At 40.6% G+C, this 144,179-nt stretch overlaps 2 protein-coding genes across 3 annotated transcripts; one reads left to right on the top strand and one right to left on the bottom strand.

The window, feature by feature from the left end:
* Positions 1-5,814: 5,814 nt before the first annotated feature.
* On the top strand, positions 5,815-53,132 carry SLC12A4 (solute carrier family 12 member 4). Of its 2 annotated transcripts, XM_036390230.2 has the most exons (25): positions 5,815-6,088; positions 26,005-26,099; positions 27,388-27,519; positions 33,358-33,504; positions 34,072-34,126; positions 34,461-34,591; positions 35,223-35,464; positions 37,299-37,513; positions 38,420-38,584; positions 38,664-38,762; positions 40,397-40,454; positions 41,283-41,457; positions 41,848-41,966; positions 42,450-42,548; positions 42,851-42,970; positions 43,714-43,818; positions 44,766-44,934; positions 46,170-46,365; positions 47,049-47,218; positions 47,396-47,527; positions 47,624-47,731; positions 48,414-48,598; positions 49,321-49,335; positions 51,531-51,664; positions 51,977-53,132. In XM_036390230.2, exons 1-25 carry the CDS (start codon positions 5,815-5,817, stop codon positions 52,066-52,068), a joined length of 3,432 nt encoding a protein of 1,143 aa, XP_036246123.2. In that variant the 3' UTR covers positions 52,069-53,132. The 2 variants fall into 2 exon arrangements, with proteins under 2 accessions (XP_036246123.2, XP_036246124.2); XM_036390231.2 differs by lacking the exon at positions 49,321-49,335.
* A 27,715-nt stretch (positions 53,133-80,847) lies between these two features.
* Positions 80,848-140,896, bottom strand: SLC6A2 (solute carrier family 6 member 2). The gene is made up of 14 exons (XM_036390530.2): positions 140,587-140,896; positions 119,111-119,242; positions 115,186-115,423; positions 108,283-108,421; positions 107,419-107,553; positions 103,499-103,602; positions 102,667-102,791; positions 101,833-101,945; positions 99,171-99,299; positions 96,254-96,353; positions 92,792-92,892; positions 90,621-90,788; positions 88,792-88,863; positions 80,848-87,230 (listed from the first exon to the last, which is right to left on the bottom strand). Exons 1-14 carry the CDS (start codon positions 140,894-140,896, stop codon positions 87,207-87,209), a joined length of 1,890 nt encoding a protein of 629 aa, XP_036246423.1. The 3' UTR covers positions 80,848-87,206.
* Positions 140,897-144,179: the final 3,283 nt, after the last annotated feature.

Raw genomic sequence — 144,179 nt, 5'->3', positions numbered from 1 at the left:
TCTCTGAGCCCTTTATTAAAAATTAAATAGACCATGACAAATCTACCCATGCTAAAAATGCAACTGATCTGAAAATCGATCCACAGAATAGTATTTTTTTCCCAGCATCTTAATTCTACTCTAGAAATTACTGCCACATTTAACAAGTTTGTTGTAGAAAACCTTGATATAGTTGTTCTTATTTGAATATGCAGAACTTGGGTGAGTAGGAAAGAAATGGTATCTCAAAGACTAAGCAACTTTTCAGTTTCTAAAGATCAGATCAAGGTTTTTTGTAGAAATGGCCAGTCTGTGCATCAAATACAGTTATAATTTTACAAGTGAAGCAGAAGTTCCCTAAAGTAAATAAACTTTGAAGGTAAGCGGCACCATAGTGTCCTCTTGTGGTCTTTTAATGTTTAAGCTGTGATATGTTTTCTAGCAGAACAGCAAAATTTCCAGTTGTCTTTAGCAGCAGAGGTCCTGTCTGGCTCAGTGTGGCCCTTCCTTGCCTCACTTTTCTCCTGGAAATGGCCCATGGAGGATTGCACATTGCATCTCCTACAAGCATTTATTACATGGATGCTCCTGTCGTGGTCCTCTCCAAAGGATCTCTTCCTGTCCTTGCCATGGGCACTGGATCCTGCTCTTTATGAGTGGGAAACCTTTACAGCCAGGCTGCCATTCCAGCCTGCCTGGTGTGATCTTCACACGTGGAGAAGCAGGAATGTGCTGAAAACCAAAGTTCACTCTGGTGAAATGCTGGCCATGAACTGGCAGAATTCCTGCCAAGCCCAATGTCCTGGGAAACTATGCCTTGGCAGAGGTGAATTTTGTTTTGTTATTTTATTTCTGATGGTCAGCTCTTGGCCATTTGTCACCCAGGCTCCACTCCAGTGGGAAAAATCTTTCAAACCAATGAATAACAGTTACAGATTCCCTGCTGTGTTAGGGGCAACATAATTTTAGAGATGAATTAAACAATATATCTGAATTGCAGTGTAATGACTTATTTCTACAGATGATACTTTTCACTTGGTCTTTATTCTCCTAGAAAAAATGAAAAGCTAAACTTTAGTTTAGTTTTAGAAAAAACAAAAAACTAAACTTTAGAAACAATGAAACTGCTTAAAATTAGATATTTCCCCATGAAATTCAGGAATAATAAAAGATAAGAAAAGCTGTCCTCAAACAGAGTTTCAGATGCTGTGTTTATCCTTTAAACAAATGGGAAATCACTTGCTTTGAGAAGAATTGAAATGATGCTGCTTTGGTTGTTTGATTGAGGTTAACATCCCACATTGCAAGTCTGGAAGCCACCAACACCCCAGAGCTGTAGCAGGGCCCTCTATGTGTGCACCACACCCCTCCTGAGGGCTGAACCCTCGGAAAGGCTAACAACCACTGCTGGGAATGCTCTCCTGGGGAACCTCTGAGTGCTGCCTGCAGGGGAGGGATGAACCCCCTGCACACAGAGCCCAGCCTGTCTGGCAGCTGGGGATCTGTGCAGCCCCTGCTCATGCTGGGCTCCGAAAGCCAAGCTCCTTTTCCAGTGCTTCAGAGGTGGGCACCGATGTCACGGACATCTTTTATGAAAAATCCTTTCCTTATGAAAGGAACAAAATGTAAATATTGATTATCTGCTGCTGTGGAATGCAACAGGTGATCTGTGATTGGTCTCATGTGGTTGTTTCTAATTAATGGCCAATCACAGCCCAGCTGTCCAGACTGTCTCAGTCAGTCACAAGCCTTTGTTATCATTCTTTCCTATTCTATTCTTAGCCAGCCTTCTGATGAAATCCTTTCTTCTATTCTTTTAGTATAGTTTTAATATAATATATATCATAAAATAAAATCAAGCCTCCTGAAACATGGAGTCAGATCCTTGTCTCTTCCCTCATCCTAAGACCCCTGTGAACACCATCACACACCTGCAGTCAGAAGTGCTCAAGGCAAATTCGACCTCACTTGCCTGCCCTGAGGATTTCTATCAGGCTCCACAGCAGTTGACTAAACTGCCCTTCTGGAAGACTCAGAGTTTCTCACACAGCCTTTGAACAACACAGTTTCTACTGTGGAAGAGCACTGACCTTTCAGCTGGAAGCTTTACCTGCTTAAGGTGGTTCACAAATATCCAGTGGCTTACTAATGAAGAACTGAACTGTGCCTTTGATTACATGATTTGCAGTTAGGACCAATATAAAAGCAGTTTCTGGTTGTGTATCAGAGGGGAGATGATGAATTTGCTGATCTTTAGGCTGCTGATTTCACTGATGCTGTAAATGTAAACTAGACTACTGAAAATACAGACCTTTTCTCTTCTAATAAGATTCTGCAGAGCTGAACTCCTTTTTCTTGCTGCGAATCCACCAGGCTTTTTTCTTAGAAGTGCAGTTTTTCTCTGTGATATTGGAGTGGGGTGTGTAGAAAGATTAAAAAAAAAAGAGGAAATTAAAATTATTGTCTCTGCTTTTTGTTTTCACTGACCAGTCTGTACGTATATGAAACCATAATCCCAAATTCTATTTAGCTTCGTGAAAAACAGGTAATTTTCATCCCTTTTATTTAATGAGAAGATAGCAGTGCTGTTTTCAGGTAAATACTGTAGTACTGTAGATCATCCAGTTTCATTCCAGCATCATATTCATATCAGACAACTTTTGATGGCCACTCAGAGTGGCCATTCAGAGTAACAGTCACTTATTAGCCTCACCAAAAAAAAACAAAAAAAAAAACAAAAAACAAAAAACAAAAAACAAAAAAAAAAAACAAAATCAATCATCCAGGTTGAAATTCTGTTCTCTTAAAAACCAGAAGCTAAACAAAGTTGATCTGGGTAGATAACTTCTCAGCTCTAAATAGTCTTTCTGCAAGTCAGTAAAGACCCCTTGTCCTTAGACAAAAGAAATATTTTTGCTTCAATAGACTTGAATGGTTTCCTAGGGCTCAATTCTCTGCTGACATTTGGATACAGCTTCCATTCCAGAGAAGGGAGTTGCTGGTACATGTGCATGAGCCTAAATTTTTTTAACTTTTTCTGCTCATGGGTTATAATTTCAGTACCACTGATTGTATGATACTAAAATGTTCTGTGATGGCATAGACACAGTTTTGGTGCCTAAAGAGCAGCGTCTCCTTGTCACATCTGCTTTCCAAAGCACCCACTTTAATGCTTCTTCCTGAATAAGCAGGACTCCAAAGACATTACTTTGGAGACTTATTTCTTGCAGTCCCTGCCTCCTTCTTCTAGGCCAGCTTACTTAGAGCAGACACTTTCACTCAAAAGCTTTATAAAGTGGAAAAGAGGAAAGAAGACTGAACATGAACAAACACGCTTAATGGTGAATTAGAATCCTGCCCCTTTTCTATATAAAATTATTTGTCCCCTATCAATTAATTTTCCTGTTTTCTTGGTGGGGTTTATCTTGTTAGGTCAAATGTTTCATGAATGCTAATGAAATGTAATTCAACCATTGAGGGTAAAACAAAATATGCTACTTTTTGGCTCATTGTTCTACTTTCCTCTGGGGGATAAAATTATTGCTTGCTCAGAGAAATTTCAAGTAAAACTTTATAGATCTCAGGGGATCACATTTGCAAACATGCTCATTTCAGGGTTATTGGAAAAAAAATCTCAACCTAAGTCTTCAAGAAACTAGGAGTTTTCAACAGAGGAAATTCTGTGTTTTTTTTTTTTTTTAATCTCCTCCAAAACTGATAAGGCTGTTTACAGAGATACACACAGCCACATGAAGATCCTTGTTGTTTCCCCCAACAGAGGTAAGTGTCAAAAGTAAAATGTAGGTTATATGAAAGCACAGGAGTCTTAGAAGTCTTTCCACCTGTCTGATCAATACCAAGAGAAAGAATTACCCTGACTTGCCCCAGAGGTGGTCCACCAGCAACCTTGTGCTAAATGAACTGAGAGACCTGTACCCCCTTGGCAGCAGTCACTCCACAGCATGGATCCTTCACGTTCATTTCAAATCCCAACTAATTAAAAGCAGACTTATTAGTCAGTTCTCGTGAACAAAGCATTCTCCCTCATGTTTGTCTCTCTCCTGCTCATTACAAATTTTTCTTCCTGTCAGTGACCTGGGAGGTGCTTTTTCAGAAAGACAGGACATATTCAGAAAGCTGGGGGTAAAGTGGAAGCACAGGAAAGGTGCAGCCTTAGTCCCTTCCTCTGCTCTAAGCTTTGCATCCTCCTGCAGACTCCTGTGTGATCCAAAGACAAATCTTATATCTGTGCTGGGATGTCGTGTCACTGTACACCCATTTCTTCATTAGGGAATGTTTCAGTCTACAGAAATCTACAGAATTAGTTACTGTCGATTACTGTAGATTACTGACACTCCCCAGTAGAACACACAAACTGTTTTGCAGTTTTTTCCTGATGATTACACAACACATCAAAAAGAGATCCTTCGACTGTCAAGGCCAGCTTTCAAATGCAGACAATAAATGGCATTTAAACTCCACGTGAAGGCCAAGATACCCGCTGTTGGTGCCAGCTTCTACAAATGTGAAGGCAATATCTAATTTTGCTCACTCGGGGGGTGGGGTGGCTTCGTGCCCTGAGCTGTACGGAGGGGATGTCACCGCTCTGCCTCCAGAGTGGGACCGAACAATGGTGCCCCCGGCTCCGCAGCCCCGTGTGAGCGGCAGGGCCACACTGCATCCGTCTGCTGCCGTAGCAACTGCCTGCTTTGCATCCAGCTACCGACACCCCCGGGCCCGGCCCGCATGCAAATCCGCGCTCCCCGCACGCCCTCAGCGCTGCCATCTTCCCCGTTCCCGTGGGCTGGCTCCGCTTGCCACGTCCCCGCCGAGGGTTTCGTGTCGCCGGAGCGAGCACAAGGGAAGCGCTGCGCTGCCACGGCAGCCACAGGAAGCGGGGACAGCTGCACACACCCGGTACCGGCACCGTGCACACCGCCCGGTACCGGCACCCTGCACACCGCCCGGTACCGGCACCCTGCACACCGCCCGGTACCGGCACCCTGCACATCGCCCGGTACCGGCACCCTGCACATCGCCCGGTACCGGCACCCTGCACACCGCCCGGTACCGGCACCCTGCACACCGCCCGGTACCGGCACCGTGCACACCGCCCGGTACCGGCACCCTGCACATCGCCCGGTACCGGCACCCTGCACACCGCCCGCTACGGGCACCCTGCACATCGCCCGGTACCGGCACCGTGCACACCGCCCGGTACCGGCACCCTGCACACGCCCGGCTCTCCGGGTACCACTGCGCCTTCTGCCTGTCCGCCAGCACCACGCCGGGCTGGAACCCGTGATATCCCTAACTAGGGATAACTACCCGTGATATCCCTAACTAGAACTCTCACTGCCCGGCCCGGCGGGGCTCTCGTGTCCCCTGCCCGGGGCTCACTTGCTGATGCTCGCCCGCACCACCCCGTCCCTCCAGGCGCTCCTGGACCACCCTAACCCATCCCCGCCGCCGCCCTCCGCGCATCGCTCCCGCCTAGCAAATGGCGGCGGCGGCAGGGAAGGGAGCCCGGGCCACGATGGGGGGGAAATTTCCTCCCCGAGGCGGCCCGGCAGCGCCCGCAAGGGAGTGCGGCGGCGGAGGGCGCCCGCCCCGCCCCGCTCCGCTCCCGCCGCCCCCGGGCCCGGCTCCTGTCATTATGAATGCAGGAGGAAGGCTTCCCCTTCCCCTCGCCGGCCTCGCCGCCTCCGGCCCCTCCTCCGCGCCCCCGCTGCCGAGCGCGGCCGCCCGGCGGAGCGACCCCCGCCCCCGCGCCCGGTGCTGGCGCGGCGGCCCCGGGGGCGGCGGGATCCGCACCGCCCCGGCGCTCGCACTGGAATGGGTGGAGTTGAGGAGCGCGGTTTCCTGAGAGGAAGTGACCGCACGGGGCAGGAATGCGCCGCCGGCTCCGCGCCGCGTCCCGCCTGCCTCGCCGCGGTGCCGCGGGGAGCCCTCTCCGCCCCGCCAGCCATGCCGCACTTCACCGTGGTGCCGGTGGAGGACAAGCCCCGCGCCGACTACGACAGCGTAGAAGGGCTCAGCTGGGTGGACTACCGGGAGCCGGCCGCGGCGCCCGCCCCCGGCGATTCCTACGACACCGTCAGCTCCGACGGTGAGCGGGCACGGCCGGGGCGGGGGGCGGCGGTGCCCACGCTCCGGGGCTCGGGGAGCCCGGCTCCCGCCCCGCTGCCGCCGGCTGCGGCGGAGACAAAGGCGGGGGCGCTGGCGGTGCCTGCCGGGCTGCTCGGGGCGCCGCGCCCTGGGGAGGAGCCCCCCGGGTGCGCCGGGTGGCGGCGGCTCCGCTGTTGCCACGGCCGGGACGCGGAGCCCGGCGCGCCGGGGCAGCGCTGCCGCCCGTGTCAGCCCGAGGACCGGGCCGGGCCGTGCCGAGCGGGGGCAGCGCAGCCCGGCCGGCGCAGCCGGGGATGCCCTGGCCGCGGGGTTCCCCAGAGCCAGCCCGGGGTTCCCTCCGCCCCCCCCGGCGCTTGGTGATAGCCCGGGGCGCGGCGGGGAGCGGGGCTGGCCCGGGGTACAGCTCTTATCGGTGCTCCCACAAGCTGCCTTCTCCAGAGGTGATAAGAGTGCGTGGAGATAGGCTCAGATGTTTTCAGTGCTCCACTGCGAAAATAAACGGGTGATAGAGAATGCAGTTAAATTAGCCGAATTTAACGGTGTCCGCTTTGCTTGTTTATATCATCTTAAAAAACGCGGCTGCCCTGCAAGGTCTCTCTCCTGCAAACCGGGCCCTTGAATACTACAGCAAGTGCTTTGTGCCTCTGTGGCTCTCTCAACTGCTCCTGCCAGGCAGAGCTGCTGCTTTTTCTTGGGGGGTTAAATTATTCCAATTTCAGAAGAAAATCACGTAAGTAGGAGGGGATTTTGGGTGGTGAGAAGTACATTCTTTAACTAGGCAGCTGATATGAGTGCTCAGCCTGTCTTGGTGTTTTGCCGTGACTTTTAGATATAAATCACTTTAAATACAGTGAGTGTTTCTAGTGGGAATGTGAAGGACACTTAGATTTGGGCAGTACTATGGTCCTGGTACAAGGTTGTTTTAGCTCTTTGTGCAATCTGTTCCTTTTTTTTTTTTTTTTTCCTGCCTTGGTTATGTTTAGCTTTCTGTAACCTTTAGGAAGAGGATCTTCCCATGGGTTCATCTGGTGAATCTGACTTACCCTCAGTGAATCATGAGTGACTCTAGGCAACAAAAGACAAAGCAGTAAACACCTGATCCGATCTTCCTTGCCTGTGCAGTCAAACTTCTCAGACTGCAAATGTAACTGAATGTACAGTAATCCCTGAAGGGAGCCTGCACGCCTCAGGCCTGTGCTTAAGGAAGGCAACAGGGTTGTTTTGCTGAGTGATACTCAACTGTCGTAAGAACCAAGTTCAGTTCCTGCCTTGTTAACTTGCTCATTTCTCTGAGAAAATGCTTTTCAGTCTCCAATACTTATGCATTGGGAGTTTCTTTCTTTCTTTGTATAATTTTCAAGGAAATTTTAGATTTTGCAGACCAAGTAGCTTATATAGCCCTAATGCCCGTTCTTTCCATGCCTGGTGTGGGTGTTTTAGGGTGATGAAAGGGAGGTGCTTTTCCCAAGCTGTCTGTTACTACAGACAGAGGCACTTGCCCTAAAGGCTGTGCAGGGCCTTTAATTTGTTTTGTAAAATAGGACTGGTTTACTCTCAGGCTACTTACCATGCAGTCCCTGTGTGTATGAAAGTAACAGGTGTTTTTTACCCGTCTCAGCAGGTCGAGGTGGACACCTGGAATGCTTTTTCCAGTAGCTAGCTTTGGCCATGGGTTGGTAAGTGTGGCTTGTGGAAGCTGCTACCATGGTGGATAAAGGAAGGCCAACTCAAACCACCTCTTATTTAGGTATGAGGCTGCCTGTAGGATGTGTGCAACCAATCCACTTCAGGATACCCACTCAGCTCCTGTCACAGTCCCTCACTCACTGGCAGGCTGTGGCCTCTAATGTGCTGCTGTCCCAGCTGCAGTGCACAGCCATGCTGCTGGAAGTTAGCTGAGTCTCTCTATTTTAAAGCTGATAAATATCTAGTAATTTCTCTACTAATATATGGTAGCTAGTTCTGTTTTTGTTTGAACTCTAACTGCCTTCCATTTTTTAATTTACTTTCACAGTAATTAAGTATTGTTTCATATCCTCGGGGTGTGTGTATAAAGATACGTGTCTTGCCTACCTGTCCTGACAAGCATGTTCTTCCTCACTAGCCTTTTCTGTTTTTCCCTGGGTTTCTTGGGTTTGCAGCTCTGTAGAGGGGAATTTGAACTCAGTCTTGTGTTATTCCTTTCGGTTTTGGTGCTGGGTTTCTACATCCTGTGCAGTTACCCTGGCTCCTCACACAGGGGTGTTGATGATGTGACACAGCAGAGGTAGCAGCTCCTATTGAAGGCAGAATATCTCAGAGCTGTTCAGCACTGGCTGGAGCCTGCAGACTGGAGGCAAGAGGGTGACCCTGCAGAGCCTTCTGTGGCAGCTGATTACAGGGCTCATGGAGGGATTTGTTGGTGTTGGGGATGCCCCTGACTGGAGATAAGATAAACTGTGTGACTTGAGTGCAGGGTTCAAGTTGTAGCTTGTGGCCTTACCCAAGTGCACACAGAGCTGTGCCCATGGTCCAGCTGTCTGTGCCATCAAATAGCCCCACCACAGGCAGTGTGAGAAACTGGTTGCAGTTGTTCTGGTGAACCTTCTGCTGGGAAGATTTTATTTTGTCATCTTGCTATTCAGAACCCGATTCCAGGACTTGTTTGGATTGCTCAGTTTGGTTGGATTGGTTGAGGTGACTCAGTAAGGACATGGCCCTTCCAGAGTGTGGCCATGGCACTGTAGCTGTTTATAGCTGCTCTCTAACAGTCTGCAGGCTGTGCTGTGCAGTACTCCTTGCACGATATCTTAGGCTGTTGCTTATGATTCTGGTGGATTCTTTTTTTGGGTTTGATCTTTTTACCACTGCCTTCATTTGTCATATCTCTGGTTTTGAAGGCTTTTTTTTTCCTGAATTTTGCTTTTTTTAGGACATCAAGTTTCACATCTGCAGATGTGAAACTGTTCTGCAACAGAATTTATTGTCAACCATTTCCATAAGAAGGCATTAGTCAGTGTGCAATAATTTAGCCTTGTCAGATAGTTCCAGTGCTTGCTTATGAATAAAATCAGCCTTTTATTTCTAAGTAGGTTCCACTGACTGCCACTGCTTGTAATAGACTTTGACATCTTTCATTTAGAAAAAGAAGTACAAAGAATTATCCTGTGATCCTATGATAAACACGTGAGCCCTTCTTTATGGATCGTCAGGGATGAGAAATGTGAATTTGGCATCCCCTCTGTCTTTGAAATAAAGCCAGCATATTAGGTTGGGTACACAGGGCAAAAAGAGGGACAGTGGGGTCTGAATAGTGTTTAAAATACCAAATACACTTTGCTTTAATAGAAATCTCAGCTCCACAGTCATTGTGCACCCAGTTAACCAAAGTGTGGCAATGTCATGTGTCCTGTGGGAAGTTATTTATCTTCCCTTGACTTTTGTGTGGAAATGAGACACTAATCAGCTTGGTGTCTCTAACTAGCCTTGGTCAGCTGCCACCCTTGGTTTTGCCAAGGAATTGCTCTGCTTATGTTCCAGTTATCACATGGCTTCCTCCAAGCCCAGAGTTCTCTGACTAGACTTGAGACCTTTACCTCGAGCTTGCATTCTGTGGCAGCGTGCTCAGGGTTCTTGTGCAGCAGCAGATTGTGCTGCTCGTTTGCAGTGAGCTGCTTTGGAAAATGTGGGTAAAGTTCTGGTGTGATAGCAGCGTGCTCTTACTTTAAACTTCCTGGTTCACTGCTCTAATCTGTGGTAACTTACTGTAAAGATTTTCAGTCTTTTGCAAGACTTTTGCAAGCTCACATGAGATATGTCTGAAGATACTTTTAATGGGGACACATAAATCATTCAAAAATTCTTCTTCAAAGTGCCTAATTCTTACATGTAGGTGTTTTGGCCAAGTTCAGAGATAAGATAAAATTAGTCACGTAATAAATTAGACAGTAGGGCTAAATAGGACAACAGGAACATGTCCAAATTTCATTTAAGTTATCTTAAGAACTTCTGCTGGCAGCAGTGTGGCTAAATGGCACTGTTATGGTGGTCATAGTGGAATATTTTTGCATAACCTCTGTAGCACAAGCGTCTTCAGCATTTTTTGTGTTGCCTAAAAGCTGCAGAAAGGTCATAGAGGAGGCAGCCTGGGGTGGAGTTGAGGCAGAACCTCTGAATTGTTTCAGAGAAAAGAAAGTAACCTGAGAATAGCAATACTGATGTCAGTGAACTGTCTTTTCTGGTGGTTTGTTAATTGTTCTCTTACTGAAAATGGAATGGAGACTGCATATTTTTCAGTGTAGTGGCATTTTGATGGGAAGGGGTTTATTTTTCCTGTTGTGCTGGCATCTGGTTTCCCCTCTGTGAAAAGTATGATGTGTAAATTTAGAGATATTAAAGGTGTCCTGTCAGTGCTAAATATGTCAATATTTATTTCTTTTCAGAAAGAGTACCTGTGGGATCCACAGCAATAATATGATTTTCAGTGCACATCCTGAAAGAGGTCTTAGCAGCAGGGTCATACTTTAGAAGTCCTGGAAGGTTTTTTGTTGTTAGGGCTTTTTTCCTTTTCTTTCATTTTTTCTTTTTTTTTTTTCAATTCTTTTGCTTTCTGTTTGAGCAATCAGCAATTAGCACAGTGATGATTGCAGTGCTAAATTCCAGAATGCTTTTCTCAGCAATACAGGTGCATAGAGAAGTGGACTCTTGCTTCAGACAAGGAAAGATAAGAGTTTGGCACGTGAAAAATGAGAGTGGAAAAGTGCTTTGTGACATAATTAGCTGTTTATAATAGCTGGGTGGGTGAAGGAGGTGGTATATACTTCTTTATACCCTGGAATCAAAGGAATTCTTCTGAGGAGCTCATTTTCCTAGAGCCCGTGGTCTATAACTCTGTTTTATTTTATTGGCTTGTAGTCTAGTAAGGTTTAATTTGTTAAAATGCTTGTCTAGGAAAACAAAAAAGTTCTTGTTGCTGCATAAACTGCTACTTTTGCTGAGCATGTCTCCTACTTCTTCTAATTTGTGCAGTGATTAGGGCTGAGCTGAGAGGCTGCAGCTGTCCAGTACCAAGGGGATCGTGGTGCCAGCTGCTGGTGAACAGGAGACCTAGCTAAATATAGGAGAACATGGGCCTTTTTGTGGGTTCTCTGGTATTTCAGTTATTTGAAAAAGCTCTGGGAAGAATCTCTGTGATATGTCTGAGTGATGTGAAAGCAGCTCCCCTACCCGTGTGTGCATGTGTCTGCATGGTGCAAAAACCTAAGGAAAGGTTGTTGAAAAAACCCAAAAGAAAAATCTGCAGCTGGTCTTTTGCAGCTGCAGATTTTTGGTGTTTTGGAGAACACCTGCATTAGAAGGCCAAGCAGTTGTAGAAAAGAAAATCCATGAAAATACATGGATTTTCTAACTAATTCTGTGCTTGCTGAGCTGCCGTTCCAAACTTGAGTTGAGTCTAAGCTTGGGAATATTTTAATCGTGCTGAAGTGATATCTCCTATACAATCTCTGAACTTTTCTAAAGAATTTTAAGTACATTTTTGGGTGTCTTGTGTTTGTATTACATCTCTCTTTCATGTAAAAAATTGATCTGTGTGTGTTATTCAATTTCCCCTTACAAATTTCTTGTGTTTCTCTTCCTCAAAGAAAATAGTGACATCTGCTTTCTTTTTCCTGCTGTGACAAAATTAAAGCATAAGTTTTTGCGTGCTTTTTAATGTAAATTTTAATTTTGGCTTTTGCTCCAAAGTTCTGTGTAGAATGAAGACTAAGGTAGTTTGCAGTCTCATTGACTAGGAAATGTGGCCAAACCTAATAAATTTAGCCTTGTAAATGTAGCAAAACCTAAAAATGTAGTCTAATAAATGCTGTTGGCTGAGGTTGGAACAACCACCTTGAGAAAGATCAGAGTTAGTGACCACTGCCTTGTTTTGAAGTGCAGGTAACAGCATGGGGGATACCCAGTGCCACAGGGAGAGCAAAGCTGCATTTGGTGACTTTGCCCTTCCAAGACCAAGTTAAGGATTTACATCTGTTTTTGTTTGTGATGCAACAAATAATGTGCAGATTGCTTTAAATTAGGAAAAATTGCTACTAGCACCAACACATGGAGCAAGATTTCTTTGATCAAAAGATCCCTGTCTTCAACTTGTTGGTTCGAGGTTGTGCTTTAAATATTTGTTCTGTGACCTGAATTACAGAGAAGATAAATGCACCATTTTAAGACCTGGTTTAAAGCCTATTTGAATTACAATTTAGGGGTGTTTCCTTTGTCTTCAGTAACCTCTGAATTGGAAATTTTGCATCTCTTAATTGTGCTAAGCTGATTTTTATTCTCAGATAATAAAATTTCAGAGGTTCTTTTTTTGTTTGGTTTAGTAAAACCTCTTTCTTAATTATTAGTTTTCAATAGGCAACTGTTTAAATGCTGCCAAGTGATCCCTTAGCAATGGGTAGTACTGTTCTTGTTCTCTCAGTTGAGCTGCTTTGGATGATTTCTTTCAGCATACTTGGATTTTGTCGTGCATGGAGGACTGAGCATCTTTCACAGTGGCTGCTGTAGCAATTGCCAAGCAAACAATATCTTTGTTTTAAGCAAGCAACATAAAATACATACACACAAAAATTAGTCTTTTCACAGACTCAAATACATGACAGTTAAAATGTCTGTCTTTAAATTTAAAAGGTCTACACAAAAATACAGCCCTTACAATGCATGTAGGATAAACCTCTGGAATTTGAATATGCCAACATTTTGTATACTGTAACTGTATATATATATATATATATATATATATATATATATATATGTATGTAACTGTCTCTGGAGGTTATTTTGTAGCCTGTTTACAGCCTATTTGTTCCCTGTAGCTTTTATTTTAAATGCTATTTCACAACTGTCACTTCTGAAGCATATAAAGAAGTTCTTGGAGTGAATGGAGTAGTATTTTTTTCCTAACAGGCTTTTAATAGGGCTTTAGATTTTGTGGTGGGTTCTAGGTATGGCTTGGAAAAGAAAGTTGTTTACTTTCCAGCAGTGTTAAATCATGTCTGAGCAGCAGAGGTACAGGTCAGAACAGATCTGGGAATACATTTTCTCAAATTTTTGTTGCTGTTAAAGGTACCAGGTGGAGTTCTTTCTTAATCATCTTTTGATCTTCTTTGTGCTCTGTAGGACAGAGAGATGCAGAATAAAGTGCTAATTGCCCCAAAAAGCTTTTACTCAATTAGCTGATGGATGAATGGGGAAGTTTGATAAGTTGGCACTTACGCTTTGCTGACTGGATGCAGCTTTAGACTTATTGGAAATACAAATGAAATGGCATTTTGCTGAGCAGAAGATGAGAGGCCAGTGCCAGGCAGGGCAAGGGGTGAGGGAGGAGGTGGCTGGGGGTGCAGAAAGGGTGATCATCATCCCACCTCTGTGTGATGGTCACAGTGCTGTGCCAGGAGGCTCCTCTGTCTAAGGCATGGTCAGCATTTCCACAGGTATTCACATTTTGGGTTTGCCTCATGTCTCCTGGGTTTTTGGCCCACAGGTCCATCCTCTTGAATGCAGAATGCTTAATTTGCTCCTTTCTCTCCACCCAAGTGACCTGCATTGTCCTGGAAACCCAGCTCTTTCATCGATTGGCACATGATCTGTCCTGTCATGAGGATGCAATCCATCGATTGCTTCAGAAGGAGAACCAAAGCTGGGAGCTGCTGCTGGAGGCTGGCTTGCAGGAATTGTGTAACCACATCCTGGCAGAGCTGGGTGTAGGGCAGAGGCGCTCTGTGCTGTGGGTAGGTTCGAGGTAATTATGCCTCAACAAGACTACATGGGATTTTTTCCCTGCAGTCTAATTACCAGCCTTCAGTTTCATCTCCTACCAGTAGCCAGCAATTTCTTCTGTTTATCTGAGGGATTAGGAACATCATTCAATCACTGCATTTACCCTCTTATCATGAAGCAGACCATACAAGCTTCTGACTTTCACTTCCATGTCAAAGGGAAAAAAGGATTTTTATGGTGTGCCATTAGAAGCTGCTCATTTGCTGAGTTAAGAAGGGCAAATTTGTTGAGACTTGCTCTTGCATGCTTTGCATTGCTGATTGCTGCAGTTAAACACAGTTTTTATGCCCTGCAGTATAATTGTTTTCCATGAAATTATCTATAGCAATGCTACTTTGTTTTATGACCCTGTCTCTGCAAGCTGAGTAGCCCTGAGCTTAGTTACTGTGTGCAAAGTCCAGCTCTGGTCAGATCTGAGTCAGGACTGGGGGTAATTCTAGAGGATGGCAGAGCTGCTGCTGTCTCTGATGGAGGACAGCACATTACTGTTTCTCTTCTGCCTTCCCTTTGCATTCAGGAGCTTTGTCTTGCTGATCCCCTTCTAAATAGTACAATTGGTCTTTCTTTTTCTACTACTTACTGTAGTATCTATTTGTGTCCAGAACTGACACAAAGGTACAAGTTCATTAATTGTCTTGCAGATCTGATTTTAGAACCTTCTGCTCCTGTATCTTTTGGGCTTTGTTCTGCTAAGGTTTTAACTGTCCAGTCTGTGAATTCACAATGTGAAGTGTTTGGCAGTAGTGCCACTTGGCCACTCCCATCCCCTCAACAGCATCCTTTCCTTTCCTTTTGATTCCTGTTTGTGTTTTGCACCCTGTGCTGGGGCATGGCTGCTTTGAGAGCATCACAAGCCAATCCTTGCTTCAGCTCCTGCATGGCACTTTTACCTTGTCTTCTTTGTCTAGGCCAGCACAAAACCACTCACTCTTGATGTGTTTCTGTGTTCCAGGAAATCTGGTGACAATGTCAGGGGTTAATTTCTGACACATGGTGGCCAGTCATGAGAGGAGGTACAGTTGAGCCATGTTTGGTAAATCCCAGTTCTGTGTAACCAGACAGTGGGATGATTATCTGCCTTGTGTTAAAATGCCTTTTAGCACACAGGCAAGGAGCTTTAAAGCTGTGACTCAAGGCAACACAGAGAGAATTATTTAATTGCAGTATTTTGCCTTTGCCCTTTTAAGACACTGTATTGTAGACTTTTTGGTTGAAGCATATATTTAGCAGGAGCAAACTCACTATTCTACATCTTGGAGTGTTTTCTGACTTAGATGGTGTTCAAGTGCCTAATTCCTGACTGGTGAAGCAGAAAAGTGATCTAATGTTGCTGATTGCTCTTTGAAGAGTTTCTCTAAGCTATTGTGTTATACCCACTTTGCTCTGGTGCTCTTGCAAACAGATGAACTTTCTGTAAAATGATGGTAAAAGCCACTGTGGCTTCTCCAGATATCTGACATCTGTGCTGTGCTGCACTGTGGGAAACGTGTGCTGCTGTTCTGTGAGACTTGTGGGCTCTTTGTAAATGTGTGTCAAAATATTTGTATTTAAGAAGAACAGTGGTTTTCTCTTTATCATGGGCAATGTCAGAGCTCTCTCCACCCTCTGAGATGTTCAGTGGGAAGGAGTGACTCTTTGCTTGGAGAAGTATCATGCTGATTTGTAATTTCTCTAAGTATTATGACCAGAGTTATAGTGAGTTTTGGCTGTTTGTAGCACTTCACATTGAAAGGTCATCCTTGGATTTGCTTAACTTCTTTTTTCCTTCTCCTTGAAACACCCTCCCCTTTCCTTTTTCCTTGGCTTAAAAAAAACCAAACTCTCATGAACTTTGTTTCCACATGGAACACAGTATTTCTCATATGGAAGAAATATCTGATGTTCAGCACTTTCTGTATGAGTTAACTGACTTAAAATCAGTCACATTCAGGGTTTCACAATCAGCTTGAAGTGGCTACCAATGTCTTTCTGCTGTCTTCCAGGAGTGGATGATAGTAGATAGATATCTGTGAATGTACATTGTGTAATATGCAATACACAGAATGTACATGCATTGAAATGTTCAAAGTAATTAAATCTTCTTCTGTCATTTTCTGCATCTCTGGAGCAGATTTAGCATCCTGGCTCTTACCTTATTTCTTTCCACTTGTTCCCTGCAGGAAGTTTTTTGAGCTGGTGGCAATACTGGCCTTTATGGTCACTGTTCCCATCTGCTTTCTCTCACTCCATGGTTTGTACCTGCACAATTGTTTCTTTGCCCTGTGTTGAGCTGGAGGAGGGAACAGGTACATCCAAAATAGTGGTGTGTGGTTTTGGGCTTGTTTTTGTTGTTTTCTCTTTTCTGCTGTGAAGCTATGGTCAGTTGCACATGTGTAGGGCTGAAAAGAATTTTCTGTATTTGGTCTCAGAAAGAAATGTGAGTTTGAATTGAATATTGCATGGAATCTGCATACTGGTCTCATAGATGTATGTTGCAGTCTTTCAGAGAAAGTGGAAACATTTTGTAGCAAGACAAGAGGCTTTTCCTGAGGCAGGGAAAATACCAGAATGCTGCTCCCTGTGTTTTGATAGAAGGTGTGCTGTATCTGAGGTGCCCTCATGCATGTGAAGGGATGGAGTTTCAGGGAGGATAATCGTGAGAAATGGTTCTGGAGCCGTTGCACATGAAAGAACCTCTGAAGTGGATTACAGTGAAATAAAGGTTGTTTTTACAGTGGGATTTTTGTTTCATCTGGCAGTGACAGGTTATCAGGTTATATTATGAAAGCTCCCAAGTGATGTGAGTTCCTGAATCCAATTTCTCAAAAGTGCCTTGGCATCTTTAATTACACAGGTATTCCTGGTGACTGCACCTACCTCATCATGTAGCAAGTCTTAGTGAGGGGTGTGCTGGTACGCAGAGCATCTCCTTGTGCATGGGCAGAATGGTGGGGGCTCTGGGAATTATGAAGGGCTTACAATCAGTAAGTTAGTATTTCTTGTGTATCTTATATAAACCTCCCATTTCATCCTGCTGTTTCTATTTTTTTTTTTTTTTTGTGATCTCACATGTGGTTCATCCATTAATGGGTCATCCTAGTCTAATGTATTGAAGATGGAAAGAAACAGATCACTGTTTTCACTTGAAAGCTGAAATGCCTGCAGGGCAAACGTCACAGAGCTCCACTTTTCATGGCACTAGCAGGTTTAAAACCCTCTCTGGTTCCACACTCAGCAAGCAGCAGATTTGTGGCACACTTTTCTGAATAAGTGTGCAAACAACTGCAGTGTGCCTCTTAACTGTGGCTGAGCTTGGATTTCACAAGCAACATTTTCACTAAGATCCTGATATTTGTGTATTTTCTTGGTGTTGAAAGGATTATAATGCCAGGATTATATCAGTGTCAGCTTAACTTTCTGTAAGGACCTTTTGCTTCTTGGAAGAGATCAGTCCAATTCAACATTGCAGCCAGCACTTTGTCATAGTAGGTAGAAACAGTTCTTTTGGAAATACAATATTATTAAAGTTGTCCAATCCTCAAGACTTCACAGAGGAAGCATTTACTAAAGCATGTGCTAAGAGCTGGAAGACGAATAATGGTAAATCAAGTTACTGAAAATGTCAAAGAACTGTTGCTAAAGGGTAAGTGTTTTATGTTGATATTAGCACTTGCAAAGAATTATAAGTGTTCTGCAACTATCAGTGTATCTTAACTGAAAAATAGTCATAATGCTTTCTGAAACACAGGATTGTTAAATTGTTACATCCTTTGAGTTGTGTAGGGTCAGACAACTTGATGGGCAAGGCTGTTCTCTAATTCAGTTGTGAAAAGTACAGTAGAAGACTTCACATGTGTTTATCTAGGGATAAATCCAAGGTCTGTGCTTAATTGTATACTTATTTTTGTACTCTGCTCCAGCTTATCTTTTGCATAGGATATTGCCTGGGAAAGTTTTGGCTGTTCCTTTCAAGCAGAGCACAAGCAAGTGCCATCTTTTAAATTCTGAACTGGTTCAGAGGAATGGCTATATTGTCAATAATACAGCTTTTTATTTTAGTTTTTGGGTACAGTTATGCTTTGTTTGTGTCACTTTTATAGGTGCCATCACTGTTGCTGATGATAAATGTGTACTGCAATGTCGTATGTAATACGTCTTAAGAATCACAGCTTTACTAGTTGGGTAAAATCCAGTGAACTCAAAACTATATTGACAGTGTCAATTAATAGTGAAGTAAATAGTGTTATTACATAGCATAATAATGTTATAATATACTGTTAAAATGAGCATGGTTGTCAATAGTTTGGTGTTTAAGCTGCAGTTTCTGATGGAAATGTGTGTCTGGAGCAGACAGTGAGTGTTCAGTGTTGCCAGTGAAACTGATTTTTTGTGTTTCAAGTACAGAGGATCTCAAAGCTCTCCAGGGAAAGATCTGTCCTTTCATTCTGCTGTGCTTTCCTCTCATAAGCCTCATTGTTGCGTGGGTTCTTATCTAGAGTGACTTTGGCCTTTATTTTGATAAAATACTGGGTCAGCTGGGATTTTACAGCTTGTGCTTTCCTCCACCTTCAGTGAAAATGACCTGGTAGCCCAAGGTCTTGTGTGAATTGGCATTAAAAGATTTCAATTGGTTATTTCATTACCAATGCCTAGCTGTGGTGTGAATGAGTTTTGTCTAACTAGATGCAATAGTGGTTATTTCCTGTTTCTCCTATTTCTGATGTAAATATAATAATTCTATTAAAAAAATCCCACACCTAAACCAGCCCAGCCTCAAAACAAGAACTTAGTGGAGTTTTCAAAACATTTTGAGAAATGTTTTTTTCTGAGCTTGGAATGTCTCTTTGCTACTTTTGTTTTTTTCCTACTGCAAAATAAAGGAATTATTGTTTTCAGTTTTTGAAAATATGGATGTTAAATCATAACTTTGTTTTTTCACGAAAAAAGTGCTTTGGGTACTACTGACTACTTTGTAGCTAAAGGGGAAATAAGTATTCCTTGTTATCAGATCCTGTAATGTCAGCAGCCTGTTCTGCTGCCATAAATGAGTTTGTAACCAGAATTCTCATTTTAGAAATTCTTTGTGTTTCTGGCTAGTTGTGTGTTGTCCATGGAGACACAAATATTTCTAATAGGCTGCCTTTTTTATTATTGCTTAAATTTATCTTTATTTTGGACTGCTGCTGATGTTGGATTAGGATTTTTGCTAAATTGTTGAAAGTAATTTAAGAAAAGAAGCAATGTCTGATTTCTGTTAATGAAATGTCAAGGTAGTAATATCTGCAAAAGCATAATAGTGCATTGAATTATTTGGTATAGCCTCACGAATGAACCAAGAAAAATATTCCATAACAGTTCTGAGAATGGATGAGTTTTGTTTAGTCCAGCCACATATGAGGCACCACATGAATAGAAGCAGACCTGGAATGTATTTGAAATCAAATTGTTGTCTGCATGTTTCTTAGGTTATCCTAGAATGGGAGTCTCTTGGTTTACTCCAGCAGCACTCCTGAGTGCTTGGCTGCTGACATTGGAGATACCAGGGTTCTTGGGCAGCTTGTTGAGGGTTTTCTGTTTCTCAGCAATTCCCAGACCTGCAGGTGCTGACGGCCTGTGAGTGATGAGCAGAGCACCCTGAGCATCACACAGCCTTTGGGAGGAGCAGTGTGAGCATGATCCTCATTGACATCTGGGAAATGGTGTCTCAAGAGCTGTTAAAAACAAACCAAACCCCCAAAGTGTGATAAAAATGGGCATGGACAGCTTTTTGTATGAAAAATCTATCCATAAGGCTGTGAACAAATGCCCTCAATATAACCTGACTAATAAAACCTGATTATGCAATGATTTCTGTTTGGAGCAAACCCATTGTTTCTCCATTTTTTTTTTCCTAGTAGAATACCTACCTTGGGTGTATTCATTTGCTTCTAGCTCTTGTGAGAACAGTTAAGTGCAGCAAACCTATTTTGATTTTGTGCTCAAAAATCAAAGTAAATTGCGTCTGAATTACCACTTGTGTAGAAATTTGCAGAACTTACTCACACATGAACATCTGAGAAGCACAAATAAGTCAGAACAGAATTAACTTGCTTTCCAAAGTGGGATACATTTTGCCTGTCCTAAAATATCTGTAAATCAGGGGTTTTATTCAGGTTAGGCTCTCTTTAGAGGTAATTTGCAGCGTGTCAAGGTGCATGCACAGGAGGGGCACTCCAGGGGTCAGCTAATTGAGCCATCTCCTCCTGAGTGGGAAGTGAGCCTTTGTGATTAGTTGGCTTTAAGAGCCTGCTGTTAGATTGCTCATATTAAGGGAAACCTGCAGCAGCTACTTGGGTATCAACTCTGATTTTAATCTTAGATTCCGGTGTTACTGGTAGATTAAATATTATAAGTATGAATTTTTTTTGTTGTAATTTAAAAAAAAATCAAGTAGCGTTCCCTGTGCATGAAAATGGCTCAGTTTGTGCCCTTAACTATCACAGGTTTTGTGGCCAGTAATACTTGTGAAATAGTATCTGAATAACTGCAAAATGTGGTGTTAGCTGCTAGACAGGCTATTTCATCACAGTGCTTGTTACTGTGGTGGACACAAAGGAGCCTGTACATGTATAGTACAATTACAAGTGAGATACTAACTCTACACTGCTCCAGAAATTAAATTACATTGAGGGCAGGAGTGTTGGGCTGTCCTTTGAGCTGGTTTTCTAGGAAATACCTGCTGTTTTTTGGTTATCAAGGGGTAAATAAACCAATGTGTTTCTTGGTCAAGCTGAGCATTTCAGTTCCAGCTCTGACTTGAACTCTGATTTGCACTGAAATTATCTGAACAAATTTAGTCCCTCACTTAAGACTTGGCACTTGGGGCAGGGAGGGTTGTGGCAGCCCTGCATTCCACCCTCACCTGTGGCAGCAGAGTCTGGAGCTCTGTGCAGCTTTCCTGCCTGCAGAGTGTGTTGGAGGCTGTGTTCCTCCTGAGCCTCTGCCAGCTGCCATCAGCTCAGCTCTGATGTGCCTGGAGAAGCAAAGTGGCAGAAGTTTCTTAGCAAAGTTCAGCCCTCTTCAGAATTTGCTTTTTCTGAAATGTTTTAGCCTTGCTGTAGCTTGATTGGCATTGCTCTGTTCACTTGGTTATCTGTGTGGGTCAGACTAAAGCAGGGCAGGCTCTGTCCATCTGTGCCTTCAGCACGTCTTCACTTGCCAGGTAGATGAAGTTTCCATAAGTAGGTGAGCATTTCTGGGTTAGTCATGTCCTGATGGCAGAGTCTGTAGTTTTTTAAAGATGCACTAATTTCTGCTTCTTTATCTGAATGTGATGAAGTGGAGGCAGTGGTGTTTTTTTTTTTAAGGGAGTTTAGAAACTGGCAGTAGAGAAAAATAAAACCTTGACAGGTCAAGTCATGCAACTGCTCTTGCCACCTTCTCAATGATTATTTTAGTCTGGCAGAGTAGACCATATCATTCTGAAGCTTCCTGGTCTTTTCTTTACAATATTGTGTAAAGTATGTATCACTGTACCGAATTGTTCAGCTTTCATTTATGCTCTCTAATCTGTCTTTTAGTTACTTTCATGTATGTCTTTTGTTTGTCATTCTCTCTAAATTCTGGATTTCATCCCTCAGTTACTTAAGAAAACACAATGGCTTGCACAAAAGGCTTGCATTCAGCATTGTCAAGCAGTGAAACTGTGTCTGTCTGGCTTAATCCTCTTCCAGAAGGAAAGCAGTAGCATGAATAGTGTCCTTCGTGTTCTTAATACTTTTTAATTTTATTTTTCTTTAGTAAAGACAACATTAGCCTTTTGGAGAAGAGCAAAGTAAAACCAGTCAGTAGAATATCTGCTACAGTTTAGTCACAGTGTTTTTGCTTGGCTGTGATGCAGAAGCTTGGACATCTATTTATTGCTTTTATTCTGTTTCCTGAGCATGTGTGTTTGCATGTGTGGGAGCATGCACACTTGAGGGTTTTAGGTTTTGTTCCATGGATCATCTCTGATGTTTTAAGGAACTCAGGTGATCCACAGGATGAGGAACTTGTTCTCTGGACCTCTGCCCATATCTGAGTAGGGGAGTAGAATGTTCAGGGAACTCTGCTGGAGATGTTTAGATAAACTATATAGTTGGTGTGGTGTTTGCAAGTAGAATTATCTGGTTTGAAAGAGAACTGGTAGCATTCAGAAATAAAATGCCTTAATTATTGAAAGATAATGAAGACTGAGAAGCAATGAAACAAGTGAAGAGGAAACATTAACCTACTTGGAATACAGCTTGAATACCTCAACATTTGAGATTAATTAGGGACTGAGGCAAATAAATTATTCTCTGTTGCAGAGTACTTAGCTCCTTCTTTGAGCAATGTTCCTTGCAAATCAATCTTGCATGATGAAAAAACTAACACCATAGCTGCTGGCCAGGACCAAAGACTTGATAACTAAGGATGTGGAGCACTGTGCACATGTCACAGGATGGTGCTTGCCCAGGAGACTTGGTGCCTCAGGATGTGAAGTGTCCCCGGGTGCAGCTGGGGCAGGAATTCCCTAGAGTAGCTTTCCGAGGTCACATCCGCTCCCTCCCCAAGCTGATGGAGATAACGCGCTCTTCCCGTGCAAGTAAGTTCTCTGAAGCTGCTGCTCTTGCTCACTGGCACAGGGAATGAAATCAATTCTGTATTTCCAGTCACAAGTAAGTCTCTCTGGAGCTGCTGCTCTTGCTCACTGGCACAGGGAATGAAATCAAGTCTGTATTTCCAGTCACAAGTAAGTCTCTCTGAGCTGCTGCTCTTGCTCACTGGCACAGGGAATGTACTGGAGAAAGTTTTTTCTGCGCTGTGCTGTAGTCTCTGGTGTGTTTTGTCAAAGTACAGTTGTGATTGTTGTTGAGGAAATGGTTGTTTGCTGGAGGTTTTACTCCTGGAATGGAAACACAATATGAGAAGAGAGAAAGTGAGAGGAATGCTTTGATTTAGAACACGTCTGTAAAGAAGGGATTGCATTGAATGTGCAGCTGTGGTGAAAGTGATTTTTGGCTGTCATTTAATTAGCTGTATTTAAGTTAGCAATGCAGGAGTCTTGAATTAGCACACATCTCTGCAGCACCAGTTCTGCTTATTCCATCTTTGTGGAACTAGGATGTCACTGTGAAGAACTTGCATATAAACTTACACTCCTTTACTTCCTATGGAAAGTGTACAGTGTTTGAGAGGGACTTTAAAGTGGCACTTCAGTAGGTCAGCAGGAAAGTTCACTTTTATTTTTGCATTGTCTGCAGTAATTCATAGGTATGTTATTTCAGGACAATGGAGCTGGTGCTGTGAATGTGGTGAAAAGCCAGTAGTACTTCTCTATCATCTGAACCATCTAGAAGAAAATGTACCCTAGCAATTGCAAAATCAATGCTATATTTCCAGTCACTAGTTCTGCTGAATATTCTATTCAGTTTGGGCTTCCTGTGTGCAGGATGGTGTATGAAGCCAGCATGCCAAGGGGTCAGATTTGGAAGGACAGTCTAATGGGAAGGGTCTGAGTGATGATTGAGGATGTAAATGAAGAATGAGAGAGAAGATGGAAGCTCTTTAGAGAGAGAGAGAGAGGTCTTCTGAACAGATCAGTTGTGAAAAATTCACTGGTGGTAAAATGAAGATGCATCTAAAAAATAATAACAATAAAACTGAAGATTCATTTTAAGTCAGGCTCAAGGAGATTGTATGAAGTAATCTTTTTTTAACTAAGGAGAGGTTATGTGGATTATGGTAACAAGGGCATTTAGAAAGAGCAAAAGAATTATAATCTTGTTTAAAAAACTGAGATGGAATGTATGAATGTACCTTGGCAACAGTGGGATTTTGTACATAAAATGGTTGAGAGTTTCTCCAAGTGTTGTAAGTAAAAGAACACCCATTATGCTGACTTGAGACAGTGATAAGGTAGGGTTCCCAATGGAAGGAGGAAAACTAAGGCAGCAAAGAATTGCTTTAAAAATCACTCAGTGATAAAAATCCAGGCTGATATTTCAAACATTGTCACCAGAACAGTTGGATTTCCAATCTAGTGTATAATACAGGACTTGAGGAAACAAACCAAAGTTGCTCATGACCTTGCTGTGTTTAATAAATGTAATTGAGAAGATACTGCAGAGACCAGAGTCTTGAAGAATCAAGCAGACAGTATTTCTGTTGATGTCATAATTTGCACCATCATTTGTGTCCAATTTAATGAGTAAAAGGGGTATGGCAGATAACTCCCATTTCCTCAGCAAAAATTGTAAATGTGCTTTAACCACAACAGGATGGGGGGACTGCAGCACACTGCAGCAAAATTGATCTGGTATATTCCAGTATAGGCATAACAAATACAGCAAGCAAGCAGTTTTTGCAGATTTTAACCTTTGCTTAAGTTGATAACTGTTTGATTTTGATGCTGTGTTGTTAAGCTTACTGATGTTTTTCTAGTAATGTAAAAAATTCTACAATTGCAGCAAAGTGAGCATCTCTTACGTGTAGGTGGGGTCAGCAAATAAGCTGTGCCCCCTTGTTCAAGGCAGCTGCTCATGAACATCTTGGGGTCAGTTGTCAGAGCTGTGAGAAGGGCACTGGGCACATAAACACAATAGGCTGCTCTTTTCCTATATTTTTGGTCAGCTACTATTTACTTACAGAAGCTTAAAAATCCCTCTGTTCTTTGTGAATATTGTTTTTCCAACAGTTTTGTTCAAAGCACCTGTCAGCAATTTCCAGAAAATTGTGCTGCTTTCCATGCATGCCTTCCCCTCAGTAAGAGTAGGACTGAATGTTCTCAAAATTTTTTTGCTTAAAACAATTACTTTTGTAACAGTGTGGTTTGTGCTGATCACTATGTGTAGGGGAGGGCTCTCCTCTTTGCCTGTTAGGTTAATTTTGTAAGTTGATTCAAATTTCAAAATGCAGAGAGATTTTCACTTGAATTGTATTACAATAATTTAGTGTAGCCTTATTGAATTGATTACTGTAATCATTGAAAAGATACACCCAAAAATCCAGATGTTTAATCTCTTGCTTTTGGTGTATTCAGTGTAGAGTATTTTAACTTGTAGTATTTTCATTTGAGATAATAATGTCTTTTTCTTTCATTTTTAATTTCTGTAGTGGTTACATCTTTTGTAAATAGAAAAAGGTATTCTTGGATTAATCCTTTCTTAAGGAGATGCTCTTGGAAATAATTCATTTGTATTGGCTGGGAGAGCAGGGAGTGAAAAGGTACAGGCAAAAGAGAAGAATTTTTGTTTGCTGAGCAGAGGGTAATGGGAGACATAGGTCCAAGAACTTATTTTGAAGATGGAAGTCAATTTAATTTTTTCCCCCTCAGAGGTTGTTTTAAACTACAGTGCCCTTGGTGTTTTTTTTTTTTTGGTTTTTTTTTTTGGTTTTTTTTTCTTTTTGTTACTACTTGCTACAGGAAACTCTACTCATCTACCATGTTCTTTTTTTTTTTAACATTGTTCATTGCATATGAGAATGCTCTGATTTTAGTGTATATTATATTAGGTTTTAATATAGGAGTATAAAAGGAGCCTGAAGAATGCACAGCTTAAATGTTCAGAACACAGTAAGGGTGTTGAATGGCTGGGGATTAGTGGGTGTAGTGAATAACCAACAGCATTTAAGAACTAAAAAGGTGCTTTGGGAGCTGTTTTGTATTGTCATTACAGAATGTGTCTTTGAAGTGTTCAGTCTTACTAAATGTATCTGACTGGGTTGGGCACACAGCTCAAAGGCTGCTCTTACCATTAGCAGTCATTCCTAAATGCACAGGAGCTGTCCCAGTGCTTGCCACTGTTCTGTATAAAAACAGTTACAGGTATGAGCACACACAAGGCAAATATAGCATTGTAGCTGTGACCCTACTTGTAAATTTTACTTTGAGGTGACTTGTTATTCTATTTTAATGAAACAGAGGAGTAGAATTAGAAATAATTCTACCTTGAGAGTAACACCTTTGATATTGTTAACATTGTATGACTTGAGATAGTAAAAAGAAACATGTTCATTTTACCAAAGGAGTTTTTTTTCCTATGGATTCTTCAAGGTTACAGTATCATTCTCTGCTTATCAAAACCTGCTTTTTTTTTTTCTTCACAGGTCATGGCAACCATAAAGAAAACAGTCCTTTCCTGAACAGTTCAGAAGCTGGCAAGGGAGGTGATTACTATGATAGAAATCTGGCCTTGTTTGAGGTAATTTCTAGCTGTTTTTTGTACTTCTAGTGTGATTTGGGCTCTTCCATGATGGAAGGGATTGAGCACATCTTTCTCCCCCACCTGCCTGTCTGTGGGTGTCCATCTGTTGTCAGGGGCACCAGTGGGCAGGGAGGTCCTGTGTGGTGACAGAGCTCAGGTGTGGTGACAGCCAGGTCTGTGAGGCAGAGTTATAACTCTGTGTGACTGTAAACACCTGGAATTAAGGAGGGGCACACTCCTGCTGGAGGCCTTTTCCATATCACAGGACCACACCAGGTGTGCAGGCTCTTCTGTGGCACTAAGTAAAAGGAGGATCCACCAGGATCCCAAAGGCCATGCTGCTCTCCTGAACAGGAGGTACATCTTGTCTCAGCCCTTTCTGGAAGGAATTGTAATCAGGTTTTCAAACATGTCAGCTGCAGGTCAGATCACAGGAAGGAGTATGAAAAGGGATGCTTGGCTCATGTCATCCCTTTAGAGGTGACCCCATTTGGGGTCCATTTCTGCATCATGTACAAAGCACATCATGCTACTGATCCCACCAGAAGCTGTTCAAGGTGATACCTAAAGATATGATAAAGCTGCAGACAGTGAAATCTTTCTCAATTGGTTTTTATTTCCTGTGTGGAAAGTTCTTTCTCTTTACCATGCAATTCCTTATTGTGCTATCAGACATGCAAGACTTTAATTTTAAAGAGAAAGGGAAAGGGAATGATTTTGGTCTGGGGCTTTTTTCCTCCCCCCTGCCCCAAACCAGAAGCAAAATTGGATGGGCTGAGTGTAAAGGTGGGAGGCCCTCCATACGTGTGGCTTTTGGGAATTTTGTCTAGATCCACATGAATTAGATAATGTAGTTTGGAAAATGTAATAAAATCATCAGTGCATACATGTCTACAATAAGCAGAATTTAATCACTAAATCTCTGATTTGTTTGGCAGCTTGACCTTTTTAAAAGTATATCCGTTGATGTAAGTTGACATTAGAGATACATGCAAGCTACACATTCATTTTCTCACAGTTCTAAGGCCCAGACTTCTTCATTGCTGTAATTATGCTTTTCAGCACCTGAGGAGAATGATTCACATGGTGCAGACATTTTGGCCTTTTCTTTTCAGAAAATTAAAACCTCTCACCAGCGGTTGAGGCACAGTGAAATTGTCATTTCCTGGATGATTTTTCTGGTGTGTTCTCTGGTAGCCTCAGGCATGCCTAGGAAGGTGTGATCCCAGCCACTCTTCAGAAATGCTGTGAACTGCAGAAGTTGACTTGTTGTCTTCTTCCACAGGAGGAGCTTGATATACGACCAAAAGTGTCATCTCTGCTTGGCAAGTTGGTCAACTACACAAATCTTACTCAAGGTGTCAAGGAACATGAAGAAGCAGAAAGTACTGATGGATCGAAGAAGAAAGTATCAAAAGTAAGCAAAGATTCTCTCCATGGCCAAAACTGATGATTCCCTGTGGGATTTTTGGGGAACTGGCCTCCCTTTTGCTCGTTCTTAACCTCTCTGAGGAGCCACGACAATGTTGCAAAGAAATGCCACAGAAGCTGTAGGGTGTTACAGGAGCTGGGGCAGATGTGGTGGGTACAGCTGCACTGCAGTGCAATTCCCTGTGCTTGGTGTGCATTTAGATAAGAAGGCTTTCAGTGGGCTACAAATAAAAAACTTAACAACCCCCCAGCTTTTTCCTGGTGCTGTTTTAGCTGCCCAGTGGTATCTGACACATCTCCACAAGGCTGGTAGGCAACGACACAGGGTTTGCAGGAGACAACACCTGTCTGGAGTGGAGGGTGGAGCTCAGATTGGACACCCTGGGGCAGCTCAGGAGTCATTCTGGTGTCAGGCACTTAGGCAACTGAATTCTGCCCCAAAGCATCTGCATTTAGATGGTTGGCCCACGGGGCTGGCCCTGGAGCAGGTGAGGTTGGATTGTTGGTAGCTGATTTCTATCAGGAGGGCAGTGTTCAACTGCTCCTCTCCCCTCTGGCACAGCTGCAGGTGCTTTGGTTACTGCTGCACCTGCAAGTGGTGTGCTTGCATTTTATGGCTTGCAGGCCTGTCAGTTTGTTTACAAGTTCTGTCAAAAGAAAGGTTTCCAAAAAAGCGAAGATAGCACTTGAATTCTGCAGGTTTTCTGGCACTGCCCTCCAAAGCTTGAGCCATTTCAGAAAGAGATGGCAGTGATAATGTTGCAAACCAATTGTGCTCTCAAGGAGCAAGCATGTTACCCCATGCTGAATGCCCTTACGCTGCAGTTGTACACTTGGGATAACAAAATTCTTTTGTCAACGTGAAGCTTAAAATTCAATTTTATTTGAGACCACATCCACTGAAAGTGCTGCAATATTGTGGTTAATTTTACATCATGACAGGACTGAGCTAAGGTCACCTGGGTGAAGTAGCTGCATTCTGGTCCTATAAGCTGACATTAAAAAGATAATTTAAACATTTTAGTTATGATTTTCTTTTGTATGGTACTTGCTATTATATTAATGGCTGAGTCTTGTCCAAAGTTTTTACCTTCACAGTACTAATGAGGAATGTCAGCTGCATCTCTGTTTTAGCATGCTTTTGGTGAGAATAATGTCAGGCATCAACTTCTAATGTGGGTAATTGTGTAATAATGTGGTATTATTTCATAATCTAAAATAATTTTCATCCTCTTGCTGTCAGAAGCAGATTGATTATTTCCCTGACAAAAGTAGAATGGTGGAGGATACAATAGATACAGTTGTTGAGATTTTGAGGAAGTTCTGATCACTTTGCTCTTTATTCCCTTATTAATTGACTGAGCAGAATACCAGGGTAAGCTGCAGAGCAATCTGGAAGTTAGTCTCTTGCTTCCCTGATAGAAAAAGGATTGGGAGAATTTGGCAATGGGACTGTAGCATACAGTTGGTTAAAGCAAATGTGTATAAAACTTCACAAGGTAAAAATGGGGCAAATACCAGAAAATTGAGAACTTCTTTTCAGTCCCTGGTGGAGTACCATGCATGGTATGGTGTTAATATTTCTGCATTTAGGTATGATTCATGCTTGCATGTTTTCAAGCTGTTTACTGCCATTAAAAAGGACTATTATCTTTATTAAAGCTTTGCTTCTATGGCAAAATGGAGTTCAGGTTTAATAACTGTGTTTTCCTGAATTATGCTTTCCCATGTCCCAGAAATGTGTGTTCACAGACTTCTCAGATGTTTTTGTAGGATGGGCTTGGTGACCTTTCCAAAAGTGACAGTATCAAGCTGTATTAATATCTCAGTGTTTTCTGTGTAAACACTGCAGTTTCCTTAGGCAAACCTTTGTCTGCATGTCTGTCTCTGGGATAAATTACATCAGCTGCAATATCATAACTGCAGCTTGAATTTCTTCTCCCTCTCTTGCCATAAGCAATATAAAATTTTAACCATCATGCAGAATATAAGACGACTGAAAACCTTGGCCAATAATTATAATCATTAAACACAGGAAATTTAAAAGCAGTAACTGGACAAGGGTATGGATTGAAGGTATTCAGAAACAGTGCAAACAGGGTTCTTCTACATACTTCTTTTTAGTCATCTGTGCAGTATAAATCACTGTGCTGCTGTTACCTTGTCCTTCCCATTTGAGCATGAGAACAGAAGCCTGGCAGTCCATTCCAGCCCCAGCAGGTCTGTTTGAAGTGGATAAACCCCTGTTAACCCTCCCTTGGTGGTGCTGCCCTGGGTGTGCTCAGCTGGTGTGACAAGGAGTGACCTGCCTGTCACTTGCTGGAAGTGGCATCTCACAGGCAAGAGCTGGAGCAAGGCAGGTGAGCAGGCTCTAGATCTGATATTTAAAAATGAACTGAGGAAAACAATCCTTTCAGCAAGTGACTGTATTTCTCTGAGCAGGTAAGGCAGGTCTCTCAGTGAGGGACCTGGCACAGTTTTGGGACCTGGCACAGCCCTGCCTGCCAAATCACATCCTTTCAAATTCATTTCAGTGCAAGACATCTTGATATGAACATTTATCTTCTTTCAGTGACCCCACTAAATATTTTTGGTAGTAGCATTCTCTGTTAGGCACATATCAGGTAAAATTGACACAACCCCAATGTAATAAGGTGGAAATTGGGTTGCTTTTTCTTTTCTAAACACAGTTTTGCAATAAATCACTTAACAGTCACAGTGCTATAGAAGTATCCCCTTCTCATGATGGAAAAAATTAGACAAACTGTTTTTGTTCATGTATCTTTAACAAGGCAGTTAATTTCAAGGCAGTGCTGCTGTCTGTCCTCGTGCTAGAGAGCACCATGAGAGCTGTCATTGCTGATCAATGTCCCTCAGCCCTGCAGCCAAGGGCTTTAATAACCCATCACACTGGCACAATGGAAATAGTGTCCTTCAGACTCAGATCAATATTTACATAAATTATGTGTCTGCAGCTGATGAGAGTGAACAGAAACATGATCTACATCACTGAAATTGAGACTGTTTTCGAGATTTTTCTGTCCCTTCTGGGTTGTTCTAAAATGGTGTTCTTCAAATTGTCTTTCTTTCATTTCCTTCATGCAGCATGGGGTGTTACATTTTTTCATGTGGTTGCTGTTGAGGCTGAACATAATAATACCCTTGTTTAAGGTCACATTCTGTTGAAACTTCAGCACTGGTTTAGTATCATTTAGTGATGAAAAAAAGGATCAAGTCACTGCAGATTAGTGGTGTTAAATATTTCTGTGAACAAGCTGCTTCAAGTAATATTTGTATATTGTTCTTTCTTATGAGTAACTTTTTTTCTATTGGGTAAAATAATCCAGACTAAACTCTTAGGCCTGAGATACAGTTAGTAATACTTGCTTGAGCAGACCCTTGGGCATTTTCTAGGCTGCTCTGCTCTGCAGTGGTCTCACAAGTGGACAACTAATGCACAATTTCTCTTCCTCTGTGGTTGAAGTGAGCTTGTAACTTGATAGGCTTGAGAGGCCATTTGGGAGGGTGGGGGAGAAGATAATGGAGCAGTGGAGCAAAGCTGCAGGGACCACATAGGGCAGAAGGTAGGAAAGAGCTGAGCTGAAGTGGATTCTTATGCAGAGGAAGCAGCTGCTGGGAGGTGTGTAAAGGGCAGGCTGAAATCTCAGCTGCTTTCCTAGTGTGTGGAGGACTGACATGTAGAAAACACAAAAACCATGGTGTATTTACTTCTCCTGTGGAGGAGCAACAGGATGGGCTTCTTTTTCAGATGCCAGTTTTGACAAACTCATTAACTCCTTTATCCTGAGATAGCCACATATCTGATAAATTCACCTGATGGGCTCAGAGGTGTTGTGAGGGAGGGACTGATGGATGAATGGTCACATAGATGATGATAAAATTGTGTGGAATGTGTCCCTGAGAGGCAAAGTGGCAATGGGAAGCCCCTGTGCTGAGCAATATCTATTTATTCCTTTCTGAATTTATGTTTATGGGGTTAAAGACACAGTGTAAATCAGATGAAAGTGTTGGAATCAAAAGTATCTACACCTTCCTTTCCTTGAAGCAAGTACACTGTAAGTAATACTCCATGAAGATCCTCCTCAATTATAGCAGTGGAATAACTCAGTAAAAAATCCTTACCTTGCCCTGATCAGGACTCTTATGTAACATGTGTCATTTCTGACAAGAATTCATTTTTTCCTCATACATAGTCCTGGCAAAGCTGATCAGGTTAGATATTTAGGATGGTAATTTGTAAAAAATGGCAGGTGATAATTTAGGGAATTAATTTGTTTTGGTACTGTGGCACTGGAACAGCTGAGGAACAGCTCTGGCCTGTGCTTGCAGGTCTCATAGGGTAACTCCCCTGCAAACCCTCAGCACAAGATTCTTCATCCAGTTTCCTTCAGGAGGTTCACCTGAGCTGTGGTGTGTATGAGAGAAGTCTGATGGATCTGTTTCAGTTTTAGTCAAGGAATTCAAAACTGACTTCAAAAAATTCAGCCAGCAGCTCCTGGCACTTCTAATGAAGAACAGTTCAGATCATGTTCTTGGGCACGGTTTTGTTTCATGTCTGGCAGGGCAGGTTTCTAGTGCAGATGAGGAAATTCTGGATTGTAACATGTAATTGCAAGTTGAAGCACTAAATTCCTTGGTTGCTTTTGACCTGGTGATGTTAAACATGTGATTCTTTAAGGGTTTTGCTTTGTGTAATGAAATACACTCTTGAATTACCTTATGTAAAGTTTTTGGCACACATTTTATGGCTTGTCTTATATACTGTTGCTTTAGGTTCATGACTTCATTTGTCTATAAAGCTTTTTATTGTTGCACCTAGTTAATCCTGTGTGGAGTCAAATTTGAACAAGTTTTGTCATCTCCCTTTAATATCCTTCTCATTTGAATGATGGTTCAACGGCTTCTTTAAATGCTGTCTATCTAATGTGTTTTGGAATTCATGTTTATTTATAGAAGGGAGTATGAAAAAGGATGAGCCTTTACACTCTATTCCCCCTGTGTTTTAGAATTCAGTATAATTTTAAGTGCAAAACGAAACCTTAAAAGGCAGAAGCAATGGAATATCTTGGCAGGAAACCACAGAGATTTGGACTCTGAAATGCTGCTGGTGCCAGGTGCACCAATGCAACAAACATTTTTATATTCCTTGGAATAAAGTCCTCACCAGTGGCATTGTGATGCCATTATTTTGGATGATTTTTCTGCAGGATGCTGTGTTGAAGGCCAGTCAGGTGCAGTTCCTGTGAAGTCATGTAACTTGTGTTTTCTCAGTCACTGACAAAAGAATTCAGAGTCTGATGCTGACATTGAACTTAAGAAAGGGTAGAACCATTAGTTTTATATGAAATATATAAAATGGAAGAAAATACATTATCCATGTCTCCATATTGCTTCCACATCTTTTCTAATTGTAACATGACAAAAGTATGTTTTCCTTGAAACTAATTTGTGAACTCTGGGCAGTAGGTAAGGATCTGTCTTGGGGTCTGCAGCATTTGACATGTTTCATATTGAAAATTCTATGGGTCTACAAAAAACCAAATAAATGTATCTCCTGTTGTTACTAGTCAGTGTTAAATATTGAGGTTAATTAGTTAAGTATGTGACAGGGACAGCATTTTGTTCAGAAATTCATGATTTTGGAGTTTATGTTGTATTTTGTTGAAGTCCTGCACAACACTATTTGAGTGTGTCTACCTTAGGTTTCCCAGGTTTCTACCCTTTAAAAAAATGAACTTCAAGGCCTTTTTGGTTACCTCTGCTTTGAATAATTTCAGTTAATGAATATAATTTTTTTTTCCAGTCACCCAGCATGGGCACCCTGATGGGGGTGTATCTGCCATGCATGCAGAATATCTTTGGGGTCATTCTCTTCCTTCGGCTGACTTGGATGGTGGGAATGGCTGGAGTTCTTCAGTCCTTCCTGATTGTATTGCTTTGCTGCTGTTGTGTAAGTACTTAGGTACAATAATGCATGTGACAAAACCTCTGTGAAACTAGTGGGAAACTTGGGGAGGCAGCATTGTAGGTGTTTGTATAAAGAAAAGTCAGATTTAAGTCAGGCACTTTTGCCATGTTCGTAGCTGCAGGATTTTTTTTTTTTTACTGTTACTTCTAAACTGGCAAACTGTAGTGTAAATACAGTCTTACAGGTAGTGTTTGTTCAGCAAATAGCTGTTTTCCATGCCTGCCCCAGGTGTGGGCTGCCTGCTTTGCTGGACCAGCCTTGGTTGGAATCGCAGCTCTGCAGATGGAGGAACACCTGCATTCCCTTATCTTGCTTTGTCTGCAGACACCCACTGCTGGACCTGATAAAGCAGGGGCCATCTCTCAAACAGAAGTCTCAACAGCTCAATGATTAAATTCCTGCTGCCCTTGTTTTCTTTTAGATAGTGAGAGGCAGAATAAATAGAAATGCTGTATCGTATATGCAGAGGCAGCTTATTTTATCAAGAAATAAGTTATGTTTTAAAAAATGTTGTTGACACAACTGCTTCCTTTTCCCTGTGTTCTCCAGACTATGTTGACAACCATATCAATGAGTGCAATTGCCACGAATGGTGTTGTTCCAGGTAAGTGTAGTTAGCAAGTGTCTCAGTTGTGTTAAAAGGTAAAAAAAAACCCCAAAACCTAAGTCGCTATAAACTGTTAACATGGTTTTATTCTACAGAAATTTGCTTAATCCAGAATACAAAGCCTAAATTAATATCTAATATTTCTTCTTGTTATCAATCAAGCTAAAGATCAATTTATTTGGTTTTTACTCATGTGCCAGCAAAAATGATACTTCAGTTGAACTCTAAATAACAGATACAATGTATATAATTCTGTGGTATTCTTTTTGTGAATATTTAAACATTTATAGTGATAAATTATAAGTTTGCTATCACTGTTCTTGTTTCACAGCTGGTGGCTCCTATTTCATGATATCTAGGTCGTTGGGCCCAGAGTTTGGTGGAGCTGTAGGGCTGTGTTTTTATTTGGGAACAACATTTGCAGGAGCCATGTATATCCTTGGTGCCATTGAGATTTTATTGGTGAGTAGTACCAGAGTAATCCTGCTTTAAAGACAAATAACATACAGAAAGTGCCCCAATACTCTTGTCCCATATTTGCATACCCATTAACAAGAAGAGACTGGAAGGTCTCCAGTTCCTTGGTGTGCAGTTCTTTACCTCTGGTGCTTCCCTTTGGAAGCTGCACACACCGAGTGTGCGGACTGGGAGCTCTTCTGACAAGACAGATGAAAGTGACCTAATGCAGGGCTCATGCTCAGCTTTGATAGAGGTGGCTCAGTTGTACTGCTGACATAGAAAGGGCTGTTATCTCTTGACTTTTCCTGTAAAAGATTCCCAGTGAAGAGCATGCTGCAGAATGCAAAGTGATTTAGATTTCTAGTATAGTACACAATCCCAATCTACATATGCACTGTTGAATACTTTAAAATACCCTAAAAAGTGGCAATGACTGTAGTTGGTCACTACTAAAAAAGCAGATGTTTTCCTATTGGCTGTATTGCCTTTGATTTTAGCTGTCACTTCTGTGGTCTTCCAACTGTGGAGCTTAAATACTGAAGTTATTTAAGCAGCTAATAACTAGTTAATACTTATAACATAGAGTTCTGTGCTGGTGTTCCTCCAGCTCACTTTTGCTTTCTCTTTGCTCCAGACATATATTGTGCCACAAGCAGCAATTTTTCATCCCTCTGATGCCCACGATGCATCCAGTGCCATGCTGAACAACATGAGGGTCTATGGCACCGTGTTCCTCATCCTGATGGCAGTGGTGGTGTTTGTAGGTGTGAAATATGTCAACAAATTTGCTTCCCTCTTCTTGGCCTGTGTAGTGATATCCATCCTGTCCATTTATGCTGGAGCTATCAAGTCCATCTTTGATCCACCTGAATTTCCGTGAGTAACCTTTCTGGATGGGGGCTGTAGCTTTGCCTGTGGGTCTGGAAGTTGGTTGCTTTCATGTAGGTTACTTGAAGCTTGTGCCTGATACAATGTTTTTTTGTGAATTACTTCCAATATTTTTAGCTGTGTTTAATGACAGTGTGCAGAACTCATGGAACTGAAGTTTCTCAGGCTAAAATGAACATGTTATTACACTTTTTATACTGTTTTGGTAGAAGGAAGTCTCGTGGTGAGGCTGATGGAGGCTGACACTGCTCTGCTTCCTGCAAAGCCAATCCAGTCTCTTGGCTGCAGCTGTTGGGGTTGGAGTGATGGTGTTGCTGGGTTATTTGTGAGCTCTTAGGGAGCAGTTTGGCAGGTCCCTTTTCCACAGCCACTCAGACACCACACGCTGCTTTTGTGGCTGGAAATTCCTGGTGTGGTCAACTCCTTGCTGAGAAACTGGGCACCTCTTGGGAGTGTGATGTGGGGCTGTGTGAGGCTCCACAAGAGCTTTCCCTGTCTGTGAGGAGCCTGCCCTGCACCCAGCAGGAGCTCCTTGGCATGTTGGCAGCTCAACGTGGAATCAGCTTCTTCAACTCAGAGCTGGGGCAGCACTAATGTGGATGTATGTGTTTTACCAGGAATGCAAACTGTTTTCTGATGCTGCTGACAAGAGATGAATGGAATGGAAATAGGGGAGTTGGATCTGCATAATTATTCACATCTTGAAATGCTTTGACCATAACTCAGTACTTGCAGCCCTCAAGTGTTCCCTTTGGATATTTAAGGCCCAATGATTATAGTGTTTTACAACAGTGAAGGTTTACTGGAGTAGAAGTAAAACAATGTCTCTACAGCCCTCTTATTATCTCTTAGATTGTTCTTGAATGTTTTCCCTATCTCTCTTCTTGGAGTGTTGGAGTGTAATCCTTTTTTTTTTTTTTCTCTGAAGTAACAGGATAGTGTATTTATTTTTAATTTTATAGGGAAAGGCTTCTTGGAAGTTACAGTTCACAGGCTTGCAAATGTGCAAAAACAGCCCTTGTTTTTGTGTTTTCCATTTTCCTGTCTTCAGTGATAAATAGGACCTGTGAAACAATTAAAATGGAATTAAAATTAATTAAAATTAAAGAAGCTTTATTTTCCTGTGGGTGTTTTCTGACAGTGGGAAGAAAAGCTAAATGAGCTTTTAGGAGCAGGAAGCTGTTACATTACATCACTATCTGGTGGAATTGTCTTTAGACAAGTGGTTTAGAAGTTTTTCAGTGCTGAAATAAATGATGTTTGTGGTTAGATGAAATACAACAGGCAGTGGAGGATTTTAGCAATTAAAGACAGTATCTGCAGACAAGAAGAACTTTTGCTTATTGATTTTAATATATGTTCCTAATTTTGAATCCAAAATGTCAATATTGCAATTCAAGTGTTGCAGTGTAGAAACTGGGCTAATGAGATTCCAAATATCTTTAGATATTCTAAATATGTAGAAATTTTAATTCTAGTACTCTTCACATTTCTTCCACTCCAGTAGTTATGTTTAATAAAAAAGAGAAACCAATGCCAAACAACAAAAAAACCAAAAGTTGACCTAACTGTTCCCTTTTATTGTTCAACATAAATCAATCAAATTCCATAAATCAAAAAAGTAGCTTTGTATTTCTGGCCCTTAAAGGGAACAGATACAGTCCTTGTTGTGCTACCACCATCCTTTTGGAGGTGAGAAATGATGTAGCACAGGAGAGTCACTGGAAGTTTCCACATGATATAAAACATTAAGTATGGGTAAGTGTGGATTTAATTTTCCCATTTACATTCAATAACTCTGGTGTTCATGTTTCCCTTCCAGGATTTGCATGTTGGGCAACAGGACTCTGTCAAGAGATCAGTTTGATGTTTGTGCCAAAACTGTAGTTAAGGATAACATGACTGTGGCCTCCAAGCTTTGGGAACTCTTCTGCCACAGCACAAACTTAACCACGGAGCACTGTGATGAATATTTCCTAATGAACAATGTCTCGGAGATAGCAGGAATTCCAGGAGCTGCTAGTGGCATTTTAATAGGTATGGTAGAAGCTTTTTTTCCCCTTAAAGAGGAGGCATGCTAAGCAGCTGAAATGGGTCAAACTCTTCCCTGCTGTTTAAGAAAAAAGGAATGAAGAAATGTAATTACAGTGAAGAAAATGATCTTCAATATAGAAAGTCTTATAACCTTGAAAAAGAGGTGATGGAACTTTTGTGCTGATACAGTACTTGTGTCCTGTAAAATTAATTAAATTTCCCTTGTTCATCTCATAATTTCAGTATGAAGTCAGCTGTAATTTTAAGTTATACTAACATGAAAAAGTTATTAAAATTTTTCAGAACTCTATAGTGACAGCTCTCTTCTTTAGACAGGTTAACATTATGCTCTGAAAGATAAGAGTACTTGTATAGAAATAATGTGTCTCCTTCTTCACCCACTCCTGAATAAAGTGTAATTGAAAAGTGTTCATTATTGAAATGAACACCAGAGAGCAGGTGCTGAGTGCCAGAGGTTCCCATTTCCACACAAACTAGCAGCCTGGTTTCTAAGATTACAAGAAGGCTCAGCATTTGCTAGTGACATTTCAAATGCCAAACATATAATTCTGTAATTCTTCCACTGACTGAAGAACAAACCCATTTCTGTCTAGAAAACTGGTTGATATTGCTTTGTATTCTCTGAGCTACTGTGTTGTGTGGTGGCTCATAAAAATATTCAGTGTATTTCCTTTGGTTGAAGCAGGTATGAGGTTAAAGGATGTTACGTTTAGTAATAATAAAGTTGAAGTTGCTTAGACTTCTATAGACTATTGATACATGTTTGTGGTTTTCCTGTGTTGATCACTGAATTGCATTTGTAATTTTCAGTTGTAAACCCATAATAATGAGAACAGGTTTGAACTGAAACATGCTTTTCTTTTCTGTGGTGTGATAATAACCTTGAAGACAACTTATGGAGCAATTATTTGGAGAAAGGAGAGATACTGGAGAGGGCACATCAGCCCTCTGTGGATGTGGCAGGCCAGAAGAACAACCTGCACCTGTACGTGCTCTCAGATATCACCACGTCCTTCATGGTGCTCGTTGGCATCTTCTTCCCTTCAGTGACTGGTGAGAATGCTGGCATGAGGGACCTGCTGGGGCTCTGAGCTTCCTCCTGCCCTGAGATCTTACCAAAATGTGCTTTCAGGTATCATGGCTGGTTCAAACAGATCAGGGGACCTCAAAGATGCACAGAAGTCCATCCCTGTTGGAACAATTCTTGCCATTGTCACCACATCACTAGTCTGTATCCTTTTCAAATTACTGGACTGCTGGGACATTGTATCTGATTCCTGGAACTGCTTTCAGCTCACCAAATTATCAGTGCAAGTATGATTGGCCAGTGGGGGAAAAAACCCAAAACAACAGAACATTAATCCTAGAGCTGAAAGAATTGTAATTTTTTATTATCCTGTAACTTTCCATCCCCTTTTTTGTGGTGGGTTCTTTTCTTTTGCCTTTCCATTGCTGTTCTTTGCTACACAGTGATCTCTAGCTTTTCATGCTGGTGGTGTACTTGGAGATTTTTTTTTAAGGTTGCAGTGAAACATTAAGATGAGGGGAGGCTTTAATGGTAGAGTTCATAAATTTCAGTTCTGTTTTCTATAAAAAAAGCCTTTTCTTTGGAGTGACGTTAAGGAGTATAGGTTCTCTTGAACATTATAGAACAAGATAAACTGGATTCAGAAATTAGACAATGTTCCCAAGTGTTTTTTCAGCTCTTCAGGGCTTAGGAGAACAGGAGCTTTGCTTAAGAAAGACTGTCTTCATCTCTGCTCTCCTGCTCAAGAAGAGATGAGCCAAGATCTTTCAGCTTTATCTAGCTCTTGGCATCCTAAAGGACAATTTATCAACATAGAAAAAAAATCAAAAGAGCTTTCTTTTTCACCCTTTGGGTGAATCAGTTTATCCAAAGGGCAGCTGGCTGAGATGGTGACTGTTTTGAAAATTCTGCTGTTTCATTCCTGTTTTTTTGCCAAGCTGTAAATCAGGATGCATCTTGCTTGTCCCAGCTCTTCAGGAATGCAGCATTTCCCTGCTGTCACTTTGGGAACTGACCCTGTGCCAAGAAGTCAGCATTTCCTGTGGATGTAATAAATATTAAAAGAGGTCACAGCCTTAACCCCCAGCTCTGCTGGCAGCTCTGGCCTCACCCAGTGGGTGACTGGATCTGGATGTGTCCCTGTTCATGCCACACCAGGGTGACACTGTCACTTTCAGGAGCAATGTTTCTCCTGTAATTGCAGTTTGTAACTTATTAGTTGCATTTCAGGGGTAGAATTCAAGATTTAACCATTTATATGAACTTTATTCACAAGGTCAAAAACTTTACTGGAATGCCAGATCCAAAAAGCCTGAGGTATTTTGTACTCCTCAATGCTGAAGCTGTACAGTTAATAACAAACAAACAAACCTGATAGCCAAAGACTTATTGGTGATGTGAATGCCAGCAGAGATTAAAAAAAAAACGTGCAAGGTAATGGTTTGCTGTAGTTCAAAATATCAGACACAGGAGAAGGAGAGAGAAAAGCAAGATTTTAATATCAGCTTCTGTATTAGTATTAGTAATTCTGTATTAATATCAGCAGAAGATTAAATTGACATTTTAGTACAAAAATGGTTCATTTGATTTTTTCTCCTTTATCATAGCATTTAAACTTGTCCTTTTTAAAAACTGAAACTTAGAAGAAGCTTTCTCTGTAACATTAGGAGGTGCATGTGAGCAGTGAGACATTAATTTCCTTGCCAGCTTTACCATGTACTTGTGGAGAAGCTGGAGTGCAAGTGCCACAGGATGGAGGCACAAACTCTCCTTTCCACAATGCTTTCATCTGCCATGTCTAAATAAATTCTGCTTCCTTAGCACACTCTGTCCTCCAGACTTCAGTTGTGTGTTATTATTTGGAGCCTGCATAGAAGGTGTTGTCCTGAGAGATAAGTAAGTGTTGCTGCTTTAATGCTCTCCTTTGTTTTACTTTTTTACAGTGTAGGTGTGTTCTTGCCTGTTTTCTCTGTGTGCCCCACTCCTCTCCTTGTTGTTTTTTTCTTTTTAATTAATGGTAGTGTACTTTGAGATTTTTCTGTTTTTTTAGGTTGCAGTGAAACATGAAGATGAAGGGAGAGTTTAATGGGAGAATTCATAAGTTTCAGTTCCTTTTTCTAAAAAAAAAAAGCCTTTTCTTTGAAGTGACTTAAAGGTGTATTTTTAATTTAAAAAAATATTTACTTCTGGGTGCCTTTTAAACCATACTTGCATGTAAAGTGTGACCACAGTTTTTGGAATCTTCTTGTATTCCATTTGATATTTTCTGGCATGGCACCCTCAGATTTTCCATCCTGTGTCTTAGTTCTTGCATTTTTTTTTGGTAATTGTAAAAAATAATGTTGTGATAATAATACAAGAATTTTAAAATACGTGTAATGAAAAGAAATGTTGAAATCAAGCTGCAGACACTTCCAATCTGTATATCAGAGATATTTGATTATTTGCTTAGATATGAGATATTTGATTAGATATGAGATTATTTGCTACTTTCTGTGTTCTCTAGTTAAGAGAATAATAGAGTGTTATTAATAATACACTATGTCATATTAAAATACGATATCAAAATATTAAATATGTATGATATTAAATATTAAAATACCAATTAAATATTGTATTATTAATAATAGTATTTAAATGACATGTTAAAAGTGCCCTGAAAACCCCAAGGATGAGTCTCAAAGAGGTCCTTGGGGTACGAGAGCGGGTGTGTTGCCGCTGCAGGTTCGGTGACGCGGTGAACAGGAACCTGGTGGTGGGGACGCTGTCCTGGCCCTCGCCCTGGGTCATCGTCATCGGCTCCTTCTTCTCCACCTGCGGGGCGGGGCTGCAGAGCCTGACTGGGGCCCCCCGGCTGCTGCAGGCCATCGCCAAGGACAACATCATCCCCTTCCTCTGGGTGGGTACCTGCGCGGGCTGCCTGCCCTGCTGCCTCGCCAGCTGCCCACACTGACTGACTTCGTGCCCTTAAAATCAGATTTATTCTCCCCGGTTTGCCCAGCGCTGAAGGGAGGGGCAGTATTTTTTATTTTGATGAGTTTTTTGCTTTTGTTGGAAACAAAGAATACTTTGAAGAGTTTTTAACTAGACTTACGGGGTAATTTTTTTCTAGAAGTTGAACATCTAATTTTGTAAAGCATGGCAAGCCATTAGAATAATTTGACTCCTTACTCTAGAGAAGGAAGTATGTAAGAGAATTACTGTTGATTAAAAAAATATAATTTTCTTTTTTCCGATTACAACCTTATGAAATACCAGGAGGATTTGCCTAATGTTTCTGTTTCTTCAGATCTTTGGTCATGGAAAAGCGAATGGTGAACCAACGTGGGCTCTTCTGTTAACAGCATTAATTGCTGAGCTGGGAATCCTTATTGCTTCACTTGACATGGTGGCTCCAATTCTCTCAATGTAAGAAACAGCCTGGTTGCTGTCTCGTAGGGGGTAGAAATGCTCTTGAGTTTTGCTAGTTTGGTTGTCTTTCAGAACTATATCTTAAACCAGTTAAGCAAATTTCCAGAGCCTGAGTTCCACATCTGTAATTTCTATGAATCCTCTGACTTCAGGCTCTACATATAAATCTATTTGTTTCTGTTCTGGAGTATTCTGTGAATAAGCAAGTTTTTATTATGTTTTTATTTGGTTTTAAAAAAAAAACATTTTAATCACAGAACAACGACAGCATTATGCTGTGAACAGATCTAACTTGATCCAATTAAAAAATTGTTCCAGCTACTTTATGCTAATAGTTCAGGCTAATAAAAATCAGAGGGGTAGGGGTACAGGGCATGGGACAGTGCAGTGGGGTTTTGACTTGAAATCAATCATGTAATCATAATATATGCCAGGATCTATAAATGTGCATGCTAAAAGGTTTTGCACTCTGTTTTGCAGGTTTTTCTTGATGTGTTACCTCTTTGTTAATCTTGCATGCGCAGTGCAGACACTTCTGCGAACCCCGAACTGGCGGCCACGCTTTAAATACTACCACTGGTGAGTGGAGGGCTGGCCTGCAATCTGCACCTGGGAACCTTCTCCAGGAGGGCAGGGAGCAGCTTTTATTGCTCTGGGTACCAGTTGTACACGAGCGCCAGACTCAGATATGTCACGGCACAAGAGTTTCATTTCAACAACAGGACACTAAAACTGGTGGGACTGGGGACATCCAGTGGAGGCTTTGCTTTCACTGCCAGTTCAGCACAGACAGTTTAAAGAAAAAAGAGCAAGAATATAATTGACTTGTTTTTAAGCTTTTCTGCCCCACTAGTTATTAATACCTTTGCTTTGCATTTTAGGGCCCTCTCATTTTTAGGCATGAGCATTTGCCTGGCACTGATGTTCATTTCATCCTGGTATTATGCTTTGGTAGCCATGCTTATTGCAGGCATGATTTACAAGTACATTGAGTACCAAGGGTAAGTATTAACTGGATAAGAAAGGGTAAGACGGAGGCTGGATCTCTTTAATGAATTATCTCCAGAGTCTTCATATTTGGAAAAGGAACTGTCCAGAGATGACTTGGAGGGCTTTCCTTATTAGTTAATTTTTGTTTTCATTGTTTTACTGTGTCACTGCTAAGCAAAAGCCCCTGAAATACTTTGTTGTTAAGCCTTTAAAGTTGTTAGGTGAAACATGAATCATAGGAAGTAGAAAGCTGGTTGGGATCTATCTGCTGTACTGCAGGTGATTACTTCAGGCCCAGAACTGCTGATACCAACCATTATATTCCAGTTTATCTGCAAAGTTCTGTCTAGATCAGTCCTTGAAAATTTGAATTGTCTGCTTGGGTTGCTGGAGATCAGCATTGGGTGGTGTCAGGCTGTAGTGTGGTTTTCTAATTTAATTTGACCCATTAACTAAATTGGATGTTGAAATGCCAGATGTTTGTATATGCTTGGGAAGCCTTCTCTGTAGTGTTGATTACAAATTAAGCCCAGAATGGTGGTTCATCATATATATATATTTTACTGAAGCATCTTCACTTTTCTTACGTGGTCTGTGATATCGCAGACATTCATGCACAAATTATAAATATAGATGCCATACATGTCATGTTATTGAACCCACTGTAAGGTGCTCAGAGCTCTATAGCCTGATGTAAGTGTGCAGCTGAGTGCTCCTGGAGCCATGTGGTGGCTGAAGTGTTTGTTCTTCACAGGGCAGAGAAGGAGTGGGGTGATGGCATCCGGGGCCTGTCGCTCAGCGCTGCCCGATACGCCTTGCTCAGACTGGAGGAGGGCCCTCCACACACCAAGAACTGGAGGTACTCACCCTGGACTGGTGAAATGGCTGGCATGGTTGTCTGCTTACACTCAAGGAATTAAACTGGACTCTAAACAAGAGTGTGAAATAATTTAAATGCCCAGGATATTAAAAAAGGTGTTGAGTTCGCAGTAAGCTGTCCTGTCACTGTGTGGACCTGGTATGGGCAGACCTTTAGTGCCCTTTGGATCTTTAACTGGACTCCAAATTGGTGAATTCAGAAGTGGAACCTGGGGAAACTGGAGGTCTGTGAATACAGAGGTGTAGAGACCAGGAAATGAGCAGTGGCCAACGTTATTCCTTCTGATGTCTTCCCTTCTTGGTGTTGAAAACAGAGTGGGCAAGAACCCTCTTGGTTGGGCATTGTACAACCCTTGGGCTCTGAACAAGAGCAAGAGGAATCTATCAAAGACAGAGTTTTATAAATCTTTTTATACTTGTTCAGACAGAAAGTGACTTGATTGATTGTGTAGCAATACCTTAAGGAACAGCAGGCAGGTGGGATCTGAGTTTAGATGAAAATATTTGTGTTTTCCCTGTGCCAGGTTTCTGGAGACAGAATACAGATATTTTCTTGGCACAAGTATCCAGATCGATCTGGGAGAACAGCCCTACAGTATGAACACTATGTGTGCTCCAGTAGTACTTAAAAGAGCCTTGAAAAACATGCCTGTAAATAAATCACTAATGCAAGCCCCTCAAGCTGAGTATATCAGCAGGTTTTATTACTGTCAGCACAATGGAGCAGCAGAATTCCCACAGTTTCACATCTACTTTAAACCAAGAGAAAAAAAATATTAAGTAAAATCCCTCAAATGTGTGAGAGACAGAAAGAATGTTTCAGAGTTAAAATTTAAGCACAGTATAAGTGATGAGAGGCAGTTTTTTAACATGTGTTATTGTTAAAACTTAAGTTAAAAAATACATTGTCTTTTTTATTTTCTCCAGGCCTCAGTTGCTGGTGCTTCTGAAGCTTGATGAAGATTTGCATGTAAAATACCCTAGACTGTTAACATTTGCATCCCAGCTGAAAGCTGGTAAAGGTTTGACTATCATAGGATCAGTCATCCAAGGGAATTTCTTGGAAACTTATGGAGAAGCCCAGGCTGCTGAGCAGGTCAGTGTCCCAAATCCTGAAGTAGAAAGGGGTGAGTGGGCAGGTAATGCAAAATTTTGTTTCATAATCATACATGGAAAAAAGCATCTTGATAAGGCTTCCATGAAACACAGAACAAGTTCAGCAGTGCTACAGCTGTTCAGGAAGGGACTTGCAGAAATGTTTCAGCTGCCAGTTGTGCTTTTGGGGATGCAGATCAATGCTCACCATTGTAAACAGCCTTACTGCATAAAACTGCCTTCATTTATAGGAAATAATGACTGTAGAAGTTTCTGAATGCTGCTTAATGGAAGGAAGGGGACTGTTTAGTTTTCTGAATATTCCAAGTAAAAAGCTTTTTATGGAAAGAGTGATAAAGCAGTGGAATGGTCTGCCTGGGGAGGTGGTGGAGTCACCATCCCTGGATGTGGCACTCGGTGCCATGGTTTAGTTCAGGTGTTAAGGCATGGGTTGGACTCAGTGATCTTAGAGGTCTCTTCCAACCTAGTGATTCTGTGATTTCAGTAACTGTTAAACTCAGCAAATGTGTTGCTTTTCAGTGTGTTGATAAATTTATTACAAAAAGCATTGAAGGATGGTCCTGAAAATTTTTTAATAAATTACTTCATTTTCCTCATTGTGTAAACATGACATCATAGCCCTGTTTACATCTGTATAGCTTCAGTGTATTCACTTTTTTCCCCCAGAGGCTTTTTCTGTAGGAAAATTGTTACAAAAGGAAAGCTAATTAATGAACTATGTGTTGATAAGTTTGTTTTGTTTTTAAACAAATAAAAGGTATACTTGCTAGTGTGTGGGTTTTGGTGCTTATATTTGTAAATTTAATATAATACAGCATGTTACATGGGAATCTGAAACTGGAAATCCAAATGAAGTCAATTGGCCTTGGGTTTAAAAAGGTGAGTGTTATAGAATTAAAAATTGGAAAGTAAAATAGTGACACAGATATCACTATCTCCTACTATGAATAAGAGATGATACCACAAACCAAAAAATCTTTTAATCTGTTAGAAATGCTGATGTTTGGAAAGAAACTGTGTTTTAAACAAGTGGATGTTTTCTCTTTTGTTTTATGAAGGAAATGTGATGAGCAGAACTTTGCATTGTAATATGCTTTACCTGTGGACATGTGAACCAGGAATTTACATTATGATCTCATGACAAAGAAATATCCTGTCTATAAAGGAGTTCATTTTGGAAAGGAAAACTGAGCTTTTTCCTTGTCTGTCTTTCAGACTATCAAGAATATGATGGAAATTGAGAAGGTTAAAGGATTTTGTCAAGTGGTTGTAGCCAATAAAGTTCGAGAAGGAATTGCTCACTTGATCCAGTCCTGTGGACTCGGTGGCATGAAGCACAACACTGTGGTTTTGGGGTGGCCCTATGGCTGGAGGCAGAGTGAAGATCCAAGGTCTTGGAAGACATTTATAGGTGAGCTTTAAAGGTTTGGTGTGATCAGACATTGTGAACAGAGATGTTTTTTACACACATGGGATTTTAACAGAAACCTTGTAAGATTGGTTTTGAGTTTGTCTTTTTTTCTAGTATTGATGGAGAAGTAGGTATTTTCTCACAAAACTGCTCTGTTTGAAATGCCATTTCCTTTAGGTAAAAGACCTAAGAAAGATCTTCAAAGATTAATCTAGCAGCTAAAACTCACGTGTCTAATGAATGGTTAAAAAATCATGGGCTTGAGACATGCCGGTTTTGTGGCAAACTATGATTTGTTTCCTAGATAATCTCTGTTTTGTCACTGGTTCTAACCTATCCTTCTCTAGTGGATAACACTCTCCTTGCCTCTATCTCTTTCATTCTCCTGTGGTCCAGTTACTTAATCAAATTTGAACAGAGCAGATGCTGTTCCTCATACTTAGCTTTGAAGGTTGCTGCTTTCCTTTCCAGTGTGAAATAAGGTTTGTGTCCCTGTGAGTCTGCTTTATCCTGTCTTTGTCACTGGGACTGACCTGTCTGTGCAAGCCTTGCTGTACATACTTTTCTTTATTTAAGTGATGACTTTTATGGTTTGCTGACACTTGCTCAGTGAGTAGTGTTTTTCTAGCCATAAATGACTCTTGCAGAATTGGAAGTGACTGTGTTCTCCCCCTCCTGGGCAGGTACTGTTCGCTGCACAACTGCAGCTCATCTGGCTCTGCTGGTTCCCAAAAATGTCTCTTTCTACCCCAGCAACCACGAGCGTTACAACGAAGGCAACATTGATGTGTGGTGGATTGTGCATGATGGAGGCATGTTGATGTTGCTTCCTTTTCTTCTCAAACAGCACAAAGTAAGCAGCTACACAGAGAATGTCCCCCACCTATTTCTGCATTCTTTAGTTTAAAGAAACATGATCCAGTTGTAGAGCCTGTATTGATAAATGAGAGTGGACATGTTGCTAAGTTTCTAATTTGTAGAGCAAAGTGTCATTGGTTCAAATAACTGAGAGTTGGTGTTCCCTCACCAGGTTTGGAGAAAATGCAAAATGAGAATTTTTACTGTTGCTCAGATGGATGATAACAGCATCCAGATGAAGAAAGATTTGGCTACTTTCCTCTATCAGCTCCGAATAGAGGCAGAGGTAGAAGTGGTAGAAATGGTAAGGGAATTGCGGCCATTTTTCATTTTATTATGCACATGATGATGTTTGGTTATGACTTGAATGCAAACACAATATTTGTCCTTATTTCTGCAGCACAATAGTGATATCTCAGCATATACTTATGAGAGAACTCTTATGATGGAGCAGAGATCTCAGATGCTGAGGCAAATGAGGCTGACAAAAACTGAGAGGGAAAGGGAGGTATGTCATTTGTGGTTGTTCTCTATGGGCTGCTGAAGGTGATGACACAAAGTGCCTTCCTAGCAGTGTGTTATGTACCTGCTGCTTAAATTTAACTCCTGTGCTCTAAAGATGTAAGGAAATACATCTAATGTAGCTTTTTTTGTTTCCCAAAATTGCATACAGTTCTTGGGTTTTTTCTTTATATCCGGTATTTGTGTCAATTTATAGCATATCCTGTTTTCCTACTGAAGATGTCTTTCCAGTTTGGACTTAGAGGACATGTGACTGTGATGTCTATGATGTGTAGCTATGAAAGATGATCCATCTTTTCTGCATGGGTTTGTTAAGCTTTTTTTTTTAGTTGTCCAAACTAAAAAACTTTTTTTTTGGGGCTGGTCTTGTCTGCTGTTCCTGACCATGTCATGATGTGAGCTGGGCTGACATTTTTTTCTTGTATAGATACAGGCTTCTGTCAGTCCAAATTCTGCTTGGCTTACACCCATCAAAACTGTTAAAAGTCAGTTTGATATGTAAGACTTTTGGCTAGGGAAGATGCCTAGTATCAGAACTCTCCTGAAGGCTAAATTAAGTGAGCCAAATAAAAGATACAATGGAAGAAAATGTCTATAATTATTTAAAGCGCACCAGAGAACATAAAATAAAGTCTCTGAGTTCACCTGGTCACTCATGTGCCCTCCAGGCTCAACTTGTCAAGGACAGACATTCAATAGCACGTCTGGAGAGCCTCTACTCAGATGAGGAAGATGAGGCAGACCCTGTTCCTGAGAATATCCAGATGACCTGGACAAAGGAGAAATGTGATGCTGAGAAGCGGAACCGAGGCAGTGCTGTGGGGAGCTTCAGAGATCTCATCACCATTAAGCCGTGAGTCTTGTCTAAGTCTACACTTGGCACCTCTTGAAGCTCTGCATGTGCTGTGCTTTTAATTTTCTTTTGTTTCCTAATCCTTGGTGTGTACTTGTGCTATAAACGTTGAGACCTGGCTATGAAAAGACAGCAGTCGTCTCCTCAGAAACCTCTAACCAATCAAATGTGCACACATCCCTCAGTATTTCACTTGGTGTAGCCAAATGCTGCATTGGAACTGTTAAATCCTGAGACAACTTCCCTACTGTCTCCCAATCCCTCAATAAAACACACTGATAATTTCACTGTAATCAGAATTTAAAAGAAGAGGTGATAATTTCACTGTCTAGCATGTAGTGTGGATGTTTAACCCATAAAGGAAGAAGCTGTGGAGATGGTGATGAATGACTTGGAGCAGCATCTGTGTGTGATAAACCCTCTGAGAGTTGCTGCTGCACTGGAGCACTGGCATGTAATAACAGCTGGGGTACTACCACTGAAGAGTGAGAAGTAAAGGTCTATTTTGGCTTTGCGTAAAACTGTGTGAATCTCCTGTGACTTCTTTGATTTCCTACATCTCACATGAAGAGCTCAGTCAGTTTTGCATACTTGGCAAAGTTCCAGATTTTTTTTTCCCTCATAAATCAGAATTCAAATCTGTTTTAGGCTGAATCCTACTGTAGAAATTCTGCTGAATTTGGTGTTAACTACCTGTACTTTTTCCTCTTCCATGCTTTCAGAGGGTGGGAAATCGTGTAAGTTTGTTATTTAAATTAGAAGTACGTTAAGATGGTTGAGAGGAAAGACTTCTTTTTTTCAGATAAAAGCAGGAAAACTGTGTGTACTGATGGAAGAAAAGGCACTAGAGTTGAGCAGTCTTAGCAATGTTTTAAAGGGAGCAGGATTAGCTACTTAAGCTAAGTATCATTATAAGTAGGATGTAACAAACTACAAGAGTTGTCCTGATGAGAACTAAGGATAGAAAACAATTCCAGTCTGAACCTATCTTCCTAAGCAGAGTATGACACAAGCAGGAGGAAACATTACTCATTTAGAGAAGCTCTCATTGCACAACACTGCTAGGATGTTAGTTCTGGCACTTTCTGGGCACTAAACAAGCCCTTTCTTGTAGCCTACACCTTCAGATCACTGGGGAGATGCCAGTTTGAAATATCACCTTAGAGAAAACCACATGTTTAGTTTTCAGTTTCCTTTCCAAAACTATACATAGCTAACAACTGCTACATTCCTGCTGCTGGTTTTTTCCTCACTTCCTGTAAACATAATCTGGCCTCAGTGTCGTCCCTGGCTTTCTGAAGCTGATGTGGTGAAGACAGATCCTTGATCCAAATTGAATAAGAACATGGAGTAACAGAGAGGTAATTCACAGTGGGTAAATTATTCTGTTAGTGTAATAAACATGGTTCTTCCCACCACATCTTCGTCTGTGCATATAAATTATTTCTTTGCAAATCTGAATATTCAGAAGAGCAGCAAGGTTACTAAAGAGTTTCACTCATCATGCAAAGCTGAACCAATTAAAGCACAGATTCATATTTCATTTGTTTCTACTAATACTTATTTTTATTACATTCAAATGAAGACAAAAACTCAAGTAGAAAAGCCTCAAAAGTATAAATATATTCTAATATATAAACTTCGACAAGTTTATTTATTTCTGTATTCCTTTTATGTTACCAAAATAATGGTTGATTTCCTGTAAGAAGGCTTGAAATCCCCAAAGGTTGCTTTTGAGTTTTGTTCTTGCATGAATTGATGTTATTTTGTGTTAATATATTCCAAATAATTAATGCTTTTACCTCTCTTAGCCTGGATTCTTAGGGAGCAGAGGTGTGTGAGATTATGCTGCACCTATTTCCCTTTTCTCCCCTAACTTTTGAACTAAATGGCTACTCAAGTTTGAAAGTGTGATTGATATTTTAGAGACACCTGGGTAAAAGTGTTTCTTGTAAACAGCCAGTCAGAGAGGTTGATTAGTGTTCTGAAGGAGAGCTCAACATCCCTATAACCCTCCAGAAAAGCCCCTCACATCCAGCCTGCTCTGGGCTGCCATCCTGTGTTTCCCCATTATGTCACTGCAGTCTGTAGCGGCCCAGCCTTTCTCTGGAGATGCCAACTCTGTTCAGCACCAGGAGGGAAGTGTGCTCCTGGCAAGTGAGGCTGAGCACGGTGCTGCCAGGCCCCTGAGAGAGCTTGGTGCTGGTTCCCAGGCCCCTGAGAGAGCTTGGTGCTGGTTCCCAGGCCCCTGAGAGAGCTTGGTGCTGGTTCCCAGGCCCCTGAGAGAGCTTGGTGCTGGTTCCCAGGCCCCTGAGAGAGCTTGGTGCTGGTTCCCAGGCCCCTGAGAGAGCTTGGTGCTGGTTCCCAGGCCCCTGAGAGAGCTTGGTGCTGGTTCCCAGGCCCCTGAGAGAGTTTGGTGCTGGTTCCCAGGCCCCTGAGAGAGTTTGGTGCTGGTTCCCAGGCCCCTGAGAGAGTTTGGTGCTGGTTCCCAGGCCCCTGAGAGAGTTTGGTGCTGCTGGGGCTGGAGAGGTGCCTGTGCTGCCCAGGGTGAGGGCTCCTGGCAGGGCTGCCTGCATGGAAGGCCCTGCAGTCACAACTGTGCCTGGTTGAAGAGCACATCCCCTCATGCAACTGGGTTCTAATTTCTTATGTAACACTAAATCATCTTTATCAGAATGCTTTTTGAAGAGCAGTGTAACTTTCTAAACTGGACTTGACTCCAGAGATCTTAAATTTAAGACCAGCTGTACCTGAGTAAGTTTGGAAAATGTCTTGTGTATCTTCATCATAAAGTTTGAAGGAAATCACTGTGTTGAGTTGACATTTAACAGGGTATTTAGGAGATTTGAGTGTGCTTTTTGAGGACCTTTTTAATAATTCAGTGCTCAGAGGTGTGTTTCTAACAGTGAGTGTGAATGTGCTTCTCCTTCAGGAACCAGTCCAATGTCCGAAGGATGCACACAGCAGTGAAGCTCAATGAAGTCATTGTAAATAGATCCCATGATGCCAGACTTGTGCTCCTCAACATGCCTGGTCCTCCAAAGAATACTGATGGAGATGAAAACTGTATCCTTTCAGGCAAGGCCTGGGCCACACAGAAGGTTTTTCTTTAATCTCTTGGTTCTCTTGAATTCATTTGGCCACCAGTGCTGTTGAGCTGTAATATGTGATAAAGATTTCCCTGAGTGGAGGGTACTGGCTTGTGGCTGTAAGGTGGTAATTGCTTAAAGGAAAAAGTGCCACAAACTCACAGTATTTTGGTCCTTAGAGGGGTACCTGCACTAAGTGAGATCAGAGCTGAGGGCTGTGAGCTGGCCCTGGTCTAACCCCTGTGTGTTTTGGTTTTGATGCTTTTTGTCCTTGACTTTACTGAAACAGACATGGAGTTTCTCGAAGTCTTGACTGAGGGTCTGGAGAGGGTACTGCTTGTGAGAGGTGGTGGCAGAGAAGTCATCACCATTTACTCCTGATTTAGAAGCTTCTAGCCCTGGGCTACATTTTCCTTCTTGGCCATTACAGACATTCCAGTTTTAAACAGAGAAGAAAAAAAGGTTTTTTGCCTAACTTTCTCCTCATCCAGTCCTGTTCATTGTTTTTCCATTTGCAACATACATATCTTTTGGGATTGCAGTATTTGTTACACCATCCAATTTGCAACATAAATTGTGAAGCTGCCACATTATTCAGTTTCTGCTTTGGTACCCCAGCATTTGTGCATGTAGTTTTAACACTAAACCTATTTTTAGTCAGCACTGCTATGTGCAGTATTTTTAGTAACTGTATGTAAAGTTAGGACATGAAAGCCAGTTACTGTAAAAAGATTTAAAAAGCTTTTTATATTAGGTTTGGGGGATAGAAGTGCATTATATAGCAGCTAGTTTCTGCTGAAGTTCAGCTATAAAGCATTTTCTAAGAGCACACTGAAGTAAGAGAGGACTGAAAAAGCTTTCCTTTTCTGGGTTTATTTCCAGAACTAAACTCTCAGTATTGGGTAAGAATTTATACTTTTAATACATTTATTGATAGAGATTTAAATAAATTATGTTGACATAGTTGAAATTATGTATGTAGCTTGCTGAAAGTTTTGTTGCTTCTGAGACTTCAGGTTCTGTGAGGCCAGATCCCTATTTATTTTTGTATTTATTTGTCAGAAATATTGGATATGCAGATGCAGACTGTTTAGGAGAACAGAGATCTCACAATAAATTCTGAATCACCAGTGGATTGAAGGACCAGTCCTGTGCAGTTCTTCCATGCTTTAAATTCTTTGCAGACCATCCATCAGAAGTACTTTGGGCATGTTGGAGTCCCGTGTAGAGCCAGGTGCTGAGCTGCACACACAGCCATGGGATTGCACTTGCACAAGTACAGGGACCTGCTTCTTCATTGTATGCTTTATGCCCTTAGAGGGAAAAGAAGAAAAGAAGACCTACATTAACCAATAAGTCTCTGGAGATTTTATCAAGCCCATTAAGTTGTACTTTATGTACAGAACATTCGTATTTTTTCAATAAAATGTTGCATACACTTTGAAGCTGCTCTCTGTTCTGTGTGTGGGGTGGGGTGGGTTGTGCAGGAGGAGCCCCTGCCCTGCCCTGGTCCAACACTGGCACTGCTGGACCCAGCAGGGGAGGGCCAAGGGGCTGGGTGCTCACCCAGATGGCACAAATCCTGCACGGGGGAGCTGCCAGCTCAGACTTGAGAGCAGCTGGGTGTGTGTGAGGAGTGAAACCTCTGGGGCACTGCCAGCACCCCCAGCCACACAGAGCTCTGCTCCTGTAAACTATTGAACACACACAAACTGCTATACCCTCAAGATTTCTGTGTCTGGGAGAGTGGTGAGATCCAAAGCAGGGGCAGTGTGAACTGACATCCCAGGGTCCTGGAAAAAGGAAGGGATTGAGCCATTTCTGTCCCATGGGCTCTGGCTAGGTGGTGTGCTCTTCTGCTGTGGTGGTACTCCTGGGTGTTTCACTGATCACAGCATGACCATTTGTCTGAGAGATCCAAATCTGAGAAACTATCCAGGCTTTTATTTTGAATAGCTTCACAAAAATGCTGTTCATAGGGGTTTAATAGTAAAGCCTGTTCTCTCTGTAAATATACCTGTTGAGATCAGGATGGTATTCATCTGTGTCAGGATCCCTTTGAGACAATAGCCAGGAAATATCTCTGGGGTGTGCTCTCTATTGGGTAGTTTTTTATTTTAACAGGTCTTTGCTTTTTTGATTTTGAAAGCCAAAATTAATATAATGCTTTCAAACCAATGAAAAGAATAAAGCTTTCTTATTTGGAACAACTGTGCTATTTGTACAGATTATTTTTACATCTTCAGAGCACTGAGTGGTGCAGTGCAAGTGTACAGCAGTTTTGATAGTTAATCCCTACTTGCAAACATTATTTTATAGGAGTAATAATATGAGATCTTTTGTTCTTCAGACTTTTACCAAATGTGATCTCATTCAAGCACTCTGAGAAATACATCCACCTTCTCCTTATGAAATTTTATGCAATTAGATGATGACTCCACCTCACAAAAGGATTTCAATGCCATCTGTTACCTGACCCAAGTCATCTGTTTGTGGCTCATTGTGTTTTAACATCAAAGCAACCAAGTGAATCTCTTTACAAATGCAGTAGATTGGGTTTTCAGAGGTGATTAGTCCCTGTTGGGACTAAAAACCTTCACACTAATTCAGCAGTGTGGGGACCCTAAGGGTTTTAGAGATTCCAGTTACGTAAGCCTTCATTATGTCCAGCAGGTTCATAATAAGCTCCTCTGAGACTTTGTTCACAGCACTGGAAACAAAGTAGCATGGAAAAGTTTGTGTAAGAAAAGATCACTGGAAAAAAAGGTAATTTCTATGTGAGTCATTGTGAGGATACCTGAATGGTCATCTTCCATTTTTGTTCCTATGCTAGGACCTTTTCTCTTAAAGAGATGAGAACACAGCAACTAAAATAAGCATGTCAGAGCTGATTTAAACTCTACACCTGTTGGTATAGGGAATTGCACTTATAACATGAAGGGTGCAGCTTTAATAGTGAGTCATTACAGACATTCCTGTGGAAGCACGGAGATCACTGCAGTGTGAGAGATCATTCTGCAGCGTGAGAGATCGCTCTGCAGTGTGAGATCCCTTTGCAGTGTCAGAGACCGCTGTGCAGTGTCAGAGATCCCTTTGCAGTGGGAGTGATCGCTTGGCAGTGTGACAGATCCCATTGCAATGTCAGCGATCCCATTGCAGTGTGACAGATCCCATTGCAGTGTCAGCGATCCCATTGCAGTGTGACAGATCCCATTGCAGTGTCAGGGATCCCATTGCAGTGTCAGCGATCCCATTGCAGTGTGACAGATCCCATTGCAGTGTCAGGGATCCCATTGCAGTGTCAGCGATCCCATTGCAGTGTGACAGATCCCATTGCAGTGTCAGGGATCCCATTGCAGTGTCAGCGATTCCCCATTGCAGTGTGACAGATCCCATTGCAGTGTCAGCGATCCCATTGCAGTGTCAGCGATCCCATTGCAGTGTGACAGATCCCATTGCAGTGTCAGCGATCCCATTGCAGTGTCAGGGATCCCATTGCAGTGTGACAGATCCCATTGCAGTGTCAGGGATCCCATTTCAGTGTCAGGGATCCCTTTCCAGCGCGTTCCTTGCGCTCTCCCCGCGAGGCCCCGCGGAGCGGCTCTGCCGTGCCCGTCGTGCCCGCCAGGGGGCGCTGGCCGCCGCCCTTGGCGCTCCCGGAGCGGCTCCGGCCGGGATCCCCCGTGTGCGGATACAGCCCCGTGTGCGGATACAGCCCCGTGTGCGGATACATCCCCGCGTGTGCGGATATAGTCCCGAGTGTGCGGATATAGCCCCGCGTGTGCGGATATAGCCCGTTAGCCCCGTGTGCGGATACAGCCCCGCGTGTGCGGATATAGCCCCGTGTGCGGATATAGCCCCGTGTGCGGATACAGCCCCGCGTGTGCGGATACAGCCCCGCGTGTGCGGATATAGCCCCGTGTGCGGATATAGCCCCGTGTGCGGATATAGTCCCGAGTGTGCGGATACAGCCCCGAGTGTGCGGATATAGCCCCGCGTGTGCGGATATAGCCCCGCGTGTGCGGATATAGCCCCGTGTGCGGATCCCCCTGTGTGCGGATATAGCCCCGTGTGTGCGGATATAGCCCCGTGTGCGGATATAGCCCCGAGTGTGCGGATATAGCCCCGTGTGCGGATATAGCCCCGTGTGCGGATACAGCCCCGCGTGTGCGGATCCCCCTGTGTGCGGATATAGCCCCGTGTGTGCGGATATAGCCCCGCGTGTGCAGATATAGCCCCGCGTGTGCGGATCCCCCTGTGTGCGGATATAGCCCCGCGTGTGCGGATATAGCCCCGTGTGCGGATCCCTCGCGCCGCTCCGGGAGCGCTCCCTGCGCTCTCGTGCGCTGATAGCCAACGAATCGCGCGAGATTAAAAAAGTTCCTCTTTCACTCCTCCTCCCCCGTCCCCGTTTCCCATTTTCTCATCTGCGTCATCCGTAACAATGTTTGTTTCTTCAGTAGTTCCCCTGGGAAGGGAAATGTGCCTCGTGCTTTGCTCGGGAGGTCGCAGGTTCCCATTCCATCCTGGAGTAATGATCCCCCTGAAGAGCCGCTGGCTCGGGTCACGTAGGGCATCTATAGGCAGATGCTGCCCATACAATGTGCTGATGTGCTGCCTTTCCCTGGGGAGTGGTTCCCCTTGCTCTGGAATTCCCATGTCAGACAGCACAGGCAGACCCACAGCAGGTGGTGGGTTTTGGGAGAAAATTTCCACTGGAGCCACAGTCTGTACTCCAAGCTCTCTGAACAGAATACACCCTGCTAGTGGACAGCTGACTGAAATGGAGTCAGCAACATGTGTCCAAAATTCTCTCTCCACTCTTGAAATAGTGCAGGTAGGGCTCTTGCTTCTGGGAACAGCATCATTGAGGACACATCTCTTCCTCTAAACCCCTGCCTGTTTTGTGCTGGCACAAACAGCTCTCCAGCCATGTAGCAATGGATGAGGCCATGCTTCTTGGCTGCAGGGTCAAGTTTTGCCTATTTAAACTGCAGCACTGGATGTGAGATAGAACTTAAATGTCTGGCAAAGTCAGTTCTCATAAACTGATGCTTTTTAAGAACCAAAGAGGCAATCCAGCACATGTTTTGCCTGCCAGCTCCAAGCTGGGGCATGTCCTTTTAATGTAGCTTCTTCTCTTGCCAATAAAATACTACTGCTAGGAGAAGCCAATATTGTCCATACACCTCCAGACATAAAGAACTCTCCATGGTTCAAACACAGCCAAGTATTGGAGGGATTTGAACCATGGCTGTCAGAGTGCAGGGGATGTGTCACACTCAGAGGGAGGATTCAAGGGAAACACCAGCTTTGTATTTTATTAGATGAGATTGGCCTGTCCTTGGTATGTCTGCAGGAGGTCGGGACAGTGAATCTGACTGAAAGTCCAACACAACCCAGACATCTGAGTTTCAAAAAGCAGTACCTTTGAAAAGCTCTTCTCTTCAGCAAACTTTTATTGTTTAATAGTTGAGGTGAACCTCCCTCAACAAATGCTGATTTCCATGTGCCTTCATACAAGAGTGTCCGTATTGTACTGACTGTGATTTATATCACACATGCTTATGATGTATTTGATGTTGTCAGTGCTAAAGATGAGCAGTTCCTCTCTGACAATTCAGTCCTCTGCACTGTGTGTAAACAAGAGGAAAAACCAGTAGCCAGCAAAGCACATGAATATAAAATAGTTTGTAGAAATAGAAAAAGAAAGAACCCCGTGTCAAGAAGCTTATGGACAACTCTGTTATTGCTCCTCAGTTTCTTGTAATTGGTTTTTGGGAGTTCAGTTTTGCTTGAGTCATGCATTTACTTCTACAGAAGACCCACTCTCAATCTGCAATCAACAAGGATTATAAAAAATCACAGCTTAAAATTATAAATTTGAGACTTTTTACAGGTAACAAGCTAGCAAGTCCTATAAAAGTGGTATTTGTCAAACTTGCCTCCTCTACATATCCAAAGACAAAGGATTTTCCTGTTACATGTCTGAAACAGTTTGCTAAATGTAGCAAAAAATTTGACCCTGCTCTTAAATTTACAGTTATGATTAAAATTTTGATTTGCTTTCCCTTAAACAAATAGCTCCCTCTCCCCAAACTGGTTAATAAGAAACCAATTGCTGAGGCTTAAAAAAAACAAGATTCACTACAGGAACCTTATAGATCTAAGTGGAATATGTAAATAGTTCCCATCAAAATAAGCTGGCTGCAATCAGGACTGAATATATTTTTATTTGGCTGCTTTCATGTCCTTCACCAGGATCCACACAAGCTGTCCCCACAATGTAACTCTTTGTGGCTTATCTGCTCTTTTCTCTTTCAAGGACAAGTACAATCAGCCTCCTCAGAGGCCAGCTGTGCTGGGGTAAAGTGTGGCCCTGCTTATTGTTTATGGGCTTTAAACTAACACAACTCTTGTCAGAGTGGCTTCAGCCCTGTTTTTCATAACAGTGTGTTTTGTTGGGCTCTACTCGTTACCATTGTCAACAAATTGCTTGCATTTATGGAGGTATTTCTCACCTCAAAAGAGCCTGTTGAAGTGGTCAGTGAACTAAAATGTGGTCAGTGAACTAAATGAACAAACTGAAAATAAAAAGCAGAGAGAGAGAGAGAGACTGGCTTTTCTCTAGCCTGTCTCTTAGGTGATTCTGTTTATCTCTCATGCCCAGTTTTTAACACATTAAAGTTAAAGCTGTGTAAGGCTCTGCTGTGAGCAAATCTTAGCAGGTATGTTAGTATCAGAGTAGTGCACAATTTCTATAATGCTGAGGTTTTTTTTATTCTCAGATTTTAAAATCAGCTACTTCAAACAGGCCTGATTTACTTCTTGTGTTTGGAGACAGAACCCACCCTTCATCCAGTTTATTCTTTCTGCTACCTGTTGTGTCAGCAATTAATGAAAACTGGCATAAGCCCCACATAATGGGACAGAACAGAAGTATTTTACTTCAGTGTCTGTACAGTCATACATCCTAAAAAAGCACACTGAGAGTGGATAATGTTGTCTTGGAACTCAGTACAGCCTTAAGTGGCAAAGTCAATTCTGATTTTTGCATCTTTTGCTGTCTCATACACAAAATCTTCAGACTTTCAGATCTAGTTACTTGAAATGTGTCTGCAAAGATGAGTACTTCTGGAGAGGAAGTGGAGGAAGGATAGGTATGTGATGTAAGAATACCAAGTCATAACTTCTAGACCACGTGCACTCTAAAGCATTGCATTTATGTCTCCCCATTTTCCCCTCCCCTTTAGCTTTCCCTCATCATAAGAGTGGCCTTTGTTTTCCTGAAACACCAATTTTGCACCACGTCAGAACAAAAATGACAGTGGAAGTGACAGAGATGCTCTTTCTATTATTTCTCACCTACACAGAAGGAACAGGTTACAGAAAACTTGTTGGGAGACTGAAGTTAGAGGTAGTCGTATTTCTGTGCTAATTCAGCTCTGTCAGTGAAGGCTGCAGAGAAAACAAATGCTCTTAGAATTCACAGTAGTTGTTCAACTGGACATCTGTGCTTATGCCAAGTTTATTTCAGCAGGATTATGTGTGGGGTGTCTTTTCATATTGAATTCAGTATTGTGGGGTTATGAAATTACTAAATTTGCCTGTATGATTTTTTAACTAATACAGCAAAGTGCCAATGTTTCATCAAGTTACATTTAGTGTTGCAATCCAGTTACAGAGAGGCGGCTTTTAGTGCAGAGTCTGTAAGGAGGGAAAAGTCACTCATAATCTCTTCAAAGTCTAACACGATTAAGAGACTGACCCTCCTCACACCAGGCTTAAGTACCAAAATCTAATTAGAATGTCATTACTAGCCATATGCCCACAATCAAATCCTGGGTACTCCAACTTCCCTGTCAGTATTTTTAGGGAAACTCAATAATGTCTTTTAATTGGCCAAACAGTGGCAAATCTTAGAGAAGGCAACTTAGAAAACAAAAAATTTAGAAGTCAATATTCCTACAGATAAGATGCACAAAGGAAAAAGTTCACATATTTTAGCAAGGTTGACCTTCTGTTGATGCTGACATTTCTTTTGCTTTAAAATACTAAAATTAGCCAGGAAATTGATCTCACCTTTGTAACTAAAGAGTCAGACACACTTCAACCCAGATGACCAAGTCATTTTGTATACTGGCATCATCAAAGCCATGTCAACATTTACAAAGAGACTCCAACTGCAAACCTACTGCAGTCAGGTACCTGCTCTGTGACATCTATACATTGCTTGGAGAGCAGGTGAGCAGCACTGACAGCAATGAGCCATGGAGTGCCCAGGGGCACTGAGCAACACCAAAGGGAGCAGAAGGCACCCAGGGGCAGGGCATGAACCATGAGGGGCACACAGGGGCAGGGCATGAACAATGAGGGGCACACAGGGGCAGGGCATTAACAGTGAGGGGCACACAGGTGCAGGGCATGAACAATGAGGGGCACACAGGGGCAGGGCATGAGCAGTGAGGGGCACACAGGTGCAGGGCATTAACATGAGGGGCACACAGGTGCAGGCCATTAACATGAGGGGCACACAGTGGCAGGGCATTAACCGTGAGGGGCACACAGGGGCAGGGCATGAACCGTGAGGGGCACACAGGTGCAGGGCATTAACATGAGGGGCACACAGGGGCAGGGCATTAACAATGAGGGGCACACAGGGGCAGGGCATTAACAATGAGGGGCACACAGGTGCAGGGCATGAGCAGTGAGGGGCACACAGGGGCAGGGCATGAGCAGTGAGGGGCACACAGGTGCAGGGCATTAACATGAGGGGCACACAGGTGCAGGGCATTAACATGAGGGGCACACAGGTGCAGGCCATTAACATGAGGGGCACACAGTGGCAGGGCATTAACCGTGAGGGGCACACAGGTGCAGGGCATTAACATGAGGGGCACACAGGGGCAGGGCATGAACCGTGAGGGGCACACAGGGGCAGGGCATGAACAGGAGTACATAAAAGGCTGGGCTGAAGAATAAGAATTGTCGCTATTTGCAGCCTTTTCAAGTGTCCTCTTGTTACTTTGTCTGGGTAGATGCCTGAAGGCCTCTGATGAGGTAAGGTGTTTTTCTGTTTGGGGGAATGCTTAAAGCCTTCTGAAATTGTGTGGTGATACTCTGTGCATTGTGGCCATCTCAACTGTCATGTATGCTGTAGCAGCCAGATCAGTCAGAAGTATTTTGGAAGCTTCTTTTAGTGGCTTGGATTAATTTTTTCCTAAATTCCTTGTGTTGATGTGGTAACTTCAATCGTTCAGAGGAGTGGATTGTGAAATGCTGCCTGTGGTTCCACTCCCCTCACGGGCTGCAGTTTCCCACCCTCCGTGTCCCTGCTGCTGTAGTTTTCCATTGAGGCTTGTTTTCTGGAAACACCCTTGAAACCAGAATTCTAAAGTCATCAGAGTTAAAAACCCCTGAAATTCTTGGGTAGCTGCATCTGTGGAGGATGTGTGAGACAATGACCTGCAAGCTGCCTCTGCAGAAATAACAAATGCTGGAACGTGGCCTGGGTTCCCTGCTGGGCACTGACGGAAACGCTCTCAGGGCAGTTTTTCATTTGTTCTAAGGCACTGAATAAGGTTATCCTTGTTGTGACTGCAGCTATAGCAAGAAAGCACAGTAAAGCTTCCAAAGGGTGGCACTTGTGTTCTCAATCCAAACAAGCAAATGCTTTAACTCCCTGTGGAAGTGGAGTTAAGAGTTAGTCTTGTCTGTAGAACTCAATGCAGAAGGGTGGAGAAGTCTGGTTGAGAGGAAAGTTCTCCTCTGAACTGCAGTGTGGTCAGGAACATGTGAATTACATGGTGACAAGAAAACAGAAATCCTATTACAGCAAAAAAAAAAAAAAGAAGTTAGTGGGAAGAAACAAATCTGCTGACTGTGTGATGTCTGTGGCAGCTTTTGCCACAGCTCAGGCTGCTGGGATATCTTGATTTAGGAGAAGTGTGGGCATCTTCTGCTGCAGAGTGTTTTTTCAAGTAACGTTAGCTCTCTTTGTGTATTCCCATTGCAGGCCCTTGCACTGGTCTATGACATTATCTGCTGGGCTGACTTTACTGTCAACATTTCATCTGGAAAGCAGTTTGTCTATTGGCATAAATGAATCTCTTGCATTCTCTGCTCTCTCTCAAGTGGTATCAGAAGTTTTTGTTGGCAGCAATAGATTTTCTAGTACTCATCCTGATCCAGCTAAGGAGTTGGTTGTTCTTTAAATATCAAACTTTTATGAATTTTCTGAGGTTTTGTTTCAAATGCTTGTTTCAAATTCATATCTGGATGCCTAGAAATAAAGTTTACTTAGAAATAACATTGCTAAAAACAATAAATTGGGTAATTAGTTACTCTTACTAGGAATATATTTTACTTCCCAAAAAAAATCAAGCTTTTTTCAAATTGCTGGTATACTTGAGCTACTGACTGAATTGCAGCTGCTATGGAAAATTCCAGGAAAAGGTGTAAAATGATGAGTGAAAAATGTCAAGGGTAATATTTGTTTAATGTGATTTCATTCATATGTTTCTATCCAAAAATGTCTCTTTAGACCATCTGGGAGTTCTGCTGTTGAGTCATGTTAGCCCTTTCTTTTTCACATTTAGTCCTTTTTATTTGTACTTCCTAAATCTATTTTATTTTTCTCATTTTCTTTTACCCTGCTGGTTTGCTCTTTCTTGGCTTTATTTTTAATTAGTTAAACATAAGTGGCCTTTGACATAGCAAAGATTATGAAAACAGTGGGACACTGGTTACTGCTTTGAAAGTGTAAGGCAAATATTTTTGTGTTTGTTCTCCTTTGTCTGTTACCTCTCTCCTGGGGTTGTATTGTCAGTGAGTGAAGTAAGAGAACCACTAGCAGGGGGAAAGGGAGTTTATTTGGATCATTCTGTGTATTATGGCCAGAAGCCTTAATAAATCTTAGTTCCACTGTGCTATGCAAAGCTCCAAATGCATAATGAGAACATCTAAAGTTTACAGCATGAAGCATTCTGACGAACCAGACCTGGCAGGGAGATAGTATTTTAACAGGGAGATGATATTTAATTTTATGCATGCAGATGAACCACCAGAGATTTTGAGCCAGCCTCTAATCGTGTTTATCATCTCTTGAAAAATCTGTCCTCTTACAATGGGAGCTCCTATATGGAGCCTGGCCTGCTGGCAAGCTCTCCTTGTATAGTCCTGTGAAGGTCAGAAGGGGATGGTGAGATCTGAAAGGGTTTCCTGGTTCTGGTGCCAGTCCAGCACTGTAAGCTGGAGAATTTACCCTTTCACTCACTTCAGACCTTGTCAGATCCAGTTCCAAATGTGGTCAGGCTGTGCATGTTTGGTCTCTATTTGAGATTTGTGTTGTATTTAATTTAGAACTCCAGCTTTGCATGATAACCAGGGTGGTGACACTGGGATGGTTTTTGTTGCAAATAATGAAGGTGTGCCTACTGGTCCCTTGCTTGGCTTATACCAGAAGATATTAATGAGGTTCTTCTGGTTAAATAAAGTTCAAGTTTTGTCTAAAGAAACATGAAAAGTATTTGCAGAATCCTCTGTGCGTCTCTACATTCCTCTGAAATGGGAGTTGGCCCCAAAGAGATTCAATGATAATTCCTTGGAGACTTTTCAGAAGATGCAAAATTGACATCAAAATCTACAGCAGGGTAAAATCTTTCTAGAGAAGGCTCTGTGGGAATTAACCATTGCTGCATGTCACAGGAGAGAAATATGGATGCCTGCTGACCTGCATAAAGGGTCTCTACAGATTAAGAGAAGCTTTAGTTGGGAAAATTCAAAGTCAGGTTGCATGGGGCTCTGAGGAACCCGATCTAGTTGAAGATATTCCTGCTCATTGCAGGGGGCTTGGAACCAGGTGAGCTTCAAAGGTCCCTTCCTACACAAAGCGTTCTGTGATTCTGTGGTCTTTTGAATTCAGTCTGCTGAAACACAGCAGGTCTGTTTCTGGTGACCACAAAAAGGTGAGCTTTCCTTCTTCCAGCTGGAGATCTCTCAGCTCTGAGAGGTGTAACATTTGAAGCATAACTCATGGTCTTCCACACACTGAATACAATCCAGCACTACTTACAAAAGACTGGAAATGAGTATATGCTTCAGAAAATAACAGGATTCCCAGGCTGAGTATGTGAAAATGGGCATGAGGTGTAGGGTGGATTGCTAAAACTGGAGGCTTTATTCATTAGCAACACATGCTGATGTGTTTGGGACTCAGTCACAGTATGTTCATGTGGACTCTGCTCACTGGGCATTCAAATCAAGGGTGGGATTGGAGTTCTGCTTCTGGGAAGACCTTGAAATATCAATGAACTGATAAATTCTCAGTTTTCTGCTGCTGGTCAGCATCTTGAGTTTTAAAGGTTTAAAACAGTCAGCTGTCCTCCTGCTGTGGGTAAAAGCAAGGTGGTGTACAGAACATGAGCACTTTGTGTTTAGCTCCATGGAAATGTTCATCTTCTGATATTCTCCAGAGGAAGGCTGTTAACAGAAACATTGATTCAACTGTAACAAAGCCACTACAAAACTTTCCCTTTTGCAGAAGCAAAATTCTTTAAACATCCAACATTTAAGCTTTTAAAATAATTTTAGTATTTAAGCTCCACACTTGGAAGTTTACAGAAGTGACATCTAAAATCAAAGACAATACAGCCAATAGGAAAACATCTGCTTTTTTAGTAGTGACCATCTACAGTCACTGTCCTTTTTTAGGGTATTTTAAGGTATTTAACAATGTGGGCTATGAGGACTGAGCAAGGATGCAGAGATGAGAAGCTTCTTTACTAGCCCTGTTCATTCCATCCCAGCATAGTCAGCATTGTCCTCTGTTCCTCATTAAAACAATCTGAAGGAAAACAGAGGCTGAGTTTGGAATTAATCCTTTGGAAATATCACTGCACCAGGAATTGGTGTGATTATTAGCATCCTGCTATTAGTCATGCACAGTTGGAATGCTGCACATTAGCAATGATGTGTTCTACACAGAAGGAAGGCAGCCAGTGGCAGTGGAAGAAAAGGTACCCAAAAGGCTCTGCAGTGATTTGTTCTGGCTACCATAAAAGCTGAGATTAAATAATCTATGTTTGGGACATACATGCCTGAATTAAGTAGGACATAATTTTGTCCTGAATGAATAGATGAAAGTTAAAAGGGAATTCCATCCACAAAGAAATTTAAAAAAATGGACAATGCTTTTGAAATGATAAAGGGCTTTGCTTATGGGTTGAAAATACAAAATAGTTGACATTTAAAATGTCAATGGCTTTTGTGTTTGCTGAAGAAGTTCTGACATTTTAATAGTGACCATTTGAGCTTTTATTTGTTGTAAATGCCTCACTTAAATTATTTTAGCAAATTATTGGTAATCTGGTCATCTCTGAGAAGTGGCATCCTCTTTTAGGACTAGAGCTATTGGGGAAACAGAGCTCTTAATTTTTGGTTATACTCAGTGAAATGAGGTCAGCCAATGATGGGCACTTATTTCCTACTGCTTGCATTTGCATTTTGCTCTGGGCAGGTAGGAGACCTGAGCAAGAGGTAATATTTTAAAATTTTTTTTTCCTCTCTGAAAATGTGATGGGGATGAAAACCTTTCTTTAATGATCATTAAAATCTTTGCATCAGTAATAGGGAGAAATTAATGATGCTTGAGACTGTAGAGTCCTCTCAAACTATTTTAAAAGATGACAGTTGTGATTTCCCTATTGAGAACTTCATCTATACCCAGATATTCAGTGTTGTATGACCAATAATGAAGGGCTCATATTGAAAGTTTTTCTGTATTATGATCTTGTATTATGACACTTAGCTTACCCTTCTGTTAGGGAGATAGAAAAAGAATTAATTTGGTGCCATTCTCACTTCCAATGCATATGCTGGTTTTGCATGTACTTCTAATACAGTTTCTGCAGTAGTTCCTGTGTGCCTGTTTTAGCTGAACTAAGTGAAGTGTCTGGTGTGAGGATCCATTCACAAAGTTCACATCTGCACCATGTGCACAGTTAAAGGAATCCCCATCCCCAGTTTCATAGGGTGAAGTGAAACAAGTACATGTGAATGCCTTTTGGCTGAAGAAAACTGCATAGCATGGCTTGCCAAAATATACTTATTCTCCATGAAATTCTGCTGGCTTGCAGATTTTCACTAGAATGAGGAATTTTTGTGAATGCATGGCATATTTTGGTTGTTGCTATTCTTGGCTTTCTTCATAAAAGAAACAGCATAAGCTATCACTGCTATTTATAAAAGTGTTTTGTGACCCTATGCTATAGTGTTGAAGAGTTTTTAATCCAAAAATTTATCATTGCAGCAGGACAAAAGCTGATAATGGCAAATCTGTCTTTAATTTAAGAGTTCCTATTAAAGTTCATTGATGTAGAACTAGTATAAAAAACCAATTAGATTCCACTCATAACTTCCAAAATGCTAAATTTAAGCATTTGTGGTTTTTCTTAAATGTGACTTTAAAAAAATGTTTTCTGGAGATTTTAGCACTTTTGTTATAATTTAGAGTTTTATTCAGGGCTTGCTGAGGCATTTGTAGTCCTTACTGGGATGCTGCCAAATGACCTTATTTACTTCACTTAAGTGGAATATGTGCTGGGGGTTTTCTGGCTTCTGTACCTGCAGAGATGAATAAGGTTGTTTAGTTATGCTCAACAAATAGGTTTATATTGGATCTTGCAGTATTTCAGTCTTTAGAAGGAAATCCCTCATGAAATTTAAGGTGATGCTTTTTACCCTTTGAGGTAAAAACTATCCAGTAGGGGGCCTGTGCCAAGCCTGTCTCTATTTCCATGGACAGAAGGATTTGTTCTGGTTTCTATTCTCTGGGTATATTTTTACTGCATATCTTAAACAAAAATGACCCAAATTAGAAGGTGTGTGAATGATGAAATAAACATGGTGGTTCAATTTCACTATTGGATGCTGCCAGCAAATGGGAGGAAACACTGAGGGGCAGCAGCTGTGTCTGTTTTCCCACTCAGACTCAAAAGAAGCTCTTGTAACCCAAAATGCTGAACCAGTTGCTTGATTCCATGCAGTGCCATGGAAGACTGGTTCAGTCTCCTCCCTTCTGCCCCTTCCAGCTAGAGGAGCTCTAAGGAAAATGGCAGCAATGTGCTTCTGAAGGCTGGGCTGCTCTGAGCAGTACCACCCATTCGTTTTGAGATCTTCATTTCTTTCCTATCATCAGGGCCAAACATTCTACTGAATCTAAATGCATTGGCTACAGCAGAATGGTAATAAAATTAATAATTACTGATGATTTTGCCCCTGCAAAATGCCAGGTGCAATATGAGAGGGTTATGTATGAAAAGGGCAAGAAATAATTTGCCTTACTTTACTGTGGTCTTATCCTGATGTAGAGAGCTGTTATGTACAATGAAAGCCCTTACCAAAACCCAGTTTGGTGTTTTATTTCTATTTTTCCTGTTCTGCCAAATTAAATGCATTAAGATCTTTAAAAGATGCTCTTATAAATGATATGACTTGTAATTTTGATTCAGGGTTAAGGATTCAAAGATCTGTATTCCACAAGTATAATTTCAGTTGGCATTAATAAGATATATGTGCACATTTATGGACATAGTTCTTCAAATAATCTTTTGTGAGTTAGGACACCACATGAAAGGCTATTATCTCTGACTCAGCTGTGATGATGACTTTAAAGCAGCATTTACCCAACTTTGATGCATAGATGAATATCTGTGTCTTGAAGACTTGGTTTTGTCTGGTAAGTTACAAGATAAGAGTTTAAAATCCTTTGTCTTGGCATAGTTTCTTTGCTGTTGTTGGGACAGGGAGTGCTGTTAGAAATGGGCATGTAGCTGGTTCCCCATACTGATTATAAAAAAGAATTTACAACCCTCTGATATAAATAGTTCAGTATGAAACATGTTCACATCTCTAAACATTTTGGGGTTTTGGTCACCAAAGGAACGTTTATGTAGCATTCCCATTTACATAACTGGATCAAAATGAGATATTTCCTATAGGTCCTGCTAAATGATCTCATTGGAGAAGTGTTGTGTTGCCTGAATTGTTGTCCAGAGACAGAGGTAGTACAAACTGCACCTATGGAAGCTGAATGTTTCAGGACTTTGCATCACAAGGGTGCTAAAAGTGATTGGCAAAACAGAAGGGTTTGTGTGTGGTAGAGCATGGTGGATGGGAAGTAAAATGTAATGGAGAGATCTGAATGGGAAAGCAAAATTAGTATAGCAGTAGACAAATAGCTAGTATTTACACACAAGTCTTGAAAGGGCTGAGGAAAGTGAGGTGAGAACTGAAGTGGGGCACCAATGTCTCATCTTCAGAGGAGGCTGTTGGGAAGATCTGCATGAGCATTAGATGAGTGTCAGTGACTGATGTGGCCAGCTGGATGTGCAGGGGAGAATCACCCTGAAGGGGAGTCACCTCCCCAAGTGAAGTCAGTGTAAGGCATCAGAAACAAATCTTGCATCCATCCTTTAATTTCTTCAGAAGAGAATAGAAGCAGGGTTTGTGCCTTCCCTGCCCTTACGTACAGCTGTAAACACAGTGCCTCTGGCTCTAAAATCATCTCAGAAGTCTATAGATACATTCTCGTGCCATGTCATGGTTCCAGTTCTGTTTGTGTAGTATGACACTGACCAGAGGATCCCTGAAGTGAAAGCTGTGTAACTTGTGTGTGTCTTTCTGGCAAACTCGATTAGTCTGCCCCTTTCTTAAAGGAAAATAAGAGCTTGTGGCATTGCCCCTGCATGCACCTCGAGGGAAGAGGAGCTGGCAGAGACACTCAGGGATGAGCAAGGGGCTGTCTCTGTGTGTGCAATGTCAGGAGAGGAAGGTCATTCACAACCATCTCCCCAGGAAAAAGCTGTAACTGAACCAATTCATTCTGTTCCCCCTTGCTGATGCTATCCCTCACCTTTCCAAACTGCTGGGAGGTTGTGCTGCACTGTAGGTGTGAGTATATGCTTATAAAGGGAACAGATATAGATGGACCTGAATAAGTTCTGTGGAGCTTTTGCACACACTGAGTAATTGTGCTGTGTGAGTGGCCTTGAAATGCTGCAGGAGACGCTGTGGTGCCTGCAGGTTTGCCCAGCAGCTCCAGCCTGTGTCATGGAGAGATTAATGCTGTGAGACTCCTGACATAAGAGTATAAGCTGGCCTCGTGTGCCCCATGATGACTTTTGGAATTGGTAGATAAGCTTGCTCTCCAGCTTTCTTGTTTTTAATGAGCAATTATCTTCCTGCAGGATGCTGCAAATAGTGCAGTGACTTCTCAGCAATGCAGAGGGGCTCAAATGGTGTCCTTTTATGGCCATGTCTTCAATGTGAGGCAGCTTTCATAGGGACTTAGTGTTGGAAGATTATTGCTACTGCTATGGTGGATCCTTTCTGTCTTTGGTTATAAAATCTAGGAGACCAACAAGACCTTCTTGAAGCAAAGTTCCTGGTGGCATTAACACCAACATAGCCTACTGATGACAGGGAATGGGAGAGCCAGCCTAATCCTCCAGCCAGAAAGTGAATTCAGCAGCTGTAATGGACTCCTCTTACATTTTCAAAAAGCCTGAATCAGACCAAACCCTCTAGAGCCAAAGTTCTGCTTATAAAGACTCATAGAACTGAGGCGATCTTGGTATGAAGGGACTGAATATTGAAAAGGTGTTTTCATTTTCAGCACACTTGTGTCTTCTTTAAAGCTGTATCTTTTTGCATTATTAATTTTTTTACTTCAGTTTGAATATAATCAGTCTGAAGTAGGAAGTTTTTTCTTAGTTTTATGTGCATTTTTATAGCCATCTAATTTGTTTGGTGCAGAGTGCTTATCTCCACATTAAAATTAGCCTTATTTGTCTTAAAATCCTTTCTTCATTCAAAAACAATTATAAAACATTTGAAGGATACAGACTGTTTCCATTTAAAAACATCATGTGTCTGCAAATCTTGTAATATCACTTGATTAGATTTTGTTTGCCTTTATGGATATATTGTTAAAGTTCTTTTCAAAATTAAATATTGTATTTTTGTGACTGGTGGTGTGGCTTCTTTTCTTGATAACTGCAACATATGAGAATTTGTCTGATATATAAAATACATATTTAGTTGTGAAGACTTCAAAATCTTGGGAGATGGGAGGAAATTCCTGTAGCAAGGTCTCAGGAATCTGAAAAGATTTCATTGCTTGCTGATGTCCTCTCACCACAATCTTCTGCTGACTACACTGCTGGGTGTCTGGTGTTTGTCTAAACACTCTTTGCCTTGGTAGTGAGCAGTGGTTGAGTGAACAGGCAGCCCAGTTGTGATCTGTTTGGCAATAATTGCTAGGGTTAATCAAAGCTCTGTTTTGAGGTCACTTTTGTTTGGGGAATCATTTCACCTGGAGCCAGCAGGAATACCTATGGTTTTTGCTTTTAGAAAATGTCCCTTTTGCTCTAACAGTTTAAAATAGATGGAAGTGGAAGCTTTCCTACCTGAATGAGCCCTTGTCTTGGAAGTCAGTGCATCCTTCCTTAAATATGAGGAACTTAACTGGTCTAAACCCAACCATATTAAACTTCTGAGATGATGGTAAAATGTCTTCCTGGTGTTTTGGGCTTTTACATTTTGCATTATTAGAGGCATCAAGTTTAACCTTGGATAGAATGATCCTGCTCTATTTTCCTGAAGATGCACTGTTCCAGCCTGTTAAGGGTGTCAGCAATGCTGGGTAGAGGAGGGTTTTTGAGTAATCCACCAAGAGAAAGGCACTGGTAAGATACAAGAATAATCTTGAGTATACAGAGGTATAGGTGACCATCAGAGTTGGCAGAAAAGGCATAGTGAAGAACTGGAAGGTAGCAGTTGAAGCTTGTAAAAAACTTTTTATGCTTGAACACAAAATGAACTGCTGAATTGCAAGGGGCACTTAAAACGTCAGAACTCATGGGAGCTCTGATACCCACTTAATTTTTCAGCAGCTCTGACAATGAGGTTTGTGGGGACATGCTCTGAGGCCCTGTTAAGGCAGGAGAGTTGTTCCCATAGTTTAAGTTGGGAGATATCTTCTTATTGACCCAGTCCTCCTGGTCAGCTCCACACTGGCAGATAAGCTTTATCAGGGATTGAGAAGTTCAGTGTAACTGAGAGGTAAATTCACCCATGAGGTGACTTCATTGAGTTACAGCAGTCCACAGGAACATTCAGCACAAAATTCATTTCTGTGTAACTAATGAGTTTTATTAAAGAGGTAGATTAACATGACTTTAGTTTTTAAATCCAGTGGTCTATTATATTCTTGTCTTCTCAGCTCTGTTTACTTCCACAGGAGCTGTCATTCTGGTCAACAGTTAAGCTGTGTCTCTATGGCAACTTTCAGAAAAAGAATTATTTATTTGTACACACACTTTTTGTACATCATTTATATCTTAAATGAGCTCTCTGAATCACTGGGAAAAATGATTTAGAATGGTATCTTTTAAATAAATTAAACTCTCCCCTGTTTCAGACCCACCAGGGGACCATACTAAGCAATTGAGGCTTAGTATGATTGAGGACCTGGGTGGGGTGATGCACACTGATTCTTTACTAAACACCTCTAAGTTCAGAGACATCAGTTGTGTACATCCTTTTCCTGTTTGATATTTGGAATTTGAATGAGCTTAAAAAACTTATTATAGGTTAACAATATTTTCATATATTTGCAAATATAAATTCATAACCTTCAATTGTATGTGAGAGAAGAGCAGTGTTACCCAAGTAGAAGGTAGCAACTGAAATGAATCAAGAATAGTAGCTGTGTACAGCATATTAATCAGAAAGGCTAAGAAGTTGTATTAAATTCACTGTTTTTCTTCTTTGGGGGTTTCATAGAACTTCTATGAATATGCTGATTTCTGTTAGAAAATTCAATATCACAGCTTTTGCTTTATAGGTGAAGAATATGACATGGCAGTGTTGCCCAAAGCTGTATCATGAGCCTGAATGTTCCTTCTAGTAACATTTTGGGCCGTGGTGATGTGGACTAAAAATTGCATAATACTTAAACCATGTTAAAAAAAAAAAATCAAAAAATCTTTTGTTTGAGTTTTATTTACTACCTGATTTTGGTATGGCTTGGATATATTAGAAAGGACTAAGGGTAAAAGTATTTAATTTTTATTACTCAAAACCTCTTTGCCTCTAGATATTGTTGTCTAAATAGTTTCTGTAATAAAAAGCCCCAGTAGGTCATGTCAGGCTTGTTTATTATCATTACTCCTAAAATTTCTTGGTTGTTATTTTCATGAGAGCCAGCCAGTGTCACAAAAAGCTGTGGAACCCTATGGTGCTTAGGAACCTTGAAAATGAGTCAGCCTTAAATAATTTGTAGCAGACAACCAATGCTCTATTTTCCAAATATGTGAAAACTATTTGCAGCTGCACAAGTTAATTTGACATTTAATTGCATGGTATTTGTCTGTGAGCCAGAAAATATATAGAGCAGGCTTTATTTATTGTCATGTTATGCACCAAAAGCATGTGCCTAACAGCTTACCCCTAGCATAAACACCAACTTTTCAGCAATGACTTTTCTTTTGGGAATCCTACTCTGTGGTGCAGCTGCAACTTCTTAGAATATTTTGCTGTGCAAGAAATAACGTGTGGCCTGGCAAAAGATGGAGAAAAAGATGTATGAGCTCAAGGAGAGCTGTGTCTGGTGTTATTTTTGCCATGTGGATGTTTCTTACACAGCTGTGATGCTGTGGCACAATGTCTGTGTACCTTGCACACCAACATCCAGGGATAGAGAGGTGTTGTGAGACTGGGTTTAGCAGCAGCCCTAAGTTATTGCTTCTCTTCCTTCTTGCCATGCCAGCTGTGCCCCACAAGAACTTGTGACAGCATCTGATTTCAAGGACAGGATTACTGCCAGTGCTTCTTTTTTGGGGCAGTACAACCATTCTGCAGCTCAGGGCAGCCCTTAGTGGTTCAGTTGTCTTCATGTCTGCATACAAGTTTTGTTTTTCCAGAGGAGATTGGTCACTTTTACAGGTTTTAGCTCTTCTTGTGCTTCAGATTTTCTTGCCAGGTCAGAGGCTTGAAATTCTTTGCCCACGTATAGCAGGAGTACATTTTCTTTCTGCTTCTAAACACTTTAAACATCTTAATTGGTTGACTTGGGAACAATTAATAATGTTTTGGTAATAAATTTTGATACATATTTGACAAGAAAAGCACTATTTTTAGAAAATAGATTGCATTGTCCATTGTAAACCTTATTTATAGATAGTTGAGGCGTTCTTAGAGAATGCAGTCTAATATTCCTAAGATGGGGAAAGGAAGGAAAGCTTTATTTTAAAATTCTAATAGTGCTGTTCCAGATTAAATGAAAAAGGGGAAAAAACCCACTAAAATAAATTACTCTATCAAAAACTAATGATATTTCATCTGCTTGTTACCACAATTTTATGTCAATAACCTGGTGCTTGTATAGACCAGGAGATGTTTTCTGGGAGTTTATATGTGCATTTTCTTTGGTGGTTCTTAATTATTCTGTAGGACTGTAACATATGCCACTGGTAGAAGGGAAATTCTCCCCTCAGGGCCTTTTTCCAGTCTTTGAGCCAGAAACTCCCAACTTTCATGTGTGCAGAGGTTTGAAAGTCCAAAATTGCATGTTGAATTCCAATGGATATTCATGCAAGATGTCTTCCTGCATTTCCTCTGCCCTCTTTTTATTTGTCTGTGCGACCCCTTCAGGGGAGATTGGCTGTTTGGGGAATGGCCAAACTGAGAATTTTCTGCAGATCCTCTGAATGCCTTCACCAGGCAAATCCAGGTATTCTCACACAGTTGAATCTGGGCATTTTCCTGGGCTGATGGTAAATGAAATTATTGCTGCTGTGGAAACTGCTGGAAATGATGGAAGTGCCCTCTTTGGGATTATACAAACTATGATTGATGGTTTTGAGTTTGTAGCTTATTATAACCAGGTTTAATACAAGAGTTTTCTCTTGGCAGAAAAATGCATCAATCTAGCTGGCACTACTTGGGCACAGAAAATAAATAAACAAGAAGTGAGGGGCATGTGTTACTCTACACACTTGAATCACAATAGAGATAGAGTTGGAATAAAGTGTCTTCCAAGAGCTGGAGATAGCTGGGGCAGCAGCTGAGATTTATTTACAAAGTTATTTTTTATGGAAGTCATCTCATTAAGAAATTTCCTATTGATCAGAGCATTGCATTGCTTGACATCAGGTTACCCTTGTTTTTTTGGTGTATTGTATGCCAAACAACATATATAGGCTTTTTAATAATTATATATAGGATAGAATGTATTATTATATAATATAAGCTCTATTAATAATTATATATAGGAAAAATTTAAAATAAATTTAAAATAATTATATATAGGAAAAATTTATTCCTGATGCTAAAGGAGGAACTTTAGCATCAGGAATAAATTTTCTTGCTTGAATATTTAACTGACTGAAATTTGGTGTGGTATTTAATGTTTGGTGTTCCTAAATCATAGAAAAGACTTGTACAAGGATCAAAATAGTGTGACTGATTATAATTTTTCCTGCTGGAAGATGTTTGACATGTTTTTATACATCTTGAAAACATTCAAACAAGAGCAGATGGGAGTTTTTGAGAATGGTAGCTTTTAGATCAGGAACCAGACAGATTAATGTTTTGTGAATTAGATTAGAGTCCAAATTGTCTGAATGAGTTTGTTACCAGACATCTAACCAAAGTGGGTTTTTTTTCCTCTTGAATTGGATTAAGCTGTCATAGTCACAGCAATTCTGCTGTGGTTTATGGGAAGTTTACTGAGTTTCATTATTGAAATAAATTTTAAGGAATTTTGTAAGTTTGAGCTTTTATCACACCAGATAGCAGCAGGTGTTTGGAAGGAAATCAGCTGGCTAAAGAACTGTTGAAAAGCCAGATTGGCTCAAGTATATGATCATTTTTGAGAATGGATTATACTAAAACTCCAGAAGACCTTTGAAACCTCTTGAATAATTCTAAGGGATATTTTTCTAATTTTTAGTGTTTGGTTCATATCAGGTTTTTTAAATTTCTGTGTTGGAAATGAAGTCTTGGAAATTAAGAAATATTGGGTGGTATTTGCTGCCACCCGGATGCATTTTTTTCTAGCCAGGTGATAATAACTTATTCTGCTTGCATACAGAACATATTAAATATCAGAAATAAAGGGAAGACTATATCATAAATAAAGGAAGAAAATCCATGGGCATGTCAGGCAATCTCTGTGGCGTTCTTATCTAGGATTTTAGCTCAAAATGGAAGTAGAGCAGGTAGAGGTTTAAATGAGGATTTTGCAAACCTACATTGTGAGTACAGAATTGTTTCAAGCCCAATACAAGTAGCAGAAAAATCAATGAAGATAATAGTAATAACTTTCAGCTGATGTTGTGCATGGAACAGTGTTTTGTATGTGCAATCCACTAAACATCCTTATGGGTCATAATTTTGTATTTGGCTCTGAAAGGAGAATATAGCATGAGCTAAAGGAGCTCAGAATCCAGTCAAAATTGTCTAACTTTCTCTATCATCTGTGTTTATTCTGTAAAATATGTTTTGGTCTTAGTATAGAGATGAGCAAAAGTTACCTAGTCAATAGACATAAAAGGATAATATTTTTCTGAAACTGTAGCAAAGTGCTATGAAGAACAAAGCAGTAAATAATATCTCCCCTGCTTTGTAAAAATAAATTTCCTGAGACAAAATATTGGAAGAATTAGCTTAGGTTTTTTGACAGAAGTTCTAACTTCTTGCCTAAAAATACTGTCTTTTTACAAAATATTTATCTCATAAGCTTTCTATAAGATTGAGATACTCATTTGCACTGAGGTTGTAAAAACAATAGTCCAAAAAGTCTATTCTGGTGCAGCCATAGTCCATGTAGGGGGGTTGAAGATGTTCCTGGAAGCCGGGCTGGTGTTGCTGATAGGTGCTAATGATGGCAAAGGAAAAGTCACACTGATCACTTGGTTGTTCTGGACTAGAACATAATTCAGGGGAAAATGAACTGTGTCTTTAGAGTACAGGAAACTGAAATGTCTCAGAATTCTTTAGGTCAGGTCCTGCGTGGTGCCTAAAAGAGTCTTTCAAGGGCTATTACTTACATCAAAACATCTACAAGAGGTGGTGAGATGTCTTGTCTTTGAAGTTTTGTCATACATGGGACTCTGTGTCTGAACCAACCTCCCTAAAAACCCCAAATGAAAGAATAACCCACAGCAGGAAGCCTGAACTGAACTCTTCTTGACCTGAACTTGTCTGCTACCTTCATTTGTACTGTGAGGAATGTCAGAGCTGATGTATCTCCAGGTGGGCTCGGCATGGAAAGGGTGAATGGGAGCAGAAATGGTTGATCATTTGTTTTTCCTCTTTTTAGTTGCTTAATTGTATCTTAGCTTTGTGTACAGTGACTTTTCTGTGCTGCCTCTTTCTTGATGACAACAGCCCCATGTACTTAAAGGGTAATGTCATTTTGACTTCAGAAAGCATTGAAAAGTCAATGGAAAATGTGAACTACTGAACTGGCATATTACCAGGACAAAAACATCAAATCAGATGAGTAGAAAACAGGTCATTTTGTTCTTGAATAACAAAGAATATTCTATATGCCTTGGAGGGAGAATAATGTTTCAGGTTTAATTTTTGAATAAAACAGATTTAAGAACCAAGTTAACAAAATAGTTCAGGGGTTTCAGGGTCAGTTCAGTAGGTAAATGCAACATACTTAAGAAATAGCAAAAGAGCAAAATGGTAATTTAAAAATAGATTTTGAAATTCCTAGGCTGCCTAAGTATTTCAAATCAGAAGCCAGGCTGATATGGGCCTCTGTCCTTTCTAGGTGGTTGCACTGGCACTCAACCAGCACCCAAGCTTTTCTTGCCATTGTTTTGGATGAGACAACCATAAACTGAAAGCCAATTTGTTCTTTTCCAAAAATGGGAAATCAAAGTTCTTACACAGTTAATTCTCAGCCTTATTCACTATCCCAATAGAAGTGGAGCCATTGAAGCCCAGCAAAACAGGAAGTAAAATGTAGTATTTACAAAATAAATAATATAAAATCAGCTCTTTCTAACATTAAAAATTCAGTCTTCAGCTACAGACACTTATCTATGTATTCTTAGAGTATAGACTGTTTTATGGAAAGCTTAATGCTTCATTCTGTTCTTTTAAAAGGTTTGTGGATTTCCTATTTTTTGTACAATTTCTGTATTTCTATTGCTTGGCCTCCACCAAATGAGCAGCAGATGGTTTCAAAGCCTTAGCTGACTTGAGCTGTTTTGAGCAAAGAGGACCAGGAAACCCATGCACAGGTTGTGTAGAGGCAAACCTGAGGCAAGGCAGGAACCTGTCAAGTGGAGCAGAGCAGCTTGGGGACAGCACTGGAGTCACCTGGCAGAGCTGATGCCAGCCCATGTGTGCCATGGCATTGCTGCCTTTAATGCTGAGAGCTCCTTTAGAGGGCTCTCCATTTGCTTTGTGAAACTCCTGGTGATCTCTGCTGTTCACCACACAGCCCTACAATGCCTTATCCCCTTCAGATTTGTCATTAGTGATGGTGAAAGATACATGATGGAGGAATTCAAAATTGGCCATAAAGGTCACTCTATATATTGTTTACAATCAGGCCTAATTAACTTTGAAGTTTGAAAGCAGAAGCTTAAGGGAAGCTGTCAGTGACCTCAGAACATGGAAGGCTGAATGTTGTTCAACTCAGGACCAGAGCTCTAATGGAGAGAGTAGGTGGCAGAAAAATAAATCAGTTCTAGGAACTGAAGCCAGGACAAGATCTATTATCTGGCAGTCAGTGTCTGTTTCACCTCAGGCTCAAAATTCTGGTCTGTGGTTCCTTTAATGTGTGATCTGGAAAGCAGTCAGGAAATAGTTTAGATAAATGTGCATTTGGTTGCAAGCAAATCACCCACATTTACCTTAAAGTGTGATTTAGGATAAACTTCCCTTGGGGAGGGAGGAATTAGCCTTGGCTGTCTCAGGAGGTGACTGTGGGGGATCTCCTCAAGGTCTGTCACCTGCAGGAGGTGTCAGAGCATGGAGCAGGCTCTGCTCAGTGGGGCCAAGAAAGGGGACAAGAAGAATTGCCAGGAAGTGAGGGACAGGAAATTGCACCTGAACACGACTCCCTTTCCACCAGAGTCATTCTGAGTCAGCAGAATGTTTCCTGTCTATGAATTTTTTACACTTTTACAAGTTAAAGAAATCGGTAAAAATATGGAATATCAATTATGGTACTTTCAATTTTGCAACTGAATAGCTGCAACTGTGATAATTTCTGATCATGGCAGATGTAAAAATATTGAATTTCTTTAAAGATTTGCTTTTTATGAGCACCACCAAATGAGGCATCAAGCATCTCTTCTTTGAAAGGTGGTAGAACTTTTTCTCTGCCAGAAATTACAACTTTCTGTTTTACTACCTACCTGTGCTTTATTTTTTCTGTGGTGGTTTGTGAAGGTTTTGTTAAAAGGTAATGAGTGAAACCACTTGACAATTTTGTTCTGTTTGCAAGCTGTCATGCTCACATTGGCCAATATTTTTGCAAAGTGCTGCTTGCAGAAATTTATCTAGACACAATAACATTGATGTTGATATTTGTGGGAAGCAAGTGCTTCTTTTTGATAGAACTGAACACACAGTTCTGAACATTAATCTCATAAATTTATCAGAAATCATACTGTGTGTCAATTAGTTAAGACAACTTGAACTTCAAGTGTTTCCCAAGGCTGTCTTTGGAAAATTTGTGATTGGGGGTTTAGAAAAACAGTATTGACCAACAGTATTGCCTGCTTGATTGTTTTCTGGCTTTGGCAGAGAGAAAGGAAATTAAAAAATAGATTTTCACTTTAAAATGTCTCAGTGGCATGTAAGTATCTTAAGTTATTTTTTTTCCCGAGTCTCAGTAGCTAAAAGTAATAAACCCCTGACACTGGTACCTTCTGAAAATGTATGCAGTGTCATATTTTGGTTAAAGTCGATTTCTCTCTAAGTTGAGAACTAAATCTTTGCTGGAAGAGAAATCTATGGTTTGATCTCACATTTTTTGCTTGAAATGACAGTAAATTTCACAATTTGATTGTAACATGACCCTACAGAAAATAATGGGTGGCCGAGCTTTGAGTCTGCTTGTGTGCTAAGGAGAAATCAAGACCTGTAGATGTTGAACTTTCCAGTTGGTCCAGTGTAGATTTATGCAATGTGGAACAGCTTCCATTAAAATGTGTAAATGTTTCCACATACACTTTTAGACATCTAGGAAGAAAATTGACTTATTTTAATTCTTTTTGCAAACCACAGGAAGGAGAGAAGGCGTTTAAAGAGTTTTAATAATTGTAGGAGTGAAGGGTTCTAATATCTGGCTTGTGTAACGCCATTGCTCTGGCCTGTCCCAGATACTTTGCTAATCTTCATGATTTTTAATGTTATCACTGTTTTTACTGAGGAATGAGAGGGCCTTTCTGTTCTCTAGGAATTGCTTTTGATTTATTGCTGGAATTACACACTGGTGGATTATGCAAGTAGACATTGCTGGATCTCTTTCAATTCTAGCAGTTCACTCTAGTTTTTAACACTGGTTTCTTGTGGAATTCTTAAAGCTTCTTGTTTAAAAGTAGTAACTAAAGTAGCACATCATATCATTCTTCTCTTCTTTGTCTTTGCTTGTACAAGAATGTATTATTTCAGGTTTTTGGCAGCACTGTTGATTTGTCTTATAATGAAAAAAGAATCAGATGTTTTCTGACTTCTCCAAGTCTTCAGTTTTCTTTTCAAAGATAGTTTTTGTTGTGCTTCTGCATTTTAAATTGTCTTTGGTTATCCGTATCAGTTTAGGTAAGAAAGGAAATTGAAGTTTCATATTTACTTGTGCAAATCTGAGATGCTGAAGAACCAGGGATGCTGACACAGTTGTTGGATCTACTGGTAGCATCCAGTACCTCATCTGCCTCTTCTGCTTTGGGTGTTGAAATATGGTGCAACCTACATTCCTGCTTTTAGACTAAATTAAGGAGCTATCAGAAGAAGTAACATCAGTATCCAAAAATAGAAAGGAAACTTGGTTTCAATAATACTTCCAGGAGGACAGAATGATTTTGTTATTTTAAGTAATTTCTATCTAGTTTTACTTCCATAATAATCAGTTAATGCTGAGTTAATGAATCTTAAAGACTTGACAATTGACTAAAGCTTGGTTAAAGCAGTCGATGGGAGAATGAAGAGTAGTGGTAAAATGAAAATTTTGTAAACAGGCTGTTGTTGAATGGTAGGATAGATTCAGTGTTTCACAGAAATTTGTTTGGAAGTATCTTGAAATTATTCAACTTTTCATTGTTTTAATACTAATCTGTGGGTTTGAGTGTTTCACATTATTAAAAACTGGCATGTGATAATTTTGTTATTCATTCTTTCAGATGTATAAAACAGTTTAAAGCATGCATTTCTTACTTGAAGGCAGAAGAGAAATTTTAACAATTGAAGGCTGTACCTTAATAATATTGAGTTCTGCTTAAAGAAAAAAGCACCATGGAAGGTCATTACGTTCTGTATGTTCCAGGTATAAAATTTGTATGGAGACAAGTACCTTTGGAAATAGTGCTTTTCATTATTGGTGTGGAAATGTAAGAAATTGATGTGGAAATAGAAGAAAGTGGTTTTAGTTCTAGTAAAAAAAAGTTAAATAAAATAATTAACTATTCTTCATTTATGTTGGGTTAAGGGTCACCTTTTCCTGGCTGATCTGTAAATTAAGAATAATGTGCTTATGGCTATTACTACTTATGGCAAAATTAACAAGGCAGAAGGAATATCTTGTAAAAAGGAGAACAATGTAACTTTGGAGAACTAAGCTATCTGTGCTATGCATCTTGATTCATGTTCCTAGAAGGTCTTGATTATTTCCATTCAATGTGTGGTTGCGAAATCTTCGTTGCATTACTGTGATTATTTTGCTGAAAGGAAAATGTAGAAATTAATCTGCCCACTGCATCCACTGGCCACCAGAAGGATGTGAACAATCTCCTGAAGGTTGAGCTGTGTAGGTTTCCAGCTTTTGGGATTTTGTTTTCAGCTGTCTGCCAAGCCAAGGACCAGCTGCCCTTGCAATGCTTTAACTCAAATAGTATTGACAAAAAACAAAAATTTCATTTCAGCTTTTAATTGACAGAAGTAAATTCTTGGTACATAATCCTTTTCTGTATACTCTAATGTGCATATTTGTCAGATTTTATTTAAATAATTTTATACACAATATTGGGATAATCTGTTACATTAATGCACAGCTTAAAACAGTTCTTATTTACACTGATCACAGAAAGACAGAGGTATGAGGACAAATACTTTACATTCACCATCTTTATCAGCATTTTAAGTATAGTTAACCAGCACACATCACACACATCCATATCCATATTTATAAGAAATGTAGTTGTTTCTAATTATACACATGGGCATGTAGATGTCTCCCTTGGAAAAAACAAAAAATTAATGAAAAAAATTTGAAATGCCATTTCCCCCAGATAACCAAAGACTTAAAAAAAAAAAAAAAGGGCAAAATTCACCTGCAGATTGCACAATTAATGGAATCAGGCATGGAAACATGGTGGCTGTGTTTGGACACTTTTGGTCACTGGGGCACTTTGGGGAGTATTTTTTACTAGTGGCAAGTTTTGAGCTCCTATGAAGACTTATTCCTGAAAACTACAAAGTGTTCTCTTGCTTTGGAAGTAGATCTACTGGACACTAACACATTTGGTTCAATGCTAAGTCATCTAACAACACAAAATTGCAGCCAAAAGATACTCTGGATTTTTTGGTATTATTTTAGAATATAAATTAAAAACACATGACTTCATTCCATGAGATTAAGGCAGCAATGGAGAATATTGTGCTACAATGTGCATTAGCTGTAGGTAATGTTCTATTCTCCTGTATCACATTTTACATTTATAATCAAAGGCCAACATATTATTGAACTAGACTGGCTGACTACAAAATCTTATAATGAAGAGATAGGTCTTGTGTGATAACCTTGTTACATCAAAGTTGAATTTCTCGCCTTACAATATACATATATTCTATGAAAATTAAAAAAACTGGTAAAAATATTAAAATATTTCCTATACAGAGGTACCCTTATCTAAGTTAAATTCTAGTCACTGCTATAAAAAGGCATTAAAAATTAAGTAAAACACTGGTGTAAACCAAGTAAATGCTCACTGTAAAGCTTTTATTTGTAAGGCAAATCTTCATTAGACCTATTAGGATTTATTTTCAAAATGTATTGTTTGGAGGTTCTCTCTTTGTAACTGATATTGCCCATAGCAAAGGAGAGCTAAGTCTTGCAGAAAGGTTCACAGAGAGTGCAAGGTAAATTACAAATGCAGGTCACCTTCAAGCTTAATGCCTCTTGGCAGTGACCAAGAAACAACATGACACCTTCAAAAGAACACCAGCTTAAGGCTTAGTAATTCTCTTAATTCACGGAATTTATTCTGTTTCCTTATAATGAAATTAGGCAACTCATGTTTAGTACAGCAGCTAAAGAAACACCTTAAAGGAGGAAAGCAAAGCACACAGGTGACTCAGTCTTGCTGTGAGTGCTTGGGCAGGAAAGGCCCCCTGTTCTTATGGGAATTAATGCAGTCATGGTTAATGTATACAAGGCTTAAACCACTCCATTTATCCCCTGCTCTTCCCAGCCACTCAGATCTAGAGACCTCCATGTCCTTCTAAGAGCTCAATTTCACTGAACCCAATCGTATCTGTGTCATTTATATTCTTCTGGTGCCTTCTGTTCTTGGCTGCTTCTGCTCCTCAGCCACACAGTGACTGCAGCCTGTCTAAGCACTGTCTGCTTTTTAATGGTGGTGCAAACCAATCAAATGCTCTACTTAAAAGTGACTGTATTATGTTATGTTTTTACTGATTGAATGCTTTTATTGCCCATGTAGCTCTCTGTAGTAGTCTCTGATGAATTTAGATGCACATAAATTTGGTCTAAATTTGACCAGTACCACTGTACAAATTATTCACTTTCCATTAATTAGCTACATAAGCTTACAATCACCAACAGGGACGTGGATCTGAATCAGAGGAAGGTAGCTGAGAAAGTCTCCTAAGTTGTTCAGGGATCTAATCTGAAACATCACATTAACCTTCATACTAAGAAAATTGAGTTCATACATGAGGTGATCTCTGGGCCACAAATATTCCTATTATTGAGAAAATAAAGTGTGTTAGAACAAAAAGATCCTAGTTTACTGCTCTGAGAGGCTCAGAGTTCACACAATTTCAGGTAGGGCTATATATTGTCATTTGTTCAACTGTAATAGCTTTCTAATATCTGGGTCCTTCAGGCTCACTTTAACATGTTTTAACATGGCACTACAAATAAAATATTAAGTCTCACCTCTTTTGAAATTGCTGAACTACAGTTTTAATTTTGTCCTTTGGCAAATGTTTATGAACTCCTTTCCTATTCCTCATGAAATTTAGTGAAGCAGTCCAGGATATGAGTGAAAGCTATCTACTCCCATAAAAGCAAGTATCTGCTAATTAATGCTGTATGAATTGAAAGAACTGCAAAAGAGACATTAACAGCAAAATAACTTTGATGTGGCCTCCTACAGCCTAACAGTACAAAAAAAAAAAACCTTAATTCATATCAAAACAATAGCATGAGAAGTAAATGCATATACAAGGTGTTTGGGCTTGCCCCTTTTAAATAACAACACTGAAATGGTATTTTGCTGAGAAGAAATGACCAAGTACAGGAAATTTCCTCTGGGAAAAGTACACACACCACACATTGCACGTGCAGTCAGGGAACATGCACAGTAGTAACAGCCAAGTCATTCTCCTGCATTCTAAATTTAAAATACTGTGTTTGATCCTGGATATCCTGCAGAATCCCTCGGTATGGCGAGATGTCTTTCAAGTGTTGCCAGGGTGTATGTCTCAGGTCATGACTGAACACAAGAAGGACTGATAAAAAAGATATTGGTCAAACAGGGTCCAGTAATAAATGGTACTAGTGCTCTTTGGATTATTGCCTTGAAAGGCTCACTGTTTCTTACAGAAATTTAAATCTGTGGAGTTTTAGTAATGTAGCTTTAAAGTAGTTCCAAGGATGTGAAGAATCTCTGGCTGAATGATGGCAAGGAAGGGTACAAAGAGAGAATGGAGGGTCTCTTTCCTTGGTGCTAACTAACTTTCTGTGGATTGATGAAACATTATGGATCACAGGCAGGTCTTTTTCACTGGTCAAAATAAGGTCAGAAGAGAGATACTGATAAATGGTAGCTGCTTCCTTTATCAGATTAAGAAAAGGCTTTTGAGGAAATATTTTCTAGAACTGTCAAATGAGCTCTTTAACTGCTTTACTGAATTCTTTCCATGGGCTTGTTACCCAAACAGTCAACATAATTAGCCAGCAGATGATTCTGCAACTTGTACCAAAAATTTTCTTCTTTAGGAAGTGGGCTGCCTACTCAGACAGAATATGCACAAAATTCCATGGGGGCATCTGGGACAGTGGCATTCCCCAGAGAGGGTCTGCTCTTGAAACAGGTGCAGCTGAGGGAAAGGGTGAGCTGTGGGCTGAAAAGTCATCAGAGTTAGGGCAAAACTTGCAGTTAAGTGACATGGATGATAAAGATATGACTGGAGGCTTTGGTCTTGCTTTCTAACTACAAATGTTTTAACTGAAGGGAGATGAGTATCTTTGTGGCATTTGATATTTTCCATATTGAAAATGTACCTGGGGACCCAGAGCAGGTGGGTAAGAGGAGGTGGGTGCCCATGCTATGGCTTCTTATTGGACTGTCTGTACCATATCACTGAGTGGAGGAAATGAACAGAACCTGGTCTTTGCAGAAGTATTTGTCATTTGTGTAGATGCTTGTTTGTGTCTAATGGCATCTTTCATCATCCAAGAGGTGTGAGGTAGTTCATCATCTTATTCTGTGGAGAATTGAAGACATTTGTCTCTAGAACAGAAGTCATTACTTGGGGGGAGACTTTCTTTGGGCAACATCTTGAATTTAAAGTCTACCTATGCAGTCATGCACTGTGTATTGTCTTATTCAGGTTATTTCTGGTAGTAAGATCCCTACTTCCTTTGGTAAGTCTTTTGACTTCTGTATAGATTGCAAGTTCTTTACCTAGAAAACCTCAGAAAAAGGTGGCAATAGTGCAGTGTAGTCCTGAGCTATAAATACTACATTAAACCAAAGTCATACAGTAACAGAAATAAAAATAATGCAGTAGGTAGTTGCCTTGGGAGTCAGTACTAAAAACACAATCAAACCCAAACACACTGGCTAAAGCTGATTTATTCCCTTGTTTGGTAGCTTTGCTCCTATGTCAGAGCAGAGTGGTGAGGAAATGTAACTTTTCCTGCATGGGGTGGTGCTGATGGACTGTGTCACAACTGAACATTGGTGGAGGTTTTTAGCATTTCCAATCATGAACCAACCCAACAGTGTGTAAAGTGACAACCTATTAAAGCTCCATGTTAAACAGCCCCTAGAAGTTTCTAAACCTGATAATTACATCTATGCTGAGAAGATTTTGAGCCATGCCAAGACAGTGACTGAAGCAGCTGTATTGTTGAAAAATAGGCTTTAAAACAATGGATTCTCATGAAGTTTGGCAAACAATAAAAATGAGATTAACTGAGAAGTTGGTGGGATTACTTTTTTGAAGCCTTCAACATATTTTCACTATTTAGCCTCTTGTGTAATTACAGCATTAGAACTGCAACATTTGGAATTCCTTTATTATTGAAATACATTTAATAACAGGGTTTAAGCAGCTATTGGCCATCAGCTGGGCCAGAAAATAAGACTTCCTTTATAATTAGAAAAAAGTATTCTTTGGGTTTAAATCCCTATTTAAATAAAACTGTTTGTCACAGAGACTCTTCAAGAGGAGGACAACACTTGATTCATTCTGGAGTATTGAATATGTTGGAGGAAGAGAATGAATAAGGAGAGAAATTTCCCTTTCATTATTTTGAACAGAAATCAATGTTAAATGGAAAAGGCCTAAAAGCACTTGGCACTTTAGAACTTGGCTATTTAAAAAAAGAAAACAACAAAAATTGTTTTATAAATAAAAAAGGCCCGTCTAAGGTTTTTTAAAAAAGAGGAAGCACTGCATACATTTAAAAGACAAGCTCAACTGAATGTGTACAGACAAAAAAAAAAAAAACAGAGGTAATGTCCAGAGGTAACTCTGGGTTGGATCCAGCAGAGAAGCTACTGCCTCTGCAAATTACTTTAGACCTAGTGACAAATAATCACAAGAACTAACTCAAAGCTACTCAATGTAGTGATCACTTGAAAGGTACTACAGTGACAAGTGACCACAGAATAAGAACAGCACCCAAATGCAGAGTTTGTTCTGTATCTTCTACTTTGCATAATACTACTTGAGAACAGAGCTGGAATAGGTTTAGAGAGCTAAACATACTTTTAAATTAGTTAACAAAAATCTTACTATGTTTTGGTAGGTGAATCCTGATTAAATTATTATATGTTCACAGCAGGGGAATAAAGCCAGATTGGTTTTTTGCGCCACTTGGTAATTATATAATTTTAAAATTAACCCTTCTTCTGCATTGTATTTTACGTTCTTTATTTGGAACAAAATACAACAAAAAGGTGAAATCTGTCTATTTGGATGTAACTTTCATGCTTAGCTGGAAAAGTCTGCAGAGTGTGGATCATGATAAAGCCATTCCAATTGTGGATATAAGGGAATATCTCTTTCATGAAGTACACTGTGATATTAAGCTGTGTTCTGCACTAGCAACTGTAACAGGAACTCTCTTCCTGCTGCTCTGCAGCTTCAGTGCAATTAAACTGGTCAGAAAATGGCATGGACATGTACAGCAAAGACAATGCTCTTCACCAAAGAAGGAACTAATAACAAACCACTGAAAATCAAGCACTTTCAGAAGAATGCAAACTCACATCCCAAAGGACAGTATGGCAAGAAAGCTAATGACATGAGGACATTGTTAAAATTGCTCTTTTTGTCATAACTGAGATGTAATCTTTCCTTAGATCTAAGAGTGCTCAGGTGTTGTTGGTTTAAAATAGGTTGTGGCATGAATATCTGAAGAAGTTATTACTGTCAGAAAAGTTTAATTCACTTCTTCACAATAAAAAAGCACTTAACTTATGCTGATTGTTCTTTTCCTCTGCTCCCCCCTCCTCCACTTCTGCCTATAGCAAAACTCACAAGTTTTGGTCATGTAGGGATCTCATGGCACCAAAGGATGCAAGAAAACTTAAATGGAGTCTTTAAAGATCATTTGAAGCCAAGTAATAGAAGGGAGGCATTGACAACAGAGAGCAGATGTCTTCCCTCACAGAGTCAGTAGATAAGCTCTGGGCCAGCCTGGTCCAAGCATGAGTGAGGGAGCTTTGAACTTGACTTTTCTGTATTCTCAGTTTAGCTGAACATGGTCTTTTTTCTTGGTCTGTTGGTTGTCATATAGTTAGCCAGTGTTGGAGCTGTAAGGAAACAGAAGAGGTTGTTAAGTTACATCATTGATTCAAATGATGATGCTGACAGATACATTTTTTGACAAATCTAGAATTACAAAGAAGTTTCAAAATAATGGATAAATTTGCATCCTGTAACTAAGTTTCTGTGCAGTCCAGTTTGCAGTGAGAAATGTGCTGAATGTAAAGGCTACTTAGTCAGATCTCAATTAAGTCTTAAAGTTCAGAACTGCCAGACACATATGAGAATAAAATATTTGTATTTGTTTGGTTACAGTAAGCAGTGTTTTATTTAAAGCCCTAAACATTGTGAGTAAATCACTAAATCTGCTTTAGCACTAACAAAGCCATTCCTGCCTGTTCATTGAAGATGGCAGCCAATTAAAATGTTCTCATATTTAGCAGGGTTTGAGGTAACTTTGGTGGTTTACTTCTGAGGGCAGCCTTTACTAATTTATGTGAAATTAATTTGCCACCTTTTGGTCATAGATTTGTGTTCAGAAGACCAGCACTGTGGTGTGGCTGTTTATAGCCCTTTCACTCAGGAACATCTGTCCCTGGAAACATTGAGTAAGAGCAGGAACAGTAAATCATCTGACAACTGAGGGCAGAAACAGAAGAAAGAGAAGGCAGGAAGAGGTGTTGTGCTATTTTATATTCTTGGCCACATCAAATAAATTGTGGTCATGAAACAGGAAGCCTATTTGTGCTTTCATTCTGCATCCCATAAATCTACACAGATTATTTCCTTTAAAAGCCAAAATTTACTTCAAACAATATCTTTCAAAATAAGCAAAAGTCAGTTTTAGTTTTTCAGTATAAACATACAAACCACCACTATAAAATCTGGGTCACATTTTGTAGAGGTGTGCATATTTCTAGTTGCTTTCAACTTTGAAGACAGAAAGTGGTCCAGCATGAATGCTGATGAGTGTAACAGGCTTCACATTTGCATCCTTTTAATCTTCTACATAAAGGAGTTTATTTCAATAAGCTCATTTTATTTGCTAAAAGGAAAGCAGTATTTGGAAACCTATAGCATATTTTTCATGGCTTCTGAAGTCTCCAGCAGTGTTTTCAATCAACTCTAGTCCTGTGGGGAAAGTCATTCCATGTAACCTGGTACATCATTTTATGATTTATTATAGGTAAGCTCTGACACTGGATATTTTTTGCTGTTTACTATGTTTTGTGGGACATAATTGCAGTTTCAGAAACATGATTTCAGCTTGCTGTGCAGTAACTGAGTGACAGGCCATGACCTCTTCAAATGCACATGACAGTTTGGAAATACCTTTGTTTATTGCTGAAATCTTACTGTATTCAAACACAATGTAAAATACCAGATTCAGGGCTCTCCTTAGGCAAAGAAGGAAGGTCCCAAAAGCTTTCCAAAAGGGTTGTTGCATGTGGTACTGAGCCTCCTGTGTCTTGTTGTGCTGGCAGAAATAAAGAGCTACAGGCCTGCTAAGGTATCCAGCATGGGGAGATTGCTGCAGAGCTGTAGTTGCTGCTAAAGGCAGGAAAGGGTTGGTATCAGAAGAAAGAAGCATGTGAAAGGTGTACTAACCTTAAACTGCCTGACATTTCCTTGGGCCACGAGTTGGTGCTCATTTTCAGGTGTGATGCAGTAAGCTAGTCTCTAAACCAGAGAGGAAGAAGAGGAAAAAGTCAGCCATATGAAGTGGGATTATGTATGTAATCCTCAATCTATAGTGGGGAAGTAGCATGAACTTTATTTAAAATGGTAACTTAAATCTTTAATATCACTGCATCATGTGCCTTTGCTCAGTCACTGAGAGAATAAGCCTATTATAAGCCCTTGAGTGTTAGCCTTTAATATAAGAAGCAACAGTAGAAAGTTTATGCAAATACTAAGTCCAAATATTTAGTAAGTGCATATAGAAAAGAATATCAGGAACAAGTTGGTATCACAGGCCTTAGATTGTCTAAATTCATGCTTTTCTGTGAGCGCTGAGGGTTGGCCAGTCTCAGACTGGGGGAGGAAGGAGGGACTGGGATTTCCCAGCTCATCCCCCCTGTCTACCCTGTGCTGTGCCCTTTGAGATACACAGATTTTGGGTTATCAGGAACTTTCAACTAACTTAAGGAGTTCCCATTAAATTAGGTTCATACCTCTCCCCATCCCTTCAAGAGCCTCGATTTGGGGCATCATCTTGGAGCTAGTGACTTGGATGCCATGTATTGTCCTTTTGCCATAATGCTTGTGGGGAAAGTGGGGAGCTGCTCTTTGCAGGAGCACTAACAGACAAACCAGAACTTGCTAACAGTACCCATGAATGAGAGAATGTGATTTTGGCCACAGGCTTCTACATCCCCCTGTCAAAACTTGAGCAAGAGGACAAAAGCCTGATGAGCCAGTATAAAGTATTCTTTGAGACTTGAATCCTCCTGGAAAAATGTGTTTGTAGCCCTTCCCAGGATGGAACAAAACAAAGGGCTTATGGAATTGCTGGAAATGAGATCTAGAAATTGTGTGCAACATTGAGGTGTTAGAGCTGATGAAAACAGGGCAGCTGAGGAATTCCAGCTTTGGGGCACCTTTCTGAGGTGAGCACTACATGAGGTGACTGTAATGTTTCAGAGACAAGACCTTTGTTCTTTTGGGTTGGCTGGGTCAGTGTGAGGGGGATGTGACCCATCTATTTTGCATGTAAAGGTTGAGATCCTACTTTCTGCTTAATTCTGTGTGTGGTGTTGGTTCAGTGATTTGCCGAAGAGCATCAAAATCTTGCTACACCACTGTGTAAGTGTAGCTATAGGAAAGGAGAGCAGTAGAGCTTAAGTGTAAGTCAGGGGGTCTATACAGGGTTATAAAATCATGATGTGATGGGGAAAAAACCTGGTGCTGTATAATGGTGAGGAGCCTTCTGAGCACTGTTAGAGGTTTTAAGACTACAGATAATAGTGAGGGTATATAGACAGTGAAGGTAAAGTTAATATGATGGTAAAAATGATATGGCTAGTGAGCCCTAATCATGTGCCTTTTTGAACTGATAAATAAAGAAAAGTACAGAACAGCTTGAAGACCATACCTCATAGCTGAATTTGAAGATAGCATAATTTGTACATTCTTTGTTAATAAACAAAAATCTAATCTCATTAACTGGATCAATTACATGCATAAAAAATAATTTTTCACAATTATTATGGTGCTGTCTGGAAAGCTAATTTCTGTCTAGAGACTCAAACAGGATGCAGTAATCCTACCTCAAACCACTGATCCACCTGACAGATGGATTCAAAAGGTCACTCATAAGTAATAAGTTTTGGGAGAGAAATAAACTGCCAACTTAGAGCCAGCCATTTCATTTCACAGCAGCATTTCATGACATTTGATTAGTGTTGCACTTACTTCTTTAAAGGTGTTGCACTTACTTCTTTAAAGGTCCCACGCACATTCATGAATTTATAGATGATGTAGGCAGGCACGAGGATCATGGAGGACAATGCTATGCCCCAGCCAATGCGGTTTGCCCACAGAGGGAAGGTGTAGTCATCATAGGTCAGAGGCTTGAAATTTATTATGCTGACTATCACCACAAACTGGGGAAGAAAGTATAAAATGAACCACAGTTTTAAGATGAAGAGCCTTACTGGAAGTGATTCCAGGTGTTCTATTAGGCAGCCACCCTAAAGTTTAAAATAAACCAGCTTTGATTTACCTTCAGCCTGTTTACTTTGTGCCTCTTATTGCTTAAGCTGTTGAAGTTCTTCATGTGTTTGCTAGTATGAACAGATTACTTTAGCTACTGTGGATGCAGATTATTTGAAATTTTGGTGAGAAGATCCAGTCACTCAGACTGTCCACTACTGCCTCATTTAAACTAGTGTTTCAGATGTAGAAAAGTGATTCTGTAGTCAAGAAAAAACTGCAGGATCTATTGTTTTTACTTTCTTTGTTTTCCAGAATTATTAGACTTCCTTTAAGAGCTTTGTACCCATTTTTCAGCATGATACGTGTACTGAGGAAAGCTAGAGCAGCCTTATGGCCTGGAAAACAAAGTTGCTTTTTTCTTCCTGTGCTTCCCTGTCCAGTGCTAGATGCAAGAAGGAAAGAGTGGTGTACCACCCTACTTCTGTCCTGTTAAATCCAGAATCCATGTGGGTTGTATAACATGCAGGTATCCTTGATTTGGTTCTTTGGGGCTGTATGTTCTGCTCTATATTTCAATTTCCAATTGAAAAATATTTTGAGCCTAGGGTTTTAAAGACTACACCAGGATAATGTGGGTTAAAGAAGATCATAGTGTAGAATCTGGTTAGAAAAATACTAATTCTATTTTGTGAGTTTTCTTGGGATTATGCTTATAGCTGCAGATAATATGGAGAAAGAGCTTCAAGAACTTTCAGATGGAAAAAAAGAAGTGTGCATTGTGATGGCTGAGAGATGTGTTATTTACAGATTTATTCTGACTTATGCTTTCAGGCTTTTCTAGGAAGGCATTGAGGCTCTTTCACCAAGACAGCTTAAACTACCTGAAGGTTAAACTGGTGGGCTCTCCACCTTTAGCTAGGTTGTTACAACACTCATGATAAAATATTAATTTTCAACTGTCTCCTTGTGTGCAAAATCAAAGGATGCTTGCTCCAGCCTTTTCCCATTCTGCTTGAGTCAGCCTGCTTGATGTGCTGCAGGATATAGTTCCATAAAAGTTCCTTTATAGAACTGTGTTTAAAAGGATAATTAATACAGGCTTGGTAGGTGTTTATGGATGAATTGGGGTCATAGCTTATATATTTAAAAAACCATGGACCTGTTCTGAAAGGCTACCAGTGTATATTTGCAATACCAGTAATGCTTTAAGGTTGCACAGCTTTAATGCAAGTAATTGTCTCCTAAAGTCATAATAAGTTCAAATTTCTGTGTTATTATCCTGACCTTTTGATTTACAAATATGCACAGGAAGAGATTCCAATATAAAACTCGAACTTAGTACTGAATCTAACCTTTACACAAAGCAACCAAATTCACACTTTGGGATTTTTTTCTCTAATGCAATGGAACACTTGTTTTTTTTCCAACAGGCAGCTTACAAGGTGTATTTCATACAATTCTTCAGTGTTTCACACAGCTAATTATAGGTGGTTGTAGTTGTATAATTTTTTTATGGTGTGATTTCCCAAATTGGGGATCCTGGTGTCCTCCAATCAAAAATACATTTTTGCTAACACAATCTCTTACCCCTGGCTAACTTATTTTACCGAGGGAATGGTTTGTGTTTAATATGCAGAGGTGCTGCAGGGACAGGGAGGACACTGCCTAAGTGTTCCCTAAGAAAAGCTGCCCTCTTAAAATCATGCTAGAATAAAAGAACAGAAGAAGACCACAACCACCATTAGCTTCTCTTCCACAACTGAAATGTAGTATACAAAATATACCCAGCATATAATTTCAAGGACAAAAAAAGAATTAAATTGGACTGTCTTCTATTCTTCCCAACAGTATCTGGCACACCAGTAGGTATCTTGCTCTTGGTATCTATTGTGTATTCTGGGTAGCAATGCACTGGTATTCATTTCATGATGGAATAATTATCAGCACTTACCAATAAAAAAGCAGGACTAACAAACTTCCAGCAGAGTCTCCAGTAGAGGCCTGGTTTGAAGCCCATCATTTGTTGGATGTCTTCACTGAATCTGTCCACACCTAGAGGGGATGTGAGCAGATGCAAGCATGAGACTGACTTTAGTCTAAACTGATGAGATGCTGGCATACCCAAAGTATCTTTTTCAGAAACCAGACGTGAATGACTTCCAAATCAGAAGGCATAAGAAATAACAACATTAATCTCCTTTCCTTGTCTAGGTGTCTCTTTGACACTATATCTGACTTAAATACCTGTTGCAGACAGCGGCATTATCACTGAAAAGAGGCATTTCCAAAATATCTAGAATTTAGGTTGTAAATAGTACACAGTTTTTTTTAAATAGTTACGGATTATTGTAACCTAATTCCTCTGGTATTATGAGTACACTGCAGGAAAATGTAAACCCTTACATAAACTGCTTGCTGATAATGAGGTAGATTCATAAGATTCTTAATTTATCAAAGGGGATTTCTTTGTTCCACTTAAGACATACTTACTTTTCAGTTTTTCATTGAACATCACCGAATGTTCTTTATTACAAATATAATTTCATATTTATGACTTTTCCAGAAAACTCAGGCAATTCTTCTTCTGTTTATTGTAAATATCTACAAAACTGCACCACATTAGAATGGGATGATTAACACTAATATAAAATGGGGAAAAAAGTGTCCTTCTCTGTCTTCTGTAAAAAGAAAACAATATCTGACTTTACACTTTAGAGACAGTGGCTCTGTGCATTCTGTCATGTCAGACTATTTGTTTATCACTTATTTTGCTCAGTGTGTTCAGAAAGTTTACTTATAATCATGAACCCATAAGGTAAACAGCAGAAATGCAGCTTTTTTCTATGACTATTTGTTTATAAGAGGACATGTATAGTTTTTTATAAAGATTTCTCTTTATGTGGATCAGTTCAGCACAATTTGTTTAATTTATTTAATGTAAATTATTGGGACAGCTTGAATTAGTCCATTGTACATAATAGGATGCAAAATGTTTTCAGGGTGTGGACACTTGAGTGTAAATGTCTTGAAACAATTTCCAGCCCCCAATAATATGTCCAGGTGAAGAGAAATAGCCAGGAAGGATCTGCAAATGCTCTTTAAACTTAATCTGATTCTATTTGCAGTGCTTTCTGTGAACTTTAAAGTGACTGAATTTTAACTGCTATGAACACTGACTGAAATTTATCATTGTGGAGAAGGTCAAAGACAAAGGTATATCAGAATTTTATTCAAATGTTTCCAGACAGATGCACTTGGAGCTCAGACAGTGCTTGGTGCTCAATTTCTGCTGAAAATGGGGGATGACTGGGCCATGCTGTCAGACTGCACTTTTCCACAATTTGCTTTTTCAGTACTGCATGTCTTCAAATAATTGTTCTAAGAATCAACCTTTAAGCAGAACACAGCCATAGCTACAGATAATGGTACCTGTAGGGCTTGGTTTCAGAGATACTTAAAATTTATTATCAGGAGCTGGTTAAATACCAGAAATAGAATATTCACCAGGAAGATGATATCAGGGTTGCACATGAGGAAAATTGTAACAACTTAGCAGTCATAACTAAGGAACATCTGCACAGTAAAGAAAACTAGCTCTCCCTTCTCTTACATACACAGTTGGCCTTTGCGAGAAGAAACTTCACAGTAAATGGTCATAGATATAATTTGAACTAAATTTCCGTGTTTTTAGTCTGTGCCAAAATGTCAACGCTTGCCTTTAGGCTGGCTTAATATTCAGCTGGGTCATTAAGGCAAGAGGGGTCTATCAGAAAAAGAGGCAGACAAGATCATGCCAGATTTAATAAGTTTAAATAGCACCTGGGGCTGTAATAAGTTCTTTATAAAGCAACAGGTCATGCTGTGTCAGTAGAAACATCTGTCAGCTGCTCAAGAAAAATGAATAGATATTTTCCCAGTTATGGGGATGCTGCAGGAAGAAAGGAAAAAATGATAAAGACAGAGGGTGTAAAACAAAATTTGACTAACTTTGGCCTGGTTTGTGAATCACCTACAAAGCTTAGCTACTGTAAAGTGCAGTAAATCCTGTTTTAGTAGTAGCAGAAAGTAACTTTCCCCTAAAAACTGAAGAAGCCTCTACTTCCAAGCTAAGCTGGGACCACTCATCCACATTCAGCTCTTTTTCAGGGATTAAAGACAGCTGTCTGTGAAATAAAGTGCCTCCGTTATTTTGAGAGACAACAGCCCATGCGCTGCTTGCTCCATGCTGATGTTGGGTGACAAAATTGGTGCATTAAAACTAGAAAGTATTCCTTTAATAGATTGAACAGCTTTATGCATGGATGCCATTCTTTCACTTCACTCACTCTCCAACAGTTCTTTAACTGCACGATAAAGTTTGTTTGGTTAGAAGAACATGGTAAGGCAGAATGGATGGATAAATAAGTGACTGAGAGAGGCAAATAGCAATAAGAATCAAAATGTCTAAGAACCCTCTGAATCATATATTAGCTATAAGCACCATGTCTGAATAAAAATGAAAAGGGCTTTCAGAGGAAGAACAATCTTATTGGGAATCAGGGCAACTCATTCAATACTGGCTTAAAGGGAAGAAGATTTGCAGGCTGCTATGGCATTGAAACCTGGTAATAGTGAAAAGAGTTGAGATCAGCCAGGAACTAAAGCCTGAGATAAAGAGGAGATTAGGAAGGAAAAGAAGAGGTCATTTTTTTAGGTGGCTATAGCACATCACTCTACTCTGATTGGCATAGAGTGATTCCAGTCTGGTGCCAGAGGTCAACTAAATACTCCTAAAGCTTGACACATTTGGGATGAAGTAAATCACTACTCCCTTTTTGTAGTCTAAGTTATTATCAAATACTAGAAATATATTTTCTGGTATCTAGTGTGTTGGGTATTTTATACCATTCTATGAAATAAATAAACTGCTAGTGTTTTACAATGAAATAGAATATTGTCACCAACAAAAGGGATGGATGTAGGAATTATTATAACTCTCTAAACACCACCTTTATTTGTGTTGTGTGGAGCGTCCTTGAGATTGGCCCTGGGGGACTAATGAAAAGTGAAAACAGGTGAGTCTGTATTTAGGCTAATCTATTTCTTTTTGAAATACCAAGTCTAAATCTGCTACTGCAAGTCATCAGCAATACTAAGAGTCATAAAATACTGGCAAAAGGAGTAACTTTTCCATCCCATCACAGTCCCTTTCACAAGGCTGTTTGCTTTGGCTTTGTGCAGGGTCTCAAAGTTTGGCCCACTGAATGTCTGCATTCCTGTCACTGCTCGTAAATCAGGTGAAATCACTCTATGAAACCTGACTTGTCATGGTTTTGCGTATTAAAGGCTATTTTCCCTTAAAATGATGTGTAAGCCCATCATGAGCACTTGGAATTTTAGAAAAGCTTTTGCACATGCAAAAGGAAGAGCTTACCATAAAACCAGGAAACTCCAATTGCCTCCATTAGAACAGCAAACAATATTGAAGTCCCAGCTGCAAATGTGTCCAGAAGTGTGAGCACATAAATTCCACCCTGAATGGGGAGTTAAAAGATGCAAGGACATGAAGTTACAAATAGAATAATCTCAAAGTTTAGTATCCACTTAACAGAAATCTGCTTTACTTGAAGCACTGATCATAATCCAAGTATTTTAGTATGGATCTGATGCATCAGACACAGGCTCATATTTGCATACAAAATAGTGGAATCAGGTTTGCAACTCTTCTAAAGAGGCTTTTTTCCACCTGTGTCCTCACTTCACTGTGAAACAGAAATCCCAGCTTAGATGAATGAGTTCTCGCGGCACTCCTGTTCAGTGGAGGTTTGGGGAAATGATCAGCAGCTTGTAGGGCAGGGCCTGTTTGTAGCAGTTAATGAAGAACTTCCCAAATTAATGGCAGGAATGGAGCACTCCAAGAGTTTCCATAGGCCCTTATCAGTCACTTTGTTCCTGAGGCCACTTGCTCTGCAGGCCAGTGAGTCTGCAGTGTTGGTCTGATTTCCTTTTTCCCTGACTGCCTGCATCTCTCACCCACTGCTCCTCCTAAGGCAGGGGGGATGTTAATTCTGTCACCAGCACAGCCAGAAGCTGCTGTGCCCTGTCCAGTCTCTGGGCTCTGGTATTTGCAAACCTTTGCTCAGTGGGACAGCAAACCTTGTCTTCCTTCACAACAGCACATTTTGTGCTTCAGTGGTTCATGACTGAGAGCTGGAAATGCATTTACTGAAATCTTGTTCAATTTTTCTTTTTTTTTTTAGCTGCAATTTCTCTACTTTTTGCTGTGTTTTGCAGTGTTGTGTGTATTTGTGTAAATTACTACTCATTTTACTGAGTTTTAGCTACAGCAGAATGGAAAACCATGAGATGCAGATTCGTTTCAAAATGAACCCGGATAAAGAGTGTCAGGGAACTCTGTCACACATAAACAGCTGAAATGTTTGCAATTGTAGTAGATTTTTGTTAAAATATCTTTTTACAACCAAACTTAATCTGATTATGCCTGTTCAGAAAGGGAGGAAAAAAGGAATTATTTTCTGTGTTTTTACCACCAATGGTATAAATAGCACTTGTATTATTTAAATCTGTAGGTGATTTTAGTCTCTGTAATCAGCTGCCTTTTATTTTTTTAAAATATGTTTTTTTTCTGAAACAGCTGTGCATATTTACAAAAATAGGGAGAACAGTACTCAGGCCTCATGTAGGTTTTTAATTCTGTGGGGACTTGTCCGGAAATGGAATGAAGTTTGGTTGTTGTGTTAGAAAATGTTGCTTCTTAAATGACATTTGAGTTTGACCTCTTGTTTTTGCTCTACATCTGCTCCAAATGAATGCATTTGCCATCAACCTTAGCAAAGTGAATTACTAATAAGATTTTGTAAGAAACATGCTTGTTCCAGAAACAGGTACTTTTGAAAATAAAACCTTAAAAATTCAGGGGGCAACAATCAAACAATTTCATGTGACGTTCCCACAAGGGTTTTCCCTTTTATTTTTTGCACATCAGAAATGTTGTTCCTTAGTTACATGAACCAATACATTTGGGCTATTCTGGACAGTTTGTAAAGTCCAGCTAGGGGGGGTGAACTTCAGCCTAAACAGGTGCCATTATTTAAAAGCTCAAGTTAGGTCATTATTCTGAATAACTTTAGCACACTTGGAGGCAGTGGAATTGCACCCACTAGTACTTGTCCTGGTTCTTAACACTGAATTTTTTCCGATATTGTACTTCAGGAAATTTTATTGCAGCTGCAACTTTGAATAAGCAGGAGTATGCTCAGTGTTTAGGTATCAATAGAAATAGTATGGTATTAAAAGGATAGGTATTTTAAATATTTTTAGAGTCTCAAATATTTCTCAGTTTGAGGAAACTGGATCAAAAAATATTGGGGTATTTTAATGTAAAAAGAACTTTGTTATTTATAAACTTATCCCATTTCAGTGATCTTAATAATAGATGTAGAAACCATCTCTAGGGATAGAGAGAGGTTCAGCACATCTGCTTTCATGGTGCTTTCTTAAAGTTTCAGTTGTTTTCTGAGAATTTTGGCATCTTTGTTAACAGGCCTCTCTCTGTCTTTTTTATGGTCAAAAAAAAAAAAAAGAGAAAATTCTCTCCTGCCTAGAACACATTAATTTCATTCCTTAATTAGTTATAAAAAGCCAGATGAGGCAAAACATTCAGTCTGATGGTAGTGATAAATGCAGGTTACTAAATGTTCAGGATAAGCTTTCTTTGTGCTTTATGTGGTGTTAACAGTAAAAGATGTCAAGATCAAGGTTCATGAAGGAACATGAAGAAACAAGGTGGGGAGAGGAGGTCATTACTCTACACTCTTTCCATAAGAAGTGAGTGTCTTTTGCTTTCTTTAAGGAGAGAACAGCCAGGTCTGGTCACTTGAAATTCTTAGTTCCTCACAGAGAAATAAGCACTCTACACAATTCCATGTAATGTGATTAAAAAATCCAAAACCAACCAACCAAACAAAAAAAAAACAACCAAAAAACCCACAAAACAACAAAAAAAAAAAAACAGCAAAAAACCCCACCAAACAAGCCCAAACAAATGCAAAAGAAAGCACACAGAACCAAATAAACCCAGCAGTAGCAGAGACAGTTGTTTGGAACAAAGACTTATAGGTTGATAGCAACAAGGACTTTGGTTGATAGCAAATGATCTTGTGCCAAAAACCAGAAAAGCTTCATATGTCAGATTAAAAGTGATGTCCTGAACAGAGTTTTTAAAGAACTAAAACTTATATTAGAATCATCTGAACCTATCCATATTTCATCTAACAAGGTTAATGACATATTTTAGGTAATATTTTGATGGAAACTTTTGTTGTACTTACATTGGTAATGCAAAAAAGAGCAAGTAGGAAAGTGCCAAAAGAAACACCAAAGGTGAAGAGCTTTCTGTGCTGCTTCAGAAGGTGGAAATCATCTGCCAGGCCAGTGATGACAGCCTCCATCCCACCCATCTGAGCAGGGGAAGGCAAAAACTCTGTTAAACACTACTGGCTGTGGAAATAGAGACTGAAGAATGCAAAGCAGTTTGTGAAATTAATACACAACCACTCTGTGGTTTCTGATATTTCAGCTGTAGGTCACTGGTGATACGAGGATTTCTTTTCTTCTGGTAAAGGGCTGGGTCAGGGAACTGGACATCAAGAGGGGAGGTTGTTGCCTCCACAGCTGTATCCTCTGAGGACTCTTGGCTGACTCAACAGAACAATAAGTAGACAGTACTTTGGGGAAAATAACATACATTTGAATATACTCTGGGGGAAAAGCTGCTAGCTTAAGTAGCTAAGCTCTTTAACATCCTTCTTAAATAAGGACAAGCACCTAAAGGAAATGTACTGAACAAAGATTGGCATTAGCCATTGATTAACAAAATCCAGTTTGACAAAAGTCTTTACAGATTTGGAAGAATTACTACAAAGGAAGCTTGATATATTTTTTTTGTTCACAAAATGAAAGAATTTTACTTTGCTTTCTAGAAGTTAATGAGGAACATTAGCTATTGTTTTGCAATACAGGAAAGGTGCTTTCCAAATTTTCATTTAAATTGCTGGATTATGTAGGTAGTTATGAATTTTAATTTCTTTCCATTAATGAAAACATTCTGCCCAGAACCTCCAATAAAAAGCTAGGAAAATAAATTTCAGTCTTTTATCATAGTAAACAAATGTATTTAATATTTTGGAGAGGCTTAATTCTATGCTTTTTGTGATGCTAAAAGACTAAGGCAAGCCCTGAAGTGCCTGGTGCAATACAATAGCTGGTTAAGAGGGGCTGACATAGTCTGTTTCTTTCCTATAAGACTGTGATTAAAATATTCCTGATTGAATCAGTAACAGAGAATTACCACCATAAAAAGTACTGTGAGACTTGAGTTTTCTTTGGGAAATCATGACAAATCTTGAACCAGTAAATCCTTCCCCTTTTAGAAGGAAGGAACTAAACTTGGCCACAGTTCACTAGTTCACTGTGTTTTAATTAGCTGCAGGTGAAAGATATTTCTCTATTTGTAGGAATAATATGTTCTGTAATCTAAAGTGTCTTTGTCACGTGTATGTTTCTTTACATTGCCCTACATTTACTGCTGTTGCAAAGTTAACTGTTTGGGATCTAGACACTTCTGAGCATAAATTTTCGTCTTTTCATTCGTCATCCTTTTCCTACTGGTCATTCATGTCTTTTCACTGTGCTAAATCCTTAATTTCAATCCTTTATACTTGTTTACAGTTGAAAAATTGTCAAGCTACAATCCCAGATATAATCTTCCCTCAAACTTTTGTCTAAGGATGCAGATCTTAGTCTATATAGACAAACTTCATTGGACCTCAGCTGGAATCCAAAAATCCAAACACTTTGGAAATATTTAGACCTGAATCTGACCTTTACAGCTTAGCCCTCACTCTACAAGATCTCATTCAGCTATTTACCAATGATTATCAATGCTTCCTGCTGCAACCCTTTTTTTTTTAAGTTTAATTTTGCTCTTTACTATGTCAATTCATTCTTTCCTTTTCTTGCCTTTGAAAAGGAATGAATTTTCCTGAGGTCGTAAGCAATGGAAACAGTGCTTTACCATCTCCAACAAGAAATTCCTGGATCAACTTTGTACATTCTGAACTTTAAAAGAGACTTCTATGCTTTGGAATAGTAAGAAACCTCTACCCTACTAAAGAGGATGAAAGTTTGTCCATGGTTCACTATTCCTTAAAGACCCTATTTGGTTCTGCAGAAATTTATCAACCTTTAAGCTAAATATAACAGGATGCCCTGAGACCTCTTTGCTAGAAAAACAGCAGTACAAAAGTTGTTTGGGGACTTGGAATATTTTCTGGGATGAAGTTTCTGTGATCCTGAATATTATGTTGTAAAACTTATCAAAGAGCAAATACGCTTCTTAGACCAGACATTTTACAATAAGATTATAGGAAAATGAAGCCACTATGGAAATATTCTGGCATGATTTTAAAATTGTGATTAAATTTATAGGAAATTCTGCATCATGGCTTGTAGAAAAACAATGGGAGAACCTTCTGGCATTGTCTGTCTAGAGCAGATTAATGGATTTCAGCACATAAAATAATCGCTTCTAGAACCCACTCTACTCAAAGTCTTATTTGTGTTTTGCAAGCAGGGCTCCAGAACCTTTTTGCAGGTTCATAGCAGTAATATTTTATAGTAGTGTTGTTGGACCTTTAAATAGTAATAACTGTTGATGAACAACCCCTCTGTCAAGTCATAAAAAAGTAGCTGGGAGTAAATATTTACTGGCTTGTCCAAGATTTAATCTTTTCCTAAACCTCTTAATGATGGAGAGTCTTTATAAAACAGTGAGTAATAGTTATTGCTATGCTGTCTATGACTGTGGAAACAGGTTTAGGAAATGTACAGAATGTTTACTTGAAATGTAATCTGCTAAATGCAAATGCTTCTTTAGTTACAAAATATGACAGGAAAAGAACAATGTCAAGGCTAGAAGGAGAAAATACTCACAGAACTGTCAATGCCAAGTGTAAGGAGCATGATGAAGAACACCACAGCCCAAAATGTAGATCCTGAAAGAGTTGAAATTGCCTCTGGGTACAGGATAAAAACTAAACCAGCTCCTAGAATAGAAAAGAGGAAAAATGTCACTATTATGTTTCTTATCTTCACAAAAGTGCTCATTTTAATAAGATAAATTATGACTAAGTTGACTTTAATTTCAGTTCTTGTCATGCTCTGTGTATTGTTAAAACAAAATTTGCATTATACCAAAATATATCTAAAATGCTTTATTTATTTACTCATGATGGTTTAGTACTAAAAAAAACCCCTATCCCATTGTTTTCCACTTTGAATAATATTTTGTTGGATTTGCAACATTACTAGTTATTGTTCAGCTATGTAGCGGAGAAGGAATTGTGTGGATGTGTTGCCTCTGGTAAGAGAACTCTTGGATGTGATGAGAGGGGCAGGAGCTGAGACCATGGGTGACCTGTTCCCAGTGAAAGGATTATAGAGCTGAGCTTAGCAGAACCATCAAAACGAGTCCCCTGGGGCACTGAACAGCAATGCTTTTGTAAGATTCTGTCCCGTGCTTAACACCTGTTTGTTGAATGGAAAAAACCTTTGGGGGCAAGGTTCTGGGGAACCTCAGTTCAGTGGAGGTGAGGTGATGCCATAACATTTACAGTTCACAAGGGATTTAAACCCAGAGTTCTACTTCCAAGTAAGTTAATTCACTTCCATGAGATTTTCACACACTTGTTAGAAACAAATATAAACATATTTGCAGAGAAATGGTGGGGCAGAAGGGTTAAAATTAATATAGGATTAACTTCCTACCTTCAGTAGCTACATCCTCAATTTTAACTTTGTGCTCATGAGCCATGTAGCCCAATATGGAGAAAATGGCAAATCCTGAGATGAAGCTTGTGACACAGTTAATGGTGCTGGTCAGCAAAGCATCCCTAAACATGGAGAGAAGAACAGCCCAGTGAGAAAAATCTTTAAGAAATAGATGAAGATTTTCTTTAACATTTCCCACCCATCCTTCAGTTCACAATGCATTTATAATATATGTGCTTTCTGAATTTATATTTCATTGGAAAAGTGATGCTTGTTTTTATTCCAAAATTTAATGCTAACAAAACATCTAAATGCTGGAATTTCTCAGAAGGTGCAGAGTGATTCTGGTTGAATTTCCATGGTGATGATTCAGCAAAACACTTGAAAACTGACTTGATTTAAAGTGCATCCCTATACTGGAGTGCAATGTAAAATATCAGAAATATAACCCCAAAGCACAGAAACACTTCTGGAAGCTGGGATCTTTCTGCTTTTTGTTCCTGCACCAATAAGATTTCATCCTGTGTTCACTGTTGCACTTAATGGTACTTTTGAAAGGCAAACACCAGCACAGTTTACACAGCTGTCCAAAGTCCAAACCTAATCCCATTCTGCTTTGGAGAGCAGCAGATATCTTGGCAGGTTCCTGTTACTAAAATTTCACTCAAGAAGACAGTATTTCAAGATTTGTGTTGGTTACTGTGTCTACACAAAAGTCACCATCATTAATATATGACTGAGGATAAAAGGATAGCTTAAAACTTCTTTCAGCTGCATTCAGAGTAAAATAAAATAATTTTGCAGCAGTAATGGAAGAACTGGCTCTTACCTGTAGCAGTTGTTGTCGAACTTATTGTAACTGGCAAATGCAATTAAAACACCAAACCCAGCTCCTAAGGAGTAAAATATCTGAGTGGCTGCATCAATCCATACCTGCATAATGACACCAACAGTGCCAGGGTCAGTTCAGCCACAAGGATACAGCAGCAGAAAAGCAAGGAAGGGCTTTTGGAAAACAATTGGCATTCATGCCAAGGGGAGTGTAAGTGTCACATGGAGCATGGCCCTGGTCTGGAATGGTCCCACCTGAGGTGGTGAGGGGGGAGCAGGAGCAGGGAAAGTCCTCAGAGCACACACACACTGCTGCCCTGGTGGGCTGTGCAGTGGGACAGGGACTTCTGAGATTTCACCCAGCACTGAAATGGTCGCGGGGTTTTTCTCCTGAGTGGCAGAAATACACTTCCAACAGCTCTTGTTCCAAGTTAGTTTGGAATGTACAACCAGAAATCTAAAAATAGTTAATGGGTCAAGAGTTATAGGACGTTTTCTTTCCCATACAGAGCTTCCTTTGTGTGACTGTTAGTGCACTCTACATGATACTTTCTTGGTTCAGGAGCTGAAGCACGGCAGATGTGCTGTGAATAGAACCATGCAGATTTCTCTCAGCTTTCTCACTTAGTTGGAGAAAGAGTTATTTCTGTGATAGTCATTAAATTTCAGTTTAGATGCAGCTTGATAATTTTTTAAGGATTTTCCACCAGGGAAGACATTTTAAAAGTATAATATTTTCTAAAGTGTCCTTCCTACCAATATCCATTCATCCAGTCAAGAACAATGCCACAGTCCTGGTTTCCTGAACCAGAAACCTGAAAATAGCTTTGGTTAACCCTCTTCTGTTGTTACACAGAGATTTTAAAATGAAAATCTTCAACAGAAGTAGAGAAGTCAGTGGTGTGAGTAATACTCAACATTTCTTAAAATGAGATCTGCAATGTTTGATTAAATCTGCCAAGAACTCTGAAAGAACTATGAAAAGCAATGGATTTCATCATTCATCCATCTCTACAAAATCAGATCTAATACAGCTATTCAGCAGCAACTTCTTAACAGATCTAAGCAGCTTATGAGCTCCCTCTGCATCGGGAGTTTAGCGCTACACTTTTACATTTGGCCTAGAGCAATGGAAGATAGTGCCCTCTCCCATGCTGACATGATCTATGAAAGCACTTAGGCTGGTGATCTCTTTTTTCTCAACATAGATGATCAATGCTTTCAGCTGCTGCCTGCTGGACACTGTGAACCACTCATGGTACTCTGGGTTTGTAGAAAAACTTGATTTTATGAACTGTGGAGAGTTGATTATTTGAAATGTAATATGAGGAGCAGTCTATGGAGTGTTTATTGCTAGCCAGTGGATGGGAGGATATGATTTTCTCAAACTGTAGTTCATGCAGGGTTTTATGGATTTCTTTCAATGAACAACAAAACAATCCTGTAACCTTAATTCCTTACTCATTCTTTTTACATACCAGCTATATCTTAATATTCTATTTTCACACAAAGGTTGAGATCAGAGGGTTGTTCTCTCTGAAAAGCATCTATATGAATAGGAATGCAGAAAGAGGGATGAATTCTCCTATGTTTGTTCTTGTGTTTTGAAAAATTCCGATAACTTTTGCTGTTAATGAATTTCCTGAAAATTTTAAACATCAATTTTGTTAAACTATAACCAGATATGCACACTGCCACCAGAAGACACTTGTTTTTAGTGGTTCTGTGTCTCTTTTGTATCTTGGCAGTGCACTTGTACTCACCCTTTCTCACTATTCAAGCACCCCTAAGCACATGCTTAAGTCCTGTTGACTCCCAAAGGATTTAAGCACATGCTGAAGTATCTGTTGAGTAAGAGTCTTGGCTCATAGCAGCTGATTAAGAAACAAATTGGAAAGATCAAGGTGAAGGGAAAGAAGAACAGAAACCAGAAATCAAGATTAAATGCAAAACATTCTCTTTGTTCTAACCAAGCAGGATGTAAGAGAGCAGGGCTGGTTCTGCAGTTCATGCTCAGGTTTCTTGTCACATCTTCTGATCAATGTGTGGTCTAATATATTTTATGATAGAATACGGTTTTTATTTGTATTAAAAATCAACAAATAGGAACATTTTACAGTAGGCAGTCATCAGTCTTTCCAGCTTTCTTCAGTGTTTATGCTGTTTATAACTTTTATGCAGTGTAGTTTGTAGCTCCACAAAAATGGGGCACACATTGACCAAGGTCAGGGTGCTCTGAGGGCTCTTAGAAGAGCCTTGGCAGAGCCCTCTGTGGGTCACCACCTGTGACTTAGGGTGTTTGTCAGATTCTTCATTTGGAAGAAATAGAATCATGTATCACATCTGGGCATGCATTGACATAGAAACAAAGTGGGATTCTATTCTTTGGAGCCTGAGGACGAAGATTAAACACACAAGGCTATCGCAGCAGCAAGGATCAGCCTCCAAGGGGGAAGGGCTGGCATGAAAAAGCAGTTAGTGCCACTTCTCAGCACAAGTGATCTTATTCTAGTGTAACTTTTTGTTGTTTGAAAAATGTAGTCCTAGAAACAAATAACTTTAGGGTCATCTAAATAGCAGCTGCAGAAATATTAAGCCAAGAAAGGGCAGCACACAGAATGTCCTTCCAGCAGCAGAAGGCAGATGTGATTATGGAGGCCTGGTACAGCTAGTACAGCTCCATAGACACCTAGCTGAAATTGTGGTGTTTATTTCCAAACAACACTTAAAATATATAAGAAAGATATAAGCACCTGCTTTGCTCATCTTGACATCTTTGTATTTATGTGTATGCATAAATGTGAATTACTGGGGTGGCTACTGCCTTGTGACAAAGGTGGGTGAAAATCCCATATTTGAAGTTTGATTGGATTATTCCAAAATAGACATGGGGTCTGAGTCTGTTTTTGAAGAAATGCCTGCTTTCAAATTTAGCATTAAAAAGCCAGAAATGTATTTTTTTGGCTAAGAATATTAAAAATGTGTCTGTATTATAACACTTGAGGTCTTTTTTAATAATTCAGGAAAATCAAGATAGGATTCATAGGAAAGGTACAGTGCAACTATAGACAGACTATAGGCATTTTTGAAAGCTGCAATTTTTCAAGATGATGCATATCCTTCTATGAAAATGATGTCTATTCAGATTTATAACCATTTGAATGGCCTTGTGACCCATCCATAGAGATACTACTGTCTTATAAATGTTTTATGCTATTTTTAGTTTAGTAGAGGGGAGTTAATGTAGTCTTTGTTTTTTGTAGGTCTAAAATGCTGCCAGTTTCATGTATTGGTGACTGTAGGTGTAGGTTTTGCTTTACAATGTACGAAATAAGTCTTAGTTCCAAGTTACTTCACAAATTGGGTTGATTTGTATATGTTCAATGATAGAGTGAAATGTACATCACTTTCAATAGTAAGATAAGAACATGATACTTTTGAAAATCTTATTTGTATGAAGGACCATGGTTTCATTAGGTGAGTTAGTCCTGATTTTGTATATTTTTCAAGGTTTGCATAGGCCAGTATTTTTGTTTTCTAGGTTAATATTTAAGCTAGAGATTCAGAAAGCAAGATTTTTTTTTTTGAGGGAATTCTTAGCCTTTTGAGAACTAAATTTTTGCATGACTCCAATTTCCAGTATAATGATATTGCTGTTTACTGCGTGCACAGTCAAAGCATGGACTTTTTTTGGGTCTGTAAGTGCCTTCACAGAGGTGTTTTGTGATCTGAACTGTTTGGGCTCAGGGTAAGATAGTCCTGTTTGGGAGAGTATTGGAATGTTAAACTGTCAGAGAAAGGGGACCAGTGCTGAGGCAGAAGTGTGGCTATTTAATTTCAGAAGTTAGCTGTAATAGTTTCAGTAAAAAGGGCAATATGTTTCATAATTAGGGAATGAGAACAGAAGAATACACTTACTGTGGCTTCTTTTAATCTTCTGAAGTCTATATGCAGGTATGCATTTATTCCATTGTATGCACCAGGCAGGGTTATTCCATGTATTAATAAGACAAATAATACAACATAAGGCAAAGTGGCTGTTATCCAAACAACCTGCAGACAAGAGAGATCCCAAAGGTTAATCAGCTGTTACAGAAGATTTAAGAATATGTAACAAGTACAGCTGGCATTTTCTTGGTTTAGTCCATTCGGTTTGATGGAGAAGCTCTTTTTAGGACATGAGGGAAAATGCTGTTACCTGTCAGGAATCTTTTCATATATAAGTTTACAGATACCAGTAGGAGACAGTTTTGACAAACAGAAGACAGTGTCAGTGTGTGTTAGACTGCTGATTACTCCTCATCTCTCTGTTGCTTACTGAGAAGTGCAGTCATTGCCTGATGTTGTGATACTTTCATGAAAATGTACAAAAAGCTCTCAGATGTATCCAACTCTAGAATTTCTGTTGAGATATTTTGTGAGGGATGTCAAAGAGTGATTTCCAATGACTTTCATCAACTATGTCTCTTGACATGGCATTTTATATAATACAACCAAAGTCTCTTATATCATTGAAATATTAGAACACTTGGCTGAGAAGAAGATGCACATTTAAGACAATCCTGTTTATTTAAAAATATTTTCTGGATGAAACCACCAATGTTGAATTGAAAATAATACATTTATAAAATTTTCTGTTGGAATACCACACAAGAAATGTGATAGTTTGATCCCTGAGAATGCCTCAAAATCAGTGGTTTATTTTCTTGCTTTCTAAAATTAGGAGACTTCTTAAAGTAGAAAAAGAATGTAGTCAAGACAGAAGGACAATATTAGCTCTACCTTTCCTGAAGTCTTCACTCCTTTCCAGAGACTAAAGAAAAGAATGATTACCACCACCAAGAGGCAGAGGGAGAGCTGCCAGCGAGGCAAGCCAAGGTCGTGGATTCCACGGCTCTCGTGCAGGTGCAGAACTCCCCTCCTACACACCAGACACACAGAAACAGAGTGAGGTCACTGGGGGAAAAAGGCTTTTGCATTCTCATGCTGTGGGCAGCAGGAATGGAAATGGCAGCAGTAGAAGCCCTACTGGCATCACAGGCAGTCAGTGGAGGTGGTTTGTGAAGCCTCTGTACTCTGTCAATTCCTTCAAATTACGTCCAAAGCTTGTCTTAAGTACAAGTTTCTGAAAGCAATCCTTGCTTCATAAATAGAGAGATGTTTGTCCAATTCTGCTAGCAAAATAAACTCTCAGAATTCAAATGAGTCAAAAAGAAAGGAAAAACCATTGGTAGTAAGACAACTAGAAATAGTGTTTTGCTTGCAGATTGTTGTTATTGGGAAAAGAATGAAAGTAGGTGAAAAATACGTGCAAAAATGGGAAGAGAATATTATGGGGGAAAGACTGAGAACAAACATTAACAGATCGAGCTGACAGTGGAACAGGGATCTTATTAATTAGACTGGACAAAATGCAAGAGAAATAAATTGTTTAAGCTTTCTGATAGTCTAGTCAGAGCTCTAGAAATATTTAATTAAAACACCACCAAGAATCAAACTACATGCACTAGAAATCAGGGATTTGTGCAGAGGGGCTTGGTTTATCCCAAGACTGCATCCCATGTAAGAGAGTGTAAATTACATTTGCAATGAGATTGTACATCCAGGTTCCCAGAGTCTGTCCACCTCTCTGCAGGAGGGGCAGGATGTGAAGGGCTCTCAATTTGAAGCTGCATTCAGACATTCTGGTTCCTCCCAAGGGAAATTTCTTTTCATTCTCTCTTGCCCTGTGCTCTCTTCTGGGAAGATTCTCCCAGTCACCCAAGAACTCTGGCACCAGTTCCTGCCTTACTTCCACACTGCATTCAGCTAAAGGGAAATGGTTCACCTCCACAGAAATCTGCAAACAGTGATTTGTTTGTAAGTACCTCTGACTCTGTTTAGTCTTTGTGCAGCACTTGGGTCTCCTTTGATTTGGCATCAGACCCTGAACAGCCAGCAGAGGCAGCTCAGCTGCTTGGTGCTCACACATAAACCCTACTAAAACCAAATTATTCAGGAGGCAGTGGGGCAGCTGCTCAGTAGGACTCAGTAAATGAAGAACCCAGTCATAGTTTTAATAACAGGAAATGTTGGAACTAATAAATTCTTCTCTCTGTCTTGGCTTTCCCATCTGTAAAGTAAGGATTGTTACTAATGTGTGCTTTGTCTCTACTCTGAGCAATTCAGAACAGTTTTATTACAGAAGTAGTGAACATTAAAGTGGTGAACATTGGTTCCCATAAACAGGGAACCAAACCAGGAAATAAAGAAATTCAAAGGTTGTGACCTGAAAATTAGTCTATCATTTTCACTCCAACACATTTAGCCTATAGCTAGAAAACAGATTTAAGAGTTTTAAGTGTAGAATTCTCTGGAATGGTTTTGTCAGACTGGTACTTTCTAGGGAACTTTATGTATTATTCGTCCCTGGACAGATTTATGTGGTTGTCTTTTCAGAAATTTAGAAAACTTTGTATAAATAGATAAAATTTAAGGTCCTGGAGTAGGCCCCATTTTTTCAATCCAAAATCAATCATAATTTTCATTTTTGGTCCAAATGTGTTTACACAGCTCTATAAGCTCATTCTTTCTGTTTTTATTAGAGGTGAAAGTTACTTGCCGAAATTTGATGTGCTCAATAGAAGGGTGTCATTTATCTAATTTTTAGATGTGTTGGATCAGATTGATTCAGAATTCAAGAATGTCATCACTTCTCATTAAACTAGTATGTTAACTATCAAATTTATTTGTTACTTAATGTATTAAGTACTTCTAGGAACATCTAAGTACATCTAAAAGTTAATAGTCACATTTGTGAGATCAAACCCAAACAACTTGCATAAACTAAGAATCAGCAAAATGGATCAGGTGTCCCAAGCTATATTCCCTATTCTGGTAGTTAGACTGTTTTTATTATTTAAAACTTAATGCAAATTGTAGACTGAAGATGCTAAAAGAACTGTGAGTGTATACAATGTGCAATCTATAGAAATTAAATTGCATACTCAATTTAGAAGGCAATTTGAAGCGTGATAATTGTGCTCAATTAGAAAGCTCTTCTACATGCATCTTCTGTGTTATATATTTGGGCAGCCACAGTTCAGTCATCATTGCTGCCAGTTTCCTTCAGAGCATGAAATGTGCTTTTCCTTTACCTGTGGAAGGCTAGGCTATCTGCTATCTCTATCTATGTGGATAGAGCCCTTTCTGCAGAGTTTGCCAGGCTCCAGGTATGTTTATTTCACAACTAGCACTGCTTAGATTCAGCTTACATTCAGCTGTGTATTCATGGCAGTTTGTGCCCACACAGCAGTGTGAGGCAGAGCTTGTGGTTCAAATCCTGTAGAGCTGAGCTGGCTCCATGCAGGCTGGCCAGCAGGGTGTCTGTAACAGGGCTGGGGCTGCAGTGCAGGGGGAGCAGGGTGGCTCCACATGAGGTGCCACAGGGGTAGCCTGGCTCAGGCCCAGCCCTGCCATACCCAGGGCTGCTGTCTGAGCTGCTTGGGTGTCTCTGGATGCTTTGTAAAGAGCTCTGAGTAGGCACAGCTGCCATGCTGAAGGATATCCTGGCTCTGGACAGTGCTGTCCTACAGCCCAGAGATGGAGAGCAGCTGAGCCATCCAAGGTGCAGGGCTTGTGTGAGCCCTGGGTGCCTCACCCCCACCCTGGGGTGCTGGCCACAATCCAGCCAGGGGGATGCAGCAGCATCTGGGTTTTTCTCTAGATATTTCAGCTCCCTCTTGTGTTGGAGAATGGAGCTGTGTAATGGACTGCAAGCTAGATTTTGGGAAACACATAATTTACCAGTGGCACCCTGGCTGGCTTATCATAAATTATTATTTGTACTTAATCATAGAACAGACTAAGTTTGAAGGGACCCTCAAGGAGTACTGGTTGAGTACAACTGTTAGATCTACATAGGACATCTCTGAGAAATGTCCACATCTTCCATGCCTGAGAGCATTATCCAAACACTTCTTGCACTCTGTCAGGCTTGGGGCTGTGACCAGTTCCTTGGGAAGTCTGTTCCAGTGGCCAGTCACCCTCTGGGCAAAGAACCTTTTCCTGATATCTGACCTAAACCTCCCTTGACACAACTTCAGGCCCCTCCCTTGGGTCCTGTCACTGTCACCACAGAGAGAGATCAGTGCCTGTCTCTCCTCTTGCTCTCTCAAGGAAGCTGGACCTGCACTGAGGTCTCCCCTGTCTGCTCTGCTCCAGGCTGAACAGACCCAGTGACCTCAGCTGTTCCTCACACAGTTTGCCCTCAAGGCCCTTCCCCATATTCACAGCCTTCTTTTAGACACTCTCTAACACCTGAATATCTTTTTTTATATTGTGGTGCCCAAAACTGCCCCCAGCACTCGAGGTTAGCCCCCCCCAGAGCAGGACAATCCCCTTCTGTGCCCAGCTGTCCCTGTGATGGCCTGATGTCCCCAGGACAGAGGGGAGTGGGCAGACTTGTGAATTCTGTGAATTTGCTTTGCTGAATATGGCATGAAAATTTCCCTGTAAAATTTCTCATGCAGAAAGGATGGATTACAGCCCTGAGAAAAAGTATTGTCAGAGGGGAATAGCTGTAGCCCAATAATGTTGACATTTTCACTGATTTTCTATAAAATGGCCAAGATGTGTTTCTACAACAGATTGTGATTTTTTGCAGGTGCAGTACCTTGTGAGAAGAATAGTGCTTTTGTTCCTCCAAACTGGTATTTTTTAATTGTCAGCATAAATGAAAGCAGGATGGTAAAAGACTTTTTGCAGACACAAGAATGGAGAGAACAAATATAAAATATGCCTGTGCTCAGATCAAGTATTAAAATAGGAGCAATATGGAGTAGATAGGGGAAGTTCATTTGTGATGTACTTCTGTTCTTCCAAAAAAAGAGAAAGGTTTATCTTGAATTATTTTAACATGTGTGAAAAGGATAGAAGGTTCTTTTCATTTTCTGTATTTAATTCCAAACCACTGAAGAGGGAAGGAATTAAAGTAATGTGTGTACCTAAAGAAATGTGGAATTGACATTTTATTCCTAACTGGAATATTACTGGCTATTACTTAGCAGAAAGGCACCAGTTGATATTGGATTTTAGCTTGCCAAGTTTACAGTGTGTAAATACTTGATAGCTGATTTCAAGCATCTCTAATGAAGTATTGTAGAGGTCCTGCTCCTTCCTGTTGTAAGAAGTTGTCCCCATGACATCAGTGGTGCCTTGGCCTGAATTAAGCCTCTACAACTGAAACCAGACTTGGTAAAATGAAACTCTCTAGAAGGACATCAAACTTAAGCTCTGCCCAGGTCTTGAGGCTTGAAAACAAAAGCCCAATATGTTCTTCAAGGTTCTCCTGTCACTGCCTTGTCATGGAATTTGCAACTTGAAATGATTTCTTCTAAGTCTTAGGCTTAGAGGTTTCTCTTTGCTTTTCCTCCCAGCCAGATACTGGACAGCTGATAAATTTGGCCTAGATTGCAAGTTTTCCCTTTTCTCACTCAATATAAGTAGTGACAACCAGCATATTTCTGCTGAATTTGAGGTATCTTTCTTGTAGTATTTGATGAACTGTCACATCACAGCACTCCCACTTCCTCCTACAGTTTATTCCTGTACTGCTGGAGATAGAAGCAGCCAGCTCTGGCAGCTACAGGGCTTTAGGAAATAATCAACTCTAAATCCTTGGTCAGGCCAGCTTAGTGTGAAGGAATTATGTCCCAAAAAGCAGTGTCTGTGTCTTTTCAGAATAATCATACTAGCTCTCTGCTTGAGCCCTGTCTTGGAAGTACCTCTTTTCAGTCACTCTCCAACTGCAAGGTAAATGTTTGGTGTTTCTGGTCTCCCTGCTTCCCCCTCAGCCTGCCCACCCAGGCCAAAGCTTTGTGTGTGAGTGTTCTGATGTAACTGTACAAACCAAAGAACCAAGTTTAAGCTGTATCGCTTCCCATTTCCTTTTGTGACTCTGGCACAAAATATGAAACTTTATAATCAAAAGATTCAACTCTCCTTGTTGTAAGAAGACCATGAGCATGGGTTATTTGATATAGGAAAGAAGCTGTTTTCTGATTCAGTTTATAGGTTGGATGTGAATACACTGAGACTTTGTACAAGTTTGAGTTGACACCTGAGCTGTACAGCTGGGCCTGATGAGCTCATCCAAATACTGGATAAATGAATATAATGCCCCTTGTGATTCCCTGTTTTTACAGCTGGGAAAACAGATGTTATAGAGTGTTTTAGTTAAGTGGTTACCCTTCTCATTTTTGCAATGTAATCTAGTCATTAATAAGTACAAGGCCTAGTGACCTAATTACAGCTGCAAAATTCAGGGATTAAAGCAAAATGAAATGTCAAATTCCCTTTTTGTTCTTACCTTCTGAACACTGCACCTTGAATTTTTTCATGATGAGGGAAGGACCATATTATTTCAGTGTACAAACAATCATTAATTGAGCTGTTTCCCAGATCAGTGGAACTAAATCAAAACATCATTAATTGATTCTACTACAACCTCACCCACTACAAAGTCAAAATCATTACCCAAGCATGATGTGATAGCAGAAGTTGCTTAGAACCATTTTAAATAATTAAAAGGCAAAGCAGGAAGGTAGGGATTGCATTTTACTTTACTGAGGCTTAAGCCTTTTATTGTAAGGGCAGTAGATTTCACAGCTGTCATTATTTGCCATTTCAGTAAGCTCCTTTGAACTCAAGCCCCCATCTTGTTTTCAAAGCCCTGAGTTTCATTTACCCAAACCCCTGCCAGCAGTTTGTGTATCACTACTGATCTTTCAGTGCTGTCTTCAGAGAAAATCAGTGGCCACAAATGTTGAAGAGCTATAAACAGAGACCCCAAGATCCCTACTGGCTATTTATGGTAACAGTGTTTTCCCTTTGTTTCTGCAAGGTTGGACTAACTGCTTAGCAGGTGTGTGCCCTAATACCTTTCTACTCCAAACACAGAAAGATTAATTGATTCATTATTCAGATTAATTCAACAGCTGATTCAATAGCTTGATGCTCATCCCCTTTCTCCTAATCAAATCCCATTTTCCCCTATAAGCCCATAATGAAAATATTTATACAGAGTTTGGTATCTTTGTTTTATAGTTCAGTTATTAACTTATGTACCTTTTGGGGTTTGATTCAAGCCTGCCCTTGCCTGTCTCAGCCCAGGTTGCAGAACACTCTTTTGCTTAGGCATTGGTAAAAGCCTGTCTTTCTATGACCTGGCTCTTTCCTCCTGCTCAGTGTTTTAAATCACTTCACTGAACTATTGAAGCAGTGGAACAAACAGAGGTCTACTGTTGCTCTGAAACTTTGTGGAGTAGAGCAGCAGTCTAAATCTGTGACTAAATGGTTATTTTAAAGCCTCAAATTCATCTTAGTTTGGCATGAAGTCACCTCTGTCAGAATATTGCTGTATTTCCTTGCCCTAGCAAAGCTGGTGCAAGCAAAAGTGGCACATGGAGAACATTTGTGTCTTGTCCAATTCCATTTTGCTCAGTAGCAAGCACTGCATTAGTACAGGGGAAACCAAAGATCACAGAGGCAAAAGTCAGTCACCCAGGCATACAGACCAACATTACAGTTCCATTTTACCCTTGGTCTTCTGATGCTTGCTCTAGAGGCTGGACACAAACTATTTTACCTTCAAGAGGAAACTCCCTTAGAATTTTGAATAAATAGCAAAGTTAGGTCAACACTTACTCATAAAATTCAGCTGCAGGAGTGAGCTTGTACTTGGAGTATTTAGTACCATTGCCAAGCACTGATGCATTGAAGAGTTTTGGATCTGTACAGTTTGGGCTGTTCCAGCTGTTGTGGCAGTTTGTCCAGGGGAGCTCAAATGTGAATGATGAAAATAGATAATACAGAGACCAAGCTATGATAACGTTGTAGTAGAAACCCACGTAAAGAGCTATGAGTATCACTGCATAGCCTACACCTAAAGACAAAGGAAAACTAGATTATACATTGCATTTGACATGCCACAGTGTACAGAAACACAGTTAAATTCATGATTGCAAATTCATTTTAGGTCTTCACACCAATAAAAAGGAATTTTTGACATTTGCGTACACATACGTGGACACAATGTACCTGACCTCTGAACAAAAAATTACAGAAATGGTTCTGGAAAATAACTGGCTTTTATCAAATCTACTTGTTTGTCAGAAAAAGAAATTAAGCAGTGCAATGTCAAAATTTGTCCTTGTACAACTCCATTGCTGATTTGCTTCCAATGCAGAAGATTGCAAGCCCATGTTAGGAGCGAAAATCACTTCATCTTCGTGACGTCAGGGACCTTGGCAACTTCTCTTGGAAAAGTAAAGCTGGACACTTAAATGAAGTTTCCCTATGCCTCATGTTCCCACCCTGAACTAGTTTGGAACAGACACTGATCCCTCTCTTGTTTCTTTCCCATCACTACTCTCTAGATTGGCTTCCATCAGCGTGTAACTGGCTCCAAACCATGCATCAAACAGTCTGTGCTGCTCCACTGAGGGCTCCAGGTGGTTTTGGGCATGCCAGTAAAACTTGGTGAATATCAAGCTGGGGCTAAAGTGTGTGTGACATTCAACCCCTTTGTACTTTTCTGTAATCCCCAGGATTACAGAATTCAGAGTGTAAGCATTCTCTTTTGACTTTGAACATTTGCTTTGTATTTTTGCATATCATGAAGTGTGGCTGGAGGGTCTCTTTAGCAAAAGCACCCCAGAAAGTGCACATTCTCCTTATGAAAATGGACTTTTCTCAACAGTTTGGGAGGAATTTTTGATACAAATGTTGGACTCCAATAAAAGTTCGTTGGCAGAATTGTTCAGGAATCCTGCTTTGCCTTGACTTCAATCATTCTTACTGAGTGTGCAGCTTTGTTCTCTGAATCCTCCCTCAAAGTTGTATGGACTGCATATAAAAGGTAGGGAGTACAGTTATTTTATCAATGTCATCACTGTCACAGTAGCTACTATCACAGCAATGAAGTGCAAACCTTTACTTATATTTTTCTTCAGTTTAATTTTTGGTATTGGAGGCCTAATAGTTGGAGATTATTAAGCTTTCTTATTCTTTATAAAGGAAGAAGTAGCAAATGCTGTGAGTATTAATCCAGGTTTAAAATTTGCATAAGGAACAGATGCTGACCCTGAAGGAGTTGGCAGTTCAAAGACTGCTGCATGTACAAAAGTTACTCTTTGCTCTGCAGGAGGCTTTTAATCTGTAAACCAGTTTGCTCCTCCCTAACAATGGGGAAATAATTGTGAAAGTAAAGATGAAAAAGTATTTTCAAATCCTTGGTGCTTAAATGAATTCAGTACTTGAACACTTGAACTCTAGTGAATACACCATGCTCAATAGAATGGAGAGGAGGGAGGAATCCCCAAAAAGAAGAATTCTTAAGTATTAAGGTGAATGCTAAAACACTAACTATGGATAATATATTAAATATTAAAATTAGATTATTTGTTGTTGAAAAAAGTTTCTGAAATTCCTCCAGTCCAGGAGGACAAGAGATGTTTAATATCAAGACTAAAAAATACTGGATCAAATGTGTTTTAAATAGCTCTTCTCTGTAATCTTAAGAATGTTCAGGAATGAATTTGCTTTTATGTTTCTAGATTTTCTTAAAAGTAATGCTGCACCACCCACAGTCTAAAATAGACTCAGGAAAAAAATGCAGATGAAAACAGACTGTGTTACAAAGGTTACAGGGTATATTTGTAATTGCATGTGTTATGATAGCATCTCATTAGAAGTAGAGTGCTTAGAGTTCATAGCAATAATATTCATAGCTAAAATTAGAACTATAGTGCTGTTCATTTAGAGAAGCTGTTATGAATTTGTGTAGACTGTGTACTTCTCCTTTGAGTGAGAGATTTGAGTTGTCCCAGAAACAACTCCAAAGCACTAGCAGTAAAATGTGTTTGCATGTTATCAGAGGTTTTAGTCAAAACTTTAAAAGTACTGAGTTTATACCAACGTGTACATGTCTCAGTGCTTATTACTTTTTGAGAATCAAATAACTTATGCTAGTCTATATTCTTGTAATATGAAACTTCAAAATCAACAGTAATGTATGTTTAGTCCACCTTGAAAATGTCAGCTTAAAAACACAGCTGGAATGTCAACAAGAATATACATGAAATAAGTTCTATTTTCCTTTCCTCATAATCTTTTTCAATCCTGAAGTCAACACAGAATACCTCTGAGCACAGTGGTATTTGGCTCAAATGCTTTGAGATCCTGAAGGTCTAATTTTTGCATTTAGGTTTTCAAAATCCTCATTCTCATCCAAAAGTATATTAATAATATCAAGAGGAATTTTTATTGAGCAAGGGTATTCAGATTCCTGGGTGCTGGGATGAATTTTATCTCCCATGACAGGATTATAGAATGGCTAGGTAAATCTATAGAATCAACTTAAAAATTTTGAGCCACATTATTTTATTATTTTTTGTTGCATTGCTGATTTTGCTGTGAGTTTCGGGTTTGCCTGGTAGGAAAAACCCCCTCCACGTTCCTTATTGTGTGGCACTAGACTGCTTGAAGAGGAAAGCTGTATTTTGAGAAAGAAGACTAACATTTACTCAGTGTAACCTATATCCAAGCAGCAGATCCATCAAGTTTGGATTGCTGTTGTTAAGCTCCTCAGCTTTTGTCAGTCCCAGGATAAACATGATCTGAATTTTAAGGTTCTAAGGTCAGCTGAGCTTGTCTGGTTTAATTTCAGATATGTCTGTTTTGAAAAGGCTTTTGCATAAGATTTTAGATACAGTCTGGTATACATTTAAAGGAACTTAGATTTTTTGCTGGCAAGCAATGCTTTAAAATTATTGAGGTTCCTTAACAAATACTTGTCTCATGTACAGAACACATGTGGCTTCTTTCACACATTGATCATTTCCTGATCAAAACCAAACACCCTGAAGCACCTAACCTATTTTTCCTTGCAGAATGATGCTGTGCACAAACAACACTCCACAGCCTTTTATTCAGTGATGTTGGAGAGTTAATCCTAGTGGTAAACACTCAATAGTAATAATGTTCAGATTTTAATAAGTGTTTTTCATTGCTAAATCTGAAAGATACTTTACAAAGACTATCAGAATTATTGCTCCCACTTCACAGGCAGGAAAACTGAGGTACAGAGATAACACAGAAAACTCCTGTGCTGTTATAAGTCTGGTAGCCAAACCCAGAGTCTTCACAACTCCATTTTCCTGTTGTAGCCACTGGGGTATGTTGGCTCCTGCACAGAAAGCTCCATGCCCTGAGTGGAGAAGTCAGTGGGGAAGACAGGGCTGAACTAACCCGGATGGGATTTGGTATTTCCAACGTTTGGATTGGCAAACTCCCTCCTCCACCTAGAGATTCCCAGTTCCTCCCAGTACACAGGGGAAAGGGAGGGCAGGGCTCAGCTGCTCCTGCTCATTGCCCTCTGTTACACTCAGCCAGCAATCACCCTGAAGATGATTTCTGTGGCTTTTCCCGTTTTGTGCTTCACCTTTGATAACACAAAGACTTCAAGGGTTGGGGGAAGGTCCCCAAATACCACCTTGTCTGTGAAAGATGAGAGATCCTTAGGTTGTGACCACACCTGTGTGGCACCCTCAGGCAGCAGAGGAGCACTCACCTTTGAAAACTGGACAGATTTTCCAAACAGTGGCAGCCCCTTCTCTGTTATATTGTCCCAGTGCTAATTCCATATAGAACAGGGGCATTCCAGCAATGATTAAGAAGAGGATGTAGGGAATAAGAAAAGCACCTGAAAAGACAGTAAAGAGACATTGTAGTCTTTGGATTGGTTGCACTTTTTCTTTCCCTGTTGCTTACTTTTACCAACTAAAGACAAAACATTTGCTTATGGGAAATATCAAGAAATATCAGGAAGGAAGAACCCATGTATTCTTATCCCTTTTCTGCATTTTTTAAAGGTCTCAGAGATGGAATCCCTGAAAGAAGCTGTAGGCTGTAACTCTTATTTTCCCTTAATGTTTCCCCTCTGCTTTTTGGTTTTAAAGACAAAAAAATGTGTCCCTGAAAAGTAATCCCTAACTGAAGAAGAAAAAAAAAGCTGAACACAGTTGCAGAGCTGAAAGGGAAAGGGACTATGAAACGTTTTTTTAGGTTTTATTTTTAGTGTAGTATTTTCAGTAGGGAGCACAGATCCCGCAACAGAAAAGAAAAATGTGAAATCCTGTAAATGCAGCTTAAACCACTGTGTGAATTGTCTGCAGGAACCTCTAGCTTGAAAATTAATTACTGCTGGCTAATGATATGGAATTTAGATTTCCATGACATATTTTGGATTTTGCTATAATAAATTTCCTTACTCTTATGAAATGGGTTAGACAACAGATCCCTTTCCAACCTTGTGATGCTTGTGGCCATTGCTGTGAAGGATGTGGAGGCTCCTGCTGGCCCCAGGACAGCACCTTGATCCTGCAGCAGGACAGTGCTGGGGCTGCTGACTCCTCCCTGGAGCACTTGACAAGGCTGAGCATTGTCCTATGAGTCTGTACTGTCACTGAGAAACTGTCACCATTGGCAAAATCCTGGTGTGTGAGCTGCTGTAGCTAAAAAGTATTGCCAGCTGAAATACAAAAGGATCACCTAATGCAGAAACTACCTGAAAATTCCTTGGCTATTTCATATGATCCAGATCACAGAGAGATTGCCCCAGTGCATGGCTACATGTGATACTATAAAGCAATTATAGCTGGTGTCATGTTTAATAACTGTGGGTCTGACAGATCTCTGTTTTGTGGTACAAGCAAAGGGTAGCTTTTATTACATTGCACAGCTTGCTTGGTCAAGGAAAGTTCAATTAATATTAAACTTGCCTGTACGAAAAACATTATTGGATTTCTTTAATAACTAGAGAGCTGACAGAGTAATTACATGCACTCAATAACTGACTAATGTCCTTAGGAGTTACCTATGAAAAGGAAACTAGATTGTGAATATCATGGTTCAATTTTTCAGCAAAAGAAAAAAAAACAGCAGTAGTTTAACTATTTCTCATAATAGCAAGTGGTACAAACTTTTGCAAACCTTTGAAATCTGTTGTATTGGTTTAGTAATTTGAAAACTTCTCCTGTAAAAGGAAGTAAATTTGCCTTGGTCCTAAATTTATACACTTAGAAGAGGTAAAAGTCTGGAAGCTTGACTGTAGCTTTTTAAAACATGCCAGTAAGCAGAATGAATTACATGTTTAAAAAGTATGTTTGAAACTACTGTTATGCTTTTAGAAGTCTGAATTATTTTTTCTTTACCTTTTGAGCTTGCTTTTCACAGATATTACTGGTGTAAGGTGCCTTGCATGCTTGCTCAAAAAGGGGATTTTGACTATATACTGGAGAATAGAATGGAAAAACAAACTCTGCTCTCTTAGTCATACCACCGATCTACTTCTAAAAGTAACGTGCTGTAACATAATAGTAAGGACAATGTATTCAGCATTCAGTCATAAGTTTAGTCATTTGAAAGTTGAAACCTTGCAATGAAACAGACAAGGTATATCAACAGAAAAAATAGCTGAAACCTTTGAGAATGCATATTAAAATTGAAATTATTGGTTGTATCACTTTGGGGACAAGAATCTTCTTCATGATGGAGTGTAATGTAAATGCAACTTGCATTTCCATAAGCCACTTACAGTATCAGTGATACATGGTTTTGGTAATATTTTAGTGTTGTTTATGACCTGTTTTCTATGGTTGCCATGTTGAACTGTTGTATGTTTGAATACTGTGCAAAAAAAATCATTGTATTCATCAGATACTTAATACCCTGAAGTTCTGAGCTCTGTTCAGTGTTGAAACATACTCAGCAAAATCAGTCTGGGATACTACATATTGCTTTCACTTTATCTAGAATCTGGAAAAATTATTTTAGGTGGTTTTACTGTCAGATTTCCTGCAAGCAAGCTTTTGAAGTGCCATACTCGTCTTGCTTTGATCATATCCCAGTGTGTGGAGCTGACTCACAAACCTGGCTTGTATTTGGGAGGTATGGAGTTTGCAGGGAGTGATGTTTGATTAATGTCATGAGACTGTGGAAAACATGATGCCTATACAGGGAAATTTGTATTTGAGAAGATTAATCCTGGAGATGTGTAGTGGACATACGTGTTAAATGCCAGTTTGAAACACTCAGTTTTTAAAAGTATGACTAATCCCAAGATGAACTGTGAGGTGTACTGCACTTAGGCATACTTGCTCAAGTGTCATCTGTTTGGCTGCGAGTCATTCCAGGCTTTAGTTATAGGAGGTTTCTTTCTTTTTTTTCTTTCTTTTTTTTCTTCCCCCGCCCTGCCCCCGCAAGGGATTACTAAAGTGTGGTGTAATTTCCATCAAAGAGCAGTTACACAGTATGGCAGGGTTTCGTAGCTGGGTTACTTTTCAGGTGCTAAGTGATTGAAGTATTTTGAAATTGAGATAAATACCAAAGTAAGGGTGCTTAGTCATATTAGTTTGACTTAATGTTTTGGAGTCTTCTGGAAACTTCTTGTTTAGCAGCTTCTGGTTAGGTAAAAAAATAACAAAAAGTCAGATATTTTTGTAAGCATCTTTGTATTTGCTTTTATTTTCCTTGCCAATATCCAGAATCAATTTTCATGGTGTTCGCTCAACCCTTTCTGGGATCAAGGCCCCTTGGAAAAAAAATAAATGATGGTCAAAATATCATTCAAGTTTCCCCATGAAATAGATATAGAATAGAATGGTCTGCAAATGCTTGTGATCAGCCTATGTGTGAGAGCTGACCAGTGTCACTCTGGGCCTGCACAGGGGCTCTGTCTTAGGGCTGTTTAGGAGCAGTGCCCCGTGAACAAGAGGTGTTGTTTGGAAGAATTTTACAATCCTGTTTTTGTGTGAACATCCTGTGGGCCAGAGGCAAGGCAGTCCTGGTGGTCCTGTTGCTTTAGATCAGTGGTGTGGATTGAAGCACCAGCCCAGCCTCCTCTGCAGGGGCACTTGCTGTTAATGCTCGCCCTGTCTGGAGATCAGAGCGTGTTAGGAAGGGTGGCACCGTGTGCCACTCCTGCCCCTGCCACCAGCCACAGAAACTGCAGGGCTTTAACTGCATGGATCCAGTGTCACGTTTGGATAGGCCAGACAGCTGAGCTCTTAGGAAGCAGAGCTTGGCTAACGCTTCCCTTCAAGCCTGCCAAAACCTCCCTACCTCAGCGAGCCGTGTGATCGCGGCCTTGGCAGGAACGCGCCGATCGCACTCGAGGGCATTCCACTCCCCTCGGTGGGAGCACACAGCTGCATCCCAGAGGCTGCACTGCTTTCAGCAATCCCTAATGGCTCCTAATTTCCCTCTGCAGCTAAAAAGCTGAAGTCATTGACATCTGTAGTACAGCTCTGGTGCAAGAGCTGTACTTGACTCTCTACTGAGTCACTTGCAGCTTGAAAGCCACAGGTTGGCCTCAGGCTGTTGTGAACTGCTGCATCTCTGTCCTGACAGATTTCCCAAGATCCATACAAGTCCCTTTAAGAAACCAGTGCAAATATGGGGCTAAGACAGACAGCCTGTGTCCTATGCAAAACTAGGTTAGGTCAAACCCTCAACTTCTACAACAACCACCTATGTGAAACTTCAAGTGGAAACTTACACAGATATTTTTTAAACTATTGCATTTAATTAATGAAGGACAAAATACAAGACAGATTTTGCATTCCTGTATTCAGTGCCAAAGCAACTTCTTAAGTTTGGTATACCAAAATCCACATGGAGTGTTTCCTCTCTCTGTAAGCATTCCCAGCATCCTAAGGGGTGGGAAGCAAAAGCTCTAAATATTCTTCTCAGTCTTACCAGGAGGTCTCATCTCACTTTTAAATCCCAGAAAGAAAGAAACATTAATTTACTTATGGTTGAAAAAAGATAATTTAAACAGCTGTGGTTATCCTAGAGGATTTTTGATGCACATACAAGAAGTAGGCCAGGACAGGGGTACTTGAAACAATTTTGAACTCTTTGTGCTTGTTAGCCTTCTGTATTTGTTACCATGGTTATTTCTAGTCAAAATGTTATACTGGCAGGGGTGTCTGCTAAAACAACAAACTCTGAGCAAATATGGCAGTATATTTTCCAATGGGATTGTTTCCAGTGTTTGTGCAGGAAAAGTCTAAAAGCAGAGATCTCCTATAATTGCTTTATAGTATCACATGTAGCCATGCACTAGGGTAATCTTTCTGTGATCTGGTGAACTGAAATACAAGCTAATATCTCTATTAACATTGATCAACACTGTTTGTTTTTTTTTTTTTTCATTTAGAATAAATAGTACTCCAAACAATATCAACAAACAGTTGATAGAATGTAGCACATTTGTTTGGACAACAAGGAAAATGGGTGGAAACTCTGATCTGTGCAGACCCTTGTGAATGAAAAACAAGGTCACTGATGCAGAGTTCTTGACATCTAGATTGTACAAGATCACCATGGGTAGAACTGTTAATTGGAAAATTGTTGCAGACATCTTTTCATGAAAATCCTCTCCTTAGGATTTTTTCCTCCTGAGAAGCTGAGAGGCCTCAGGAACAAAATGTAAACATTGATTATCTGTTGCTGTAGAATGCAACAGGTGGATCTTTGATTGGCCCATGTTGGATGTTTATAATTAATGGCCAATCACAGCCCAGCTGGCTCAGGCAGAGAGTCTGAGACAGCTGCCTTTGTTATTAATTCTTTTCTATTCTTAGCCTAACCTTCTGATGAGAACCTTTTCTTCTATTCTTTTAGTGTAGTTTTAATGTAATATATATCATAAAATAATAAATCAAGCCTTCTGAAACATGGAGTCAGATCTCCATCTCTTCCTTCAACATAGGACCGCTGTGAACACCGTCACAGAAAAGCAGGTGTTCCTGGTACATGGATGTTATCTAGCTCCTCAGCAGACAGGCCACCAAGCTTGCACAGCCTCCAAGGGCACCCCTGAAGGAGGGAGGCTGGAGCCTGCTGCTGACAACTGGGAAGAGGGGATGGAACACTGAGACCTTACTGGCCTGAGATTAAAAACAATGAGGGTCTGTGTGGTACAGCAAAGAAATGTCAGAGCAACAAAAGAGCATGAGGGAACCTCAGGTCAAAGACAAGATGATGATAACAGCAGCTGTGTGATGATGTTGACAGCAGTTAGCAAGATATTCTAGTTGTAAAAAATAACATTTTTTCTGCAAAACAGATTGCATGACATACTATAAAAACTTCAGCAGCACTTTACACATGTGAAAGTCTCCAAGTATACAAGAAAATCTTCCAAGTATGCAACCTTTTTTAATGGAAAGTATTACTGAATCATAAAACCAGTGGATCTATACCATGGTGAGTGGCATGTTTATCTTGAAGCCTTTACATTTAGCTACTCCCTCTAACAAATTTTTGCTAGATTTGAGCTTATTTATATTACTACTCTCAATTTGGACTCCAAACCTTCAGTTTTTTCAGAATTGCAATTTTAACAGCATTCCTTTCACTCAAAAGAAAGTGAAAACAAATAGTTTCCAGAAATGGTTCAGTGCTGTTGGCTGAGGCCAACTGAAGCATTTTTTGTCTTGAGCTGTTAACCTGCTACTGCCTTAAAATCACTTGAAGTGACTTGAAGTGCAGTGTATTGAGAAGGTGGTCACTGATCAGTAACTGAAAGGGTTACCTAGGCCCTCCCCATGCAAATCCAATCATCCTTTTGCCTTTTGTTACAAGAGTCATGAGCTAAAGAAACCCATTAGTAGCTATTTTAAACAAATTAATGAGTGCTGAATATATCCAGCCACTCAGAGCAGCATGATTCATTCATAAATAACAGCCAAGTCATTGGCCAAGGTCCTATTTACATAAATTAATGAAATGTTCACATTTACAACAATGTGTAGTTTAAAGATAATTGCAGGCACATACAGAACTCTGGCCTGTGTTTTTTTGGTAGGAAATTAGGGAATAAATGAAGAGACGTGGTGGGTATGAGAGAATATAAATCAGGTTGATCCAAGATGGGCAGTTGGCAGTGGAGCTCTGGAGGTTTGCAGGGTCTTCTTGCTGCTGACCTTCACAACACTCACTGTGGCTGGCTTAGGAAAAGAGCAACTGCCATCATTTGCCATGAGTGTGACCATGAAAGTCCAAAGATGTGCTTCATGGGTTGCAGTGATACCTTTTAACACTGTGCCTCTATAGCAGAGGTACTATTGGGGTTGGATCTTTTGTTCCTAGATCAAGGCAGTAAGACGAGTTTTAGTTTGGTAAGTAAATACTTGGAGTTTGTAACAACATGAAAGCCTAGCTACTAACATTCCTGCCCAAATCCACCATCTTGATTTTGTGCCTTTTTCTCTTTTAACTACTTGGCTGGCTTAAACAAGAAATGAGAGAGTGAGCTGGACTGTGGAGCCAGCTTGTAGATCATTCTGTTATTTCTGCCATCCCTGTGGCTAATGCTCAATACAAGGGGATGTAGGAGTGGTGGTATCCTTTCCTGGACAGATAACACTGTTGGAACCAAAACCAGCAAACTCTATAGCTCAAAAACTCTTCAGAAGGTCCTAGTCAGGGGAGATGTGTAGTACTGGACTACTGGGTCAGCATGCAGATGCCTCCCTGGAGAACACAGCTGCTTCACAGCAGACATGACTGGAAGCTTAAGAGATATTAAATTAAGAGGAGAAAATACTATTCTTGCATTTAATTAGTAGGAATGTTCTATTAGTGCTTTTTTCTCCAACCTTGCAGCTATTAGGGGTGACACAAGGATATATTTACCTGCAATTGCACAGCAACAAAGGCACCCGGGTGAGATGTAGGCTGTATTTCAGATGTACAAGAGCAAGGCGCCTGTCGAAATGTACCTTGATTTATTGGTGGCAGAACATCCATGGATAAAAATACTTTTGAATTAAGGTATCATTGGGTATTTTCTGTAAGCTTGTGGATCAAGATAAGCAGATTTTCCTAGATTCCAGCACGAGATCCATAACAGCATAACCTCATGTGACAAGTTTTCCTTGAACTGTTAAGTACCGAAAAGATATTTTCTGTGATATGTGGATCATCATGTACACAAAAGGAAATACTACTTCATCAACTTAGCTGCCTCTTAAATGTAGGGTGAGTTGGTGCCAGGGAGATTTTGGCAACTACAGTTCTACTTTCGTTCAGATATAGACTGTTAGTCATAGTTTTCTCATCTTCTCAGAGAACTTGTTCATTTGTGTTGGGTTTTCTTTTCCTCAGTCAGCTGTAAACTAAAATGAATGTTTTCAAAATTCATGGATGAATCTGAATTTGATGCCAGAATGGCTTGTGAGGTACTTTGATCTAACTTGCTGGCTAGCATAGAGAAGAGTTTCAGACAGAAAAACCTACATACCTGATTGGAAGATACTAGACAGATCCTTTGCTGTTGGCTTGTTTTGTTTTGGAGGGATTTTTGGTGTTGTGTTGTTTTGTTTTGGGGTTTTTGTTTTGTTTGTGTTTCAATTTTGAATCAAGTGTTGGTCTTCTTTTTATAATCTATAGAGATGGAGTGAACTAAACTAATTAATTACAGTGCAATAGTGATATCTGCTTTTCTATCTGAAATTGCCACCCTGCAGGTACTTTTTGGTGTTGACAGGTTGAAGAGCTGTGCAATCAATTTTGGTACCTACATTAAGTTATGATTACTTCTTTCTGAGCTGTGCTTTTAATGTGTCAGGAAGGCCAAGTTTACATCCCTGAATTGTTTTTCCACTTTAATAAAAAACAGCCTGGGTGAGTCCTCTGAAGTTGAGCCCCTCATTTAGGCAGTATTGGTTGGTCCTTGCTTTGTGCTCTCTCTAACACTCTCAGGATGGCCCCTGTGTGAAATGTGCTTTGTGCTGTGCATGTAGCAGGGCAATTCCTGGTTCTAAGCAATCTGGGGTGGAGGGTGCTGCTCTTAAAGGCTGCTTTTCTTTTGCATGTTGTCAAAATAAAAACCAGCCAGCAGCCTCCAAGTGAAGCACCCTCTGGGGAGGATGCAGTACCCATTTTAGGCAGCATGAGATTCATAACTGTGCCAGGGTAAAACAAAGTGCCCAAGACATCTTAAATCAGCTCCAGACAAGTGCCAAGCAGCTTTCAAGAAGATTAATGTACAAACCAATAGGAGGAAAATGCCTTGACATTCTGCTAAAGAAGAATCAAGCACAACAATCTGTGATACTCTTAAAAACTTGCCTTACACTATTTAGTGTTTAATCCAGTTCTAAGTCATGTCTTCAATGTTTGGACTCAAAGGCTGAAGCAAAACACTCCTTTTCCTTCCAGTCTCTATTAGAGATTTATTTTTATTAATGTTATACTTTCTGTACTATCTTAATCTTTACAAACTCTTGCCTAACAGAATCCCCTAAATTATTCCTCTCAGTAAAGGGTTATTTCTATTACAGAAGTGTGAGACAGTCAACACTCCTATCTATAAGAATTCTAGTAAATCTAAGTTTTACTCTCAGTCATTAGAAATGAAACCTGCAGGATGGATGTTCTTTCTCACTCCACTAAAGGAAGCAGAGTAACTGTACTGTAAATTACATATAATGCAGGTTTAAACAGGGATTTAAAGCAGAAGCAAAAAGTTGCATACACTATAAAGCCATTCTCCATCTTTCCTTAAAACCCACTATGTGCAATTTTCTGATATTTCTTATACATGCTTTCTAAATTACAATGTACAGATGTCAGACATATTTGAAATGAATAGTATGTTATCTAGTAATAAAGAATATTTTCTTATAGAATACAAGTGCTGCATTATTTAAATTCATTTGTAAATTTTAATGGCTGCGTGTGGTTCTATTGATAATGATATTGGCAAATTTATCATTACAGTCATGGCTACTGTTTGCATAATTCCCTAGAAAAATTAAAATTGTACTCTTATCAAAGATTATAGTTACTGTTGGATTGTGCTAATATTTTGGAAGGCCTGGGCAATGGTAATTTCCAAGTGGATGTGGCTTCTTTACTTTGTAGCTTTCTGTTAGCACTGAACACAGGAATTTCACAAAAAACTGTCACCAAGTTCTTCACAGAAAACTTCTCCTTTTGGGAAAAATCTGTATTTGGCACAGGGTAGTGCTGGTAATATTCTGTGTGCCAGCCATTAGGTGGGGTTTCTGAGAATTTGGGCATTGCGAGCACAAAGTGAAACCTCTCCAAATCATCCCCCCTGCAGCAGGACAGTAAGAACTACTTCTCTTGACATCAATTTGCTTGAAGGGGTAAACTGAGTCTTATTTAGACTACTCAGCTTCTTCTGTGGAAATTATTAAGACAAAAGCTTTTCTTTAAGTTTGCAACTTGAGCCTTATGTTTGTTCTTACTGGACTGTTTTCCAAATAGGCTTCAAGCAATGTAATTTTCCCCTCAGTCCAAGCTGTCCAGTGCATGCTTTGTCACTGCCATTCTGCACAGGGCCTCCTAGCTTGATATGCCATGAAAAAATGTGAAAATTACCCCAGGGTCCATCATAGCTCCCTGCCAAGATGAAGCAGAGGCTTATTAACAGTTTGAAGCAAAATCCTTCTTGCTTAATCACAGTGCAAACTTTTGCTTGGGCAGATTGCTGGGCAGTTTTGTTCACTGATTACTGAGACCTTATGATAAATCATTGTGGCTGAGTCTGGTGTTTTCAACTTGTTACACAGCGATTTTTTTATTTTTGTATTTCTAAACTACTTTAAACACATAATACATCATGACTGTAAAATGGTAATTAGAAAGAAACATATAGGTGATCTTGAAGATCTCAAAATCTCATAATTTAGCATCAAACACAGTGATTTTGTCATCAGCTTTTGTATGACTCAATGAAGGATTAACTGGCTGTTTAGGAAGACCCTGGTAGCTGGTTTCTGGCCCTTTCTGTAAGGGTCAAGTCAAGACAGTAACTTATGCCAGAGAGTAACTGTATTCTTAGAGCCACCAATTTCAAAAGTTCAAAAACCATGAAGTAGGTCCCAGAATACTTTAAAATGCATGATCTTCTACTACAATCCTTTTATTTGCCTGCTTGCTTTTAGTTTTGAATTTACTTTGTGCTTCCCCAGCTTTTCTTTTCAGCCTTGAAAGCTAGAAAGAGATTCTTGCCTAAATCATTTGTCCCTATGAAACTGTGAGAGTAAAAGGCACTTCTTAAAATAGAACTTTTTTTTATTGCTTGAGCCCAGCATAGGAGAATGCTGAGGTCACAGTCTAACTCTCACAGAGTGAATCTATTTTGTGTAATAATCACCATCATCTATCTATGTAATCCTGACAGTTTGCTTTTTAGGTAAAGTACTGAGCTGTTGTACTGAGTGAATATCAGTTACTACGTGGTGGAAGTCTTGTGCATCAGTTTAGTCTGAAGAGTTTTTTATTGCTTTACTGTGTTTTTCTTCTCACATAATTCTTAGTCTGGAAATTCTGTCTACTTAGGAGCCCTTAAGAGAGACGTCTGTTATTTGGGTTTAAATCCTGGCTCTGGTGACGTCAATGGAAAAAAATCACCCATTGACTTCAGCTGGGTCAGGATTCCTCCCATGTGGTTTAGAATCTATTGATTTTCACTAAGGCTGTACAGCCATACATACATGAGAAACAAACTGTAGAAAAGAAGCAAATGATCAAACTCTTCCCCAAAACAAAGTCCTGGACTGTCTTTGATCTCATCAACACCTGTCTCATAATCTCATTTACACATCTGAATTTCTCTTCTGAAAGCAGAAAAAGCACTGTACAGCACAAACTAGTCCTTAGTTTTGTGGTAAAATGTAGAACTAAGCTGCCTTGTACAGCTCTGATCTCCCCTCAGTTAGAGGGCAGGAGCTTGGGAGTTTCCTTCAAGCATCAATGTTACTGCGGATGGGCAGATACAGCCCTGCATGCTGATGAAGAGTCAAGCCACTGCTGAGAGTGGCTTCTGGGCTGCAACTCGATGTTTTGGTAACATTTGGCCTTGAACTCTCTAATATCATAGTAAGTACAATATACTTAATTGTGAAATTACTGTGTTGTGAAATAAGGATTCCTCTGCCAAGAAGGAAAGATGCTGAGACCTCCTGAAATGTGGGTTACGTTAACATTGAAGAAGAAAAAAGAAATCTTTCAATTTTAGAATGTATCCATGAAAGTCTGTGTGGAGCTTGGTTTTTTTTTCCCTAAAGGAGAATCTTTTGAGGGTATTTGGAGCACCTTCTAAATTTAGGATTTGAGAAATTATTTCCTCCTGTATCAATCCTTGGGGAGAAGAGACTGTATCTGTTTTATTGTTGCACTCTCTTTAAAAAAGTGTGTTCAGGGCTAACCTCTTGTTGTCAATGGAGTGTGTCCTTGCTGTCATGGTGGCCATGCTGACAAGTGAGGTCCTATATGAATTAAGCCCTGCTAAAAGCTGCCATTCTTATAATATAAAATAAAATAAAGTGGGAAATCCAAGAACAGTCTGCTAATAATATTTGTTATTACTGGGCAGCTCTGTATTTAGAAGTAATGAGCCACCATGAAAGAGATTATTTTTTTCCTATAAATATTGTGACATTAATTATCAGGTGGGGATCTCCCAAGACCTGTGAGGATCTACTGCTCCACCTTGTGGTCTGAAAAACGCTTCCCATTACTCTGTAGAGAGTCCTGTGCCAGAAAAAGTCCAGCCTCTTCCTGTTTTTTTATTTAACTGGAATTTGACTGGAATCAGTATCATACTTTCCCTTGAGATATGGATCTTAAGGGCAAGTAACATGCTGTCACCTTTGGCATCCTTCAGGATAGACATTGCAAGAGGTCTTTCATTACAGAAGAGAAAAATAGAAATTAAAATATCAATGAAGAGAAGAGTGCAGTGCACACATGCCCACATAGGTCAGGAGGTGCAGAATAAATTAAAAATAGCTGGTGAAAACCAAGATGCACAATACTCAGACGTTTTTTTCAGTACATACACTGGGCTCAAGGAAACAGTGGTTTGGGTGGTCAATGAGGCAGTTGCAGAGGGTTCATTCTTCCATGCTGCTGTTGGGCCAGAACATCAGCTCATTCCCACAGTGCTGCAGGCTTCAGTGCAGATGGATGCTGTGCAATTGCCCAGCCACAATCCTTCCCCTACATCAGTGCCACAAAAGCTGTTTCTCAGACTGGCAAGAGTGCTGCAGCAAGACAGGACACCCAGGGCTTGCAAATCATGCAATAACTTTCTCCAGCTCTGAAATAAAGACTGCAAAGGAGTAATATTCTTCTGCTGTGGAAATCACAATTCCTGTGTACTTCAGTGGGATGGGATCAAACCAGTACTGCTCTCCTGATGCTGGGTTTGTTCTAGGGAAGCAGCTTATAACAAAGCATTCTAAGAGACTTCATGTCTGTGTGGTCTAACACCACCTGTCTGGGGAGGTTGGATGCTGTTTTGGACACCTAGCATATATTCTTAGACAATTATAATAGTCAAAATGTAGCAATCAATTAATACCTACATTAAGAACACAGGTTCTGCAATCACTTGTGCTTTTGGAAGTGAGTGGTTGTGTTCATAAAGCCTTAAGGAGTAGGAGCACTGGAAAAATTTCCATTTTCTATAAAAAGACTTATTGTATAATAAGGGCAGCTTGTCTTACTACATACCAGCAGTCAGAATGTTTGTCACAAAAAAACATTTATGGACTGGCAAAAGACAACTGCCTGCCCAATCCTGCCTGAATTTTGTTTAGTAAGGTGTTATCACAGAATTCTGCTCACTGGAAAGTTGAGAGTGTGCTTTAGATGAAAATGAGTGTCGAGAAGGATGTGGCTTACACAGCCAGACCTCCCTGCTGACAGTTTCTGCTTCTGAATGGTAAACCCTGGTCCCCAAAGTGCTGCTCTGCACTGTCACCTTTGTCATGCTTCAGGAAAGATTGCAAAACTTGTTTGAATAGGGGAAAGGAGGAGTGAAAATAAAACAAAAGATAGTTTTCATAAGTAGTTTAGAGGTTCTTTCCTATGGTTTTGGTGAAGAATGTCACAAGGCAAGGAAATCAACTGTTTTCCTTCCATGCCTCTCACCTCCTTTTCCCTTCTTTATGGATTAATGGTTTCAAAATCTCTGTGGCTAAAATTAAGTATGTTGAATTGATAGAGAAATTAAGATGCTGAATTATACTACAGTTACCCAGGATTTCCATGAGAACAGGAATTACTCAACAGTACTGGGGATCTAGGCACTTTTGGTGCTGATTTCCTGAAGGACTCGGATATCCATCTGTAGGAAACCAAGTTTTGAATGTCAATAAAGCCTTGCATTTGAACCTATTCTGATTTGGCACCAGTATGTAAGATCTGCACAATTAGGGTGGAACCTTTCCACCAAAGGTTCAAGACTTAATACAAAGGTGGGGAGAAGGAAAGCAGATGATTGAGGAGTTGCAGTTGGAGGAGGCAACCACAGGTTGTCAAGGCATGGGTAATGGGCTGCTAACATGAATCCTTTGTCTCCTAAAGCCTTGAGGAAGGAAAACTCAAGGTTTATAACCAGTGTGATATTCCTGGATTCCTTAGATACTCTTAATTGAAAATGGATTGTGACGGTAGATTTGTCCTTAATATAATTTATTTCAACTTTATTGATTATGATAACAGGAACTACAATAATAATGATTTTTTTCTTGTTGCCACATTTCTAGTCAAGAAGTTGAAAGTCAGATGCAAGATTCCTGGGGGGGTTGGACAATCCTTAAGGTCCCTTCAACCCAAATAATTCTGATTCTATATGTAGAAAGAAAATGGAAAGCACTTAGAGTGAGGTAGTAGTGAAAGATCCAGAACTGTTTTACAAAGATGCAACATTTAAATTTGTCTCTTGACTTCTACCTTACAATACTTTAGTATAACTGTATCTCTGGGTGTAGAATTTTTTTTGTTACAGTTTGCTATTTTGTAATAATCTTGAGAGCAGTTAGGCAAAACAGTGTCTAAAAACTACATGTAATAACTGCAATACATGTAAATGCTATGGAGTTTACAGAGCAGACTGATATCAGAGAACCATACTACAGTTCTTGAATATTTAATCACTTGGTTAAACTGGGACAAAGGCTTTACAACTGGGAGTTGCTGATGTGCTTACCATCAGACATAGCAGAAATGAAGACATGGGCTATTTGATCTTGCTCCTCAGAAGTTCTCAAAACTCTTTAAACCATTCATTTCCATTTTAACACACAGCAAGATGTTCAGTAATTTATGGCCTGATTTTAATCCACCATTCCCCTCATAGCATATCTGAACTCTCAGTAAAGATGTGTGTTCCTCCTGATCTTATGTGTAAGTAGCTGTATTAACATTCTGTTTCATATTGGTCTCAGCATGGGGAAGAAGTATCTGTCTGGAAAGAACATATTCAAACTGCTGGAGCTATATTCATATATTCACTGAACTGACAGACAGGTTTGTGGTATTTTGCCTAAAAAATGAAAGTGAAATTCTGTCCCCAAACCATGTCTCAGTCTCTTTAGGGATATATTTTGGTTTCTTCAGTTAAGAAGGATTGTTGGCTGCTGCACTCCTAACCTGGCCTTTCTCTTTTCCATTACTGCCAGAGGTTAGGATGATGTGAGTGAGAAAACAGACACACAAAGCTCAGGTCCTTGCTATTTCAGCTTGAGTGAGTACCTAAACCCAGGTCTCCATGTCAAACTGTAAGAAAGTCCTGTATTTGTTTCAGTAGGAGTTAATATGAGCTTTGAAGGCTCTCTAATGTAACTTGCATGCAGACTTTACTTGTGCAGATATGGTTTACTAGGGATATTTCAGTACTTCTGATCCTTGGCAGAATTGAGAAGAGTGTACAGGAATGAAGAGGGCTTAGGGGGGAGGCAGGGGATGGGAAGATCTTAAGCAGGGATTTTAAATTTTTAAAAACAGAACTAAGTTTAGTTCTTGAAGTCTTTTCTGCCTCTTAGTTTAGAAAAAAAATACTCCAAGTGGTAATCAAAATGTGCATCCACTGTACTTGGAAAGATCTATCTTTGCTTTTGTCAGCTGGTCCACACCAGCTCTTTTATAGTCAGTAAAGCTGGAAAATCAATTTTGGTAATTGATTGGATCACCCTTTAGATCAGTTCTCAATACTTGCCCTGCATCAGCCACAGGATGGTCCTCAAATGTGTAACATCAAGCTAAACATTATGGATCTCATCTAGAACCTCTCTATGCTCTAGTGTATCTCTAGACCTTTGTAAGTTTGTCAAGCTAGGAGTTGCTAGAATTGTTCAGGGACAAATAACATCTCTGCACAGGCAGGTATTTAGCTGAAAGTCTATATACTATGCCATTTATACACTATTTCATGGTATCATACCTCAGAGTCAGAAACAAATAGTTTACAATTGATGAACGATTTGGGTGAGAGATTCAGTCCTTCCCTCTCAGTTATTCTTAATATTTCATGTGTAGTATGTGTATGATGCAGTAGCTTCTAACCCTGCAGAAATTCCTGTTCTGAAGATTTATTTTGTGGAGCCAACAAGGCGTGCAGAGCAGAAGAGGGAATTTCAGAGGAGCAGCTGGCAGCTGGCATGTGAGCTCCAGTGCTGGAGAGCCTGGGTCAATCCATGCCCTGCATGCACCAGGTGATCAGAGGCTGATCAAGGAAGGGAGAGAGAAGGGATGGAGTGGGAAAGGGAAGAGAGCATCTGTGAGCTGGACACTGACTCTGGATCTGGGAAAGGAGGTACTGCCACCCCACACAGCTGAGCATTGTCCCTAATGTCACACAACGGCTGAGAACCCAGAGCTCATGGTGAGGAGATCAGCATAACAGTTTAACCTATCTGAGGTCAGTGGTTTGATGTGCTAATGGGAATTGAAAACCCCTTTTTTAGGAAACCAAAATCACTAGATTTGCATCTGAGCTTTGATTGACTGATGAGTCAAACTCTTGGCGTAGGCTTTGCAGTGAGATTACTTCAAAGTTGATTTATTATTATCATCATCAATGCTATTTTGAAGTATAAACTCTGATATTGTAAGGCAAAGGTCATCCACCTCTGAACTGCAAAGTGCCAGGTTATATTCTTCCCCAAAATAGCGATTAAATTTGGTGGCAGACACTTTGCAAGCCTGAGGAGGCAGAGTGCAGTAGAAAGACAAGGGGGTGCTGTCAGCAGCAGGGTTTGCTCTCAGTGCAGTGTGTGGTGGCCAGGCCCCCAGCTCTGTGGGAGGTGACAGCTCCACCTTTGTGTGTCCTTCTCCATGTGTGACAACTCTGGGCTCCTGAATTTGTGCTGGGCCTGTTCAGGGATATTTGGATGTGGTTTTTGCTGTCTTTGGTACCTGTGCTGTGGATTGCTCAGTCCTGCATTACAGCTGATGGAACTATGAGTAGGACAGGGAGCATTAGGATAAATTGTAAAACACTTCTGAAGTGTATTGATTGCAAGCAAACAATTTCTTCTGGAAATACTGTGGTCTAAAAACACTTTAAAATAATGCTGCAGGGGAGATTTAAAGTGTGCATTGTGATGGCTAGAGTAATGTTAAAATATTTATCTGCCACTGTTCTTAAATTCATTAAAAACTTAATCTGATTCTTATGATACAGTAAGTCTCCAGTGACTAATCCGACAATTACATGCTTCCTAATGAGTAGTCTGAACATGACTGACCTTGCAAATACTTTGGCTCACAAAAGGAGCACTTTATGTTGGTAAATTCCTTTTCCCCAAATTTCAGTGGGAAATAGTCATAGGCAGAATTAATATGCGGGAACAGGAAACAAAAATGAACGTTAATACTGAAAGTGTCTTGCACAAAAACTACAATAGCTTGTTAACTAAGACTGAGCATCATCCTCCCCCACTGTGAGCACATCAGTTAATCATAGTAGGCATTACTCAACTTCATTTGGCATCAGTAAAATTTCAGATGTAATCCAAATATCAGGGTAAATCTTTGCCTAACTTGAGAGTATAATTTTAATAGTAGTCTTCTTCTTTAATTCATCATAATCTCTTGTAGAGCTGGGGAGCAATTAAAATGTTGGTTGTGTTATAAAGAATTCTTTGGACTACATTGATGTTGACCACTTACAGGGAGAGTTAAACAGCTAAGGAATCTTTTCCTTAAAAATAATTTTTTAAAAAGTGCTCTTGCCAGAAAAGTTAAAACAAGGATATAGTTCTTGTAAGATTAGCCAGCAGAAATGACCATAGCTGATGATTTCTCCAGTGACAAGCCCTGCTGCTTTGCAACTCTGACAAATGCACTGCACAAAAAGTATTCCATCTGCTGCAAACAGTGCTTTTCCTCTGTGCTGCAAGCAGCAGTCAAATACATGGAAGTTGTGGGGTTTTTTTCAGCTGGACTGACAAGGTGGTGTTTGAGAATTCCTCCTTTTGGAGTGTTGCCATATCTACTTAGTGGGAGATTGCAGATTTTCCCCATCTGTTCACAGTCTACCCTATCACCTGATAAATATTTTAGAGCACACAGTGGACATATCCTGCTTCCAAGAAGTCAGTGAGGGCAAGAACTCATCCAGTCTGTTCATACTAAACTGTCCTGTAAGCTTTCTGTGGCTCATTTCATTACAATACATTCACTGGATCTGTCTGCCCTTGTAAGGCAGGCAAGTCCTATGAAAGTAGGTGATTGATATAAAAAAATAAATGCTCTAGATTTTTAGATCTTACTAAAGACTGGGGATTTTTTTAATAGCAGAAGAATGATTCCAAAAATTACACTTGTTTACGGAAGGGTTACATTCTGCCATCTATCTTTGTGCAGAAGTCCCCTTGGGGTCTCTCAGCAGGCTACTCCCAAAAACCAGATGTTTCTGGCTATTCATTCAGTGTCTTAATTCTGCTGGGTGCTTCTTACTCTCTAGATTTTTGTTACTGGGAGCTTGTTAAAATATAAATGTTTCTTTTTGTTACCACCACCAGTGCTGTCTCTGAAGTTACCTAACAAAAAAAGTCTGTATATCTGCCACTGGGTGGTGTATGTCTTGTGTAAGCAAAACTCACTAAAGTAAACTATCAGAGTTTTGTATAAGTGGAACTTCCAGATCTAACCCAAAAGCCTCCATGTCTTTTTTTCTAGAAAATTTCCCTGGAGTTCATCAAAGAAAGAAACTCCAGGACTTGGCTAGTAAAAAGAAGGGGATGTATATACATCCATGTCCTTGTAAAATTCAACTTTGAATGGGAGAATAGAGTGTGTGTTTATATTTCCCTTCTCGGTTCTTGTAAGTTTCCATGCTTTCTTGAGAGTCACCTACTTTTACAAACATGCAAAGGCCCTTAGTGTGTCTGCAGGCATCTTGAATTAATCATAGTTAGCTTTAGGGTACAGTTCATGTGCCAACCACATAACTTTTTTTTTTTTTTTTAACGTAAAGGAAGATGCCATTTTCTACCACTTCCATGTCCTTGATGTTGTTGTTCAAATTCTAAGAACATTTGTAGAACACTTGTGGCATAGCTTTTGGTAGGATAGCAGAATTTCTTTTTGTTAGGTGGCACAAGCTGTGCTGAGCCAGGACTTGGGGCATTGTAAGCTGCTTGTGCTTCTGTTTCACTGAGTATTTTATATCAATTGGCTGACAACATGTTCATAACCCACAGGTTTGACTGTCCAAAGCCAGCTCTAGTTAAGTCACTGAGGCTGAGTAATTGCTGAGGCTTTCAGAATAAAGAGAAACTGCAGGAGGAAGAGGAAACGAAAACTTTTACCTTCCACTGCTTTACTTTATGCATACCATCCAATTCAAGCTTCTCTGTTCTGTTGGTTTCTTCTTTACCTAGCAGTTCCTTATAAATATCAAAAGGCAAACTGTAATCATGAGCATCCCGTAAATTTTTTTATGGGTTAAGTCTAGTCAAGTACAAAAACAACTTCTGATTTCATCCCTTTAATTTGCTCAGCAGTCCAGAAAAACTACTAAGATAGTGAAATTAAGTTTTCCTCATGTCTATATCCACATACCAACTTTTGCATGGGGAAACATAACACAATGGGTTTCATATAATTGCTAATCCTTTTGAGGCAGCAAAAGTCAAATTAGTGCTGGAAAGGTTCCCTCATGCAATAGCAGTGGGGGGCAGGGGGGAGATATTTAGGAATATCCACGATTTATGACTGGAAAGATCTCAACAAAATCCAACAATATCCCACAGCTCTGCCTGTTGCCTTATGTTTTTTGGTCTTGTAGGAAAATTTGCACATAAAACAAACAAGCTCCCAAGCAGAATTTGAAAGAAAGAAGGGACTGAGTTGGCTTGAAACTCAGTAAAGCACTTCTAGAGCCTGAAATTCTTACAAGAGTTTCTGCTGACTAAAACTGACATGCATGTCCAACATAAGAGGCAATGGATGGAAAAATTTCAAGATACCAGAGTGTTTGGTCTCTGTATGAGTTCTATAAACAGTCTTGGCCATTCTATAGACTTTGGTAGCAAAGGGCCTCTCTACCTTTGATATGGAAGAATTACTGCAAACTTTTCACTGGAATGGTCCTCTTGTAGCTGTTGGCTTTCTCTTCACTGCCATTTGGAAGTATTTGAATCAGAAAATGCTAATGAAGACCCAGTTTTTTCTAGCTGAACTGACATAAGATAATACATGGTGGCTAAACAAAACACAAGAGTTGCAGACTGTTACCTTCTGTGCCTGAGCTGGCAGTGAATTATGAAGGAAGCAGGTTAGGAAATTAAGTGACCCAAATTACAACAGAAAAGAGTTCAGGCACTCTGGGTGTCACCTTGTGCAATGTGAGATAGGAGAATAATCTCTTTTCCTGAGAACTGCCAGACGATGAGGAGATGTGGCAGTGGTGCATCTGTCCTGAGTGGTATGAATGATGCTGCCCCACCTGCACCTGACCCAGCAGGAGCCTGCTGGGCTCCTGATGCATTGTGCTGCTGTAGTGTGAATGGCCAGCACTATTTTTGGACACAACGAAATCAGGATGGAGGTTATTTTTCAGCACTATCTACATTCTTCAGTCTGTCTGGGTGGTGAGCAGAGAGATTTTCTGACTCCTCTCAGAAGTTTTGGAGCTACCAAGCTTGACCGAGTGTTTCATTAGCACCAATATCCTATTAAGTTCCAACGACAGGTATAATTCCATTTTATTTGATAAAATGGATTTCCCCATTCATCCTGCATTCCTATTTTCACAGGAAGCAATTATTTTATGCTACAAGTGTGACCTATTAGCATTTATCACCAGGCAACCACACTATCACTATATCCATACATGAATATCTTTCAGAATGTGCTTTCTCTCTGTCAGTTCTATCTGTGTGGCTCACTGTTCACACACAGTTCTCCATCTGCCACGCAGGGTCTGTTCTTTCTGCGTGTGATTTGAGAGCACCCCAGGCACCTGCCCAGCTCGCAGATGGTGTTACTCCATCACAGCCTGGAGTCATCACGGACAGCACAGTGTACTTAGGGAGATGAAAGAGGATGATGGAGTTAAGGTCTTACTGAAGACACGCCAGACAATCTGAGCCAACTACAGTTACTGTGTGTAATTCTTGTTTCTGTCATTGCCAAACTGTGCAGGAGGTGAGGTTTTGTTTGTAACAAGTCTCCTACCTACTTTGGAGGAGGGGAGAACCCCCACACTGCAGAACCGAGGGCAGAAATCACAATCCTACGTTAAAACTGCCCCCATGAAACCTGTCGGTGGTCTGGCGCTAGCTCTTCTAGATGCTGTTTTTCTGCTCGAGTGTTTTTGGTTTGGCCTTTTTTCCCCCCCTCCTCTCGGTGCTATTTTTTGCGAACGAAAAAAAAGTGTTAAGCAGCCTGGAGCGGCAGCAGAAGGCAAATACGCCTGTACTGAAAAACTAAGTTAAACTTCGAGGAGTGTGCGAGCAATCGTTGCCGGGAAGGGGCTGCGCGGTGCCCTGGGGGCCGCGGCGGCTCCGCGCTGCCCGGGAGGAGCGGGGAGCGCTGGGGAGCGCGGCGGTGCCGCCGCTCCTCCCGCGGCCACCGGGCACCGCGCCCGGGCACCGCGGGGTGAGCCCCGGCTCCCGGCTTCGCGCAGAAACTCCGCCAACAGGAGCGGGATGCCGCTCTCGGGGCTGTGGGGCCGGGGAAAAAAGACCTCGCAAGCGCTTTTCTTACCCCCTCCATTTTTGTAGCAGAGGTATGGAAATCGCCAGACGTTGGCCAGGTCCACGGCGAAGCCGATGACGGAGAGGAGGAAGTCGATCTTCTTGCCCCAGGTCTCCCTGTCCTGGGTGCCGTAGCGCGGCGCGGGGGCGGCGGGCAGGAGGCTGCTGCTGGTGTACTGCACCCCGTTGTGCTCCTTCACCAGCAGCAGCTCCACGTCCTTCTTGGGCGGCGGCGGCGGCCCCGCGCGGTCCGGCAAGGGGGCCACCACCGACACTTTGCGCTCGGGCTGGACCTGTTTGTTCATCCTCGCCTTAAACATCCAGAGAGAGCGAGCTGAGGAGGGGGCGCGCAGATAACGGAAGTGCGCTTCCCGCTGGAGGCGACTCCGCGCTCAGCCCGGCGGTGTCAGCGCGGCGGGAGCGAGGCACGGCCGTAATAAGAGCCATGCAAATGAGGCGGGAGAGGGGGGACCGCGGCGCCCGCGCCCGCCGGGGCGCCCCCGGGGAGCGGGGCTGCCCGCGCCTCCCGCCGCGGAGAGCGCCCGCACCTGGGGCCGCCGCCCGGCTCCGACTCGCGCCCCGCACGGCCCCTGGTGCCCCGCACTGCTCCGAACCCGCACCGCCCCTGGTGCCCCGCACTGCTCCGAACCCCGCACGGCCCCTGGTGCCCCGCACTGCCCGGAGCCCCGCACTGCTCCGAACCCGCACCGCCCCTGGTGCCCCGCACTGCTCCTAACCCCGCACGGCCCCTGGTGCCCCGCACTGCTCCTAACCCCGCGCAGCCCCTGGTGCCCCGCACTGCCCGGAGCCCCGCACTGCTCCGAACCCGCACCGCCCCTGGTGCCCCGCACTGCCCGGAGCCCTGCACTGCTCCGAACCCGCACCGCCTCTGGTGCCCCGCACGGCCCCTGGTGCCCCGCACTGCTCCGAGCCCCGCACGGCCCCTGGTTCCCCGCCAAGTTACTCAGGTCGGCTCCGTCCTGCCGCAGATTACGGCGCGCTCGGAGCTGCTGCTTCCCGCCGGGCAAAACGCGCATCCCTAGTCCAGGCAGCTGAAATTGCCTTAGCAAGCAACAGGTAAAGCCTGCTTGGATTGCCCACTTCCCTTCTTTCTCGGCTGGTCTCCCCTGTCCGCTAGTGTGGCTTTAGTTAAACAGCAGAATTTTGGGCTTTTGACATCAGAACCCGGTGGGATGCAGGCTGCACGGCACAGCTGGACACTGTTAATGCTCATATGCCAGGGCTGATGGATGCCCAGCTTCTTCTTTCATGGCAAATATGAGGCTGGTAGAATTCAGTTGTCAGGTTGAGGCATTTGTGGGACATTAGCTATTTGCTGCTATTCCAGATGGAACCCGAGTCTTTTGCATGTAAAATGGACAAAGAATTATCTGGCAGAACAGTGATTGATGTCAGAAGTTGGCTAAATACAGCTGCAGAAAGTGGTTTTCAGGGACTCTTCTTGTTACAGCTGTGAATAGTAACTCTACACTCCTTGTCAGTTAAGGGAATAAAATTTGTCCATAAAAGACAGAAACCAGCTTTCTCTCCCCAGTGTTAAATAGCTTCCCTTCTGCCTGGCATCAGTGAGAGCAGGTCAAGTCACAGAGGATTCTTGAAGGTGTTAACAGCCTACCATACTTATTTATTCTGCTAGGGCTGATAAAACGCTATTACATATATTGTAATACATAAAGGGGCGCTAGTCAGAGTTCATAAAGAACACCAGATTTGTCTGCAAACTTGGAGTGTGAAAAAGAATATCACCTCAGAGTTAAAGTTCACATATTGGCATTCTCCCCATCTCTCTTTAGGCCAAAGACTAAAAAGATGCTAGCAAGAGAGCTACAATGTACAGATTTTATGCCTTCACAAAAAACACTTGGTTTAAGCTCTGACATCCAAGCTCTGACTTGAATCCTAAAGCTTTCATTTGGGTGAAGCATTTGAGCAGTGGCTATCCTGTTCCAGAGCACTTAGGTGCTTGGACAATGTAGCTCATACGTTCTCTTTTGGTTACTGTGTGATTTCCTGTCCTCATCTCTTTCCAATACACCACACAAGAATTTTTCTCTGCTTTTTGACACTCCATGCCATACGTGCTGTAATTCTGCATGACTATCCCATGATAGTGCCCTCTGAGCTGTTTTCCTGTGCAGTGCAGCCCACGGGATCGTGCTCGTGCACAGCTGCGCTGCTGCCTCCTCCTTGCACCACCCATCAGTCACTGCACCACATGCAACAAATGCACCAAATACAGACCCTGTGCCATGCACTGCCCCAGACAGGCCCAGCTCACCTGAGCTTGAGTCTGCACCCCCATTCTCCCACAGCAAATAAAGGACATGCTCTGTTTCAGACATAAGGCAGCCTCTGCTCTCGGCTGCACAGCCCTGAAGGCATCTTGCTGACAAACTCACCAGATAGCACTGGGGGTGTCTCTGTCCCATTCCCTGGTACCTATGGGGAGGGGGAAGATGACTGAAGGGGGATTGTTCCTTCTTGGTTCCACCACTCAGGGACTGCAGTCTCTCTGGGAGCTGAAGATGTATCCTAGCCAGTAAGGAGCTTTTTAAACCTGGTTCCCCTCTCTCCACGTGACTATTACTGCCTTAATGATCTGCACAGACTTCCTACGCTAGACGGAGGCACTCCTGTATTGCTTCTGGAAAAACAGGGCCTTGCTAAGAACACCCTTTTCCCCACAAGGTCTCAATTAGCTGAGCTTGATCATGATGTCTGTGGTGGGAGGAATCTAGAAAGCCCCCGCTTATTTCCTAAGAGAATTAAGTCACTCTGCCTATATATATATATATATATGTATATGTATATATGTATGTATACACACACACATCTATATATACATATACATATATCTATATATGCCTTTAGTTCTTGCATGGAAAGTGTGCACAATCTGGTTAATGTAATATCCACTGCACCCTCAAGGTAAGAAAGTCCTCAATTGGATTTTATGAAAAAGTTGCTTAATCTTGAATCTGTCTGGATCTTGTTATGCCTAATGTAGCCTGACAGTAGGTAGAGTTGAAGTCAGAGAAGAGAATATTGTATTTAGAAGCCTCAGTGGGGCCAGGCAAGATGGCAGGGTGTTAGTGATATGCCACTGTTGGCTGGGAAACAGGTTGTAATTTACTTCAGAAAACAGTCAGGTATTGCTAGGTTAGTCATCAATTACTCGAATTCTTGTCTGTCACTCCTTGCCATGTATGGGAGAATATACTGTGTGCTGTAACAGTAAACTGAGGCTGTCACTCACATATTAGCATCTAGGAAGAAAAAAACCCCCAAAGAACAACAATGCTGTGGGTGCTTTCAGAGCTCCATTTGCTGGTGGTGTGAAGGCTCACTGCGCTTGCTGGCAGCAGGGTTTGAATTCTCCAGTGGTGGCAGCACAGCCCTCTGCCACTGACCCTACAGAACTACAGGAGCTGCCTACAGTCCTTCCCATGAACATCTCCTGAGAAGGGTGGTACCAAAAAAACAGTGTTTCAATATGCTGGAACTTGTACTTTACTGTTGGTGCATCTGTAAGAGTCTTATCTCATGAAGTGTCTGATACACTTGGTGCAAGAACTTGGCAGT

The sequence above is a fragment of the Molothrus ater genome, chromosome 12 (assembly GCF_012460135.2).
Source record: "Molothrus ater isolate BHLD 08-10-18 breed brown headed cowbird chromosome 12, BPBGC_Mater_1.1, whole genome shotgun sequence".
NCBI classification, from domain to species: Eukaryota; Metazoa; Chordata; class Aves; order Passeriformes; family Icteridae; genus Molothrus; species Molothrus ater.
This window is presented reverse-complemented; position numbering and strand designations above follow the sequence as displayed.

Excerpts from the sequence above, each read along its gene's own strand:
- SLC12A4 (XM_036390230.2), top strand. The coding sequence starts at position 5,815 with ATGGGTGGAGTTGAGGAGCGCGGTTTCCTGAGAGGAAGTGACCGCACG. Across the intron at positions 6,089-26,004 it reads CGACACCGTCAGCTCCGACG|GTCATGGCAACCATAAAGAA; the intron begins GTGAGCGGGCAC and ends TTTTCTTCACAG. Across the intron at positions 43,819-44,765 it reads CCACACACCAAGAACTGGAG|GCCTCAGTTGCTGGTGCTTC; the intron begins GTACTCACCCTG and ends TATTTTCTCCAG.
- SLC6A2 (XM_036390530.2), bottom strand. The coding sequence starts at position 140,896 with ATGTTTAAGGCGAGGATGAACAAACAGGTCCAGCCCGAGCGCAAAGTG. Across the intron at positions 102,792-103,498 it reads TTCGACAACAACTGCTACAG|GGATGCTTTGCTGACCAGCA; the intron begins GTAAGAGCCAGT and ends CTCCATGTTTAG. Across the intron at positions 92,893-96,253 it reads TGGAGTTTCCTGGTTTTATG|GTGTGGACAGATTCAGTGAA; the intron begins GTAAGCTCTTCC and ends CATCCCCTCTAG.